General features: G+C 42.7%; 2 protein-coding genes and 1 pseudogene across 3 annotated transcripts; 1 reads left to right on the top strand and 2 right to left on the bottom strand.

The window, feature by feature from the left end:
- Positions 1 to 35,608: 35,608 nt before the first annotated feature.
- Positions 35,609 to 130,562, top strand: LOC310874333 (limbic system-associated membrane protein-like). Its single transcript, XM_083787102.1, has 8 exons — positions 35,609 to 36,033; positions 107,646 to 107,790; positions 108,424 to 108,511; positions 118,092 to 118,217; positions 120,806 to 120,937; positions 122,301 to 122,421; positions 125,760 to 125,908; positions 129,369 to 130,562. The coding sequence occupies exons 1-8, from the start codon at positions 35,876 to 35,878 to the stop codon at positions 129,464 to 129,466; spliced, it is 1,017 nt and encodes a 338-aa protein (XP_083643228.1). The 5' UTR covers positions 35,609 to 35,875; the 3' UTR covers positions 129,467 to 130,562.
- On the bottom strand, positions 63,569 to 66,835 carry LOC310874054 (annotated as a pseudogene). Its single transcript has 4 exons — positions 66,767 to 66,835; positions 66,160 to 66,212; positions 64,811 to 65,244; positions 63,569 to 63,688 (listed from the first exon to the last, which is right to left on the bottom strand). The product of its transcript is annotated as an uncharacterized misc_RNA (transcript).
- Positions 69,692 to 88,072, bottom strand: LOC310875019 (myosin heavy chain, fast skeletal muscle-like). The gene is made up of 42 exons (XM_083788035.1): positions 88,046 to 88,072; positions 87,081 to 87,117; positions 86,737 to 86,955; positions 86,499 to 86,642; positions 86,096 to 86,252; positions 85,982 to 86,009; positions 85,771 to 85,882; positions 85,559 to 85,651; positions 85,407 to 85,470; positions 85,164 to 85,262; positions 84,971 to 85,074; positions 83,895 to 84,033; positions 83,675 to 83,793; positions 82,624 to 82,773; positions 82,333 to 82,503; positions 81,990 to 82,177; positions 81,792 to 81,907; positions 80,954 to 81,021; positions 80,563 to 80,650; positions 79,606 to 79,723; positions 79,396 to 79,519; positions 79,151 to 79,287; positions 78,472 to 78,727; positions 77,946 to 78,188; positions 77,547 to 77,723; positions 77,217 to 77,362; positions 77,020 to 77,110; positions 76,544 to 76,933; positions 75,702 to 75,828; positions 75,454 to 75,572; positions 75,165 to 75,361; positions 74,791 to 74,974; positions 74,464 to 74,629; positions 73,715 to 73,839; positions 73,156 to 73,464; positions 72,854 to 73,057; positions 72,642 to 72,767; positions 71,664 to 71,834; positions 71,434 to 71,538; positions 70,967 to 71,062; positions 69,904 to 70,032; positions 69,692 to 69,807 (listed from the first exon to the last, which is right to left on the bottom strand). The coding sequence occupies exons 3-42, from the start codon at positions 86,941 to 86,943 to the stop codon at positions 69,790 to 69,792; spliced, it is 5,805 nt and encodes a 1,934-aa protein (XP_083644161.1). The 5' UTR covers positions 86,944 to 86,955; positions 87,081 to 87,117; positions 88,046 to 88,072; the 3' UTR covers positions 69,692 to 69,789.
- Positions 130,563 to 134,411: the final 3,849 nt, after the last annotated feature.

Raw genomic sequence — 134,411 nt, 5'->3', positions numbered from 1 at the left:
TACCCATGTCCATGTTGTGTAAAATGACCTCGTGCACCTGAGACATTTCTGATACTGACAAAGGTCCGCCTTTCAGCTCTACTGATTGGTGGACTGTTTCCTACCTTTTAAGTGGATGGCACATGTGCCAGTCATTTTGCGTGACGTTCACGTCATGATCATGGACAGAAACATTTTGTAGCCTATTAAATTTACATGTAGCCCAAAACATTACAAAAGCTATGCATATACTTTATTGGCAGACATATAGGCTGTTATGAATTAGGCCTATGTTACAATTGTTTTGCGATGTCCATTAGTCATTACTTATGCATGCACAGACAGGCAGGCAGGCAGGCAGGCAGGCAGGCAGGCAGGCAGGCAGGATGCAGGATACACAATCAATTGGGATAAAAGTGAATTTGTACCCATTTGAGCCAGACATTTTTGCAATCTCTTCCATTCAAATTAGGTACTACACTCACTCAGAAGTTATTACCTTTATCAATGATTGGTCACATCAATGCCATAAAGATTTTCTCACTGCCAAGATTTTTATACCTGTTCCAAAATCTCCCAGTTTGTTTGCCTTTGTCTTTGTCTTTTTTTTTTTATTTAAACAATTGGATTGGATTGTTACTTCATTTATATGGCCGGATAAAACGCCTTACAGAAAGATGTGAGCGAAATTGGCCTCCCAATATTTAAACATTATACTATTTGGCGGAAATGCAAGGGGCCAGGGGCCACTAATTGGCAGTGGGGCTTTCCTGGTGATGACTGGTCATCTGACGCCCCCCTCTGGTTAAAGATTGAATCAATATTAGAAACCTGCAGACAGCAGACTCAGAGCACAGCTAGCCTTCACGTAAACAAACGGTATATTTTTTTCTTAGGACAGATGACAGGTGAAAGCATGGCAACAAGGGTAATAATAATCAAAAAAGTAAACCAAAGAACAAGATTTCTGTGCAGAATTTCCTCTTTTGTCAACAAGTGCTCTCAGGACTCTAGGAGCCCTAATTCAGCTCTCATGACTATTATGAGTTTTTATTACATTGAAATTATTACATTAATGACTTATGTCTTATGAGTTATGAGTTGACAGGCTTATTTTTTATTTTTTTATTTCGCATTCTGCTAGGACTGAGGTACCCCATTGAAGAATGCCCTTCCTCCATTCGTTTTACGAACAGTTGTGTAGTGTATACACGTGTGAGCTGCTAATTAATTATTTGAGTTCAGCTGGTTTAAGTTCATGAATGAGACTCGTTGCAGAAACATGTTACTGGACTTGTACACGTGACGCAGTTGCTCTCATTTAATTAAGTAACTTAATTCAATGAGTGTAATGATGAGCTGCTTTAGGTTTAAACATAAATCAAATAGCAGTAGGCTATGTTGTTGGGTGTAGCAGTGTGATCAAACCAATAGGTGTCACTAATGAACAGGTTGTGAGTTTGGTCTCAGCGTCCATGCAGCCAGTGCCAGTGTAAAGGTTTCATTCTGTGGTTGAGAATCATTTCCAGACCACAGAGACCAGTGCATTATTTCCTCCCTGCTGCATGTTTTTGACACATCATCTTTGGTTTGTTAAATGCAGACAGACAGACAGACAGACAGACAGACAGACAGACAGACAGACAGACAGACGCTACAGTGAGGAAGTGTGGCTTTAAAGTCGCAGATTCTTTGGACATCATTCAGGATGGTTGACGTCTGGATTCACACGCTTTGGATTCCTGTGTTCACTTTCCTCTTTGGATTTCAAGGCAAGAGAGCGGTTAATTATTTTTCAGTGTGTGTGTGTGTGTGTGTGTGAGAGTGTGAGTGTGTGTGTGTGTGTGCGCGCGCGGGGGGGTGGGGGGGTCGAGGTGCATGTTTATTTATAATAACCTACACGTGTGTTAACTTCTGACTGACTTGAAACATGAAGGTAATGTGACGCTATATAGTACCGTCTACATTACACACACACACACACACACACACACACACACACACACACACACACACACACACACACACACACACACACACACACACACACACACACACACACACACACACACACACACGCAGAGGGAATGTTCCATGTTCCTATATTGTTCAATTGTACCCATTATAAATTTATAATTTTGCTGTGTGTGTGTGTGTGTGTGTGTGTGTGTGTGTGTGTGTGTGTGTGACTGTGTGTCACAATAAGTCACAATATGAAATGCTCAACCATATTGTAAATTCTTTACACTGAAACACTGAAAGTTTTATTATAGTAGTATTCTGAATTATCTGTATTTTACAAAAAATATGTATGAAGGGGGGGGGGGGGGGGGGGATACCACAAAGCAATTACACTCGTAATTAGGGATAGGGAATGTTAAATCAATTCGCTGGTAGGATACTTAATGGGATAGAATGCTGTATGTTGTGTGTCTTAAGTACCAGGTCTTATTCCCTATAGTAAACTAAAGACCTGGAGGCGTGATCAATGCCATTTGGCTATTCTGAGTGGCCAAAGAGCATTGATCACGCCTCCAGGTCTTTAGTTTACTCAAGTTAGGGAATAAGACCTGGTACTTAAGACACGCAAAATACAGCCCATATAGTCTGTAAGTGGGAGGTTGGCACAGACAAATAGAGTCTGTAAGTGGGAGGTGGGCATAGTCTGTAAGTGGGAGGTGGGCATAGTCTGTAAGTGGGAGGTGGGCACAGACACATAGTCTGTAAGTGGGAGGTGGGCACATAGACTACAACAAATAGAGTCTGTGGGTGGGAGGTGGGCACAGACAAATATTGTCAGTGAAAGCATGGCAACAAAGGTGATCTAAAAAGTAAATCAAAGAACAAGATTCCTGGGCAGAATTTCCTCTTTTGTCAACGAAAGTCCTCTTGCGGGAGCTCTAATTCAGCAGTCCTCCACTGACTATGCTGCCACCTCTTGGTTCTCCAGCACCACAATGTCACTTGGCTAATAAGCTTCCGACTTCCCAAAACAAACTAATTCGACTACTTCTCAGCCTGGGGTCCATGACCCACCTCTTTCCAACCCATTTATCTAGTCTAAACTGGCTCCGGGTAGAAGACGGAGTTAAGCAATTGAAAATGGGACTAACATTCAAAATTGTAAATGCAGCCTTGCCCTCAGTACCTGCATACCTGACTAACTACCTAAAAAATAGTGAATAACATCCACAGCCACTATACTAGTGGGAGCGTGAATTTAATGACATTAACAACTTAATAAATCCATCAATCATATGATTTTTCCAGTATAGCCTGTTTGAGCCTTTTTTAAATTGCAATACGTATACTTTGCTTAATCCTAAACCTTTTTTGTATGTTGCCAGGAAGCAATTTGTCTAGCTTTATATTATTTGTGCAGTTTTAAAATCCACTAAATTATTTATTGAGGGGCGCTTATCCACAGCTTTGTGTTTGTACCACGGAATGTGATGATTTGATTGGCTGATGTATGATGATAAGAGCACCTCCCACTTAACACAAGTGTGATTTTTGTGTGGATGTAGAGGGGCTAGGCTAGCACCTCTACATCCAGCTTTTGGTTACCCTCCACAAACTTCATCTTAAACAAACATTAAATTCCCATTGACAATGAATGGAGAATTTTACGTCATAGTGTCTGAGCAATTAGATATAGTCATTATAGTGTCTATTTTACATCATGATGATGTATGACGATAAGAGCGGCACTCACTTCACAAGGGTGTGTTTTCTTTTTTAAGTGAGTTCAAAAATGGTGTATTCGTGTGATGATGATGATGATGATGATGATTCAAGTTTCTTTATTAGGAAAAAGACCCCTTGAGGTGATCATGAATCCATGATATACAACATTATTGACTATTCTTATTGCTTTTTTCTGTATTATGCTTATGGCTGAAGGTTTATTCTGTAGGTGTTATGCCACACCTCCACACAATAGGTAAGATATGGTGTTATAAGAGTGCAATCTGCAGTCTGAAGTTGGCACATACACAAAGAGAGTCTGTCAGTGGGAGGTGGGCACAGATACTAGACAATTTAGGCATTTAGCAGACACTCCTTCATCCAGAGCGACTTACAGTAAGAAAGAATAAAATATGGTAATACATCAGATACATAAATATAATCATCAAGAATCTTACGTAAGCTAGGAACCAGTGGAATATCTATATCATTTAATTATGTGTCTACACTATAGAGTGCTAGGTCTACAAAATATGCTATCTAAATTACATAAGTTGAGCCTTTGCATACGCCAGGTCATCGAGGCTCTGGCAAGTGCTGCGGAAAGTGCTACGGGGCACGGGCTAAGATGGAGTCTAAAGAGGTGGGTTTTCAGACTATGGCGGAAGATTAATTTGGGAGTGAGCCTGCAGTTCTGATTGCAATGGGAAGTGCATTCCATGTATAGTTTTGGAGCCAGAAGGGAGACGTGTTTGGGACTTGTGGAGCGTTGTCCCGGCATTTTTAATGAATGTACTTCCAGCTTCCCTGCGTTGGCTGATCTGAGCTCGCGGGAGGGTTTGTAGGGTCTGATCACTCAGACTTGCAAGGTATGCGTGTGCCATACGGCTTTGGTTGCTTTGAAGGCCAGCATCAGAGTTTTGTACTCGGTGGCCAATGGGAGCTGAGCACAGACAAATAGACTATTAAGACAAGTCCCCAATGTTTTTTGAGCAGCAGTGCTACACATGATCATGGCAGAAAGGCACGGGCAGCTCAAAAATGTGGACGGTTCACAGCCCCCTAATAAAGAAAGAGAGAGAGAAAGGTGGTAGACATATAGAACTGTGTATCTGCCTGCTTTGTAGAGGATATACAAATGTTAACACATGCTCATAATAAACAGGATACACAGCAGAATGCAAGACATTATGGTGCAAAGGGCATGCTAAATGACCAGAGAGTGCAATGCTAGAGAGTCTGTTTCTTACAGTTGAGCAGTTTTATAGCTCTAGATGTAAATTACCTTGTTTTCTCTGTTGGATACATAATGTGTTTCTCCTCACAAGGGCTGTGATGCTGTGCTCTTGACTTAAGAGTCAGGTCATTTTGAACTGTGTGTGTGTGTGTGTGTGTGTGTGTGTGTGTGTGTGTGTGTGTGTGTGTGTGTGCACGCCCTTAAAGCCCTTTGTACCATGTATATTCTCAGCACAGAGGAAAGCGAGTGAGAGCTTCTGTGTCCTCGGGGTGAATGAACACACTTCCTTCTTCAGCAGCAGTGATGTGTACTCATAGTGTACACTCTTTGTTCGCACTTCTCTATTGCTGACATACTAACATTCTTAGATGAACAGGATCAAACACTTACATACTGTAGCAAAGGGTAAAACTACTGATCTCTCAGCTTAGATCCTCGAAGCATACCCGCTAAAAGGATGTTATGAAGTCAAGTCAGTTTCATTTCTATAGCGCCAAATGTTTTCTACATGAGACGGTTTGTTCTGATTGATGCCATTTCAGAGCAGACAAATAAATATGCAATACTTTTCAAAATGATTCACCTGCCACTGAGATGGCAATAATTGGGTTGACTGATAGGTGAGCTATTATTAAATGAGGGAAATAAATGCAATCTTGACGTTTAATGACAGTTTCTAATGATGTATTTATTTGAAAAGTTTGGGTTTTGATTGAATATGATGCATTGAGTGACATGTAGATGAGGTGACATGGCCGCTGTAATAATGAACCAACTGTAGGTTTATTAACCACCGCTGGTGGAGGCTGGCTGTCATTGGTCACAACAAAAAGAACAGTCCTCCAGATCCTCCAGGTCTTAATATTGTCAGACTGAAACTTTGTTACAAACAGATGTTGGTTCATTTATCAGTTAAAAGTGATTTCAGGCTGATGAAATTGTTATATTCTAATATTTGAAAGACGGCTCATAATAATTATTTTTTATCAAGTTTGTATGCATATCAAGATGTGAGAAATATTTGAATATTACCTGTCATCCTTTGTATTATGTGAATATTAAGGAATGAGCTGAATGCTGGCTAAATTTCAGCTTGGGAACGTTTGTTTGTCATGTATGCTCAGGTTGGTTCTGAAAGAAGGCTTGAAGACGTGAGAATACTGAGAAAAGAAAAGGGAATAATGAATAGAGAGTAATATTTAAAAAAGATGACATCTGATCTGTTTACTGTCCTTGGAGAAACACTATTCAGTGAGCTAAATAAAAATAAAATAAACCTCTGCATACAGCAGCATCCCAAATAAAATAATAAGTCAGGGAACTGCTTTTCCATTTGCTCACATATTAATGAAAAGCCTTCACTGAGGTAGCCTGGTTAATAAACCAGACCGAATCAGCCGTTGGCAAAAATAAATTGCCTGCCGGCGGATTTCGGTCTGGAGAGGCTCAATTGTATGCCCATTTCCTACACCAGAGAATGTGGAACGTTAATTATCAATTGAGTGTGCAAAACCATACCTATTAGATTGTTATCACCATGAAACTTAGCAAAGTTGAGTACTTACACGAACACAATGATTTATTGTATTACAAATTTTACATTTTTAAATATGCAAATGAGTCATTATGTTGTAGGAAAATATGTAAAATAATCGAAAATATTAAAAAGCTACTACTGTGGAAGGGTTATCATGTATTAATTTACTTGTATTGATCCTATAAACAATTTAATATAGGTCTAGTTTTTCCCACCAATTTGGAGCTCTGGCTCATGGACTAAGAACCAAAAAGAACTGAACCGGTTCCCACTGGGAACCAACCGGTGGAAAGGGGGTCACAGTGAATGGATCAAGGTTCCTTAGCAAATGCATTTAATCAAGGCAAGGTTTATGTGTAAGTTTATTATGTGTATAGCACATTTAACAACAAATGGGTTCAACTTCAGTGCTTTACATCAAACATTAAGCAAGGGAAACACTTTAAAAAGGGACATCTGAATTAAGAAAGAAATAATGAAAAATAAGTTAAACGTAAACGCCTATCTCCTAAATAGAATCAGTACATTTCACATCTTTCTTTTTGAGGGGCGCTAGCCCCGACTATACAGCTTTTGTCCCCACACGTCTCAATATTTGCCATTGACAATGAAAGGAGAAATTAGGTCAAATGTCTGCCAAATATGACGTAAATCTTGTCCCCACACGTCTCAATATTTGCCATTGACAATGAAAGGAGAAATTAGGTCAAATGTCTGCCAAATATGACGTAAATCTTGTCCGCACACGTCTCAATATTTGCCATTGACACTGAAAGGAGAAATTAGGTCAAATGTCCGCCAAATATGACGAAAATCTTGTCCCCGCACGTCTCATATTTGCCATTGACAATGAAAGGAGAAATGAGGTCAAATGTCTGCCAAATATGACGCAAATCTTGTCCCCGCACGACTCATACAGTATTTGCCATTGACAATGAAAGGAGAAATTAGGTCAAATGTCTGCCAAAAATGGCGTAAATTTAACCAACCAATCACATAAATTAAGTTGTTCATGAGATGATGTATGATGATGTATAATAAGAGCGCCCCTCACAGCACACGGGTGTGATTTTTTTTAAGGGGCGCTAGCCCCTTCTATAAACAGCTTATGTCCCCACACGTCTCAAGATTTGCTATCGACAATGAAAGGTCAAATGTCCGCTAAATCTTGTCCCCGCCCGTCTCAAAATTTGCCATTGACAATGAACGGAGAAATGACGTCAGAATTCTGCTAAATATGACGTAAATTAAACATTAAACCCTATTTACATTGAACGGAATATTTACGTCATATGTAAATGAGCATATCAGCCAAACAATCACAGGCAACAGGCATTCTGATTGGCCAGTATGAGATGATGCATGATGATGTATGATGATAAGAGATGATATTTCTGCTTAACATGATGTAAAACATTAAACAAAACGCCATTGACATTGAAGGGAAAACTTACGTCATATGTAAACGAGCAAATCGGCTAACCAATCGCATGTTGGTGGGAGCGCTTGTTGGCCAATAAGGGACCACGTTATGTACCTTTTATGTAGCAATGTCAAATGTCCGCTAACCTAAATTGATGTACGATGACAAGAGTGCCCCTCATTTCACACGGGTGTGATTTTTTTTTGTGCCACTGTGTGTGGCATGAAAGGCAGTGTGCTGCAAAGACTTCAGTTTGTTCATCTGCAGAACAGAAAGCCAAGACATGTCTCCATTTACCATTGGAGAGTCACCCACCGGTAAATCACTGCTGCTGGGAAGCATCCATTGTCTTATGTGTAGCGTTTCCCCTTTGTCTGATTCAATTACCTTACTGACTTTAGCAATTTACTGCTACTGTGAACCGTTCACTGCTTTTATTCCAGAGAGGAGAGAACAGGGAAGAGAAGGGAGAGAACACAGATGGGTAGATAGGAGGAATCTCAGTCAGTCAGTCAGTCAGTCAGTCAGTCAGTCAGTATATTGTTATATTGTGGTGAATTGAATTGTAGTTTACTTGCTGTGCAGGGATGTGGGGAAGAATAAATAGGCTATCAATATATTTATTCGACAGATACAAATATATATATATTATATATACCGGTAATGGTAAATGGTGCATTTATAGCGCCTTTATCCAAGGCGCTTTACATAGATTGTGCATTACATTCACCCATTCTCACACACCGATGGCAGAGGAAACGATGCAAGGCACCAAACCTGGAAATTGGGAGCAATTAAGGGTTCAGGGTCTTGCTCAAGGACACTTCCACTCTAACTCTGGGGGAGCCCGATTTATAATTAAATCAAGTGAAAAAAAATACAGATCTACACGTCCCATTGTGAAATTATGAGCTTGTAGCTCAGCTATTCTCACTATAGGACATAGAGGTATACTGCATATTATTTGAATGCATTTTATATAGTATTTTAATGCATCTGTGTTTTTATGTAATGTTTTATTGTTGTAACTGACTGCCGGTGTGCCAAAGACAAATGTCCATTTCATGTAAATTTAATGGACGATAAAGTTTCCTTTATCTTTATGGCTAAAGTGTGATGGTTGATGGTTGTTTCTCTTTTCTCTCCCTGGACCTTCATCCACCCACCTTCTCTGTTCCATGCTGGATCTTCATCTCTGCTTCTTCTAATGCAGGTAAAACACTGTTAACCGTCACTGTATTATGTGTGTGTTTTACTCTGTGAGCTGAGGTGTGTGTTTACCGTATGCGTCTGGGTGAGGTGAGGTGCGGTTAATGAGTTCATTACAGAGTTTTAATTAAAGTCATACTTCACACATTCACGTGTGAACAAGCCTGACTTTGTATAATTACTGAAATTGACATTAATTGGTGTCTATTGAGCTGTTGCTCTGGCCATTTAATGTCATGATTCAGAACTGAACTTAAAGTTAACCTCCAGGGAGAGATAATATCATAGTTTATTACAAGCTCACAATGTGTTATGTCACATTGGCTATTTTAACCGTATGTCCGTCTATTTTCACTGAATGTGTGCCTTATTATAATTATGACATTCCCAGAGCAGGGACTCTAGGGTGCATGTGGTGAGATTGACAAAGCCTTTCTCCACTCTAGGCTTTAGTCCAGTCAGTTCATTGATTGGGTGAACCTCTTCTACACACAGCCCACCATCTTGTTCTTTCCTATGCTGTACATTAATTAATCTGCCTTTGAACTGAGAAGAGGAAATCCCCCCCCAGGGGGCCTCCTCCCTCCTCCTCCTCCTCCTCCCACTCTTTTTCCAAAGGAGATAAATGGAGAGTGTCAACTGACTAAACTGTGGGTATAAAAGTACAATTTTGCTAATTTGCTGGACAAATAAGAAATCAGAGCTTCTCTCACTTCTCTCTCCCGTAGTGCGGAAATTCACTCTATTTATAATCTTTGGCCAAGAGCAGCCTTTATGGCGGAAACAGGAGGCCTACCTGGTTGATCCTGCCAGTAGCATATGCTTGTCTCAAAGATTAAGCAAGCCATGCATGTCAAAGTACAAACGGCTTGTACAGTGAAACTGCAACAGAGGATGCATTATGGAACCTTCAATTTGTTTTTTCCTCGTCCTACAGCAACACTAAAGTCAAAATTATAGTGTAGGGAACTGCAAAAACTACAGAGCTTATTCCTTGTGAAAGTGTTGCCCTTGAGAATACGGGTATTCCGCGGCACCAGCTTTTGTTTATACCGAGCTAATGTGCTTGGCGCAGTCGATAAAACTAGGAATTTCCCCCAAAAAAACATTTGTTTCAACTGAATGTTTAGCCCTATTTCTGAATGAAACATCACGTGTGACCATATAGTTTTAATATATCTACAGAGGGGATGAGGAGGGCCCGCCCCCCCCCCCCGCTATTCACTTCAATGGAAGTTGCTCAGTGGCGTTTTGAAGGACCCGAAGACTGACAAAGGCCAAATTCCAATACCCAAAATCTCGACCACTTGCTCACTAACACTTGGTCAGTGGTCACTCCAGCATGGCGGTGTTACAGTGAAATTGGTGACCTGCTGAAATATGTGACAATTGTGTAGACATCACATAATGTCTGAATGTAAATCATTTGGCTAAAGTCTTCCGGGTATTACCCCTCGAGCATTGATTGGTGGACTCATAATATGAGTGAGGGGTACTATCATATTATGATAGTACCCCTCATGCTGTTCTTATGAACATGAACAACGCTATTCATGAATTTAACCTGGGCCCGCTCGCAGTTCCAGTTTTGACCGCTACTGTCGCTGGCTTCAACGTCGCCCAGCTGTTCTGGGGGCTTGCCTTGCGCGTGACGCATGTGTAGGCACAATAATTGATTTAGCAATTTTGATTTATTTATAAGCCAACATGATACACGCTCTTTTTTTGCACCTTTGACATTATCCATCTACTGTACTGTTATAAATTGGTGTAAATTGCGTTGGCATTCTATCCCAGCTGCCCTGCTTTACGTTTCATTCAGCTTGTATGACACACGCGCACACGCACACGCACATGCACATGCACATGCACATGCAGACACTGACAGTATGTAAGCAATCATTCACACAGGCAGATGTCCTTTAATGCATACAAATTTATCTTATCCTCCTATCTTATCCACGCCTATCTATTAATGCTTCGACTGCAGGCTCAGCTCGAAGAATTGATTGTCAAGTCAACAATCTAGGTATGAAAGAAGTGCATGTGCACAAATGCACTAGTATACATATACAGTATATGGACTCAGTGAATGAATGGCTGAAGGTGAACTTGCTCTCTCTGTTTAATCATCAATCCAAGGGTAATGTTTTTGAACACAGCTTGTCACGCACGCACGCACGCACACACACACTATGAGCCCTTCATTGCTATCAGTGGAGTTAAGTGTTTCTCATTTATCAGTCCTGCTGATCACAGCAGAATCACAGGCCGGGGCCTCAGATAGATGACATGTCATTATTTAATGAATGGAGAGCAGGAAGGATATCAGAGCTTAATTGGAACAACACACATGTTATTTCTCTTTCATCCATCAGCACAGACCTTAACGTGAACCCATTGCAAAACACTGCGTATGCAAACATGCACACAGAGATGCTCGCTCACACACCCACACACGCACGCACACACAGACGCGCGCACACACACACACGCACGCACGCACGGCGCACGCATGTTTGTGCACCCACAACACACAGAAACATACAGCGCGCGCACACACACGCTTTTGCGCGCACACACACACACACAGAGAGAACATGAGAGAGAGAGCGAGTGCATTTTCCGGCATCAGTGTCAGCCGCGGTGCCAGCGTCACCGCCAAGGTGCCAACTGCTGATAACAGCCGTGGCAGTGTTTCTGCATTAGTCCGGCACCCTACTAAACCCTAACCCTACCAAACCCTAACCTGACCCTACCAAACCCTAACCTAACCCTACCAAACCCTAACCTAACCCTCACAGGGAAGCCACGGATGAGCTTTAACCCGCAGCGCGCTTAACACTCAGCTCCACGCATGCATGTGGGACAACAACATACTCTACACGTTATGCTCTAGGCAGAGCGCCTGGCCAACGTTGAAGCCGCTGAGACGTAGTGGTCAAAGCAGGCGGGCCCGTGCATTTAGCATGAGTAAAGCAGAGACAGGCGTTTTGAAGCACCTGGAAGACTGCCGGAACTTAAGTACCATTATAACTCAATGGCTCGACCGAGCGGCAGAGCATCCCAGACCTCAAATTTGAGATCCGGGTTGACGCACGTTACGCACATGCAGACGTCACTGAACGGGCCACATTGACGGGCTATTGCTCCCGGTCCGCTCTATATTCTTTATGCCTGAACCTCATAGAGTAGAACAACACTGCCGCATAGTGACACAAATGTTTCACTGCACACAAAGAATACACCTATTATGACTATCAAACTCTGAACCAACATCCACCCTTCCTCTCATTAAATGGGCTACTCCTGAGCTGGAAGTGTTTATTTTGCAATGTGCAGTTTTTCATAGTCATCATATTTATTATTTCTGTATTTGAACACTAAGTAGAAAGCAACATTTTGGTCAAATTCCTTGTATTACACCAATACAAAGGCATCATTTCAGAAATAATAACAACAAAAAATAATAAACTAGAGGGTGGCAAAAAGGTGAACAATTTATGCCCACTTTTAAAGCGCAAATCTACAAGCTGTTGATGATTGAATGGTTGCAGACAGGAAACATTATCTGCAAAAGTCATTGGAGAAAATATGCATTCAATAACGGAATTTGAGGTCAAATGTGACTAAATTGGTTAACATTTCAAAGGAATTCCCTGTGTAAACAAGGCTGTAAATCACATTCGACGCAGTTTTCTTGCTCATGTCATGCAGTTACTGCAATACCAATAAACACAACATAAACCTGTACAGCACAGCAATCATTCATTCAACAATGAGACATTCATGTCTCATGGAGCTTGTTGTCCTTGTATTTGTTTTTGTCTTGTTAAGGCCACAAGAAAAGCAAAGACCTGTTTAATAATTGGAACTGGTTTAAAATGGTGTCCCCAGGGGAATGCAAATTGTTTGAAGGTTGTGTGAAAAACAAAAAATAATGACACCCACTGCTGTGCGACCTTATTGTGGAGCTCATTAAAAAAAGTTATCACTAAAGATCTCTCTAGAGGAGACATTTCAAAGCCAAAGGCTGAAAAACATTAGAATTTCTAATTCTCTCACACAGCACATTTGCGAAACATGGGAGATATTTAGACATCATGGCTTTTTCAGTTATTTCTTGAAAAGAGCTTTCTGCTTGGTCGTCATGACCGTCAACTTGGGCACAAACAAGAGACTAAATTCATTGGACCGCTGCAATTTGTAACTGGCCCCCGTAAAATCTGAATCCCCCACCTGCCCCCTTTCCACCTTACTGTATATGTTTCTTTTCCCTTGTTACCTCCTTACATGATTTCCTGTTTTTTTTATAAAGTGTATACTTGTATGTCTTTAATGTTCTGATTAATTGAAAATGGTGGACCCTGTTGTAAACAAGTGTAATGCTTTATCAGTGTGTCGTCCACAGTATTGAGTTGTGCGTCTATGTATTGAGGTGTGTGTGTGTGTGTGTGTGTGTGTGTGTGTGTGTGTGTGTGTGTGTGTGTGTGTGTGTGTGTGTGTGTGTGTGTGTGTGTGTGTGTGTGTGTGTGTGTGTGTGTGTGTGTGTGTGTGTGTGTGTGTGTGTGTGTGTGTGTGTGTGCAATTGTGCATGTGAGAGAGAGCACCAAGTGAAAGTAATCAATCATTACCCATATGACAATGTGAGTAATGTATTCTCTGCTCAGTGCTCATCTCTGTGGCCTAGCTCTCTCCCCATTCAAGGACCACTTCACCTCTTTTCAACCTATCTTCATATAATAGGTCCTCACTAATAGTCATGATAAAATGGCGCAATTTGTTATACTCTGTCTGTGTCTCATATAGGAGGGCTGTGGGAAATTCAGATACCGTCTTCCAGTGACATCATCGATGGGGAATACAAGCTAATAGAAACTGCAGGCTTTCTAGTCCTGAAAAGTTGCAATGCGAAAATGGAAGCCATCGTTCTCACGATAATGTAAAAATATTTGTTGTTTAAAAAATAATCTGCCTAATGATGATGTCACTGGAAGACTGTTTCTAAACTGCCCACAGCCCTCCTATGAGACACAGAATCAAAATCTGAATCAAAATCGTGCCATTTTATCATGATTATAATTTATTAGTGAGGAGCTATTATATGAAGATAGGTTGAAAAGTGGTGAAGTGGTCCTTTAAGTACAATATTATTTTGTCTTTGAAATGCAGTGGAGTGAAAGTCAAGTAGTATTATCATACTGAAGCAAAAGCACAGCAAAATCTACATACAGTATGTACAAGTACCCAACTAAATGTACTTTGTTACTGTCCACCACATATTGGATGGTGTGAGACAGTCAGGCAGCGCTGTGTGAACAGTGTGATGAAGTATAGATACTAAGCAGCCCAGACCCAAATCCACAGTCAGTGTGGTAATAGTGACTCTGTCACTATCTCATTATTATACACTTCACATCAGCAGAACTCTGCGTTCAAGGACTCTTCTAACTGTGAATGTTTCTCTGCTGTTCTGCTGACCTCTATTGGCCTATTTGTGTTTTCTTCCCCCCTTGATGCTGCAGTTTGTAATGTGATCAGTCACTCACGCTGAGTGACTCATTTACTGTATAGTCATAGCCTCTGGCCGTGGCCCCCTACTGTGAAATGGATAAAATAAAAATAAACTGTGTTCCTCAAATGGGGCACATTTAGCCCTAGGGGTAAGGAGGGGTGCTACAGTATAGCCAGACGTTTGGATATCTCTGTCTGTCTACTTCTACCAATCGAGTCTTTTTGGCTTCATTTGTACACTCTCACCCTCAACACTGAGGATTTAAAGTGTAGATTGGGGGGTCCCAATCTGATACATATTCAAAATAAGAATATGTATCAGATTGGGGTATGTGCCATTGGAATTAAATAGCCTGAGAATCATTTGTAGAAAGTGCAAGACAGCAGCTAACCAGCAGGTGTCGCTATTACACTGGACAACAGCAGGCTTTATGCACAGTGCAGCAGCACCAAGCCTGCTGTTCAGCTTAGAGGACAACCAGCTGATCACATTGAGATATTCAGAACAAAAACAACCATTTTTGTCTCCACCAGGCCGAAGGCATGTGGGGAGAGTATGTTTTGCACTCCGTCCGTCCGCGTGTCCGTCCGTGTGTTTTGTCTCCACCAGGCCGAAGGCATGTGGGGAGAGTATGTTTTGCACTCCGTCCGTCCGCGTGTCCGTCCGTGTGTCCGTGTGTCCGTGAACAGCTAATCTCGGCCACCGTTAACCCGGTCGATGCCATATTTTGCACACACACTCCCTGGATGCCAACCATGAACCTCTGCCCCAAACTTTCCAGAACGGCCTGTTATAGCGCCACCAGGAGGCCGCTTTGTGCAAAACTAGTTTTTGCACAGTACACCTACAGATTTTGTCCAAACATCACGCAAATTGGTACACAGTCTCTCTAGAGCCATTCAACGAAACGGGTCTTTCAGATTTATCAGACTCCATCCTGATTGGTTAAGATTGGCTTCCAAAGTTCACAGGAGTGCTCAGTTTCAAACAAAATGCTGCAAATCATGAACACATCGCGTGATTTCCGTGAAATTGTGCACCCACATTCCCACTAGGCCGAGGACGAAATGCCACATGAACAATTTCAACTCAGCCTCAAGGTGGCGCTATAACTGGCCGAAAAGTGTTTTTACCTCTAACTGCACGGATCTGTGGATAACCTGGTGGAGACCTGTGCCCGGAAGGGCACTTTTTCTAGTTTCTCCTCTTTCTGTCTTATTCTCTGTCATCGTTATATTATTACATTATTCTGTACAATGTACACACTTTGTACTATTATAATTTACAGCCTATGATGAGACTTAACTACATGAACCGCAAGAGGCCATACATGATACAGCATAAACAAGTTAAGGTGGAAGTGGAATAATTGGAAGGAACAGACAAACAAAGAAGCAAGACAAAATTGTAACTGGAATAATCTACAATTAAAGCTTTGTGGCGTTCTATCTTTGATAAAAGTGATATCCTGCAGTGAAAACAAATTTTATTTATTTAGGAGCTGAAGAGACAGAGTCATCTAAAAGACCACCCCTGCATCCCGGGACTCATTACATTGAAAACCTATTTACATCACAGACCATACAATATAGAGCTTTAACTAAATAATATTAAATTAACAGGATTCTACAGAGTGGGCACTGGGAAAGAGTTTCTTCTCCTAACTTTACGCTATATAATGCATCGTTTTCTCAACCCTACACATTTTATCTGAAACACACCCACACGCGTGGAATACAAATCTGCATTTTTATTCCGTATTTGAGTGGCACACTAAGCCATAAGCTGTGTGCAGCTCAATGTGGCCAAACAGTGTTTGATGAATGCTGATAATACTGTATGACTGAAACAGAGCACATATTTATTGCCTCCAGGTTTGCACTGTGCACAGGAGCTTACATCAGCTGTTTCTGAGGAAGTAGAAAAGTGTAAGGTGTTTAAAAGAAATTGCAGTTACTGTACTTATGCAGTCGCTGTCCCTGGGAAAGACAGACAGAGGGAAAGACAGAGTTTTTCAACTCAGTACACCAGACCAGCGTGTGTAGGCCTATATGCACGTGTGCGCACACACATGCATGCACACTTGCAAGATACAGAATAATTAACAAGTTAGGTGGAAGTGGAGAAAAAATTGGAACTGAAATGAACTGAAAAAAATTAAGCTTTGTGGGTTCTCTCTTGGATAAAAGATTGGATAAAAGTGATATTCCGACCTGAAAACATGTTTTTTTTTTTTTTTTTTACTTCCGGGTGATTCAAGCGCCACTGAGCTACTTCCATTGAATTGAATAGCTGGGGTGGGGCTGTCCGCTCTCTAGTTTATATATCCAGTAACTCTATGCGATGAAGGCAGCGAGCAATCAGTTATTTTTGCAACGTTGATGTACGACCATAGAAACAAACATATGCATACGCAATTACGCACGGTCGCACGCGCACACGCACGCGTGCCATTTCCAGCTCCCAGCCTTCTGGCCTCGCAGAACTTATGGATCTCTCTGTTTTTAATAACGGAAAACACCCTGCCTATGAGCGCCTATCAAAATCACCTTTTAGGTGAACATGTTTCCACCTAAAAGGAAATATTTACACCTAAAAGGTAAAATTTTGATAATCTAAAATGGTAGCATAAAACCGCCTTAACATTGTGGCTTTTTGGAGAAAATATGAAAACTTAAAAAATATATTTTCAGGTCACTTTGTTTTGGCAGTAGAACAAAGACTGTTCTGAATCAGTAGAACCGCTAGAGGCCATTTGAAGAGAACAGAAAGTATTGAAGAAACTGTCCCACTTCTTTGGCTCACAGTAGAGAGACACTTTAGTGGTTATTCATAGACTAAAGAGAAACTAAGAAAATCTTTAGGCATATCATTATTCAACTGTCATCTGATAAATTCCTCTTGCGTATGTACAATTTGGAAAAAAATGATTGTCTTAACCTTACGTCAATGCACAACGACCTTTAATATATCCGCCGTCAACAAATGACCGCAGAGTATGGATTTATGAAATATTGTTCGATAACGACGTTACAAAGTGTTCAATTCAGCCCAGGGGGGCAGTCAGACAGATATTTTGTGAAGCCACTGAGGAAATCGGGATTTCCTGAAAGTTCATATAATGGCCTGTTGTGGCGCTGTCATTGGGCCCAAAAAAACCCATAGCCCCATAGAAGTCCATGTATTTGGGCCCAACTTCACCTAGACTGTATTACCTTAATAAACATGGTCATGGATACTTTCTGCTTCCAGTCACTAGTTTAAAGTCTCATTTCTAATGTCATAATATTCTTTTTGGAAAATTATGGTCCCATTTATTAAAATAATTACCATAAAGTTGCGCATGTTCTGAGGGGCGTGGCTACCGTTACAGTCTATGATCGGGATTCCCCACCCACTCGAGTCAAAATAAAAACCAACTAAGAAGAAGGGGGGAAGTCCCGCCTCGTTGTCTGGGCCAGCCAATGGGCCAGCTGGGCCCAAACGGATCTAGAAAGATGGCGATTTACAATTCAAGGACTGACGGGCTTCATTTTACGTTCATGTTAGACCCGGGGAACGCTTTGTCCATATTTTTTACAGTCTATGATTCAGCCTAATTCACCTCTCACCATCTGTATGCTCTTCTTGTCAACAGAGAAGTCGTGATTGGGGGGGGGGGGCGGTTTGACTCTGTCTAGCTAGGATGAAGAAACAAACCCTATACTCGGGGTGAAAGCCAAAGCCTCGTCCCAAACCGTTCCATGCCAAGGACCCTGAAATAGTCACAGCCTGTGGCTGCAGCCTCCCAGTTGCAAAATGTAAAACTAGTGAAAATAGCTCATTTCGAAAAACCACTGACTTACACCACTCGGTACCGCAAGACTTTGTATAGAATCTGACATTCAGAACGTTGCAACATTTCATGCTATGATATCTTGAGACAGAGGGAACCACTGGGAAAACTGACTTTAGAGATCATTTATCTGCACTCTATTCTCTCTATGGAGCTCTTCTTAGTTCATTCAGCCGTTATTAATGAAGGCATAATCATGTTAGTGTCGCTTGAATGCATTTGATTGGGTGATCCGTTATTAAGTGCCTGCATTAAGTGCTCAGCGTTTTCGTCAGATTGTTTGCATATTGTTTGCATATTGTTTGCATATTGTTTGCATATTATTGTTGTGACAGTTGATTAACATATTTGACATTATGTCAGATGTTTTGGAGATAAAGCCAGAGAGGCCAGACTGAGATGGTTTGGACATGTACAGAGGAGGGATAGTGAGTATTTCGGTGGATGGAGGATGGAGGATGTTGAGGAAGGCCAAAGAGAAGATTTATAGATGTAGTGAAAGAGGACATGAACTTCGTTTGTGTGGGAGAAGAGGAGGTAGAGGACAGGGTGAGGCAGAGGCAGATGATTCGCTGTGGCGACGCCTGAAAGGAAAATAAGTTGCTTTTTAATTAAATAAAGGCTATTCCTCTTTTTACTCATGAGTGCCTCGATAATTTGCTGTCGTTTCTATTTGCATATATTATTGAATCATTTCAACAAAAATAAAAGAGATGCTTCTTCATTATCTTTGCCAACCAGGTTGGACGGGTTAAATCTGTTTAACTGTTTGTCTCTAAATAACAGACAGGGTTATTAAGTCTCACCTTCCCCTGGAATTTCCTTTTCTCTCCCACTCATCTCCTTAAGCTGTAAACAGACACATGTGTTTGTGGTTGCAGGAGGCTGGCCTGTGGGCAGAAAGTATAGGAGGTGTCAGCTTGTCTTTGAAAGCAGTATAGGTAACAGTATATTGACACAGCAATTTGTTTGCGGTGAGATGTGCTGTTGAAACATTAATTGAATGCTGTCCAAATTACATAGCTGAATAATTGAATAATGAAGTGGAATGTCAATGCAGGTATTGACTCAGCACAGCAAACATCGAGCACCACGATAGTTCAGGCAGTCACGACAGTCAGGCGTTTCCCACACTCAGCCATACTCAATTAGCCTCCCTCTGATTCTATAACAAGCCAACACAAACTCCTTCAATCCTAATGGTTCATTCTAAAGCTGCCTTTTTTTTAAGCAGAGGTGGTGTTCACACTTCATACTACAGTAGCCTGGGCACCATTTCATTTCGGTATATGATCCGGGCGGGAGCGAATGATATACGTCATGTTGTAGTATTGTTTTGTAGTCGACAGGCAGGAACAACAAACCCGAACTTCCTTTTCCCTGAAACCGATTTTTCTCAATAAAAAGCTGCTATGCAGGCTACGAGAGCTTTTATTGTTATTCTTCTGGTTTGAGGGAAAAGGAAGTTCGTGTTTGTAACGATATCATCCGCTCCCGAGCGGATCATATACCGAAATGAAACAGATACCAGGCTTTCCTCCGAGGTGGTGGAAAGCCTGGTGGGCGAGGTTAATACTACAGTAGTACATGCTCAGCAGTTCACCTCCTCTACCAGCTTGTCAGTGATCAAACTCCCTCACCCTCCCCAGCCTCCTCTCCTCTCCACTCATCACAATTCATACATGAACTACATATCGGTGTATCTTAATTTTCCCTTGATGGGTTCCATGTTATGTCCATGTAATAATGACAACTCTGTCCATAGGCTCTGCTTCATGGGGTAGTCATGTGAGCATTTTGTGGTATATGACGGAACAGATATCAACCTCTGTTCTGTTTCCTGCTCTGAAAGGAGAGAGAGTGAGAGAGAGAGAGAGAGAGAGAGAGAGAATGGGATTGGATTGACCCCAATGACCTGCTGTGTGACTGAAAACACAGTTCTTTGTCAATCTGTGTCCTGTAATTCAGAGCTCTTCCACACATAGACTGGGAGGGTGAACCATAGCCTTTCTGTTCTGACATGCCACGTTCCCTCCCCTTTATTGATGTTTTCTTATTGACAAACATGCATACTGCATACAGTGCATAGTGTATATTAGTTGTATACAGTAGGCCTACATGACCTGTACATATCATGATCTGTACATATCTGTCAAAAGGATGCATGATTTCCATAATGGTCCTTAAAGTGTAAATGTGTGTAAAATGAGTGGCCAATTCCAAATGGACCCATTGGTTACATTTGATTAATAACAATGAATAACCACCGCCAGTCACATCATTTTAAATAAACATAAGTGTGATTTTACAGTTCCACATAAAGCACCTCTATGTGGAGAGGATGAATCTATGCCTGTGTGGGAATGGATTTTCTCAACCGCAGGCCATCCTACATGGGGATCATTTAAATGATGAATGTCTGCCCGGCACTGCAGGGTAACTGATGTGCATCCTTGGTCTCTTACCTCGCCATTCCTCCTCCGTAATGTTCCACCTATAGGATCGTTCATTACTTGTACAGAGACCTGGCTTGTCTGTGGTCCTGCTCTACTTCTAACCCATTCTGACCTGAGATCAGATTCATACGAGGTTTCCGCCGGGGACACACTGGTCTGATGAACCCATTCTGACCTGAGATCAGATTCTAAAAATGTCAGTCGTTCTTCGATTTAAAAAAAAAATAGCAGACCTACAAGCTCGTATCGCGCCACTCGGTGGCGCGATATGAGCTTGTAGATCTGCTATTTTTCAATAGCTAAAGCATAACATGATGCTAACACCAAAATGGGTGCCCGGTCAGAATGGGCTAAAGGGGTAATCCGGCTATCTGATTAGCTAATATTTTGATGATGTTACCACCTTGTGCTGCTCAGTCACCACCACCACCACCACACACCCCTCCACATTCTGCTGGAGAAAGTGTATAGCGGTGGTGCAGGTCTCCTGTCGGTCAGTGGGATGTCATTTATCAGTGGTCCTCTGCTCATGACCGATGCTTTTCCATTAGTAATGGAGAGAGGCAGCTACGGGACAAATTTAAATCTCCAGTGCTGGCTTGCATGGCCTACTGCCACCTGAATACATCCACACATTATCTCTGGAGCACTCTGCCCAGTCAGTCTCTCCCCAGGTCCTCTCCTCCGTATCTGTGTCATTATCCAACCCATCCTTTTTCATCCGTCCCCCTCCATTAGATGCACCCATCACCCCAATCTCGCCATCATCACTGTTTGCAACATCCCGCCTTCCCTTCTCCACAGCGGACTCCAGGGTCTATCTTGATGTCCTTCCACCCATTTCTCTCTCCCAGCACACATTTCTATCCAGTGGTGTTATTTCAGCAAAAGCTAAGGTATGGCAAGTTCACAACACGCACAATGTGCACGTAACATTGGTTATATTTCCCAGTAACATCTTGCTCCATATCACATAATTATGAGAGAACATCCAATTGTTCTATTTACAGAAAAATATATGAATCTATATTTCTAGTATACAAACACCCCCGTGGACTGTATCTTTAAGACCACGGGCAATGCTCAATGATGCAGGTGCGTCCCCGTGCGAGGTTATAACCCCCCTGGGTCATTAGCTCTCCACCCATTTTCCTTTTCTTCTTACAGAACCAAGCTGTGTTATCACTGAAGGTATAAAGAAAACTCGTCTAAATACCTTCACAAGGACAAGTGGCATACACTTGGACCGAGAGGTGACTTGTATTCTGCTCAATAGGTGAATTCTAACCACAGTTAAAACAACGCAAAGTGAGTGAGTTGTGTCACTACTAGTGAAAAACGTACAAAGTGCCAAACCGATAGTTGTCCCGATAACATTCGGAACAACGAAGGCCTGGCAAAGGACATATATTAACCTGGACATATAGCACTAGCCCAGGCTGCTGAGGCACAACGCATAAATGATGAAGCCAAACGCCTCACCAAGACATCACTCGACAAGACGACACTATATCCACACTGGCTGGATATACACCCCATGACGGGGGTGATTCGTTCCACCCTCTTGGATCGCCCCGGCGATGGGGTAAAGCCCCGTAAACCTCTTCCATGGGGGCATGGCAGAATTGATCTCTTCGGGCGAGCAGAGAAGGCGCAACATTGAGGCACTGCGCCAACACCAGGAGCCAATACCTCCACCTCCACCTCTCCAGAACGTGGCTCGTCCGGCCCCGGGGGGCCCACACCGATCCAACTGGAAGCCCCGCGGGGGGCGAGGGAGCGGACTGGCACAGAACAAGTTCCAGCCGAACGCACCAGGCTTAGCCAAAGCCAAGGAGGACACCCGCGAGTCTCCACATCACCCCCCCAAGAAGGGAGGCCCCAAGGGACACGGTCGCGGGCGTGGTAAATAGCATGAGGGCTCCTGCTATGGGTTCGGCCGCGGTACCTCCTTTTTTGGGCCTATTGTCCTCCATTTTGTGCGGTATATGCGACTTGTTTTTGTGCATATTTTCATAAATTCATTTTCATTTCAAATTAATTTCCTCCTGGAGCCAATGTATGGCAGCTGTCATAGCCTCATTGACACCACTGTTTCTATCCCTCCTAGCACCACTGCAGTCTCCCTCCTAGCAACCATTTCCCCCGCCTAGCTATTTTATATCCAACCAGGTTGTGTGTAACTAGTGGACTCATTGGTCCCCATATCTCCTCATATGCAGGTAATTATTGAACGAAACGGAGTCAATGGCGACGCTGGGGCAAATTAACGCCACATCACATCACTCTCTCTCTCCATCTCCTCGCATGTGCCCGATCGCCCCTGTGTCTTTTGTTGCTATTGAAAGACTGATATTTCTCATTTCAATTCATCTGCCGGTGGGCTGTAGTCAAGGGCAATACAGAGCTGTCACTTCTGATCAACATGATAAAGATGGTTGAGGGCAGTGGTGGAAAAAGTACTGAAATGCTTTACTTAAGTAAAAGTATCGATACTGCAATGTAGACATAAAATAAAAGTCTGGAATTTAAAATGTACCCTACCTGAGTAAAAGTACAAAGGTATTGGTATAAAAATGTACTTAAAGTACAAGTATGCATTATGTAGAATGTCCCATTTCAAATGTATGCAAATCTTTTGAAAATAGCCGAAATGTATATAGAACTGAAGTTGTTATTGTATGTTTTGTAATAATAATCCAAATCTACAAAGTTACTAGTAGTAACTAGTAACTAAAGTTTTCAAATAATTGTAGTGGAGTAAAAGCACAACATTTGCCTCTGAGATGTAGTGGTAGAGTAGAAGTAAAAGTACTGGAAATTGAAAATACTCAAGTGAAGTACAAATACCTCAAAATTGTACTTTTTACCACCACCGCTTGAGGGACAGGGACAGGTCGTGCAGCGCGCTTCTCCTTCATATCGCACTTTATGGTTATATTACCCTCTATTCATTTTTCTTTGGGCCCATATATTTCAGATAGCGAGTGAGATTTCACAGAGGGACCTTGAGCAAACAGAGAAAATACACTGTTCTGTTCTGAACTAGCTAGGCGAGCGTATGATAAGTGAAAAGTGATTTGACCCTATATGCTGTGGGATGCAACGCAGAACCGTTTTGACGCGTCTGTTTTTAAAGGATGAGTAATAGTATCCAGTATCCACCCACTGCATTATTTACTGACTGTGGTATGTTCTTCCCACACAAAAAAAACATTTGCATGCATTAAACTGCGCACCAACTGGTACTGTAGTGGAAGAGATAAATGGTAAATGGTGCATTTATATAGCGCATTTATCCAAGGCGCTTTACAGGGATCGTGCATTATACGTTCACCCATTCTCACACACATTCACACACCGATGGCGAAGGAAACCATGCAAGGCACCAATCTGCACGTCGGGAGCAATTAGGCGTTCAGAGTCTTGCTCAAGGACACTTCCACACTAGCTCTGGGGGAGCCCGGGTTCGAACTGGGAACCTTGCGGTTCCCACCCGGTCACTCTACCCGGTCACTCTACCCCTGAACCACTGCCACCCCAATAAATAAATGTGTTTTCTCAGACTTGGAAAGAATGGGTTGCTGGCAGTACAGCAGCCCTGGTTTCTCAAACCTTTTCAGCTGGAGACCCAACCGATAAATTATAGTAAACTTTGGAATGCAGGACTTTTACTTCTAACAGAGTATTTCTCTATTGTAATATTGCTACTTTTACTTAAGTAGAAAACGTGAGTACTTCTTTCACCACTCCCTCATTTAAAGATCCATTCATTCTAATTTATACTTCAAGAACGCATTGGAAACCCATTCTGGGCGGGAACCCCTTTTGGTGTTTTACCCCCTCAGGCCGGGAACCCATATTTGGGTTATGTACAGTATGTACAGTATTAAAAAAATACAAAAAATTGATGCTGCTATATAAATATTTGAAGTTTTTCAGAAAACTTAGGTCAGGCTTTAGAAGGCGTTTTTAAAATCGGCCTTAGGCCTAAATGGGTTAAATTAATGGAAACCTTTAAACATTTCAAATTTTCTCAGGGCTGTTTTATGTGTAATAGAGACGAATGGTTTATAGGTTTAAAACTATCCATTTTATATTCTTCTTCTGACATACTGTATATAGGCTATGATTATTCACTCATAATGTATAACTCATAATTCTACACTGCATACAGAAGAAGATTTCTCATATCTTTCTTCTCAGGAAGAGAGAAGCTTCTTGGGCTGAAAAATCTGAGAGTTGCTGCTTTCCAACACAGTGACTCTGATTTTTCTACAGTCCGTACCTTGACAGACAGACATGTTGTGGAGGCCATTTGCATGTAATTTCCACAGCGTCACACACTAGATGCCCTTTTTTACAATATATGAGGACTTCCAGCTTGTTGTGAATGATTAAACGCTATTTCATCACATTTTCTCTAAGCTAATTATCCTAATTATCCTCTCGCCGCACATGGAAATACACCAGCTCCCTGCATTAACCTGTGCAACATACTGGAACTTAGAAGCTCCACTCAGGTCCTGTCTTTGCCTTCAAAGTCACTGGCTTTCTGGCCTCTGTGAGCGTGCATTTGTTTTGTAGCCAGCAACTGTAATTGAATGCAATACTTTACTGTGAAATGTGGTGGGTTGCTTGTTAGTACAATAAATAATGCCTAACCCAGTGAAAGCCTTAATTTAACTCTGACTCTGGATCCGCAATCGTTTAAATCTATTCAACACGTCTCTGGTGTGAACAAGACAAAAGAGCATAAAGCACATCTTTGAAAAGAACATTTACATCACCATTTTTACTACTGGAATCTTTGGCAGAAGGAATCTTATTTGCCATTGAAGCTTGTTAACTTTGTTGACCGTATGTTCAGTGAAAGCACATGTACGCACCCACCATTTAAACTCACACTCACACACTGTAGCCTCTGCTCCTCTCTCTGTAGGTAGATTGACCTACATCAATAGGCACACACACACACACACACACACACACACACACACACACACACACACACACACACACACACACACACACACACACACACCTTATCTTGATCTATGTAAGAAGTAAGAACATGGCCTAAATGGCAGATCAGTCAAAATGTGTACTCTGGTCTAATTAGTGAATCTATAACGGACTCTCTCTCTCTCTCTCTCTCCCCCTCCCCTAATGGAGTGGGTGGGTATTAAGCATGTTAGAGTCCTGATAGCAGAGCGGGCCTCTCAGCTCTCCATGGCATCAAGTTAAGCTGAGTGGAGAAATAAGATGTAACCAGCTGCATGCACTGCAATCTGTCTGCCTTTCAGCCTGTCCTGTCCATCACTGACTGACAGCGTTTGGAAAAAGTGATTTTTGAGGGTAGAGCATTTTTGGCCTGTTGGTGAACCCATCACACAACCCACATTCCCACAACATTAACACAGTTAATCTGTTCACTTCTTTGAGTGGAATTCTCTCCCCCCCTTTGATGTTAATATCCAGTCAGAAGTGGCAGGTATATTCTAAAACAATATAATTATATTCTTAGATGAACTGCCATGTAGAAGAGACGTGGGAAGGGAGGATACATTTTTTTTTAAGGTGAATTCTGCACTCCATGTCATCAGTTTAGTTGACTCAAAGCGAGGGAAGCTTTTAGTCTGTTGATGGGGACGGTGTAGAGACTGTGCAAAGTGCATTTTGCACATCCTGCAGTCCTTTACAACCCTGAACCATGTGCTTCTGAGCTTATGTCCTTTCCTTTACATCACTGTGTTTCTAAGCTACATATCCTCTGCTTTAATTCACTGTGTGGACTTTCTCTCCCGCAAGCATCAAGGATAACATTCCTTTCATTCTCCTCACCTCTCCTCTCTCTTTTTCTCTCCTATTCTGTTTTCTTATTTACCATCCTTATTTTTCCATCCACTTCCCAGCACCGCCTTGCCGTCTCTGTCATGTGTTGCAGCGCGCACACACACACACACACACACACACACACGCACGCACGCACGCACGCACGCACGCACGCACGCACGCACGCACGCAAGCACACACAGTGTGTGTGTTGAAATACAGAGTATTTGGATGGGTCAAACGAGGCCAGATGATGAATGATAGCTAGTAGCTACAGCAGCAGTCTGTGCACTGTGCAATGCCCAGGCAGTGCACCAGAGATGCTGAATTGTGGCCAAACGGACAAGCAGGTGATAATTTCATCATCATTGCTGACAGAATGATTATGCTACTGTGCTAGTGTAATTCAAGCAGGTCACACAGAGGTAGTGAAAGTTATACTTTTACTGGAAGAGGAAGATGTCAATGATCAGAAACCTTGTAAGATGCCAAGAGGGCCATCATGCAGAAATAGAAGATCTATACAGAAGCCTACAACGTGTCGCAATGCAACACGTTGTGTTGTGTGTCTATAGATCTGCTTTCCAACGAAATGTCCTTGGTGTATTGTCAAACTTTTGGCACTGAGAATACTTTTTTTTTTTTTTTTTTTTGCATAGTGCTGAGTTACAGTGTGATGTAACGTTTTGTCAGAGCAGCAGACCTTGTCGCATAATATCTTATGCAGCAATTAAATCCACTTTATAACCAAATTAATACAACTTTGTAACTGCAGGCTAAGTCACCCAAACTGCAAACTTCATGCAGCACGTGCATTGTATCTGCAATACAGCTTTTTATAAAAGTTTAGTTATAAAATGCAATTAAATTGCATTCATTATATTGATCATAAGTAATAGGAATAATCTTGTTCACATAATGGTGCATTCAGCAGGGGTTGACACACTAAGGTCTCAGAGGCACTTGACCATCGGGCAAGTACAGCTCATGTTCTACTTGCCCACTTGCCAGAAAAGTAAATTGTCCATTAAAAAGTAAATTTTGAATTACTGTTCAATTTAACAATTTATTTATCACTTTCGGGGCTGTGTGATAATGATAATGACAAATACATATGAATAGCCTATTACTAAGGGTTCACACTTGGTATTTTATATGCGTCCACTCTCCAACTACAAACTCCACCTTCCCAAATCTTTTATTTACTTGCCAGGGGCAGGTGGGCAACCCTTAATGTCAACCCCAGGTTTGTCCACATTGCATACAGTACATTCACACATTCATGGTTCATACACCAATGGCAGAGGAAACCATGCAAGGCATCAACCTGCTCGGTTGGCTAAGCTCGGCCTGACTAATTGGCATAAATCTTGGGCCCCGCTCGGCCCGAAAACGATGGGTCGGGTCGGGTTTGGGCATAAAAGTAGCTTCCCCGACGTTCGGCAACGCTCGCTTCCGCTGTGGTCCATCAATGAAATGTTTCTCTGCCGTCCACTTCCACTATAAGCGCGATCTTTGACTGTGTTTTTCTCTGCATTGAGGCTCAAATTGAGGTTATTGAACAGAACTTTGATGTTAGGCTCTACCTCGTGGTTACACATTTTGAACTTACTTTGGTTCTGTAAGATATATTTTGGACGGACACCAGTATTTCTACATTGTGGTAATGCTACTTTCAGTCAACATCCTAATTGGCGGAAGGAGAAGGAATCAATTACTTTGCACAATTACTTAGCAATCTTTGTGACAGCTGCTGAAACAACCTATAAAAAACTAACACTGGAGCACAATGGTGTGTCTTTGTGCGTGCGCGTGTGAGTGCGTGTGTCTGTGCGACGTGTGCGTGCATATAATGTCTTGCAGTGTCTTTTTGCACCCAGGTCTAGTCTAGATATGAAAGCCAGGGTGCATTATGCATGATTTAGCATAAAGACTCTCTGTCTGTCGCAGGTCTCATTGAAAATTAACTATAGGCAGAGACAGGCTGTCTGTCTGACTGTCTGTCTCTGCCTATAGTTAATTTTCAATGAGACCTGCATTTTTGTTCTGTACTCGCAGAGAAGTCGAGGTAGCCTGGTTAATAAACCAGACCGAAACAGCCGTTGGCAAAAATAAATTGCCTGCCGGCGGATTACGGTCTGGAGAGGCTCAATTGTACGCCCATTTCCTACACCAGAGAAATGGGGCGGCCAATCGGGACACGGTATGCAATATGGGCGGGCTTTGGTACAGTGACTTTCAATGCTTGAGACCTTTGACTGACAGTAGCTCTGACCAATTGCGTCAAAGAGAAAATGTTTCAACCCGCTCCCCTGGAAATGAAATCCAAGCTGAGCCTCCCCAGACTAATATCCCGCGGTCCGTGCGATATTAGTCTGGTTTATTAACCAGGCTAAAGTCGAGGGGCAACAACGCAAGCGTATTTACGTGGGCGCGGTCCCGTGAAATGGTTGCGCGTGCCATGCTCGTTTCGTGCACACGCCCACGACTCACCAGACCTGGATTCTGTTTATCTTTTGTTTTTACGCTTGCGTTGTCGCGCCCCTCTTCAGCAGACCTGTCATTGATCCAGGCGACAACGGCTGCGTTAATCGCTGCCCGTTTGAAAGGCCCTTGAGAGTGTGTGGCCATCCATCCTCCTATCGTTATTTGACATGTTATTTGTGCATATTGGGACTAGAATAAAAGCTTGAGGGTCTGGCTCATTGATATTCTATGGTTCAATGTTTAGAGGCTGCCCTTTGTTTTCATACAACAGTGGGAGATACTGCATAATGGATAGAATACATTCAACGTGTGTGTGTGTGTGTGTGTGTGTGTGTGTGTGTGTGTGTGTGTGTGTGTTTGTGTGTGTGCGTGTGAGTGCGTGCGTGCGCGTGTAAACGTATGCTGGTATCACTGTCATAAGTCAGTGCTCTGGCCTGGCAGTGATGTAAAGATAATCTTCCCTGAAATATAATTCACTATTTCCTACACAATGGGGACGGGGAAGAAAGGGAAACACTTTCTGAAAGTCTTTGCAAATGTCTGAAAAACATTGAACAATTTGACTAATGTCATGCCCAAAATAGGGACAGGCCAGGTTGAAAGAATGTATTCTATTCATCCAGCTTCTTCCAGTGCCAGTTTGCCTGTGTGCGATGTGACATTGTGGGCTTTACAGGGAAATTAGACTAAAATGTAAGGCTGGAAAAGAGGTGCGGAACAGAACGGAACAGAACATTTTATCAGCGAAGATAAGAAGCCTTCAAAACGTCCAGCATTAACATAAAACCTGTTTAAAAACTGTGACTGTTGAATGAACAAGATCAAGGAAGATATACTGGCTGAAGAGGCTGTATAGCAGCAAATAGAACTCTGATTAATTATGGTAAAACAGAGACATTTTAATCAATCCAGTCCTGAACAAGTACTGCCTGTCTGAATAATGACACACTACACTACTGAATATCAGAAATTATAGAGGAGATTATAATACATTGCAATACAAAATAAAAAATAGTTGTAAAACAATGTCGGACTCAATGAAAATATAATTTGATCATCATTATCAACTTCATTATCAGTTTATCAAAATGAGTGGTTTGACATTTAATAGGGGATTGGTCCATACAGTATAGTATAAGCAGTGTAGGTAGTGGTGATTCCAGCTGTATCCATCATGTCCTCACAACTGTAGATTATTATTCAGACCAGTGTGTGTCCAGTGGAAACATCGTATGAATCTGATCTCAGGTCAGAATGGGTTATGCAGATTGATCGACCAGGTGCAGATGTTTCCTGTGGAGACGTGAATGTAGACGTTCTCCAGAGCAAATGAGTACATGTCAAAGTGTTTCATCAGCCTGGTAGTGAGACCTCGTCGTCTCTTCCATTTTGAATTGAATGGCCATTGCCAGAACATGAAGCTCCTCCTGCTGGCCAAAGCGGCCGTATATCCCGCCAGCCAACTCCCAGGCCCCTTTTCCACCGGTTGGGAACCGCTTCAGTTCAGAACCAGTTTTTAGTAGGGATGCACCGATCCGATACTCGTATCGGAGATCGGCGCCGATCAAGGCTAAAATTCTGTATCGGATCGGTGGCCGATCCATTATCTGATCCGATAATTATGTGTAATTACAGTATGAAAACAACTCTACCTCCTCTGTGACACAGCAGTGTAGTATTGACAGTATAACATGTGGAATGCAGCCAGGCTAGCCTGCGCACACATTAACCTGGTCTAATTGTTGCACAGTTATTTAATAAATAATTCAGTGCATTTATATCTGTGTTTGTTACATTTTGTTTTACAAAGTTGGGAAAGTAATGTTTAAGTCAAGCCTTGATGTTGCCTTACACAAAATAATGATTCCAGACTCCACACAGTGAGGCATACAGCTTAATAGGTTATTACATTTCTTTGTGGGGGGTATCGGATCGGTACTCTGTATCGGCAGATACTGGACCCCCATGTATCGAAATCGGTATCGAATGCCAAAAAGCCGGATCGGTGCATCCCTAGTTTTTAGTCCATGAGCCAGACCTCCAAATTGGGAACGTTAATATGAATTGAGTGGGCAAAACCATACCTATATTAAATTGTTTATATATAGGATCAATAAAAGTAAATTAATATATGATAACCCTTCCACAGTAGTAGCCTTTTCTTTTTTTCTTTTGCATATTTTCCTATATAATGCCTAATTTGCCTATTTTAATTTTTGTAATACAATACATCATTGTCTTTGTGTAAGTAATCAACTGGGCAAGTTTCATGGTGATAATTTAATATAGGTATGGTTTTGCACATTCAATTCATAATTAACGTTCCAATTTTGGAGGTCTGGCTCATGGACTAAGAACCAAAAAGAACTGAACCGGTTCCCAGCCGGTGGAAAAGGGGCTACAGTGTTTGTTCCATTTAGTATGTTGTCCCGATAGTCTCTTTCTAGTACCTTGACGTGCACCGTCGTGCAGAGGTCAATAATCCCATTTGCCAACGCCAAGCTTCAATTGGTTGAAGATTGACATGAAGCTTGACAGACACGTCAAGAGCTGTCTCCCACCACCCCTGAAAAGATACTGTACAATGTAAGAAGAAGGCCTGCTACTTTTGAAAAAATATGGGGCAGGTTCTTTGAGGTTCTACCTTCAATATCTCCTCTGGGTTGATTTCGTTTGAGTTTTTATTTATATTGTTATTTTCATGTATTTATCCGAGTTGTTGCGTACAATACAGAGTAATGAGAGCTGTGTAGTTTTCCTTTCTGGGGTTGGGGTGGCGGGTGGGTGGGGGGGGTTTGTTTTTACAGTTTTTTTGTCTTTTCTTTTTTGAGTTTGTCTTGTCTTGTTTAAAAAAAAAAAGAAGAAATCATGATTCTGTAACTCATTGTGGTAAATATCTGCATTATCAATAAATAAATCTTAAAAAAAAGAAAAAGAGCCGTCTCCCACTCCTTGAAAATGGATTGCAGCCTTTGACAACATTCTTAAGCTTGGGCTGGCGTGAGCTGCTGCTTGGGCTTCCAGCGTCCCTGTTGGTTTTTGCTCATCCGTATGTTCGTACCCGTGGTTTAAAACTTCTTTGCCAGTTATATGTGATGCGTCACATAGTGTGTGTGTGTGTGTGTGTGTGTGTGTACACCTTAGAACTCTTTATTGGCATACAAACTATCACAACTGGCCAATAAAAAGAAGGTTCTGTTCAGAATTAATTGTCTCCCATCAAGTTTCGACAAAATGATAGCAAATGCTCGATAGTGGGCTCGATAAGGACCTGGCTCGATAAGCCTTAACAAGCTCCATCCCTAGTCACATTATCTTACAATAAATGCACCACATCTCTGTACGTGTGTACATACGTGTATACATGTCATGTAGTGTACGCCTGTAATCCATGCAACTCGAGAATTCACATTCGACACACGTTTCACACCACCACAGGGAGTGCAGTGCCCAGCCTTGAGTCGGTCGTATACACGGTTATCCAGAATCGCCAGGAAAGGGCTCTGGTCAGGCTCTGCCAGTGGACCTAATGAGCCTAAGTCCCCACACCTGTCCAATTTCCAGGCTCTGCCTGAGCCAACTGATTGCCATGGCATTCACTAAAGCATTCACTAAAACTCCACACATCCCAGACTCTTCTCCCTTCTGGCTCCAAAACTATGGAATGAACTTCCAATTGCAATCAGAACTGCAGGCTCACTCCAAATCTTCCGCCATAGTCTCTGAAAACCCATCTCTTCAGAGTCCATCTTAGCCCGTAGCACTTGCACTAGCCTCATCGACCTTATAGGCGTCTCCCTAGGGAGGTCCACGCTGCACGTCCCACAGGGAGGAGATCCTGTGGCAGAACAAGGACTAGGTGGGGGGGATTACATCTCCACACTGGCGTGGGAACACCTCGGGATCCCCCAGGAGGAAGTTGTTAATGCTGCACTGGAGAGGGAAGTCTGGAGCTCTCTGCTGGAACCGTTGCCCCTGTGACCCGACTCCGGCTAAGCGGTTAAAGATGGATGGATCGATGGTAGTATTCTGCTTTACCTTGAGCTTACCTGAGGTGGCCACTTGCTTGCAGTTGCAGTTGATTACAACAAAACAAAATACGTTTGCAAAACGTAACGTTGGCATCTGTTGTGAGCTGTGACATTAGGTGTTGATTGAAGGGCAGTGAGTGCAGCTTTCATGAATAGTGGATGGGAGCTGTCCTGGCTTCCTCCTTATATCATTAGTCACAATAACACAGAGTGACTCTGAGCCGACACAGTCACAGCAGAATAAACTCTGAGTAACAGCGGAGGAGCAGTACTGTCTCTTTCTTTATTCCCAGAGCCATAGATCAAAGTAGTTAGGTTGCAACACTTTTTGAATGAAAACCAATTCCCTTAAATGAATGTGCATTTACGGTATAAAATTCTTGCCTAGCTAGGAATTTGGTTCATTGAATTCAATATACTGTAGACATGCACACAGAGATTAAGTGCATTTATAGTCAGGGGTGCACATTATTATTTTGTGCTAGTCCTCAAAGGAGCACCTGGAGATGTAGCTTGGTGCGCACAGGGGGGGGGGGTCTCTGAATAGCGCTCTGAACGGAATCAAAACAGACGAAACAGACGTCCTCTATCTGACTTTTACAAAATAAGAGCCACTTTTAATGATAATGTCAACTCTAGTATACTTACAGGACGTTAGGCACGTTGGGTGCCTGGCTCAGCTGGCTGTGTGCAGGCTGCAGTGGAATGTTTTGTCAGGAGGAGGAATCTCTAAATTCCTGTCTCAGCTGTTGGTACTGTATGCAAATGCACTTGGCATGTCATTGATCTGTCGCGCACAAAACTTTTTGACGACGCATGCTCTGCCAAGCACTCACCTCTTCAGACTCCACCTCACCCCCTAGCACTCACCTCTTCAGACTCCACCTCACCCCCTAGCACTCACCTCTTCAGACTCCACCTCACCCCCTAGCACACACCTCTTCAGACTCCACCTCACCCCCTAGCACTCACCTCTTCAGACTCCACCTCACCCCCTAGCACTCACCTCTTCAGACTCCACCTCACCCCCTAGCACTCACCTCTTCAGACTCCACCTCACCCCCTAGCACTCACCTCTTCAGACTCCACCTCACCCCCTAGCACTCACCTCTTCAAACTCCACCTCACCCCCTAGCACTCACCTCTTCAGACTCCACCTCACCCCCCTAGCACTCACCTCTTCAGACTCCACCTCACCCCCTAGCACTCACCTCTTCAGACTCCACCTCACCCCCTAGCACTCACCTCTTCAGACTCCACCTCACCCCCTAGCACTCACCTCTTCAGACTCCACCTCACCCCCTAGCACTCACCTCTTCAGACTCCACCTCACCCCCTAGCACTCACCTCTTCAGACTCCACCTCACCCCCTAGCACTCACCTCTTCAGACTCCACCTCACCCCCTAGCACTCACCTCTTCAGACTCCACCTCACCCCCTAGCACTCACCTCTTCAGACTCCACCTCACCCCCTAGCACTCACCTCTTCAGACTCCACCTCAACCCCCTAGCACATCACTCTCCCTGTAGGCTGCCCTTTCTTGCCAGCTTTTTCTTTCCATTGATGCTAGTGATTGACCAAGACATCGCTACTGATTTCTTACTGTGTTGTCTATTGACTAGAGTTCATGTTTACTCCAATTATTCCAATTCCAAATTCCAAGATACTGTATTGTCCTGACTCCTTGCAGCTGTCTGTCTCTCCTCGTGTCTGTCTCTCCTCCACAGAATGTCTGTCTGTCTGTCAGACAGACAGACATTCGCCACGAAGCGACACATTATGAACTTGTAGATCTGCTGTTTTCACCAGATTGGCTATTTTCACTACTTCTTAAACATGCGTTTCCTAATTTATGAAGTTTCTTATATATTTTTTTGATTTCTTCATGAAATTACAGTACTTGGAGAATAAATCACAGAATGTAGTAATTCATGAAAATGTTTTTGGAAAATGTTTTTGGAAATGATAATTAAAAACTAAAATGTAGAAACAATAATAAACAATACAAATTCTGATTTCTCCGTGACCCACTGTTTTGGGGGAAACGGTGCTATATGGACTGTCTCTCCTGGTGTGTCTCTTACAAAAAGAAGGTGCCCCAAGAAGGAGGTGGTGCTGTTGTCCTGACAACCATGAGGAGAGTCACAGTCTCGTGAAGGGAGGCAGCAGAGATAATGTGCATGAGGAGAGAGAGAGAGAGAGAGAGAGAGAGAGAGAGAGAGAGAGAGAGAGTAGACTGTGGTGTGGAGTGGAGTGCCGTAAAGAGGGACTAGCTGATCATAATTGTTCTGCCTCTCCTCTCTCTCCCTCTCTCTCTCTCTCTCTCTCTCTCTCTCTCTCTCTCGTTGTAGGTTTGCATCGCTGCTCTGCCCAGAATGCAGTGAGCAGTGTAGTCTAAGCATCAGTGGAACCAGTCAGACCAAATACTTAACATGCATGTTCCATATAAAGTGTTCTTTTTTGTAGTCACTGAATAAAGAAGCTGTTATATGCTGCTGCTGCTGCATTGGATATATAGTTTACATCACCTATCGAAGAGTTTTAGGACATAACAACGTTTTGAGAAGTCTGGAGTGGACAACTATTTCATTTTATTTCCTCCCTCTTTGGATCTATCGAAGCGCACCTCGCTCCTGTGTCAAAATGCAGGTTGGACGGAGATCATCGTGTTGGAGACAACTGCAGGCTTCTTTTTTCCGACTCCTGTGTCTTATTCCCACAGGATTCCCCGTCCGGAGTGTGGACATGCAGCGAGCCACGGATAACATCACCATCCGACAGGGAGACACGGCCGTGATCAGGTAGGACTGCCTGTCTGGGAGCAACTTTACTCTGCTCTCCTCAGCACCCGTCCTCAATGCTCATTCACAGTTCACCCTTAACCCATTTTGACCTGAGATAAGATTCTAAAAAATGTCTTCTACACCCTGACAGTTTTCTGAAAAAGCTATGTTTCTATGTCAGTGGTTCTTTGATTTTTCAAAAATAGCAGACCTACAAGCTCCCATTTTGGTTCCCACCCAAAATGGGATAAACATTACATGCTTCCACGATGAATACTATAGAAAACACTGAAAACAGACCAAACACATTTTGCTTGTGTTCATGAGGACGGGAGGTACTGTAGCTGTAAAAAACAAAGAAAGTGATGAATGAATGTCGATGTGTGAATGATAGGATGGCCGGGTTGCTGAATGAATTGAATACTTCCAAGTTTATCTCGCCAAACTAAACACATTGCACAGTGTATGCTCGAGGAGGACAGTTCAATTAGATGCTATCACTGTGCTTGTACAACATAAGAGGAGTATATAATAAAACGTGTCACACAGTGTGTCCACAGAGGCAATCTGAATGGATTCATGAATGAATAAGTATTGATCAGTGCAGAGACATGAGCCTGGAACATAGGAGCTGGAATGTAGCGGATATAGAATAATAATCCATTTAGAAAACCATTTCTTTCACCTCCGTCACTTATAGTTGTCTCCCACCAGGCCTGCAGGGGGAGAGTATGTTTTGCACTCCGTCCGTCTGTCCGTCCGTCCATGTGTGTGTCCGTGTGTCACGACTAGACATGCCATCAATGAGCCTGTTATAGCGCCACCATGAGGCAGATTCTCAACTATAACTGCACCAATCTGCGTGAAACATTGCATGCACACTCCCTAGAGGCCAAGGAAAAACCTTTGACCTGCATTTTTCACATCTGCCTTTTATAGCGCCACCAAGAGGCCGACTTTTGTAAAACACATTTATTGATATTACTCCTTCTGTCCAAAAATCCCGCAGATCGGTAGACAGTATCTCTATAGTCATGTGATCAAGACGGATCTGTCTGATATTTCATATTCCATCCTAATTGGCTAATATTGGCTTCCAAAGTTTGCAGGATTGGCCCATTTTGAACAAAGAAAAAGCGAAAAAGTGACTTTTCAAGCACTTTCCTCCCCTTTTATGTAAACCGTGTTATAGCGCCACCAACAGGTGGATTTTTGCAAACCAAAAATTTGGAACAAAATGCCTCAAATCATGAATTTGAACATCCATTTGCCATCAAAGGCGTAGAAATGGCACCCTTTTCAGAGGAGTACTTTTTCTAGTCATTCATGTAGCATTCATGTAGCTGTCTATTTTAGACTTTTATGTGTTGAGTCAGTTCTTTGTGTAAAAAAAGACTTAAGTCTATTTAATGTAATCGTATTGTGCAGACAATGCAAGCTGTCAACTGTTACAGCGATGCTGTTATAGGCAGATGTCAGGCTGTCAGCTGACACGTGACTCCAGGCGTGTGTTTGTGATGGTTAGAAAATGCAGATGATTTATGTGGATTTATAATTTCTGTGCTCTTTTGGCCCTATTCCCAGGATGGGAGTTTCTTTTTTACTCGGGCCGGGGATTGGGACGGGATAGGAATGATTTTATTATCATTTTGTTACTCAAGCCGGGGATTGGGGCGGTCTGGATTTTTTTTCCGTGGGAGTGGGATGGGACGGAAGTGAAAATCCAACCTTGTATCATCCTCTACTCCACACCCCATTGCTGAGCAAGGAAGTCTGGCCTGTAGTATTATAATTATCTCACACAAGCAGTTCACCACAATTAACTGTGGGTTCAGATAATCAATAAGGCAACGTTTTAGGATAGGAAATGAACACTGTGATGAGCTAGCCTCTAGCGCACTGAACATACGTCAGTCACTCTATTCAGTGATGGAAAGAGGGGCAGTGTGTGTGGTATAGGGAGGCTCACATGCAGATAGCATTTTAAAATAAATGCTAGACATTTCAAATAAAGAGGGGCAAAAGCAATTTGAGCCACTTAAATGTTATAATGTTTCACGTACTGTACATGTACACGTTGGAAATCAGTGTATGAACAGCTAAATCTGAACATTCAAAATGCACGTGTGTGTCATGTCAAGTGTGGAAGGTGTTTCACTGTGCGTGCTCGAGCGTGCATGCGTGCGCGTGTGTGCGTGGTCTGTTTCCAGCTATTGAGTCATCTTCTGTAAGTAACACCAGTACAATGCCATACTGACAGTGACTCTGACTACTGCATAGAGACTGTATTGCATTATCATCAATGTATTCCTCAGTAACACTACGGTGTGCTTATTGTACTGATGCAGATTAGTCTGCATAGTGCAGGATACTGTAATGACGCATATAGTATTTACTTTTTATACATGTATAGGTTTGTGGCAGGGGGCGTGATCTAGGCGCTGGCCGTTGGGTGGGGTGACAGACCTGCAGCACATTGTGTCAATGAAATGGTGCTGTGTTCTGTGCAATGAGAGGCAGACCTACTGTACTTTACCAAGCTGCCCGGTTTCGTGTCCTTCCTTTCCCCTTGGTGGTGACTATTGGTCACACTGTTTGTTCATTGCTGATGGAGTTTGTGTGATGTTGTTTCTTCTTTTTGTTTCATAACTATTGTGTTGCTGCTCTTAGCCAATATACAGAAGCACTCATTTTACTCTTTCTCTGTCATATTCCACCCGAATAGGCCTATCCTCCACTAATAATAGTCCACACTCATGATCAGTAAGTATATCATAACCATTTGTTTGTTTTAATTGACCTCAGAATTCACTACACCGCAACAACAATGTCACACTGAGCTTCGTCTTTTCCATGTTCAGAAATGTTTGGAAAAAGCGACTGCTACTGCCAAAACATTGGGGTTTGTATTGTGCCAGCCATTATGAAAGAGTTACAGTACATGTGAGGGCTTAATGAGCTCTCTATTAATGGCAATAGCATAATTATATTACATGAAAACATATCTGACCCAATTGTGTATAGTTTACCTTAGTCCTCATTAAAAGAAATGCGCAATTCTGGGAAATTGCCAGTGTGGTTGCACTGACGCGAGACACAAATTGAATTCTTCATGTATTCGTTCTTCTTCATGTGGGAAGCCGCATGTGCACACTTGTAATTCATGGGTTTATACTTGAAAGTTCTGTCCTTGATTAATTATTCTTGCCATTTAATTTATATTACATATTGTGATGTCACTCCTGAAAAAGGACAGGAAATGGACTTTTGGGGTTACAGAAAAGGTTACAAAAACGCCTGTTGAACTCAATGAACAAAACAATTTCACAAAAACGGGCATAAAAGTTGGGAACACATGGCCCTTTGGTTATGCAACATCTGTTGTACATGATCTCCCATTGTTAATTTACCTGCTGTACCTACTGTTAGAGTGCCATAGGCCCTGCACACTGTAAACATCGTTGCCGGTTGTTGTGTCTTTCAGGGAATAGACACACAACCTGCATTTTATTGATGGTTTTCTTTGGCTTGCTAGGCAAAACTACAAATTAATGGCATATGTCTCTTTTAATAAACTCTATGAATCATCTGGAGAGGCTCAGTAACTGTGCCGAGTGTCAGAAGGTTAATCTGGTTGTTTTGAAGCAATCATCCGTATCAGATGGCTTTAAATGAAGCGTTTCATGCCAATTATTCTACACAACCGTGAGCCAGTCAGATGCTATATTGCATTTATGTATCGTATCACTGTTGAGTGTTGCTATAATGGCGCTGTCAGGATCAATCACCAATAATTGTGATTAACAAATGAATTGATTATCTCAAACAATTGTGCTCTGGCGATTATGTAATAATTGTGATTTAACTTATGATTGACTTCATATTGGTTGTCTGTTGGTTTTACAACTTTACAATCCCTGTTGTGGAAAGACCTCCAGATAGAGACAGAATATGTAGTGGCGAATTTACCGGGTTGTTGGGTTATGTAAACCCATATGGGTTGTGCGTTATGTAAACCCATATGCAGGATTTCACTGCAAGGGAACTGACGAGGATTTTTATTTATTTGTTTGAGACAGGAGGTTATTCTTATTATAATCGCTGTTGGTTCCGAAGTGCTTTTTCACCCCTGGTGTTACATGAAAACCGGTGACCTATCAACGATGACTTGCAGTCTGGGATAGTTGCGTAATCATTCTACCGTATTCCTTGGGTTACCACTTTTGGTGCCACATGGGTGACGGACTGGTCTTGTTTAAATTAATTTGTTGCACGTGTGCGAGCGACATGGCAAAGATTGAAGACGGAGAGGTTACTTTGGCTTTTAGTAAGGCCGTGGAAATATTCACAGTCATACTGTTTTGGGATTTATTGGTGAAAGGAGGAGATCAAGGTCAATACAATTAGCCATGGTGAAGCCCAGCACAGCTCCACAACTCTCTGGAAAGTGCACACTCTTGATTTTATGTTTACTAAACTTCACTGCAGGACAAGTGCCAACACTATGTCATGTGTAACTAAAATCCCATTATAGACATTATTTAACCCGCCCCAACCTGATGCCAATATAGTGAAAATGTCTTGACTCTGCTTAGCTCTGGTCCATAGTCTCCTTAACGCTATTGTACTTTAAACTTCCTGCGCACGCACTCACATGACTATAGTAAGGCCAGGTACCACACAAGCTGTCTTGTCAAAAAGACATGTTTTCCAGCTATGTTATTGGCTGTTGGAGTATCCTTGAGCAATGCACTGAATGTCTTTGAAATCGTTGGAAAGACTAGGAAGGCACTACATGAATGCAGCCACCATTTTCCAGCAATATACGGTATACATCAATATGCTCACGTAGATGTGAGTGAATCAGTACAACCACATAACGGTTAAGTACGTCAACCCTAAAATATATAGTAAAACGACCTCAGAACCTTAGAGGTCTCTTCTCTGCATGTGTCTCCTCATAGTCTGCAGCCAAGGAGGAGGACCATTAGCAGTGCTGCAGTTGTGTCTCTACTTGGAGTGACATTTGCCCCAAGTAAGTCAGAAAGAACATAAATCATATTGTATTAAATCTTGGCCATGTTTCATATCCAAAAGATTTAGGTCAGTGACGAATGCCCCCCATTTCTGAGAGGCTCCGCAGAAATTTTGACTTTTCCCTTTTGACAGAAACAATAAAGAAGACATGGCAAAATATAATTAGCCTTGTTCCCACTGAGTCACGCCATATGAACCCATAAACGAAGGGAAAAGTTTCTTTGCTACAATAGTTTGCCACACTGGTTTACTTTTAATTGCTTTTTTCCTGTGTTCTGGTTGCAGGGTGGCCTTAAGCTGAAGTGTTGCCATGTGGGGATATAAGTGCTGGAAATTGACAATTACTAATTCAAGTATTAATGTCACAGTCGGTGTGATTGCTCTCCTCTGGGTCAATTATCTGAGCTTTGACAATATCCTCTGTCTGTCTCCTTATTTTCGTTGGAGATGATTTTTGTCGCCTTGTGATTTACGGTTTACCCTGCAGGGTCGATGTCACCACTAAACCCACAAATCTCTGCTTTTAATTTGAGTTTGAGAGAACAGTGTGTATGTGTGCACACCGCTAGAGGCTCAGACGTTACACAGGAGGTGTAATTAGACAAAGTGAAACTGCCTAAGGATCACCAATGCACTTATTTTAATTTGTCTTCATTATTAACCATTGAGCCCTGATGATTTTCTTTCAGAACGTGTAGGTCTACTGCAATAATATAGCAGTACTTCCACAGTGCACTCTAAATGTCTTCCCTGTAATCTCTTTACTTTAACTATTAAGACATGAGGCTGATTCTACAAATGTCCTTTTTTGTGCCAAGAACCCCCCAAAATGATATGTATTGGCTGCATACCCCCCCCCCCCCCCCATCTGAACATGTGTTGAACACCAGAAGAGAAGGTTTGTGAAAGCAAACGCTTTCAAGCTCGCAGCTGTGAGCTTGAATATTTGCTATTTTTGACTAAAAACTACTGTTCCTGAAGAGTTTTCTGAAAAACACACTGTGTTGTTTTATTAAGACAGTCAGTGTAGTGGTATTTGTTTGGTGTTAGTTTCCACTGCACAGATGTAGCTGCATTTTATGTGCTAGACTAGAGCGTCACATTTATCAGGACAGCTAAGAGGTGAAGAGACACCTCGTTCAAGAGACAGACCATCAGGGGACAAGAGGTGAAAAGACATGTTGGGTTCTTGTGGATAAGAGTGTGAGCACGGCTGTTGGATCTTGGTGAACAACTACTGTAGGCCTTTTTCTTTTTTTTATTATTATTGTTATTTTCAAAGCAGTATACTTCATGTCTGTGAGCCATCTGAATCTCATGCTTTCATGTGGGGTTTTGGTGGAATGTGAAAAATGAGGACTTTAGCAGCAGGTGGATAAAGTTGTAAGGCTCTCAGGTGCAGAGGGTGATCCAGGCTCACTGCTAAACATCACGTTATCTGAGTGGCTTTGAAGAGCCGGCGCGATGTGTCCAGGATGTAAACAGAGCTACATGTGGGAGGCAGAGGAATGTATCTCCTTTCATACGGAGAGAAAGAAAAGGTTAGGGGTCTGTGTCATGCAATTCTAAGTACGGTAAAGATGTGCTGGAGTGCTCGCTCCGAATTCCTAGCGCTGAGCATTGCGTTTCAGCGTCCATTGTTTTTTGGTGGGAGCTCTGACAATAGTTCAACCTTTGGAGAGGACCCCCCGGTGCTCATTAAGGCCACGTTTGATCCTTCTAGCTGTGTCTGACAACCTGGTCATTTACAACCTAAGTTTGAATTGTTCATTTGTTTTAGGTTTCTGAGCTTGCTTATAATTCTTGATGACTATTTCTATGTATTTGATGTATTATGTGTTGTCCTTGCTTACTGTAAATCGCTCTGGATTAAGAGCATCTTCTAAATTAGCCTACCTAAGTTGTAAATTGTTTGTTAATCGTTAATGATGCAGATGATTCAACGTTGATAGGTTTGAACGTTGTGGGAGTCGATAAACGTTTAGCCTCGGTACCCCGGCTTAATATGTTCTGTGCAAGCATGCTCTGGACGTGATATCCAAAACACTGATCCACTCAGCAAAATATTTTCTGAAGACACAGCTCAACAGAGCAGCTAACATTAAAAGGCCAGTCTTTTGAGTTCCACTTACTGTACATTGCAGATAAGATAACATACTTTTCTTATTCAAAGCAGACACTCACGGGGTGCCTATTACAGGTACTTGATGCATTGCTCAGCAACTTCTTATCTTCACTAGGTGTAATGGCAGCAGTGTCATAGGGGCAAATTACTTTTTATACTCTCAAACATCCACAATTTATAATATGTGCTGAGGTTTATTGTAGTGTAACAGGATTGTGTGTGTGTGTGTGTGTGTGTGTGTGTGTGTGTGTGTGTGTGTGTGCGCGTGTGTGTCAGCACAATGCGGTCCACCCATGCATTAACATTCTGGCCGTTTAAATCACATTGGCATTTTAATAGGATGTTTCCAACATTCTGGGCCAGAGGGGTTGACGTCTTCACTGCTTCCAAAACGCAACCTCTGCTGCCCTTTCATTAAGAACGTAGAATTGGTTTGGTAGTAATTGGATGCTTGTATGGGCAGCTGAGTACTTGCAATAAGGCAATATGACCAATATGGAGATATTGTCCATGCAATACAGGAGGATACCATCATTTTCCATTTTCATCATGCAAGAATTTGGAAATTACTTCATTTGCATTACAGAACACATTTTTAACATAATGCAATAAACTAAATCAAACAACTGTCCTTTCATGCAATAGCAGGACAATATCATGCAGTCACAAGGATGTGTGTTTTCAATGAGTCTAACATGGTTCCAATGGAGTTTGACGTTCAATGGGTTTCTATAGGAGGGGACGTGTCTGATCAAATTAATATCAAATATTGAATCAACTTGAAAATGTCTATGCATTGCATATCGTGAGCTTGTAGATCTGCTAATTTTGAAGTATACATTGGGGCTTGTATTACACGTTTACAATAACGTTCATGGTGTGTTTAAACGTCGCTCTCTATCTCACAGTATGTCTTCATTCAAGAGTGTGCTTTAGAGGGGGCACGGTGGCACAGTTGGTAGTGCTGTCGCCTCACAGCTAGAAGGTCCTGGGTTCGATCCCCGCTCGGGACGCTGTGGGTGCTGGCGGCGTGTTTCCTCCTCCGCGTCATCAGTGCTCATACCCGAAGGCGGGGTTGGCGAAAGGGCCTTTCTGTGTGGAGTTTGCATGTTCTCCCCGTGTCCCCTAGGGTAGGTACCCTCACAAAAAACATGCAGTAATCCTGGTCACTAAACTGCCTCCCCCTGGCCAGCCGGGGCGCCTGATGGAGGGGAAAGGAACTGGTTGGAATAACGTGTTCCTTCCACGCGCTATACGTCCAACCAGGGAAACTCCCCCCTGTCAGGTGTAAAGGAGCAACTTGGACACTCAGGCATGAAGGAAGCATGAGTTCAAGTCCGTTGCTCTCCCCTTGTCCCCCATATATGGGGACCAGGTTGGTGGAGGGTGTGTAGAGCCCAGGATCACATTAGATGTTTGACACAGGGGTGAAAAATGGGTTACAAAATCGTGGGATAAAAAATATTAAAAAAAGAAAGAAAAAAGAGTGTGCTTTAGATTGGGCCTTCCAGGCGAAAACCCAGCTAAAACCCACCGTAAACAGGCTTTCATATATAGCCTGGGTACTCAGTCTGGAAAGGGTCCTATCTCCAAGGTAGGCGGGACATGTAAACACTAAACAGGTGAAATCGACCCGTGTTTTCTGATTTGGTCTGCGGTCGTATCAATGCGCACTGCACAGCTACTGCTGTTGCCCTGCAACTTCTCCTTCACTGAACTCACCGCACACAGTCCGTTTGTTTTGTACTACTGAATCTGACAGTGGTCAGATGTAGAGTTGCTGGCCAATAGTGATGACATCAGGGATCTCCATATATGGGCTTATAACTGCGACAGCAGGTCGCATTTACTATATGACATCAGGGTCTGTCACTCTTGTGACACATGATGTCATGAGACCTGGGCACCAAATGGTGCCCGACACACTGATGGCGCCCGACACACTGATGGTGCCCGACACACTGACGGGAGATGCTCGATTCCACAGTCAACTTTCGCAAAATTAGTATTTACTTTTTACCGTAGGTTTTACTCTCAAGTCGAGTTGAGTCTCCAACTGGCGCTATTTTTTTCACAGTGAGAAAAGCATAGACAGAGTAGCTGCTGGTTGACGTGGGAAAACTACCCAATCTGGCCGGACACCAAATTAACGTAATCTCTCTCTGCCGTGCACTTTGTCTGGTGTGCGCAGCTCACAACTCAGTGATGTGTGCTCACTCGTGCTGATCCCAGCTCTATGGCTGATCCAGCGCAGACACAGAACATGACGTGACCCAAACACAAACTTGTTAAACATAACGTGCCTCGGCCAACAAAACACATATCCCGACTATCCAAGTCAAGCCCCGACTTATACTTTGCCGTGTTACATGCTGAAAATAGCTGTTCTGCAAGCTCACAAAGTGTTTATGCAGGATGTGAGACGTTCAGGAACTTTTGCCTTCATATAAAAGCATATCAGCTTTCACAAGTTGAAAAGAGCTATAGGGCTTCATATGATAATGAGTGGCGTGCTTCGCTAATCATTAGACTCCATTCCCCAACCTCCTGGGAATCACATCCGGACTTTACGCTATCGTATAAATCATGTTTTGGGGCGAGCGTTTCCTCCAACTGCCACTCAAAGTGACTACTGGCCAATCACAGTGCATCTTTTCCAAGACCAGTACACTCCCTCTCTTGTGCGCGTGCGTGCGTGCGTGTGAGTATTCTGAGGTATTTTCAAGAGACTGCTGGACTGTTCATTACCTAATGTCTGTGTACATTACAAGTATGGATTACACACATTATGTTTTATATGTTTGATGTTGCAGCCCACAGCTCACATTAATCTGAGCCGGTCGTTCCCGTGTGGACGCAGAGATCCACACGGCTCGATTCTTTATTTCCTTTTCAACTCAGATGTCCTCTCTGCGTGCAGACAGACCACGAGGTTATAGTCCCAAAGGGGATCAGCTATTATACCGTTCTTCCCTCTAATTGGCCAGCATGGTGCTCAATAATCCCAACAGATCATTATGAGCTCTGGGTTTTTTTTGGGGGGAGGGGATGATCAATCATTAACCGTCCTGTCTCATTCTCCATGGTCAGTGATTCCATCCATCCGGTCTGTCCGTGTCGCTTGGCTGCACTGACCAATTAGCCCTTCGACTAAGCTCAACCATTGAGATGCATGTTAAATTATGGGATTTCTCCATATAAATTTCGGTAGCAAGAGCTTCAAAATGTCTTCTAAATCTAGTCAACCAGCTGGCCTGCAGTATTGATTGATACATTTATTAGACAATACAATGAATCTAGGTAACAGTGATTTTCCTGTTTTCAGGGAAGGGGGCAGGGCATTCCACACACTAGACTTGTACGTGCCCGTCGGCCACGGCCTACTTGGGAACGATGCAACTTGGAAACCTAATAATACCCGTCAACTTGTCATACATAGCACCCGTTTTAACTATGTCTGTGTCCCTTTTGTGCCCATACTGTATATGGAGATATCTGTAGTATGCAATACCTGTTTTCACTGTCTGTCTGTGTCCCACATGGACCGACTGACTCAATACTGGGCACTGCACTCCCTGTGGGGGTGTGGAACGCGTGTGTCGAATTAGAAGTTGGTGGGGCAAACGGTTCTCGGGTTACGTGCATTACAACCGTGGCACGCACGCACACACACACACACACACACACACACGCGCACACACACACACACACACACACACACACACACACACACACACAGAGACGTGGCATATTTATAGTAGGACTAGACCTGTACGTGCCTGTCGCAGTCGGCCACCGGCCTGCTTGGGAACGATGCAACTTGGGAACCTAATGATATACGTTGTCATAGCACCCGTCAGCCGGTATCCCACATGGAGATGTGCCTGTGTGTGAAGAAGACTACAAACTGAAAAGTGTATTTGGCAAGAGGCAGAGGCTGGAAATTACACAGGTGAAAAGAGTTGGCCTCATTAGGCCCACTGGCAGAGCCTGGCCCAGGTGAAAGGAGTTGGCCTCATTCGGCCCACTGGCAGAGCCTGGACAGTGGTGGTTCTGGAGAAGCGTGGGTCCGACCGACTCGACACCTCACTCCCTGTGGGGGTGTGGAACCCGTGTGTCGAATGTGAAGTCGGTGGGTCAAACGGTTCTCGAGTTACGTGCATTACAACCGTACACACACGCACACACGTACTCACACAGAGACGTGGCGCATTTATAGTAGGATGAGTGGCAGTGCTGTGGAAGTTGGATTTACCCATATTTGTTCTAAACATGGGTGGCACCAGATCATTATTCACACTCCCTCTAGTGTTGGGAATTCTGTGGTGTGGCTCACCTTTTTGAGGTATAATCAGTCAAGTAAATGCATGGGCACTAAGGGCATGGATGGCAGAGCTGCATTTACAATCTTGAATGTCAGTCCCATTTTCAGTTGCTTGACTCTGTCGTCAATCAAATTGCATTGCATAAAGGTGGGTCATGGGCCCTAGACCTAGAAGGAGTCGTATAATCGTATTAGTTTGTTTTGGGTGGTCTGGAGCTTAGTGGTCTGGAGCTTAGTATGCCGCGAGCCGGTTTGGGCGGGCAGAACCCCCTGGGCTGGTCAGAAATGGACCCGCCCCAAGTCTATAGCCTTTGTCATCAACTCTGACCCTTAGAAGAAAAAGGTCCTTATTAAGGTGTGTCAGATAACTGGAAGTGGAGAAGTAGAGACAAAAGGGATCCCGCACACTGTCTTCACTTGCAGAATTTGATTTATTGAGCAACGTTTCGGTCATTCAGACCTTCATCAGGCATCAATTGTTGCTCATTTGTCAACTATTTTGTTCTCTTCCTTCGAGGTAGGATTCCATTCAGCGTACTGATGTACTATCAAATCCTATCACCTCCAGTTTGTCAAGTAGGATTGAGTGATTTACAGTACCAAATGCCTTTTGGAGGTCCAGCTTGACCATGCCACAGTACTTGCCCGAGTCTACCTCGCGCTTGATAGGCTATATAGGCTATGACTGGACTAATGTGCATGACATTATTTCAATAAACTAGAAATACGATGAAATGTTAGAGGGATAAACTCAATCAACTTCTGACCTTCCGACAGGAGTTTTCATTGTAATGCACGGTAACTATGGTGATTATTGCGAACGCAGTGAGCCACTTACTATGACAGCAAGGGCTGAATGTCTGTGTGTGTGTGTGTGTGTGTGTGTGTGTGTGTGTCACGCTGTTACACCACCCGCCCGCCACCAGAGGGCGCAGCTGTAGCACACACACACACACACACACACACACACACACACACACACACAGGGCGCAGCTGTAGCACACACACACACACACACACACACACACACACACACACACACACACACACACACACACACGAGCTGCGTTCGCTTCCCGCGTTTGCGCGTCTTACTTGTTAGTATTATTGCCATCACCTGAGTGGTTCAGTGTAACTTTCCTGATGTTAAGCTGTGTATGTGTTCAACAACACAGCCATGCATAACAATGACAGCTATGAGGTGATGAAAGCTTGCCATCCTTAGCAACGGTTGCTAAGCTATTTGGATTGGCATTGGACAATGGCTTTTGGGGTGGGGTTTACCGAAGGGCTAATTACACCCTAACCAATAATCTATGTCATTTTACAGTACAAGCGTCCTCTATATAGACTCTATCCCATCCAACCTCCGGGCTCCAATTAGTAACCACCAGTGGTGGAAAAGTGCGTGCGTGCGTGCGTGCGTGCGTGCGTGCGTGCGTGCGTGCGTGCGTGTGTGTGTGTGTGTGTGTGTGTGTGTGAAGAAAATAAATAGGTCTTAAGTGGTTATGTGACCCTGATAACACACTGACCATCATGGTCAAACACAAACCACCTCTTTATTTGTCAAGGAAGGTCAACACAACACAATTACTGTGCCTACTTTAATTTGTGTTTGGTCAAGAGACTGGATTTGAATCTTATAGGATTTATCTCCAAATCCTGTCTGCCTGCCGCAGGCTTCCTAATGAGTGGAACCGATGGATGATCTCTCCGCCATGCACACACAATCACAGGTTCATGGCACACTGCCAACCATAATCCTCTAATAATAACACACCTTATGCATTTATATAACAGATAAATAAGCAAATGAAGGCACGAGTGACAAAGTGCATCAGCATTTCACCAGCCAAACCATTCTCTCTCTCTCTCTCTCTCTCTCTCTCTCTCTCTCTCCCTCCCTGTGTCTCTCTACCTCATTACGGAACACCCCGGAGGCTATTATCTCCCATCCACTCATCACCCACAGGAGAACAAGGGAGGATGGGTGGATGGAAGCATTGTATACTGACAACCAAATGTATGTGCAAGGGATACAAGGGAGGAGTGAATGAGCCAACAAGGGAACACAGTGGGCTCTGATGCAGCAGACAGCTGTTTGCTGCCGAGTGCCTGCAATGCATAGATCGCACATGTGTACGTGTTTGAGATTCTCTGAAGGGAGAATTGTGTCATTCATACCCTGAACAATGCAGCACTGAGGGGTGTGCGTGCGTGCGTGCGTGCGTGCGTGCGTGCGTGCGTGCGTGCGTGCGTGCTATCATTCCATGGTGAATGAAAATGCTAAAATGAAGAAACAAAGACACGTCTGTCATCCCTGTTGGCTCGTGGAATAGACGGATACACCAGTCAATCAATACCATCAAATGCACATACTATAAAACACAATCGCAGACTGTCATCTAGCACCATCCTGGAGGGACACTGTCTGAGACTAATCAAACATATTGTTCCAAAGCACACAAAAACAGATTCAGCAGAAGAAGCAGATTCAAGTAGAATTCTTACACGCACATGCGCGGCAGTGTGTGGACAGTCAGGCCGGGGCGTTTTGTTCAATTCCATCACTCAGGCCAAAGTTAAAGCGATCACTGAAAGTATTCCATCAAAGTACTTCACAAAACTCCACTTGAATCAGAACTATTTTATAAAAAAGAAAATTGAGGGGTGGAGATTCTGGAGAACCACTGGGCCAGCCAGTGAAAAACTGGCTGACAGCTTAATAATAATGTGTCCTCAACAGCACAGACAACATAATCTTTCTAATGTGGACTACTAGAATTTCGCGGCCGCTCATCCCAGAGTTACTTTACACAACAGCTAGGAGGATGCAGCAGGCTGATGCCGTCATGTTTAACAGTATTTTGCGCAATTTATGTCCCCGAATTTATGGATATGGACTTATGGCTCCATCGCTGCCTCTTTCTTTAGTGGAAGTAGAAATTTAACGTGTTGCTAACTGTTAACCTCCCTCTCACATGCGCGCGCACACACACACACACACACACACACACAGCTGACGTCCTCCCACCGACGTCAGCTGTTCATTTATCTCCTTATTCATACACGCTTTGAGCTGAGAGAAGCTATAAAGCGCCTTTTAAATATGACAATGCTGTATATATATCAGCTGCACAGTTCAGGCAAGTGTCTGTGGCATATTTAACTGTAACAAAATAGGTTTGACAGCTTAAATCCGCGCGGCAGTGTTGTGTGTGTGTGGGACACGGGGTAGTGTTGTGTGTGTGTGTGTGTGTGTGTGTGTGTGCGTGCAATCAGAAGTACTGGCAGTAGCGAAATAACAAACGCGATCTGTCTAATCGTAGTAGTTGGGTACAAAGCAAGTAGTTTATAAGAACAATGTTAATGTAACTAAGACATTCGCTGAGCGAGCTATATTTTAAATTCAGAGATTTAGAAGGAATAAGCGAAATGGTGAGGCGACTATCCGTGAGGTAAGGTTTCTCTGCGGTTTCTCGCTTTGCGCACTCGCTTGCGCCACGTGACAACTTCTCACTTGTTAATATAGATAGCTGCTCCCCAGACATCCATTTACTCTGTGTCCAGGGGAGGGGGAGGGGGGAGGACCATGTATAGGGAAGATGTAGACATGCTTTCAATCTTGATCTACAAGCTCACAGTGTGAGCAATGTAGAAAAGCGCTATAAAAATGCAATCCATAAAGTTCATGGGAAATGCAGGAACAGACCGGACAGCAGCCTAATTTACTGTAATTGTAATTCATGACCAGATCACATTGAATTCTGAACATAACAGTTTAATTTGTCTGTGTGGACACTGGACAGTTGCCTTTAGGTTCAATAACTGAGACTGGTGGCCTGTTCTGACATCTGCATAGACTCCATATTTGGCTATGCCTTACAACAAACTCCATATATGAGCATAAAAGTTCCAAGTAGGCCAGTGCCCAACGGGCACCACTCTAGTATAAAAATAATCATACCCGTGTGAAGTAAGGGGCACTCTTTTCATCGTATACATTATCATAAATCATCTCAGTCCGGCCAATCAAAATTTGCTTGTTTACACTATGACGTAACATTTGACGTAATTTGACTATGACGTAAAATGTACACTATGACGTAAAATTGTCCATTCATTGTCAATGGGAATTTAATGTTTATGTAGGACAAAGTTTGTGGACACACTCCTAAAGCTGGACATAGGAGGGGCTAAAGCCCCTGGAAGTGCAGGCGGGCCCCTGCATTTAGCATGAGGAAACCCTGTGCAGCTGGGGGCAGCTGTGGTTTAACATTGAGTAAAAATGTGGAAGTATCCTTTATAACTATATTATGGTGTACTGTGTATGATAATGGCTCATGAGCGAGGTCACAGTTGTGATGCGCACAATGATGATGATGACGGATAATTTAGCGTCCATTAACCCTCTAAGACCCGTTTAATTTCTACTTGCAAAAAATAGATTTCAACCTTACTACTACTTTGTACTACTAGGACTAAATAATATGTTAAAAAAAATAAAAAAATAAAGTTGAAAAATGTATAATAATTATATAATAATTATATAATAATATAATAATTTAATAATTTACATTTGGGGGATATCTTTCACAATAATGAATAAAACATGTTCTAGACATTCTAATGATCACAAAAAAACATATATTACAATTATTGTACCTACTTTTATTAAGGTAAAGGTCAAAAATCTTAGGTTAAAAATGTTCAAAATCGCGTCGAGTCCAGACATTTTTAATTTGTGTGAATTTCAGCCTCTGTGGGGGTATTTATATGCAAATATCATGACCAATGGCATTGAAATGGCATTGCAATGAACATCACTGATGACGTTTAGGTGAAAAAAGAACAGAAAAAGATAATAATTTAGTAATTAATTAAAATAAAATTGTTGCTAAAAAGCAACGCTGGGTCTTAGAGGGTTAAGGTGTTCAACTGCATAATATTCATTGGGTGTTGTGAAAGTCTGTTTTTTTAAGTGCTTTTAACGTTGTGGAGTCCATAGTCTCTTATTAGTCTGTCTGATGAGTAGTAAAATGTGAACAGCCAATCTCACAGTGTTTTCTCTTTCCTTTTCTCCCCCTCGGTGTCCTGCATCATCCCCTGGTTTTACCTCCTCTGAACTGTTCTACTATAAAGGTAAGACAAAACTCTTCACTTTGCCTCACGTGTCTTCACTTTTACGATCCCTTTCCAGGTGAAAGAAAATACTTTCAGTTGAAGGTGTCCTGATCAATGTTTAACCAAGGTTAGGTTGTGATCAGTGGTGCTCATCACAGCATTGGTTCGCACTGTCGGTTATGGATTCTCTTCGCAGGTTAGTGGTGGTTATATTAGGACTCTATCTCACTATGTCAGGAGGAAGTTGTATATCTTGTATCTTGACGCTGTTTATTCCTGCTCACACACTCCCTGCTCGCGCCTGCTGGATCACGTTGCATATTTATGAGCTGTTGAAAACACATCTATCACAGGCTATTCACCTCCGAGTCCACATCCATGTCTCACTGTGGCGACTGAGAAGAGAGCAGGGTTGCAAAGTCTGCTTATTTCCCGTGACTTTGTCGCTTGTTGTTATTCCAGAATTGCAAGTTTTTTCCCTACGTCGCGGGTTGCGGTTTGGACTTGTTTTGAAAATCAACAACAACAACAAGCCAACATTTCTTTGATGTATATACTATAAATACCCATAGGTTTGGGGGAGTGTGAATCACATTGAGTGAGAGAATGAGTCTGGTTGGCTAAAAGTATGTGTGTAATAGTATAATAAATGTCCAAAATATTCATTATTATAGAAATTATACTTATTATCACTTATTATATAGTATTTATAATGATAAATACATCAAATATTTTTCTTAGGATTATATGGCCATATTATTGGGCTTGTTTTGGCTTGTTTTAGAGGGGAGATTTGGCTTATTTCTGTCGCAAGAGTTGGCTTCTTTTTGGTTTGTTTTTGGAGGTGGGTTGGCTCATTTCTCTCACGAAAGTTGGCAATACTGGATGAGAGGGCTTCACTTCCTGTGGTGTCCCCTACGTGCACATGCATCTACAGGTATGTGTGCTTACTGCATACACATACAGTACATGCACTCACTTGCGTGCGTGGCCGCACACGTGCAGGCGTGCGTGCACGTGCACACACAACAAATACAACACATGTTGTCCATACATGAGCAGAGGCGTATTCACAATTAGGCGAGGCCAGTCCGCCGCCTGGCCAAGTCTCGATCTCGCCTCTCCTTGAAAACAGACGGACAAGAAAAGAGAGACATTCAGGGACTTTGTCCATTCCGTGGCGCGACCCTCCCATAGACATGCAAATGTATACGCCTTTGTGTTCAATTCAAGGGGAGCCAGGGTCGGGGATATAGCCTACCTGTTCTACCTTGCTATCAAAGAACGCATTTGACACACTACTGAAGGTATTTGACGCGTGCTCAGCTGACGTTTTCACCACTGCAGGGCACTAGTAATTACAGTACACTGCCAATGACCACATGTACTGTTAAATGCCTGTTTACTAGTATACAAAGAGTAAAACGTGCACAGAGAAGTACAACGACAGCCTGGGCCGTGGCTTTGCGGTCCAGGCACCTTGGCTGGTAGCCCAAGCCTGGCAGTGTGCCGCGGGTTCGACTCCCGATCCCGACAGCATGTCACTCCCCCATCTCTCTCCCCCATTCCCTGTCAGCCTACTGTCTGTCTCTCTATAGAAGTACAATGACAACCTCTCGCCTAAATAGTCTGTGTCTCCTAGCGTTAAACCGCTCTCAAGGTTTAACTGAAGGTCTGAGAACTAGCCTCTCATGTTCCGAGCGTGAGCACTATTTGATTTGGCTGTTAATGCTGTCAATGATTCACTCATTTGTGCTGGCGTCATGTTCGCCTTATCCGTAATGCTGCATACTGTATACTGTCTGTGCAAAGACACGGTGTTTATTTGTTTATATTGTCCTTATTAACGTTTCAATGTGTTCTTGTTGCTTTCTGCCCAGCCAACTTGTAATTTCCTGCATTCGCTAATGTACATGGGCTGACAGTCTGCAGGGTTTAATCCTGCTACCTGTGGTGTCTCCATCTCCATACTAACAGTAACAGCACCCTGAAAGGAAATCTGGCAACCTGATCCCCCCCGCGCTCTGCTCATGATGTACACAGTACACCACTAAACCCCACAACTGCCAACCACGCACACAAAAATACACACATGCACGCACAAATAAGCCCATGTACAGTATTTGACCAAAAAGGAAGCTGAACTTTGTTTGTGGTGTGTATGCTATGAATTCAAACAGGGCATAGCATAACTCAAAGTACAAAAAGATGAAAGAAACAGACACAATTGGCTGTGAACTGGCCTGGGGACAGCAGAATGAAGCGTCCATCACCCACACTGTAGCTGTGGCTTTGTGTCATCTGAGGACACGTTCTACTTCTAACAGACTGTTGCTGTGCCGTACACACCCCCTGCTTCGTTTGATGCACATTCTGTATGAATGAGAATGAGTCAGACATGATTTGTTTTCTCATCTGTTGTGTAACAAGACTTGAACAGGGACTTGATAGAGATTTGGGACTTGACTTTGACTGTGACTTGGAACAGGAGACTTGAGGCTTGACACAGAGTGAGTCCAACACTTCTCTGTGCACAGCAGTCACAGCAGTATTACTGCAGGAGTGTTGTATTAAAAGGATAGTTCCCCCAAAAAATTTCTCACCCCATCTGGAGACTTGAATTCATGGATATTTTGTGCGCACACAGACACGCACGCACACACGCGTGGTTGTGCCTCATTTAAGCTGCAGAGAACACATTGTGATAATCCTACATCTGATCCACTCAACTCCCGCTGTGCCTCAGTGTCTCTCCTCCTCACACATGATGTCAATTCCTCCTACATCCATTCTGAACACTTGGCATCACATTAGGGACTCTCTTCTCTGCAGCTCAGCCTCTCTCACCTATGAGCAGTGTCCTTGTATCACCCCCTCATTTTCACAAACAATACTTTGATTCATTTGGTTTCCAAGTACCACAAGGTCAAAGGAGCTATGTTCCTTCGTTTACACCTACAGAGTACAGTGCAGGCGGTCATAATATTTAGCCTTTAGTAAGCTTAGTCAATTAAGCCAAATTTGTTGTCATTTATTTTTACTCTATTTCAATCTTACTTCTTCTTCGACTCTCTCCACTGTCTCTCATCTCTCGCTGCCCTTCAATTCAAATGTATTCCACATAACACACACACTATCCTCACTTCTTAATAAAGGGTATTTTCTCTCTCTCTCTCTCTCTCTCTCTCTCTCTCTCTCTCTCTCTCTCTCTCTCTCTCTCTCTCTCTCTCTCTCCTACATGCATACTGTACATACTGTTCTTCTCCCTCCCTCTCAATGTCACAAATTCATATTATTCATTCGTCTCCTTTCGAAGAAAAGAGAAGAGAGGCAGAGACAGAGACAGAACTTTAGCATTCTATCTGTTTGTAACACTGAGCCCAGGGTGTAATATGCACAAACGCATGCATGCACGCAGGCATACACACACTCACTCAAGCACCTCTCCTAATTACAGTAAAAGCAGTCGTGTGAATCTGGGTCTTGTGGTGTCTGACAGATCTTCATATTCATGCAGCACCATTAACAGAACAGAGATGTTTGAGGAACAAAGGACTCCATTCAGCCGGACTCCAGATTTCGACATGTCAAAAGCACGTTGGTCATCTGTCAAGATTTTGGGGAACTTTTTGGGGGGGGGGGGGGAGAGGGGAGTTGCACCACTCAGTTCACACAGGTGTGATTATTTTTTTTGCAATGGGCTCTGCGTCCATTTAGTTAGCTTGTTGTTGTTTTTACCACCCTGCTATACAGCATACATACTCCTGGGTGTTTCCTTATTCTACACTACAGAGAGAGACGTGCACGCATAAAGAGGTACACTATTGCATTGCCCCTCACAGATTTTCAAATTAAGACGCTGTCGTCTGGACTTGTATGTCCAAAATATTCTTTCAGGAAATGGACAAAAAAATTGTTTTTCAATTAATGCTATTATTATTAGGTCAAAAAGCTCTTGTTATTACTTTTCATTGGTTCAATATTCATAAAAGCCACAGCCACACTTCCACTTTTCAAAAATCGTCAATCTACAAGCCCACAGCTGAGCTTGTAGACCAAAGGTGTTTTCATGGTGCTCTTGTCTGATGAAATTAGGGCATTCATTTATGAAAAAAAGAAAAGAAAAAACATGAAAACAAATTGCTGTGTAAATGGAGATACAAGGTTTATAGCCGGCAATTTCAAACACACACCCTCAACAGGTTTTAGACCCCAGAGGACAATATGTTTTTATTTTGTCTCTCAGGAGGGGTTCATGAGTAAAATAATCGTTAGGAACGCATCAATTCACCTCAGAAAGACTGGGAGCTTCGCCTCAGGAGAACAACCTGACCTTGGCAGAAGCTGCAGCTAATATGACGTTCCATAATTATGCGTGAGGTTGTAACTCTCCTGGAGTTTGCTTTTTTCTCTATCCGCCTTTAGCAGTTCAGTGAGGGGGGAGAGCAATGCCTCGCCTCAAATCAGAATGTATACTGTATTCCATGAATGTAGCTGTAACTACAACCTGTAGTAACCCATGTAACTGCAACCTGACGTGGACATTATTTCACAGCAGTGCATCAATAACTAAATAAATGCATGAATAATTCAACCACTGTTTTAAAGGCATTTTTTAATTAAGTAAAAGTAGCAATGCCACAGTATACAAAATATATATTTTTTACATTACATTTTTTACATTTCATGTCACATTGCGGCACGTTCTAAACTTAAAGATCTGCTATGTTTGAAAACATTTGAAAACTCTTAAAAAATGGCTACTTTATAGGCACAAAACATTTGATCACTGGGGTCTGCAGCCAAATACACTTTCTTGACATTAAATACCATAGCTGCAATACCAGCCTCTTGTTTCCTGTCACCAGTCCATAACTGAAATACTCCTTCTTGTCAGTGCTGGGGATCAAGTGACATTTTGGTTACTGGCCGGCCTCTTTACCCCTCTAGGCCATCTGATCCTGTCTATGAATCAAGTGCTCCTTGAGCGCTACAGACAGCACAGCTGTCAGAGTGTGGAGTGTGGAGAACATCGTACTTCACTCAGCGCCGGGCCACGCAACAGATCTGAAATGACAGCTGTGTATTTGTTTGTGTTCGTCAATGCATCTGACGAACCTGACGAACGGTGGTCCGACACAATTTTAAGGTCTGGTATCACGTGTCTGCGTGTGCATGTGCGTGTGTGTGTGTGTGTGTGTTTGCAAGTGCTCCCTTGTAGGCACAGTGCTTTATCGCCTCGATGCATTCACTACGCCATGTGTGAGAAAGTAATTTAGTTTCAAGCCAATAAATTCCCTCGCTCCATTCCTGTTACATTTGATGTGAAATTGTTTTTCTTTCAAGCTACCGTGTGTTTCCACGCTCCATTTTATTCCTTCTGTGACCATGGCTGTGCAGTGTTGCCACGTTCCTATATAACGGTGATGTACAGGTGTGTGTGTGTGTGTGTGGGGGGGGGGTCAACTTCATGGATGCCAGCAATCAGTGTTGGGAAAGTTCACTTTCTACATGAACTATTTCAGTTCACAGTTCACAATTTAAAAAATGAACTTGTTCAGTTCATAGTTTTTTAACTAAAGTTCATAGTACCAAAAAATAAAATAGTTTAGTTCTTTATAGTTATTTTTCTTCCCCCCCCCCCCCCCCCCCATATGTTGCTGCGAGCTATTGTCAAAATTATTGCCACAGCCTGACGTTACGTGATTGTCTACACGACTGTCACATATTTATTTCTGCAGGTCACCAATTTCACCATCACACCACCATGCTGGAGTGACCGAGGGCGAGCGAGTGGCCGAGATTTTGGGGTATTGGAATTTGGCTTTAGGTAATGAAGTCAACGATGTTGGCTGCCATGGGATCAGTGTCCAAAGTGGCCACTGATACGATACCAATGAGATTCTCTTTGCTGATATACCCCAAAGTGCATGGTGCTGCTTTAACCCATTCTGACCTGAGATCAGATTCATACGAGGTTTCCGCCGGACACACACTGGTCTGATGAACCCATTCTGACCTGAGATCAGATTCTAAAAATGTCAGTCGTTCTTCGATTTTTTTCAAAAATAGCAGACCTACAAGCTCGTATCGCGCCACTCGGTGGCGCGATATGAGCTTGTAGATCTGCTATTTTATATATAGCTAAAGCATAACATGATGCTGACACCAAAATGGGTGCCCATTCAGAATGGGTTAATGATGGCTATGAAGTGACAATATACTCTCAGAAGAGTTATCATATTCCACAAAATGCTAAACCAACATTTTGAAAACAGAAAATGTATAATTTATTTATGGGTCAATATGTGTAAATGCTGATCATTGAATCTGGATCTCATACAGTTTAATGTTTGTATACTATATATATTCAAATACGGGAGTATTTTGCGGGTAAAGATCTTATTCGACAGAGTGTACTAGTCTATAATATAATACTTGAATGTATTGTATTTGAATATGGATGTTTGTCTGTTAACGTGCATACTTTTCGTGTGTGTGTGTGTGTGTGTGTACTTGTCGTGTGTGTGCGTGTGCGTGTGCGTGTGCGCGTACTGAAAACACTGTAATAATTTAAAATTGATGATTTACAGGAAATAGTGTATTTTTCAGTTTTTTTATGTTCTTTGCTCCTGAAGTGAATACAAACTATTTCTGTGGAAAAGGTAGTGGTGGGATTGGATCTATGCTTCAGGTCAGTGGTTCCCCACAGGTTCCAGGGGGTCCCCAACACTACCGTATAGTTCATACAGAACTCCCCATGAGTCACCTCTTCAGACTCCACCGTAGCCCTTTAGCACTTAGCCTTAGCCTCGACGACCTGGCAGACTTATGCAAAGAAAAGAAAAGTCATTTAAAATACCATGTCATGTATAGACAGATGCCAGGTTGTTATTGACTTGGCATCCTTTGGTGTTTATAGTTTAAATGTAGATCATTGATTTTCTTTGGATATTCTACTGATGATATAGGATCTTATAGTTTACTTGTGAGTCTAGATGACTATTTCTATGCATTTGACGCATTACATTGTGTCGACCGTCTGCTAAATGCCTAAATTGTAAATGTAGGCATTTACAGCGTAAATACAGCATCAAAATCATTTAACCACTTTATCCATTTGTATGTTGGATATTCAAAAAAAGCACAGGTATAGCCATGGTTCACATGACGCTCGTATTTCATGAGCGTCATGGCTTAACATCCGCCATTACGCAATCGCTACATTTACAGTGAAAACGTGTACATAAACATTCAGATTTAAAATATAAAGTACTCACCACGTGGGCCACAGGTGTTAGAAATGTGCTGGTAAGAGCAATTAGCACTGCTGCATTCACGTTGTTTTCCGAATGCAAGCCGTTTGAGAAAAATAGCCGGGGCGCTCGGATAAAAATGCCTTTTATTAAACAACGCGGAATGCAGCAATGCTAATCGCTGTACCAGCAAAATTCTAACACCCTGGCGACACATTGAGGTTAGACAACACACTCCATATTTGGGCATATAGCTGCATTGGGAACTCCTCAGAGGCCAGTCCAAAATAAATGACGCCCAATCCATATATTATTCAACTGATATGAAACATTGGAGTGAGAGAGAAAGAGGGAGGGGGATATCCTTGCCATTATTACCTTTTAGTTGTCTTCCCTTAAAAGTGCCTATTATTGTTACTTTTTGGTCTTCTTCCTTGTGCCTTACTGTCCCCTCAAACGACTATCTAATCATTTAACTATTTTGGCTATAGTTGGCTGTGATGCAATGTGATACAAAGACAGGCAGGGTTAATTGGCACCCTGCCTGTCAACCAAGTTGAACAGGCACCCCTAGCATACAATGATGAATAGAAGAGTAAACCATAGCCATGCAGTATACACTCCTCCATCAGCTCACCAAGAATTAAACTCTAAACTCTGAGAATGAACAGAAAAAAAACATCCTGAATCCGGTAAGCATTCTGCATTCTTCCAACATTACTGCTTTCTTCAGAATTTTTAAATGAGTTGAATATTATTATTATCAAGTTAACTAATGCCAATATAGCATAACCATCACGGTCCATCAGCTGTGCTACGATAATTGTATGTAATATTTTCATACTGTTTAATTGTTAGAGATAACAAATATGTCTAGGTCCGTCGCTATAACTAAAAGTCAAGACAATGTAATTGCTATAAATACACTTGGAGTGCTGTATTCAACCTCACAGCATGTTAAAGGACAACTCAATTCACTATTGTATTATTATTATTAAGTTATTAAAGGACTACTTCATCTTCATACTAGAAACAAAATTTCAAGACGTTTTACTGGGTGCCTAGCTGCAGCTCACCAAGTCTGTGCAGCATTTGAGCCACGGACCACCACCCGATTGAATACATTTACAGTAGTGCACATACTGTACGTTTTAAGTATATTTGGCTAGCTAAACTTTTGCTAATTCACATTTAGAAGAAAATATGAAAATATGCAATTTCCTCCACGGGCCTATAGAACTTCCCAATTCAGAAGTAATTTATCTGTGGAGAGGATGTGGTACACTTTGAAATGTAAAGCCTGCATGGCAACTGCAAGACAACAGCACCACACCTTAAATCTCTATACAGGTTGTTACATCATTGAATGTTACCAATATCTGAATAAAATGGTACTACGCAATAAGAATTCTGGGTTATTTCCATGGCACGTTTTATGAAGATATAATGAATATGATTAAATGTGCATCAGACAACCAACAAATGTATTACAAATGATTTATTATTTATAAACCAGCAGTACTAAATATACAGTTTAGGTCCTGGTAGGATAGAAAAAACAGCGGTATAAAAGGTCCTGGTAGGATAGGCACCCTCCCTGTAGATGTGCTTTTGAGCAAGGCACTGCACCTGCCATTGCTCATTTAGTTTCACGTCAACCCAAGACCCTCGGAGAGGAATGGGTCGGTTTCTCGCAGAATGAATATCAGTTTTCAACTTGCAGGGTTTCCTTTGCTGCTCACCGTGTCTATGACAAGACGTGCCTTTTCATGGATCACTTTCTTCGCACAGGCTTCATCATACTCTTCTTTGATTATCACCCCCTTCTCAAACAGTTTGTCCAGGATCTGGTTGAGAATGGGATGTGAAATGCTGTTGCTGAAGCTGCTGCGCACAGACAGCAGTTTGTCTGTCGCTGCATGGGTGCCGGTTTGCTCCTCCTCACGCTTGTCTTCGTGAACGGAGCTGCCCGTCCCACATCCAGAGCTTGAACCAGGTGTGGTTTCCAGCCATTCCCTAACCTTTACACAGGATTCCTGTTTCTCTTTAGCATCAGGCTCTGATTGAAAACCTATATGGTAAAAGACAAAAAGGTTCAGAAGATGAAAAAAAGGATCAGAAGATGAAAAAAATGAAGAAACCGTATAGGTTATTATTAATTAATTAATTACTAAAATGCTTTTGTGTAATCACCAATGTTTCCCCCAGGTTCAGTTCCATGCAGGTCTGTTCCACTCTCTCTCGAGCAGCGTCGAATACGCCGTCAGCTCAGTCCTTTGAACATCGTTCTTCTCCGAGGACTTGGCCTTCTTCTTGCACGGCTCCTCCACTGTACAGGAAATGCCAAAGACATAATGCTAAAAACTGTACTGTAGGAAAGTTACTTTCAAAGTGCAACACAATTGCCTGGGCCATGGCTCAGTGGTCCAGGCACCTTGGCTGGTAATCCAGTCTGGCAGTGTGCCGCGGGTTCCACTCCCGATCCCGACGGCCTTTACTGCATGTCTTCCCCCCCCCATCTCTCTCCCCATTTCCTGTCAGCCTACTGTCTGTCCCTCCATAAAACATATAAAATAAAGGCGAAAGCCACAAGAAAACATGAAAAAAGAAAAAGTGCAACACAATTAAAAGTATTACAGTAAGGTTACAATAGACCTGCTGTACATATCAATGCTGTCGGGAGGAAACTACCTACTGTAACTCCATTTTTGAGGTTTTAGATTTGTTTTTACATAAATCACTCAGTGCTATATTGAACATCCTTTACGTCTGTGTATTGATTAAAAAAATATTGAACCAATGAAAAGTAGTAAAAAGCACTACGGACAAAACCTCTTAACTCCATTGGACCCTCAAACTGTCTGCTAAAGCAGCTAACTCCACCACCTCTTATCATTATCATTGAAAGTAATATGTGCAAAATGTTTTACAGTGTGTATGAAAATATGTTTTATTATCTAGAATGGTACAGTAGCCTATTTTATCCACGGTTCCCAAACGGTACAAAAAATGGTTCGTAGAGGGCGTAGACTGGGTGCGCTGTGACTGGCCAGTCGCTGTGATTGACAGCCTACACCTAAACCTAACCCTAACCTTAACCTCAGTAAAACTATACCTAAACCTAACCCTAACCCTAACCTTAACCTCAGTAAAAATATACCTAAACCTAACCCTAACCCTAACCTTAACCTCAGTAAAAATATACCTAACCCTAACCCTAACCTTAACCTCAGTAAAACCATACCTAAACCTAACCTCAGTAAAACTATACCTAAACCTAACCTCAGTAAACTATACCTAAACACCTATAACCTCAGTAAAACTAAACGCAGTGGCTGCGGGGGCGTTTCCAAGAACCCGGAAGAACGACGGAATCCGCTGAAGATCCCCTCCTCGCTTCCCAAACGTTTCCATTCTCCCCATCGTGAAATGGCTTAATTTAATCGCAAAAAAAGGTGCAAAAATAGCCGTTTGAGTCGACCGCAGCAGGTCAAACCTGGACACTCACTTAAAGGTGGAAGTTCCAAGCTTCCATTCCCCTTGACGATGTGACGCATTTCCCAGTTTTGGCGATCCCATTCAATGTCGAGTTCGTGGTTGACCTCTTTGGCGGCCTCGTCGTCCCTGCCATCTCCGACACCTCTGCCCTCGGCTGTCTCACTCGGCGGTTCCTCGTCTCCCTCGGGTTCAGCGCAGCCTCCAATAGAAGAAGTTCCCGGCCACCATCTCCTCCATCTTCTCCAGCAGCTCTGTGACCTGAGTTCTGTCGTCCTTGTTCTTGCTTCTGAGGCAGCGATACCCGCATGGCTCGATTTGGGGAGAAATAAGGGGTGGAAAGAGGGGGTTTACATTAACCACTATTATAGAAGAATGGAAAAAAAACAAGAATGGCAAACTTTGCTTGATTTGCTGTAGGCCTACATGTATATGTGTCATGTGCAGACCAGAAGAAGTCAGAACGCTATCGCAAGATCTATCAATAGGATGTTTGAGCGATATTGGCAGCATGATTCAAAGATCCCTGTACAGGATTTTGTATGACAGCTAACAAAATGTGCTGCAACGCAATGTATTGTGACCTATACATTCACTATTTTCTAAACCCCAAAAAGTGAACAAAAAGTGAAAAAACTTTGTCATTTAAGTTAAACCTGGGACACCAGGTTTGAATAGGGAAACCATTTGCTTTTCTTTTGTGTGATATTATCAAAGATAAATATAAATAACAGACAGTCTACATTTCCAAAGAAGAAAATCTGATCAGAAGCTGTGTTGTCTACTTTATTTGTGATTTACTGCCACCTTTAGGCCTTGCATATGTACTGTAGGTGGTATTTACTTTAGCCAAATGGGTACTTTGTCTCACCAGGTCACCAGGTGAGCTAATTAGGAGATTTGTTTCAGCCAGTTGAGTTCAAACCAGCACACTGTTGCGTGAACCCTTTCTCTCAGGCCTTCATGGCCAGGATAAGTCTGTTTGTGTTTATTTGTTAAAGTTTATGTCTCTTAAAACAATATCTTGGCTCTTAAAGCAATATGTTTGTAAGTTTGTTTGATCTTTTCTATCGTGTTTTTGTAATTTGACGTGAATGTAACTAGTACAGCTACTACAACCTGCTCAAACTTGTGAAAGAATGTTTTTGGTTTATGACATATATGACACAAATGTTTGTTTTCATTTTTTTCCCTGTATTGCAGTTTTACAAAATGTAAGTGATTGACCACTATAAGAACCTAAACTAAGTCAGTCAGTGTCTTAAGGAGATTTGTTATAGCTGACTCTATACCTAACGTATTGTAAGGGCAGGACAGAAGCAGTGATGAAACATATCTGCACCGACTATAAAAATACAAAATATATATAAATACATTTATAAATACATTTATAAATACATTTATAAATAAAAAAATAAAAGCAGATGTGCATACCTGTTTCCACAAAGCTTGACGAGCGTGCAGAGAGGCTTCCCTTCGCTCGCGATGTGATGCTCGACGGCGTTGCCTCCGAGGCAATTCTCCGAACGTGAACGCCGCGATGACGTGTCTCCACACGCTCTCCCCCAGCAGCTCCTTCATGTTGTCCAGCGTGATCTCCAGCTGTTCCTCGGTGAACGACGTGCTCGGCGGAAACATCAGCAGGACGACGTTCGGCGACGGAGAGCACAGAGACACCGCCCTGGTGACCCTCCGCCTTCACGGCCGGAGAGGTGAACACGGCGGGGAAGAACTTCCACCACCCGGGAGTGTCCACGACGGTGACCCGTCTCCCACCGTCCACCTCGCCGCTCCGCGCGGTGGACTCGAGCGTTCTGCTGCCGGCCTGGAACTCCTCGGCGTTCAGGATGGTGTTGGCGGCCTTGCTCCTCCCCCGAAAACACCCAGCCGAGTATCAGGATTCTCAGCTCGGGTCGCCATCCTCCTGTGTGATTTTAAACGGTTTAACCAGTGTTGTTTTTGGCAGCAAATTTCTATTTTAGTTTTAGTCGTTGTCTCTTGAATAGTTTTCACTTAGTTTTAGCCACATTTTAGTCACCTGTAATGTTCTATTGTTTAGTCTAGTTTTAGTCAACTAAATGTCATACGGTTTTAGTCGACTAAATCTACAGTTGATTTAGTCGACTAAAATGTGATTTGACAGGCCTTGATGTCGTTCTAATGACATATTTTACACTTGGGTTGCATGCTGAAAATAGCAAATCTACAATCTCGCAACGTGTCGCAGCGCGCGACACGTTGCGAGATTGTAGATCTGCTATTTTCAGCATGCAACCCTGCATAAAACTGGATCTCTTGTCCACTAGTCCCTTCCTAACATTTTAGTCGTTGACGAAATTTTCAATATATTTAGTCTTAGTTTTAGTCACCATAGATTTGTTTTTATTTCGTTTTAGTCAGTGAAAAAAGGTAGTCGACGAACATTTTTCGTCTTAGTTTTAGTCGACGAAAACAACACTGACGGTAATGAATTGCATTTTTGTAGCACTTTTCCAAGTGCTCAAAGCGCTTTACAATGGTTCATTCATTCATACATTGGGAGGTGAAGCGGCGAACAGTCGACGCCAGCGTCCTCACTTCCCACATTCACACACCAATGGTGGCGAGCTCACACCGACCCACTCATTGGAGGCAATGTAGGCTTCAGTGTCTTGCCCAAGGACACTTCGACATGTGGACAGGAGGAGCCGGACAGGAGTAGCTAAGTATGAATTTCCCTGTTTTATTCTCTCCCAGGCCGAAGGCTGTGGAAGGAGATTATGTTTTCGTACCTCTGTCTCTACAGGGCTGGACTGGCCACAGGACGTACGGTGGGCCGCGACCGTACGGGGCCACTCTACGCAACATCATTAAACAGCACACCTATGTTAAGAGCATTCTACAGGCCACACTTTTGGGGGTTTTCTGTGGCGCTGGAGCCAGTCGACCTTCTACATTTTTCAAATTGGTCTCATTGGGGTCTGTAACCGTAGGGTGTGCAGTGGTCTGTAACCATAGGGTGTGCAATGAAATTTAGGCAGAGGACATTTTGGCTGCCATATTTTCAGGAAGTGATCTTTTTAGTTGATTGCATACCGAATTCTCTCCATGTGTATAGCACATTGCCCAAGTCTCTGCTAAGTCACTGCTGAAACAGAGGGCTAGATTCTGATTTCCATTGTTGCAAAATCAAACGTTTTGCCAGCAGTGTGCACAAAAAGATAGATCGACACCCTCGAATGAAGTAAGAGCACCCATTTCTAGTTGCACATGGATTCCACTCTTCCAAACCCCCCTCCCTCCAAAAAATTAGTTTTAGTTTTTGTGTTTGCGAGGTCAACTGCATGTCGGCAGCTTTCTGTGCCACCTCCCTTCTCTTGTCCTCGGCGCTCTGCATCAGCTGGCCGTCACTCTCATATAGCGGCCGTTGGCCGACACCATGGCGTCAAACAGCTCTTTGACCTTCACCACACTGTTCATGTCTTCATTGCAGAGGACGTGGTATACCTGTCGCACAGTGGTGGAATAGGTACACTCACACGTTACCCATTCAGGCCTGACGTCGATTTCTTTTTTTCTTCTAAATCATGACAACTTTCTGAAAGATTTGAGGCACATTTTAAAAATAGCAGACCTACAAGTTCATAGCGCGCCACTCGGTGGCACGCTAGGAGCTTGTAGATCTGCTATTTTTCAATAGCTAAAGTTTAACGTAACGCTTAAAACGCCAAAAGGGGTTCCCCGCCCAGAATGGGTTAAGTAAAAGTATCAATACTGCATTAAAGAAACACTCTGTTACAAGTAAAAGTCCGTAAGTACTTGAGTAAAAGCACCAAAGTATTGGCATCAAAAGTAAAAGTACTCGTTGTGCAGAATTTCAAGTTTTTAAATGTCTAAAAATCTTCTGAAAATATCTACAAGCTCATCGTGACACATGTGACTGTGAGCTTCTAGAATGGCTAGATTTTCAAATGCCCAAAATGTAAAAAAATAAAAATTGGGCTGAAGTGGTTACTCTGACTGTATGTTTTGTAATAATCAAAATCTACAAAGTAACTAAAGTAAAAAAAAGTGTTAATTAAAGTGTTCAAGTGAAAGTACGATAGCCTACTGTATTTGCCTCTGAGATGTAGTGGACTAGAAGTAAAAGTAATAATAATTTTACAGACAACATTTTAACTCAAATATTTAAATTCGGGGGGGGGGGTCTCTCAGCATAATAGGCCTACCTTAAGTCACCTGCTAAAAATGTCTGAACTGTACATTCCTACACATTGAGTAGGAATGTACAGTAGTACACGGTGTACCGACTGCACCTCATACTTGGAATAGCAGTGAAGTGTTTCTGATTCAGGCTCCGATTGTGTGACTATTTATTTGTACACGTGGTTCATTGACGCAACATGCTAACGTGGCGCCATTCAGCGCCACGTTAGCTGTATTTCTCAGAATAATCCCACATGACACCATTGAGGTGTGTGTGATATTGAGCCCATATAGAACCACTGACTTTATTCATATTGGGAATAAAGTCCAAACCATAAAAAAAAAATCTTTGGGATTAATAAAGTGACAACTTTTACAATATATCATTACCATTGTTCAAAATGTGAGCGTCGACCTCATAATCCACATATGGTAGACTGACATATAATCCTCAAATCGGTCTAAGAACGAGCAAAGGTCTTGGTCTAAAAAATAAGGCCTAGGGTATGGAGTTACTTTTGTGTCTTTTTTAAACCAAACAAAAGAAAAACATTTGAGAGAGAAAAAATCTAAACGGAACAAAAAACTATTTTTAATTCAAACAAATTAAAAACGCAATCATGGGCCGCTAGATAGATGTACTGTGAGATTAGATAGATGATTAGATAGATGATAGATGATAGATGATAGATGATGATGATAGATGATAGATTAGATAGATGTACGCAACTATGGGGCTAGATAGATGTACTGTGAGAATTCATAATGCATGCGTTATTATTATACAGTATATGATACAACTTTGTTTGTAACTTCTTTAGTGGAACCTTGGGACCGATATATATATATACATTTACATAAATTATTCAAGCAGATAGAAGCATGGTGATGTTTACTTATGTTTATTTCATATTTGAGGAATGCACAGGCTGTAATAGGCTACAGCTTGTTGCATTAATTTATTGACATGGTTCAATAGTTTTAATTGCTAGTTGGGCTCATCCCTCCCTGGCTCAATACAAGCAACCAAGACATCCGAAGGAAATAACACTTTGTGCCTGGATGAACTCTTCAACTCACACCACACATTCTCCCACTGGCTGAATCACACATTGTGGGTGATCAATCAGAGCCCACTATTCAAAAGTGAGACTTTTTTGCTGTGACGTTGGAATCTGTTTGTAAATGTCCCATACTGTTCCAGACTACTATCGCAGTGATACTAGTCTTAGTAAGAGAAATCTATGAAAATCTGGGAACTAAATCGTTACCAAGAAATTTCTTCACCAATGTGTTTCTAAATGTGTCTAATAACATGTACTAAAAGTTTGAAATTCAACTCCTGTGGGAAATTGAGTTATTAGCATAACCATACCCATAACATCCTATACAAGGCCAAAAAGTCAAAATGTCATCATTCTTTAAGTAGCATGTGACATATGAAACTAGGGGTTTTTCATGATTCTGAATCCATTCCAAGCATTAGTTTTGCACAAAAAACACTCCTTGGGCTAAATTAGGCCATATCCACTTCCTCCCAAAGAATGTTTTTTGTGCAAAACTAATGCTTGGAATGGATTCAGAATCATGAAAACCCCCTAGTTTCATATGTCACATGCTACTGAAAGAATGATGAAATTTTGACTTTTTTTTCTTTATATAGGATGTTATGGGTATGGTCACATATTATGCTAATAACTCAATTTCCCCCGGGAGTTGAATTTCTAACTTTTAGTACATGTTATTAGACACCTTTAGAAACACATTGGTGAAGAAATGTCTTGGTAACGATTTAGTTCCCAGATTGGTCAAATACCTGATAAAATGCCCTTACTATCTGGCCATGCCAGGCTAGTAATATGTACGTGAGCTTGTCACACCACAGAATAATGTGTTATTATAACCACCAAGCTAACTGTAATGGCAAATAAATCATGTGTCTCAACAGCACCATTTTGATGAGCATGCTGACGAGTCTTATTGGCACTTAAAAACCATCTGTGATTTGCATTGAAATCATCTAAGATGAATTGCTCATTTATTTATCTCTGCGATGGGTTTTCAAAATAGTATACAGTGGACACGTGAGTTGGGAACAGAAACCTCACAATACAAAGTGTTTGACGAGGCCATGAATACAAGAAACAACTCAATTATGTTGTTATCACCTTTATTGAATACAATGGGTCATATTTTATGACTTTGTACGGTGACTTGAATTGGAGAACTTATTCAGCATCTTTTCCCTGTAAAAAAAAAAAATAGGAACATATCTTGAGTTAAATCATAGTTAAAGATACCGGTAGTCAACATAATGAACCTTCATATTGAACATGTATTACCTTGGCGTCGCGACCTTTAGCTCTCATCTTGTTGACCTGGGATTCAGCGATGTCAGCACGCTCCTCTGCCTCCTCCAGCTCATGCTGAACCTTCCTGCACTTGGTCAGGTGAGTGTTGGCTGCTTCCTCCTGCAATATGATAGAGATGGTTAAACATTCTACACTTGGTGAGGTGAGTGCTGGCTGCTTCCTCCTGCAATATGATAGAGATGGTTAACCATTCTACACTTGGTCAGGTGAGTGTTGGCTGCTTCCTCCTGCAATATGATAGAGATGGTTAACCATTCTACACTTGGTGAGGTGAGTGCTGGCTGCTTCCTCCTGCAATATGATAGAGATGGTTAACCTTTCTATGATATCGTAACTGTATAGATATTAGGGCTGTCCCCGACTAAGGATTTGTATTGTCGACTATGATTGGCCAAATGTTGTCTAGTCGACTGGTAGTCGACCATTAGGCAAATAGTTTTTCTTTTCCCCCCCCCCCATGATTTTGACTGAGAGATTGGCAGTGGAATCATGAAAATTTTAAGCAATACAGAATCATTCCATTTTCATTCTGTAGTCTACTTTAGACATGTTTACCATTTTGCCTGAAACACACTGCCTGCGTCTGCACACAACAATGTGTGCATTGTTGTGGAACAGCTTGCCCTTCTTTTCAACACTGTCTTACAGTAACAGCTTCCCATATCGCATATACAGTAATTTGACTGGGTCTTGATTCGCTCTCGGACCAAGGGACTTGGGACGCTTCCCCCAACAAGTCCACTCGAGTCACTACAATCCAATTAAATAGACGTATTACACCCATATTATGAGGAGCCCACTCACATTAACATTATAATAGAGCTGTCTGGTGCTCATAGACAGCTAACGGAGTGTAGCGTCTGCCTGCTCTCGCAGTGCTTTCTGTCAAATAATCTCAATCTCGATCTCGACTCTGACTCGCCCCCAACCCTTGGACTTGGTCTTGACTTGGACTCGCTTTAGGTAGACTCGACTACAACACTATTCCTCACCATGTATTTACCGCTATATTGTATTATGTATTTAAGCTTACCGCTTCCTCTGCCTGTCTCTTGTATCCCTTCACCTTCAGCTGCAGCTTGTCTACCAGATCCTGAAGCCTGGCAACATTCTTCTTGTCCTCTTCAGTCTGAAGTCAGAGTGAATTCATAGCATTAGTTGTACAGTATGTTCGTGTTGACAATGCCACAAAGAAGACTTTTGGTCTTAGGGCTGACAGCTGCAAAGAAACTGCTGTTCCTAAGATGGAAACCTGCCCACAAACTTGAAGTCTCACAATGGATCCTCTCACTAATGGACATGATCTTTGGAACTCTCTATAGCTCGAACCAATGGGGTTATCCACAGCATTGGAGAAACGTCAATCATTTTATTTTATATTTTTAACAAAATATAAAATAAAATCTTGATCCCAAAAAAGCATTAGTTTTATGTTCATGCAATCTATTCATGTTGTCAGAGGCATGATGGTTATTTAAGTGAACATTGCATATAGTATACCTGGTATGTCAGCTCCTTCACTCTCCTCTCGTACTTGCGGACACCTTTAACAGCATCTGCACCGCCTTTCTGTACAGATTCAATCTCTCCCTCCAGCTCACGCACCTTCACAGTTGAATTATACATTATGAGGTTATTTCTTCTTATTTCATCGTCTAGGACTATAACCTGTACGTTTATTTCTTCTTATTTCATGACTGTAACCTGTGTTGCAGTAAACTACATCTTACCCTAGACTCCAGTTTCTGGAGCTGCTTCTTGCCTCCCTTCATGGCCAGGTTCTCAGCCTCATCTAGACGGTGCTGCAGGTCCTTCACTGTGACCTCCAGGTTCTTCTTCATCCTCTCCAGGTGCGAGCTGGTGTCCTGCTCCTTCTTCAGCTCCTCGGCCATCATAGCAGCCTTGAAAGTCATCGTTGCATTGTATTGATAATTATGTTAATATGAAGCATGACATGTGGATATCTAATAGATAAGTATGCTAATATGACGTATCATATGAGGATATCTAATACAGATGTTCCCAGACTTTTTACCCCATGACCCAAAATAGAAATAAGATGTTTGAAAGGAACTGGTCGGAATAACGTGTCCCTTCCACGCGCTACGTCCGGCCGGGGAAATTCCCCTCTGTCAGGTGAAAAGAAGCAGCTTGGACTCCTCATGCATAGGAGGAAGCATGAGGTCAGTCCGCTGCCCCCCCAGGTTGGCAGAGGAAGTGTAGCGCCCAGGATTACATTAGATAATTGGCACTGGGTGAAAAGAAAACTGGGTTACAAAATCGTGGGATAAAAATGTAAGAAAAAAAAAAAAAAGAAATAAGATGTTTGCCCGGGACCCAAACTAGTGAAAATAGCCCAACTACAAGCTCACAATGCGCCATTTTGTGATCTTGTAGATCGGCTATTTTAACTACTTCTTAAACATTAAATGTTTAATGTAATAAATTCCATGAATTAGAAAACAAATTTTGTTTTCTAATTCATGGAATTTATTGGATTTGTCTTTTATTTCTTCTTGAAATTACTGAACAAAAACCATTGAATTCATGAAATGTTTAGCTTTTTGGGGTAGGCCTATTTTTGCCCACAAATGGGTCCCACTCCCGACCCAGCGTTTGGGAACCAGTGATCTAATAGATAAGTATGTTAGTATGAAGCATGGCATGAGGATATCTAATACAGATAAGGGTAGGGCATCCTAACTCACATCAGTGATGGCCTTCTTGGCTTTCTCCTCAGCATTCCTTGCTTCTTGAACACTGTCGTCCACTTCACCTTGGACCTGGACCAGGTCAGCCTCAAGCTTCTTCTTGGTGTTCAAAAGGCTTGTGTTCTAAAATAAACATTCAGTTGAACAATGTAAGTAAGCATGATGTAAATTTTATTTTGAATGTATTTGTATTTATTGACTTAACATACCTGAGAGTGCAACAGTCCAGCCCGCTCACTGACGTCCACCAGTTCTTGCTCGGCCACTTTGCGGCCTCTCTCCGTCTGTTCCAGAGCCACTCTCAGCTCCTCGATCTCAGCGACCATGAGGCCGTTCCTACGCTCCACCATGGCAGCTTGTTCCTTCATCTCTTCTTGAGCTCTGACAGCATCATCAAGGTGCAGCTGGGAATCCTACAATTTTGAACATTTGAAGTGGTGAAGAGAAACATCAGAATGTGACTTTTTTCAGAGCAGCTCCACTGTTTGAATGTGTCTGACTAAATTTGCACCTTAAGCTGTCCCTGGACGTTCCTCAGCTGCTTCTGGGCCTCAGCAGCCTGGCGGTTGGCGTGGCTCAGCTGAACCTCCATCTCGTTCAGGTCTCCCTCCATCTTCTTCTTGACCCTCAGGGCATCGTTTCTGCTCCTGACCTCGGAGTCTAGAGTGCTCTGCATGGTCTCAATGACCCTTTGGCTGTTCCTCTTGAGCTGCTCCATCTCTTCGTCCTTCTCTGCCAGTTTCCTGTCCACCTCACCCTTGATCTGGTTGAGCTCCAGCTGCACACGAAGAATCTTGGACTCCTCGTGCTCCAGAGTACCCTGAAATAAATTGTGCATTGGTAAATCACAAATGGTGCGTTTATATAGTGCTTCATCCAAACTGAGGGTTTTATTTTTTTCAGTTTATTTCTTTCCTTCCTCTTGTTTTTGTCTTGGGTCTGAGAGGCAACATTTCATGAAATGGTGGTCTGTGGCTTAAATGGCGAATAAATAATGGATATTGATATGAAAAGGGTTGAAAACCACTGCTAGACAATTGCATTGTTCATCTAGAAGCTAAAAGCTTTACCTCTGCCTCCTCCAGGGCTGTCTGGATCTCTGACTTCTCTGTCTCCACCTGCTTCTTGGACTTCTCCAGCTCATGGATGTTCTTTCCAGTCTCACCGATCTGTTCAGTCAGGTCTGAGATCTCCTCTGCAGTTGGTTGAAAACAATCAGTGGTGGAAAGTACATGTATTAAGTACAATTGAGGTATTTGTACTTTACTTGAGTATTTCCAATTTCCAATACTTTTACTTCTACTCCGCTACATCTTGGATCGAAATATACACTACATGAATTCGAAAACCTTTCTTACTAGATTTGGTTTATTATTAAAAAACAAAAACAAAACAAAAATCTACATAAACCACTTCAGCCCTATATACAATTCGGCCGTTTGAAAATAGACGATCTACAAGCTCACGATGTGACGCATTGTGAGCTGGTAGATTTCAAAAGTTTTGTACGAAACTGAAACTTTGAAAACTTGACTTTTACTTGTAACAGAATGCAGTATTGACACTTTTACTTAAGTAAAACATGCGAGTACTTTTTCCACCACTGAAAATGCGTGTTTTGTATTTGCATTTGAATTAAGTTGGCGTAGCCTTATAATTCACATTTATTCTTGAACGTTCAAATAATTTTAAAAGCAAAATGATGACCTTTTGATCATTAATAACAACACCAGGTTTTGCCTCCGAAGAAATACGCAAAAGAACATTGAAGCAAAAATGAAGTTGTTAAAAGATTGATGTAGTTCATGGAAAGACTCACGTTGCAGGTTCTTGTTCTCACGCTTCATGGTCTCCAGTTGGTCCAAAGACTCCTCGAAGGAGTTCTTCATCTTAAACAACTCAGTGCTGAGAGAACGAGCCTCTTTCTGAGCTCCTTCCAGTTCTGCCTGTCCCTCTTCATACTTCTGCTTCCATTCTGCCAAGACCTGCACAGCAGCGATAATGAAATGTGTCATTTACCCCACCTTAAGGACCTGCACTGCAGCAGTAATGAAATGTGTCATTTACCCCACTTTAAAGACCTGCACAGCAGCAGTAATGAATTGTGTCAAGGAGGCGAGAATTAAACGAATGAATGTCAAAGCACCTTATCGAAGTTCCTCTGTTTCTTGTCAAGGTTGGCAGCCAAGCCATTGGCCCTCTCCACATCGACCATGAGGTCTTCTACTTCACCCTGGAGTCTCTGCTTGGTTTTCTCCAGAGAGGCAGCTTTGGAATTCACAGCCTCGATTTGCTCCTCAGCTTCCTGAAGACGTTGGGCGAGCTTCTTCCTGTTGATCAGTGTTGAATGGAATCAAATTATTGTGAGCAATATTTTGTGAGTGGTACCTGTCAGTGTGAAACATTGGTTCTCAAAGTGGGGTCCTCGGGGGAGATCCAGGGGGTCCCCAGGAGAAGTTGTTAATGTAGCATCAAAATCATTGGTTTAATTAGTGGTTTAAAACACTGATCATCACTTACTTAGCTTCCTCCAGTTCCTCAGTGCGTTGGACAGCATCCGTCTCATACTTGCTCCTCCACTGACACACCTCAGCGTTGGCCTTGGACATTCCACGCTGCAGCTCCGCCTTCGCCTCTTGCTCTTCTTCAAACTGTTCCCTCAGAAGGTCACAGTCATGGCGAGCTGACTGCACAGCGTGGGCTAGGGCGTTCTTTGCCTGTGAAAAGGAAAATACCAAAATAATGCTGGATACAAAAAATATTTAAAACATAGGCCTAACAAATGTGAGGGGGACGATCTATTCCTCACCTTAACCTCCTCTTCAACGACTCTCTTCAACTCCTCAATCTGCTGGGTGAAGGCCTGCTTGCCTCTGGTGAGTTGAGAGACGAGAGCTTCTTTCTCCTCAAGTTGACGACCAAACTCACCTAGTTTGAAACATTTAAAACAAATCATCAAAGTCTCAGGATAACCATTGAACAAGTGCTGTCTCTAATTATGGTCAAGTACCATCGACAAACCATGTGGACAAAGTAGACTTTAAGATGAACATTTACCATTCTCTGTCAACAGTCTTGCTCTCTGAGCTCCAACATCATTGATCTGGCGAATGTTCTCATCACTCTTGGCCTTGATTTCACCAAGTTGATCCTCAAGGGTGCGGCACATCTTCTCAAGATTTCCCTGTAAAGGAACATTGGACATAATTATTCAATCCTCATTTTGTTCTGATTGACTGCATTGCTTTGATGCAGTCTATCATTCAGCCCTCCTCTTTAGAATTGGAGATGGTTTCCTTACTGATCACTGGGTTGGGCATCATTAGCTATGAAGAGAGAACAGCACTGTTTTTATGTAGTCTTACTTAATAGCCAACCACTTAAACCTGGTTGAGCAGAGTCCCTCATGGCTCTGTAATGACTTTTCTGTTTTCTGTTAATGTGGGGACAGATTCATTGTCATCTTATTAACATTTAGAGTAACTTGCATTTTTCAGTTCGCAAGATTACTTGGTTTTAAACACTCCCATTGTTAAATATGAGCTGGGTAAGACCTTTCACTACTATGCCTTATGCCTCTAAAGTTCTAAACTGTCTACACTCCAGTTTAAAATCGGATAATTTCATTTCACTCGATTACTTAAACCGTTTTTGAGAAATACTCATACTTGTGAAATCTGTCTGCACTTGCATTCTTTGAAATGTGGAACCTGAATGTCTGTTATTTTGTAATTTATTTTGTTTAATGTTATGCTGTTTACTGTAATCAGGGCGTCATTGGAAAAGAGAGCTTGCCCTCAATTGACCTTTCTGAACATAATAAAGGCAAAATTAAATAATTTTTTTTAACTGTTTTCTCAAGATTAAGAATTATATTATACACAGGCATTCCATCATACCTTTGCCTTAGCAACAGCCTCCATGTTGCTGGACAGGTCATCAATCTCCATCTTGTATTCACTCTTCTCCTTCTCCAGTTTCTGCTTGACACGCTGGAGGTTGTCGATCTGCTCGCCCAGCTCTGCGACGCTGTCGGCCTGTTTCTTACGGAGAGCAGAAGCGGTGGCCTCGTGCTGCAGGGTGGACTCTTCAAGGTCACGGCGCAGCTTCTGGAACTCGGCCTCGCGCTTCTTGTTCATCTCGATCTGAGCGGCGGTGGCTCCTCCGGCCTCCTCCAGCCTCTCACTGATCTCCTCAAGTTCCCTGGAGAGATCAGCTCTCTGCTTCTCAACCTTAGCACGAGCAGCACGCTCTGCCTCGATCTCCTCCTCCAGTTCTTCAATACGAGCCTTTTTAAATTAGTGAACATGTTAAAATCCTAATTCACACTTGCGTATTATCAATAATTTTAAAGAAGATTAAACAAAATAAATACCTGGAGCTCCTTTATCTTCTTCTGCAGCTGGGTCCCCATAGATTGCTCATCCTCAATCTTACTCAGAAGCTGGCTTACTTCAAAGTCCTTCCTGTGGAATACAGTACATCATATTTTATCCATAGTTTTTCCTCCCTGGCATTTCATATCGTTATAATTATTGATATAGAATTATTCATATTGTTGGTCCACATTACTTCTTTATCTTCTCATCAGACTGTTGCTTGTCGTTCTCCAGATCCATGATGGCCTCCTGGGCCAGTTTCAGATCGCCCTCAAGCTTTCTCTTGGTTCTCTCCAGGTCCATGCGGAGCTTCTTCTCTTGCTCCAAAGAACCCTCCAGCTGCACAATGATAAATGATTAGTCGTTATGGTTTAGTTTTTCATTTAGTTTTCGTCTGTAAAAAAAAGGTAGTTGACGAACATTTTTTGTCATAGTTTTAATGTCAATGAAATCAACACTGCTGCACAATGATAGAACATTTGTACATCAGTGAAACATCTGATTCACTTATTGTAACACTCACATCATCAACTTGCTGCTCCAGCTTGGTCTTGGCCTTGGACAGAGTGTTGACTTTGTCTTCCTCTGCCTGCAGGTCGTCCAGGGTCTGCTGATGGGCCTCTTGGAGTGCCTTCTTCTCCTTGGTCAGCTTAGCAAGACCTTCATCTTGAGAGGCCATCTCCTCAGTCAGGTTCTTCACCTGATAGAAGGATAACATAATGTGTTGTCATGGTATAGACCATTTTTGCACTTGGTCTCTGTCGGGTGCGGAAACAGTTACTAGTAAACAGTTTTATGATCAAGTAGGGCGTTAATTTACGAAAAACACAAAAGGTTTACATGTACGGGGAGATAGGAGGTTTCTGCCCGACAGCAGTGACTACTAACTTGACAAAACCCCAGAGAGTGTATGATCATGAACCTTGTTTTCAGTGGCGTGTTTCTCCTTCTCCACTTTGGCCAAGGTGAGCTCCAGGTCGTCGATGTCCTTTTTGAGCTCAGAGCATTCGTCCTCCAGCTTCCTCTTCTTGGCAGTGAGCTCAGCATTCATCTCCTCCTCGTCCTCCAGTCTCTCAGTCGTCTCTTTGAGCTTTGCCTCCAACTGGATCTTACTTTTAATAAGACCCTCGCATCTCTCCTCTGCATCATTCAGTGCCTCGTCTCCCTGGTTTTCAATGAAAGAAATATAATAAATAATAATAACCACAAGGGAGGAAACCTTATTTTTTTCTGGTAGAGATAAACTTTAGCATTTGCCTGTTGTGGGGAATAGACTCTTAGGGAGCAAGTGTGAAAAATAACAGTGGAGGAGAGAACGCGGGTCCAGCGCCCAGCATCCCCGGTGTGAATCGAACACAGGACCTTAGCTGTGAGGAGACAGCGCTATAACTGTGCCACCATGCCCCCTAATTGTAAAATGGGAATTGTAAAATGTCTAGTGTACTTACAGATGATGCCATCTGCTGAAGGCTATTCTTTTCCTGCACCAGGGCCACAAACTTTTCCTCTAATTCCTTCTTCTTGGCAAGGGCAGTAGCCAGGTCAGTCGTCATCTTCTCGTAGTTCTCCTTCATCGCTGCCAGCTCCTTCTCAGTCTCAGCACTCTGCAGAAGAGGCTTGATCTTGTAGTAGACCTTCATCCATGGCCAGTGTTTCACAGAGACGAACGAGCGGAGGTTGAACTGGATGGTGAAAACGGCCTCTCTGTGGAGAAGTCATGATCGTGGACAGTGATGATATAGGCTACAATATAATATAATATAATAAAATATAATTAATTAATTAATTAATAAAAGGTATATAAAAAGTATACACTTTTATTATAGTGATTTGACACTAACAAAATTGTATTGAACAATATGTGTACTTACAAATGATACTAAATATAACTAGAAAATACTGTTCCTGAAGAAACAATGTGCATGGGCTCGAGAAGCTATACTCGATGATGATGCATTGGCCGACATGGCGTCGCAGTTCCCCCCCTCCTTCTGTCTTCCCATTGGTTGACCAACATGACTTCACAGCCCATGTGGACAAATGAAATGACCCCGGAATAATTACGATAGTTAGTTTTAGTTACAATAGTGGAACCAACCCACACTAAATGATATGCTTTCATAGTACCTTCTCTCCATCATCTTGACAAACTCCTTCCTCATAAGGTACCCTCGTGCGAGAGCCTGAGTCAGGCCGACCAGAGCAAACAGCTTTTCATCTCTCATCTCCTCCAGGACACCCAGCAGACCAGCTTTAAAGAACACCTGAACACAATGTTACGAACACTGTAATATAATTTAATAACTGTAAAATCTACTTTGGCCTCTGTCCATAGACCATACGTATGTTAAAACCAGATTAACAGTGTTTACCTTGGTGTGTCCAAACTTGTACTCTTCAACGGGAACGTCAATGGACCCAAGCAGCTTCTCTGAAGCTTTCTTGTTGTCCATGAATGCGCCTTCGGGACATGCGCTGGCGTTCAGTACTTTGTACCTGTTTTGCAGAAGTTCATGGTAATTTTGCGTGCCTCCCGTTAAATAGGTTTGGAATGGAAAGCTTCTGGGAAAAGGAATGAATACCTCTGTTTGAAGTCAGCGTATGGGATTCTGCTGGGGAAGCCCTTTCTACAAATCCTGATGCCCTCCAGCACACCGTTACACCTCAGCTGGTGAATTACCAGGAAGTTCTCCATCAGGCCTGTAAAGATATTATTATTATCATTATCATATCATTATCAGTAGGCTTTAAATTTTTACAGGGGCCAGTTCCAAATTGCAGCCACCTGTAAGTGCTCTTTCAGAGCGTTTTTGAAAGAGGGTATAGGGAGTCATACTTATTTGTGGCTTAGCAGGAGAACAAAATAATTTAAACCCTTGTTCGTGCCAAATCCGGGTTGAACGTGATTTGTGGAGCTTCCTCTGCATGGTGTTGTGATTGTAGACTTGATTGACGTTTTTGAAGCAGTTAGACCCGTACATGGGTGTCATTGAGGTGTATAGTGTATCTTGTAGACCAGGCCCATTGCAAGTTGCTATACTCTGTCCTCTACCCTGAGCCATCCCACCCTAGCAAAATGAGGAGGGGTTAAATGAGTTCTAGATAGAAGCCTTGTTTTCAAGCCTTTTGTGGTGCTATGGTACCATGAGGTGCAGGCGTAGTCTGGGCGTAGACATCCATTGGATGAGTGCCCCTAGTCCTCAATGCATTCTTAGACCAGTGTACCGCTTTCCCTTTCCAACCCATTAAAGATGGAGTGCCGTGATTTTTTCCAGTTTTTCATGTGTTTATGAGGTGGCAGTACTTCATTAGACCCCTTGGTGTGGCTGTTATGTGCAATGATTCCCTTTGTATTTATATTTATAGGGTTTCTAACCCTTCCTGGAGGCTGAAACCTTGACAGTCAAACGTGCCAATGAAAAACAGTGATATAGTGACATGACAATATCATCCCCTCCCCTAACCCCTCCCAAGGGTCTTCCTCTAGGAGAGTAGTATTTAGATTGAAAAGGCGTCAAATGTTTATCTTCTGTGTTTACCTGGGGTCTTCGACTCGTTGGGAATCAGGCAACGCACAAAGTGAGGATGAGTGCTCCTCAAGTTGGTCATCAGCACCCCCAAGTTTGCCTATTGAGACATGAAAGAGCCAATTGGTCTAATATTAAAAAGTGATACAATATTGTGCTTTTCCCTCCACTACAATTATTTGAACTCTTTAGATACAGTAGTTAAATTTCAGATTTATTGTTTTCTAAAACATACACTTACGATCCATTCAGCCAAACCTCAGCCATTCAAAGTAGCTGATCCTAACATGTGATACAGCAATTGTTTAATTCGAACATGAAAAGACGTGCCTAGTTCTTACATTGATAATAATGCTTTATTCGTACAGGAATAATGTTGATAATACTGAATAAATGTTCTTACCCTGAAAGCACTGGACACAGTCTGCATGGAACCACCCTTCTTCTTCTGTCCTCCCTTCTTTGTGTTATCTGTTTATATGTGTTAGAATCATGAAGAATTAGAATCATCATCCCGCACCCCCCCCCCCCCCCCCACCACCACCCTTTTACTGTGACTGTAGGTCACGAATTACTTTGAAAACCTGCAAAACTTCAGTCAGTCCGCCCGTCCCTCAGTCGATCCGTCACGCCTCCATATATGGTTGTCAGTCCATCGCGCCTCGTGAGCCGGCCAGCAACTCTACATCTGACCTCAAACCCTTTGATCTCCATATATGGAGCTGACCTGAGCTGACCTGTTCTGATACCTGTCCATTCAAACTCTAGACGGGCCCCGCCCCAAAGTTATTAGTGCAGCCGCGCCCGGAAGCCGGCGAAAACAGACACTGCCCCCACTGCCACCCTTAGATCTATAATGGAGCTGACCTGTTCTGACATTCCATATGTTAATGATATCATCAAACCCTGTACACTCAAGACACGCTCCATATATGGCCAGTGCATAATTCATTCCATATGTTGATCTGACCCCCTTGCCAAAGCGCCAGTGCTCGCCCAGCAGTCTGCCGTCACCCAGGTGGATGTGCACACTTCTCGCCCTCAGGGCGTCTTACTGGTAGTTATATAGAATGAAAATGCCTCCCCTTCTTGTCAGATTCTGAGTGTTCATAGTATTGATACAACTGTCAGGCTCAATTGGGAGATATCTATAACACATTATATTATATTAATAAACATGCAGGCTCAGGAGGACGATAGAACAAATTATTATATTATTATTCTCATATGAATAAACATACCTTCAGGCTCAGGAGGGGGATATAACACGGGCAGCTGTTTAACTGAAGACTTCTGGTACAGCTGCACCACAGAGTCGTTCAACGGATCTTTGTTTTTCTCTAGCCAACCTGTGATGCTGTAGTCCACAGAATGGGTTAGGGTTATACTACATTATACATAATATATTGTAATATATAATATATAGGGTTCCCGTTTACCTGTAGTCCACAGTTCCAGCGTAGTGGAGCAGGGAGAAGTGGGCCTCACCCTTGCCTTTGGCGGGCTTTGGCTTCTCATAGGCTTTACATTTTCCTAGATGCGTGCCATGCAACTTGTCAATGAACGTTTTGTCTGAAGCCTTTGGGAACATGCACTCCTCTTCAAGGATGGAGAAGATGCCCAAGGGCTTTGGAAAGAAGACAAAAGAGACAAACCAACAAAAACATTATTAACATCATGTCCAATTAAAGCACAACATTAGTGTATACCTTCTCAATAAGCTCAATGCAGACAGCCAGGTCCATGATAATAATATAATTGTATACAATAATAATTGTATACCTTCTCAATGAGCTCAATGCAGACAGCCAGGTCCATGCCGAAGTCAACGAGATCCCAGGGAATTCCTTCTTTCATGTACTCTTCTTGTTCCAGAACAAACATGGTGTGGTTGAAAAACTGTTGCAGTTTCTCATTGGTGAAGTTGATGCACAGCTGCTCCAGGGTGTTGAACTGTGAGTGGAAATATCATTAGCCTGCAGTCTTTAAAGTCTTTGTGACAAAAATAATATAGAGCATGGATGTCACTTAGAACAAGCCCAATGCCACTTTAAACAAGTCAAGTCAACTTACATCAAAGATTTCAAAACCAGCGATGTCCAGCACACCAATGTAGAAGTTTCTCTGCTGCTTGGTGGCCAGCATCTCGTTGATCCTGATGACCATCCACAAGAACAGCTTCTCATAGATGGACTTGGCCAAGGCACCGACTGAGTTCATTACCTGAGGAAATAGGAACAGGATTTAGTAGGGTTGTGAATTGCACAATTTACAATTTAATATGAATAATCAGACAGATCCATCTTGATCACATAACTATAGAGATAATATACAGATTTGCGTTGTGTTTGGACAAAATCTGTAGGAGTACAGATTTAGCAAACATCTGCCTCCTAGTGGTGCTATACTGTATAAGGTACAGTATGTGAAAGAAATGTCCTCTAGGGAGTGTGCATATACAGTAGGGCTCCATCTTGCGCCACCCTTATCCCTTATCCCTAAACGTATTTTAGGGATAGTTTAGGGATAAGGGTTAAGGGGTGGCGCAAGATATATCCCACAAAGTTTAACGCAGATTGGTGCAGTTATAGGTAAATATGTTAATCGGCCTGTTATAGCACCACCATGAGGCTGATTTGAACACTTTAAGTGGCATTTCTTCCTCTACTTAGTGCGCATGTGCGTGCAAAACTACATGGAAATCGCACGCTGTGTTAATTTCGCTGAAAACGGAGCACCCCTGCAAACTTTGGAAGCCAATCTTATATGAAAAATCTGAAATAACAATTTCGTTTAATGTCTATCGAGATACCATGTACCAATGTGTAGGAGTAATATCAATGGCGCTATAACAGGCCGAGGTTGGGGCAGAGGTTCTGCTCTGGCCTCCAGGGTGCGTGCAGTTTTGCGGACCAATGGTCCAGGAAATGATCTGCTGACAGACAACAGACTGCTGACAGGACGGACGGACAGGGTGCAAAACATAGTCTATGCCACACCTTCTGCCTGGCTGAGACATTAATGTTGGAGGATCTTTTTGGAGTTGTTTGAGTTCTTATGGTATGCTGTGTTGAGGATATATGGTGTGTGAAATCAGAACATGGAAATCATCTAACTTACTCACCTGTGGCACAGTTTGTCCCTTAGTGACAAACTCGTTTCCCACTTTCACTCTGGGGTAGCAATATGCTTTAAGCATATCCGCTGAGTTCAGACCCAACAGGTAGCAAATCTTGTCAGCCACTGAAATGTACATACAATTAGCAAGTTACAATTTAGGCATTTAGCATTTCCTACTACTACTACTACTACTACTACTACTAATATTAACAAGATCAGCTCACCCTCTGTGCCGTCAGGTTCCGCCTGTTCCTCTCTCTGCTTCTGTTTGAACGTCAGGACCCCATGATGCATCACTGCACCGGTGAACTTGTAGATGCATTGTTTCTCGTCATTGTTGAAGCCCAGGATGTCAATGGCTTCCTGGTGTCAATAAGCAGAGATGTGTTCAAAAGATGTGTTTAATAGATTAATAGATTAACAAACATCCTTCAGAAGTGTGTACAACTCAACAGTAAAGTATAAGTGTATATGCATGCGGTATCTGCACATTTTGTAGTAACAATTTAAGGACTTTTAAGACGTTTTAATACAGAATTAATTAATTAATTAATCCATTAATTCATTCGGTCAGTCAGTCAGTCAGTCATTGAAACAGATAAGAGCATGACTGTATCAAAAGTAATCAACAACCTAGACTATGAAATTTGTCAATATATCAAATATTACCCAAGAAAGAGGAAACACATTTCAAAACATGTAGATCAGCTATGTTCACAACATTGTCATGTTATTCCCCATTTCAAATAGGATTATTTTGGGGGGGGTCATGGCCTGAAAACTTTGAGAAGCACTGCTTTAGAAAATACGTTTTGCAGAGAAACTGACTGCAGTGCAGTATACTATGACTAATGACTAATGATGACTAAAACGAAGACAATTTCATCGAGAAATAAAAAGTAGACTAAAATGTTAGGGAGGGACGAGTGGAGAAGAGATCCAGTAGAACTAAAAGACAAATGATTTTATGTTTGGTTGCGATCGGGTGTTGTGCTCTGAAAATTGTAGATCTACAAGCTCACAACACATTGCACTGCGACACGTTGTAAATTGGCTATTTTCAGCATTCATCCAAGTGTAAAATCAGCCAATGACCCACCCCATCAAGGCCTGCCAAAATACACTTTAGTCGACAAAATGTCAACTGTAGATTTAGTCGACTATCGTATGATATTTGGACGACTAAAACTAGACTACCGGTAACACTAAAACATTTCAGATGACTAAAATGTGTCAATTTAGTCAAAAGACTATAACTAAAGCTAAAATGTGCTGTAAAAACACTCTAATGTCCACTGACGTCAGTTGCGTCCAGCTCCGCCTTGTCGTCAATGCTGGCCACAGCGATCACACCCATGCTGATCAGTGGGAAGTCGTAGGGGTTGGAGGTGATCAGGCACATTTCTGAAAAGCGATTAAAACAAAGGTGACCATGTGTTTTTAATCATTCATGTATTTTTTGTTCTCACTGAATCATCGGTAATTCCACTTACCAATAATCTCAGGTTTGTGGTTGGTCATCATCTGGAAAAAGATGTGGTAACCTCTCTCTGCACAAAGCTGGTAGGTCACTCTGGACTTCTCCAGCAGATCTATATGGGGTGTACATATAATGATAATACTATACTACTACTAATAATAATAATCTATGTGTTGTAGGCTGCAGTACATAACTGAAAATGTAATGCTCAAATTAACGCATCATTATTTGATTTATCAACTGTGAATATACTTACATGTCTCAATATCAGCACTGGCCAGTTTACCCGTTGTGCCAAAATGGATTCTGATGAATTTACCCTGTTTGATATAGCACAATTTGTTACATCATCTCTACACCGTGGAATTATTGCAGGTTTTCTCATAAAATGTCATTATTTACACTTACAAAGCGAGAGGAGTTGTCATTCCTCACAGTCTTGGCATTACCATAGGCCTCCAGCAAGGGATTGGCTGCAATAATCTGATCCTCCAGTGACCCCTAGAATGTTTTAGATGTCACACAATAAAAAGAATCGTCAGAATTATTTTCAATTGATATTGCGTATCGATGCTTTATGTTCAAAAACATGTATTTGTTTAAAGTTAAAAACATTATACCTTGATTTTACCGCTATCCGCCAGAGATTTTTCTCCACTAGAACTTGCTGCTGTTGCAAAGTACTGGATGACACGCTTGGTGTTCACAGTCTTCCCTGCACCGGATTCTCCACTGGTTATAAATGCAGACATTCAGAGAAATGCACTTAGTGAATTTAGTGAATTTGTGTAAAAAAAAAATATATATATTGAATGCCTAGTAGTGCCTTACGTGATCAGGACAGACTGGTTCTCTTTATCTGTAAAATGTAAAGCAAACGTTTAGTCATGGATACAGCACAATATTTTTTATATTTTTGACATTGTCCTGTCTAGTAGTACGTACCCATTAGCATGAACTGATAGGCGTTGTCAGAGACAGAGAAGATGTGGGGTGGAGCCTCAATACGCTTCTTGCCTCTGTAGGCATTTACAACCTCCTGGTCGTACACTGGGAGCCACTTGTAGGGGTTCACAGTGGCACAAAACAAGCCAGAGTAGGTCTGATGGGGAGAAGAGAGAACATTAACATCATACAACAACATACTGTAGCACTGAGCGACGCGTGCCACGGGACAAAGGGTCACTACGAGCTGGGATTACAGTCACGAGTTGCAAGTGGCATCAACTAATGATCAAGTTAACTTCAGAACCACATGTTTGTTTGCATTCGTTTTTCAATGGTATTCACTTGATGCCAGAACTTGTACTGCAATACTGTACTGTTCTCAGCATGTAGAAAACCTTACATAGATCATCCACGCTGCATAACGCTCTTTGAGGTTATACAGGACAGTGGCTTCTGTGAGGTGGGTCATCATGGCCATGTCCTCGATCTTGTCATACTTGGGAGGGTTCATAGGGGTGACATCCTCCTCCTTTACAGTTCTGTCCTAAAAAATAAATCACAACTTTAGTAGAATGTCTTGCAATTGCAGTTGTACTGTGTCACCCATTTATTTTTTACATCCACCTCTGCCCACGTACCTCCTTTGTGTCGAGAACCTTCACGGTCACCTTGTTACCGTCCTTTTTTAGGATTGTACACTTGAGATACAGCTCCTTAGCATCAGCCACATATGCTGCAGATTTGGCATCAAAGGGCGCACTTTGAGCCTCCATCCGCTCCCTCTCTGGCTTACGGAGGTAAATGGCGGCTTTGCCGTACTGCTCCATCTCTGCGTCCGTACTCATGGCGGCGGCTTTCTGTAGACGGACAAATAGGTGGTGTTGATGTCTTTGCTGACTAGATATCCGAGCGGATAATTGTGGAGATATTCTTATGTTTATAGCTTTGTGTAGGTTAAATAGAAATTATTATGAACACTCACTTTTCTCTATCGGTAGCAGTGGAATTTGTGTGGAACCCTGAAGCATGAGAAAAACACATCATTTTGAGGATATTGACATGAGTGGAATGATTTAATACAATTTATAATTGTGTATTAAATTACACGTGAATCCTAATTAATTATTTTTTTCAATATGTTCCACCACTGGGACTTTTTGTTGCAATTTGTTTGAGGTTGACCCCCTTTTTCCATAGATTACCTGTACTAAATGTTCATTCTTGCTACAAACCACTTCATAAGAGAGACATTTCTAAATGTTCCATTAGTTTCACATCTGATAAGAGTGATCCATTCCAATATTATTACATGCAATAGTTTCACATCTGATAAGAGTGATCCATTCCAATATTATTACATGCAATAGTTTCACATCTGATAAGAGTGATCCATTCCAATATTATTACATGCAATACAATTAAACTAAGCGTTCATTTATTTTCATTATTTTGTTTGTTTATTTGCTTATTACTAATTTCCTAATAAGTTATTGTTTGTCATTACAGCCATGTTTTACAGCCAACTCTAATAAGAGTACATGCAATGCAAATCATATTTAAATAATCATAACATAATTGAAATGTCTAAATACAAATGAAGCTAATTCCAATCAGGGCCCAACCCATATCATTAAATAATACACAATCAATCATTTCAATCTGTGTAACGATATAACATCAATTATGCTGCCTGTCCACTCATTGTTCTGTGTTTGGTGTGCAACCGTGGCTCATGTCCATAGCTATGTGGCACTTCACAGAGTCGTGTTAACAATGCATAGCTAACGTTGTCTAATAGATTTATTTATACGACTATGAATGGCTAACATCTCTAAACATTTACATGACTAATGAACAATCTCTGAAACATTTATATGACTATAAATAGCTATCTCTAAAACATTGATATGACTGTGAAGGACAGATGAAGTCTGAAGTCTCACTCACCACCAAATGGAACTCTGAACACCTCTGCAGTGGGTTCTGAGTCAACTGTCTCATCATGCTTATATGTGTTGTTTATGGCATGTGATGCATGATGTTAAAGTGGGAATGGCCTTTAAAGGTCCTATCCTTGACATTGCAATAGCATTCTTATAGCCCAATAAGTTCCTTGAAACTTGAGCAGTGCTTCTTCGATATGTGGTTTATGTCGAAGAAGCGCTATCAAGTATCATGTCCATACCATTGTGTCCAACTGTCCGCACACCGTGCCCAGTGGCTATATGGTATAAAAATAGCATAAATGGAAGGGTGCTGGGGTAGAGTCATCATGCCATGTCTTGCCAGATAAATTATTAAAAAATTCAGTGAGGAATTAAATGACTCAAATATTGCACTTTATGTCATTTTGAGTCACTTATGTCATTTTATAAAAAGAAAAACAAAGTATTCACATATTTTACTTAAGTAAAAGTATAAAGTATTTGAATGTTATGCTATCTACAGTATGCTGCTGCATTGTCTGTAAGGAAGCCAAAACAAACATTAGTTTTAATCTTATGTACCTGTACACAAGTCGTAACATTAAAGTACAACCTTGAACCTGGAGGAACAATACTGTGTATATATAGAAATATACTGTCTACGGTCTGGAATTCAAAATGTCCTTGACCTTGGCCTGGGCCATGGTTCAGCAGTCCAGACTGGCAGTGTGTTTGACTCTTGTGGAATATGGGAACCAATAAACGGCCTTTACTGCATGTCAGCCCCCCATCTCTCTCCCCATTTCCTGTCAGCCTACTGTCTACGGTCTATCCCTAAATATAAAATAAAGGCGAAAGCCACAAAAAAAACATTAAAAAAAAAATCGGCATTGTCAAACCATCCCTAAACCCAGGTACGGTATATGTAATATATTTCATACAAATATTTCTCATCAAAATACAGTACAGCAACTAATATATGACTTTTCACAAAAAACAAAACAAAAATAATCTGTGAAAAATGTGTGTATTATTTAAAAACAATATTCCTAAAAACAATATTGGAGCTGGGAACTCTCAATGTGAGACCCTGTCCCACATTGTGACTGGCAGGCGTCAGTGTTCAAATGCCATACTAGTTAGTCCCCTAATAGTTGACCTTAGTTGACCTTATGTTGTAAAGCAGTCTCGTTGATGTGTTTGTATGCCTGTTAAAATAACACAAGGAATATCCCCTAGGCTACAGCAACAAGTCAGCCATACAAGACCGACGTTTTGTATTTTAAAATGAAATGTGAGATGCTAGAGGGGCTTAATAACAAAATGATATGCAATTATTAGGTGTGGTTGAATATGACATCAAGGCATTTTATAGCAATTTAGGTAATACATTGCTAATCCCATCCCGTCGTCCCCCGTCCCACTTGTCCCACACAAGCAATACTTCTGTCCCCTCAAATGAACAGTTTGGATCTGGTCAAACTAATTGTGGGTGTATGGGATACTATCACTAACACAGATGAAATACACCCAAACACACACCAAAAAACAGGGATATGGGTAGGGAAACAAACCTACCTTCTATGACGTCACTGAGCATCATGAAGGTACTGAAAGACCCGCCCACCTCAGACATCAGCAACATTATGAAAATAAAAAATATATAATTGTCCGGGTTTAGTGTATGAAAAGTACCTCCCCCCCCCCCCCCCCACACCCCTCATGACTTGACATTGCAAAGTATACATTTATGGGACGCCCTTAAGCGCAGAGACTCGGTTTGATGGGCGCTGATGGGACGCTTGTTTTACAGCACCGGCTACTACCGAACGACAACCTACCTCAAACCCTAACCTAACCATAACCATTTTAACTGACCCCTCACCAACCTTAATCCGGTCGCCTATAAAACAAGCGCCCATCGACTCCCAGGCTCTGCGTAAAAGGTCATCCCATCCATTTATAGCGATAAAACGATTTAAATCTATTTATAAGCCACTTCACCCCAGCCCATACTTGGTGAATGAGATGAGGGAATGAGATGAACTTGCTCTGTGGTATCTGTTGGCCCGTATGAAATTGAATCTGCTGACTGCAGACAAAATAATCTGTATAACTGGGAGGGTGCTGGGATGCTGGGTGTCTTAACTTGGTGTCTGTCTTATCAAATACATTATCTGGAATAGGTCTGGAATAGTCAGTGGTGGAAAGTACATTAAGTACATGTAAACTTACATGTTGCTGGCTGCTAATAGCCTATACTTATCGTATACAGTACATTTGTATACATAGGCATGTCTGACATACCTGTCTGGGTTTATGGTTTGGCCAAGACGTTTCTCACGTAATGTTAGTTTCATCCCTTGTACTCACATCACATCTCAGCATTACATTTGAACATCAAATGCTCCATTAGGGGTTAGGGTGCTCACACAGCTGATATACAGTCAAATAGTATTGTTTCAGTGTGCCTATCAAATGAAGCATAAGGGAAACTTTGACAGGAAAAGACTCGCTCACCGTATAGAAAAATAAGTAGAACTCCTTAGACTGAGACAATATATTTTATCATGCTCTGTGCTCATGGTGCTCTGTGCTCATGGTGAAATTAAAAAGCAAACGTTTCGGTCCTCAGACCTTCGTCAGTTCTATAGTTTTCCCTTATGTTTTTGAGACCACCGCTACCGTAGTCAAGTTTGAAGAAAAAAAGGACGAAGAAAGGCGCAACAGTTTTGTCAGTGCTATCAAATGAAGCAGACACTGAAATCCAAAATTATTACACCAGCCCTTCATGGTGTCAAGGATTTCTGAGAAGTATATTTAATATGAACTATACAGTGATATGCTGCACTGTAGATAGTCCTCTCTCATCCAACTGCTGACTCCTGCAACAGCTGCAATGGCTTTGTGTGACTTCACTTTGATCTGTGAGAATGTGTTGTGGTGTACCATGTGTTAGATAGTACAGAAGGGTGATAATGCACACGCGCACAAACATGCATGCATCCGCACGCACGCACGCACGCACTCACACAAGCACACAACCCTGGGTTATTTGCGGTGTGTGTGTGTGTGTGTGTGTGTGTGTGTGTGTGTGTGTGTGTGTGTGTGTGTCATCTAGGCTCGGAAGTCATTAATCACAGTGACAGGGCTCTGCTTTGCGCGTCAACTGGTGTGAAAACAGTGTCAGAAAGGACAAGGACTTCACACACACACACCAAGAAAGAAAATAACTATTTTTAACAGGAACATTTCAACTGAGCAAACACCAAAACTCAACACACTTTTCAAGGTCTATGGCCAGCACGGCCGTTTATTGTTACAGACTCGGTTTTTAAACGGCTGGTTAATGAGTGCTTAAACTTAAAGGCATGAAATACTAACTGAAATCTTTCTTTCCCTTTCAGGTTTAATGTCTTTTCTTTCCCTTTATAGGTTTGTTGTCTGCTTTGTCTTCCCAGAGGAGGAGCAGCAGGTAGGTTTGACGAGGTAGGTAGGTCTCTCTCCCTGAGTGGCTTTCTGAATATCACACTCTTTTTGTCCCCAGCTGCGGACAGGTACTTTGTTCCCCGTCTATACACAGGCTGGGGTAGTGGAACTTTGTCACAAGATTCGACCGGGTTGGCGGGTTACCTAACACGCGTATTAGTATGTTTTACCTATTATTATTTACATTTGGTAGAGAATGAGTGAGATGTCGCTTACCGCCGAGCATGCCCGATCTGTCGCTCTCGAGAGTCAGTGAGGAATGAGATTATTAGTATTATTAGTATTATTATTAGCCTATTCATACTAGTCTGGATTTTCAGTGGTGAGGTGAACACTGAAATAACGTTGAGCGGTGGTGAGTAAAAACAGAGAGAAGGGCTGGAGCGGTGGCGGTGGTTTGCTCTTCACCGCGGCTCAGTGACGTCATGTTGTAGTTCGGTGGTCACCTAACCACCGAAAATACCAGACTATGTATGAGCCTTTACTTTCCTCAAGCGACACAGGTGAGTAGCATTGAACTTGATCGAGGACGTCTCACCCTGTCCTCTGCCTCCTCTTCTCTCACACTAACTAACTTCATGTCCTCTTTAACTACACCCATACATCTTTGGTCTTGGATCCTGCCTGGTAGTTCCAACCTCAACAATAACATCCTTCTACCGATATACTCACTATACCTCCTCTGTACATGTCCAAACCGCCTCAGTCTGGCCTCTGGATTTATCTCCAAAACATCTGAGAAGCGCTTGTCCCTCTGATGTACTCGTTCTTGATCCTGACCCATCCTTGTTACTCCCAGAGAGAACCTCACACATAGCCGGTCTCACCACCGTCTTGTACACCTTCCCTTTCATTCTCGCTGATACTTTCCTATCACACATCACACCTGGCACTTTTCTCAACCCATTCAGTTTTTTATTTAGATTTTTAAGATTTTTCAAATCATTTGTTACATTTCTACTATTAACATTCATTGTGTTACGGGTCATACAGTACCAGGCGAGTAAGGGTCCTATATATATGAATGGTTTCAGTCCTTCTTGGTCCGTTCACTCCCAGTGACAGAGTTCATGATTGTTGTATACATCAGTATTCCATTTGTTTCGTACAAGATAATGAAAAACAATGAAAGGAGGTGAAAAAGAAAAAAAACTAAGAATAAGCTAAACATTTATCCACCCATTCTAACCCGCTTGCACTCGTTTCATCACCTATTTTCTCCCCAGCGTGTTTTGCGAGAGCACAGTTTCAGGGCCAAACTGTCACTATAGGGTGCTGGGTAATGGAGAGGAATGTGATTAGAAGAAACGTGTGGAGCAGGAGATGTAAGGTGGAGAGAGATATGGGGTGGAGATTGTGCTTGTGCGTGCGTGCGTGCGCGCGCGCGTGTGTGTGTGTGTCTGTCCGTATGTCTGTGTGCGATCTTGTTCTTCTTTCCCTGTGAGGATCAGTTAATTCTCAAACCTTTGAATTTGAAGGATCCATACAATTACAAAGGATTGCGTATACACTGTCAGAGTTACAGACTCTGTAAGGGTCCATTTAGCCCATTCTGACCTGACATCAGATTCATACCGAGTTTTCCACTGGACACACACTGGTCTGATGAACCCATTCTGACCTGAGATCAGATTCTAAAAAATGTCAGTCGTTCTTCGATTCTTCCAAAAATAGCAGACCTACAAGCTCGTATCGCGCCACTCGGTGGCGCGATACGAGCTTGTAGATCTGCTATTTTTCAATAGCTAAAGCATAACATGATGCCGACACCAAAATGGGTGCCCGGTCAGAATGGGTTAGAACCCCCTCAGGGAACTCTGAGCATCCCTGGACCCTCCGTTGAGAAACACTGCTGTGCAGTATGATTGGCAGGTGTCGTGCCAAATAATGAGAAGGTCAGTTTGGCCTTTTGGGGATTTTTTTTTTTTTTTTTTTGCACAGCAGGGAATAATTAATTCACACCGATGTACTGGAACCTGACAGCTACTTGTCATTATGTGTCTGAAATGTGTGACACCCAGCGGTATAGAACATGAGCTTCCCTCCTGTGTCACGTGAATGCATTTATCCAGTGGTGGATGGGTAAAGTTATGAGATATGAGGTTCACTCTTGAGTATGTCAATGTTTCGATACTTAAACTTCTTACTCCACTGCATCTCAAATATTCTACTTTTTACTCCACTATAATTGTTTGAAAACTTTAGTTATACCTTACTGTGTGTATATATTTGGATTATTGGATTGGATTTTCGAAAGATTTTGAGAAATCTTTAGAAAATAAATGGTGAAATACATAATAAGTTAATGTATAAAGGGATACTAGGACAAAAAGATCATACTATGGCCTCCATAAATGTATCCTAAATCACAACATTCGATTCATTGGAACACATTTCCATCCGTTTTGTAAATTCGTTTCCACTCGACAATGACAAAATAAGCTGATTTCTGCAGCTCTAACCTTCAATTATAAGAACCTACAATGATTCTTACACTGAGAATAAATGTTTGGCGGAGATGACAGAAAAAGGAGCAATCGTTTGATTCTGATTTAAACTGGTTTCTGGTTAAAATGGTGTAGCCATGGCAACAGAGGAGAGTAATACATATCAGAAGGCATTGTGTGTAACCATGCATGGTTACCTTTCAAGTTTCAATGGGATAAACTACTATGGTTAATGCAGCCACCACCTGCCATCGTATAATGAACATTACTGAGACCCTATTATATGAAGATACTGTAGGTGAAGTGGTCCTTTAACCCATTCTGACCTGAGATCAGATTCATACGAGGTTTCCGCCGGACAAACACTGGGTCTGATGAACCCATTCTGACCTGAGATCAGATTCTAAAAATGTCAGTCGCTCTTCGATTTTTCAAAAATAGCAGACATACAAGCTCGTATCGCGCCACTCGGTGGCGCGATATGAGCTTGTAGATCTGCTATTTTTAAATAGCTAAAGCATAACATGATGCCGACACCAAAATGGGTGCCCGTTCAGAATGGGTTAAATACAGCCATTCTACAGTAAGCCATCTCATTAATCTTGCATTCTGGTCATAATCTTGTATTCAAAGCCTTAGAGCCTATAGCAGGAGGTTAACTAAATTGACATCCAGATGGGTGAAGACTGAAGCATGACAGCACATTCCATCAAAAATGATCTTTGCGGTACAGGCTTTAGCTCCGACATACTATCAGTTCGGCTGTCATTAGACCGAAAACCTACCCCTAACCCTAACCGCAAGCACTGCATGTCAGACCAACACATTGTCGGACCTTTGTTGTTTCGGATTTTGATTGATTGATTGAAGTATTTATTAACAGTTTGCAGAATCGCTACATTCCACATGAAAGCAAACTCAATACAAAGAATGTCACTGTGGACGACACACTGATAAAGCATTGCACTTGTGATCCAGCCTCATGATCTAAATCCCACTTGTAGATACTCCCAGCATAGAGAGTGAGCTCTCTCTCTCACTCACATCAAGTGGAAAACCCATCTTGCTGCTTTCGCTGCATTCTGGGCCAATTTCTATCTGTCACAGGTAGCAGGGAATTGACCGTGAGACATGTAGCATATCACTTTAAAGTTTAAACTGACTGAAAACAGGACATCACTTTGTATTGCAGGCCACATGCTCTTGTCGGCTTCCATGACAATTTTGCTCACTCAAATGACAAAAAAGCCCTGAAGAGCTAAACGATCCGTGACGGTGAAAAGATAGTGAATTGGTGCCAAGTTTTGTTTCTACAGCCCTGCTTAGGACAGATGGTTTAAGAACCCCACTGTGTGTTGGTATATTGTAGCTAGGGATGCACCGAAAGGGAAATTCTTGTCCGAAACCGAATACCGACTATAGGAAACAGTCGGCCGAAAACTGAATACCGAATATCCAAATATGATTAATATTATCTTTTTTCCTATCATTGCTGTCATGGTCGTACCTTAAAGCTACCTGATTTATGGCAAAATAAATGGTTATGGCAAAACCTAACTTAAATAATAATCACTATTATGGGTCCATAAAACATGTATTCAGCTCTTTTGAATGCATACACTATTCGGTGATATATTTTCTGCCTATTCGGGCCGAAACCGAATAGGCCGAAAATGCATTTTTAGCCATTTTCTGCCGAATATTTTCTGCAGCCGAATATTTGTTGCATCACTTTTAGATCTGCTAACGCACAGGTTCCATGTTGCATTATACTGTACTGCATGTCCATGTATTCATATGTATGAGAGCCAGTGTTGGTCAATATTACTTAGGAGAGTAATATATGTTTACTTTACTTATTACCCCTTAGAATTTCACATTTCACCCGGGCCCCTTCCACCCGCAAAAGAACACAATCTGTTTAGCCAGCTCCTTTTACAACTGAATCCAATTCATTGGAATAAGAAGTCTCCAATCAGCCAAACTGAATAACTGCAGGATATAAAACAAAAATTGTCAACAGTCTCTCATCAGTCTTTTTCTGCTGCATATTCCACATTTGGAATTCAACATCAACAATCTGAACTGCACACACATGGCTGCAGCTGCAGCATCTCAAAACGGACAGTATACAGTATATATTGTATACATAAATAACAAACAATACAATAAAGCAACAGTCTCTGACCTTCATGAGGCAGCCTAGTCTCTCAAAACAGACTGTTGATATTATATAATATTACATATTACACCCCCCCCCCCACCCACCCACCCGCAAAAAAAGGAATGTACAACAACACAATATGTTAAGTCAGCTTCTTTTTTAACTGAATCCAATTGTTTTGAATAAAGAATTAAGAAGCCAAAAAGGCTATAAAATAATAAAGCAGCAATCTCTCTACCTTTTTAAATGAAATGCAGCCAACAAAAACAAAAAAGCAATGTGTAATAATGATGTGCTATTTTTTACAAAGTAAATAATATTACTGTTTTTGGCAGAGTAATAACTTACTTTACTCGTTACTGGGAAAAGTAATAATATTACAGTAATACGTAACTAGTAACTCGTTACTGCCCAACATTGATGAGAGCATGTTGGCCAGCATATGATGATGACACAGATCCACAGACCACACAATGCCAAATATAGTATTTATTTTGTGAGATTTCATTGAAGTTTTCCATTGAATCCCTAACAACTACCCAGAGCAAGGCTCATCCCTCACCACTATATACTTGTCTTAACGTGGGAGGATTACACGTCAGTGAGGTACGCGTCTGTAGGACTTAATTATATGTTTTCACGTCAAAGTCTTTCGAATATTTTCTTCTCTAAAGCGTTTAGTCTTTTGTTTCTGCGTGCTTTCCTGAGCTTTTGTAGCCCACAGCGCGTGACGTCAATGGAACCTCGGTGCATTCTGGGATGTTGCGCTGTTTCCAAACGCAGAGCATTTGCATACTTATACAATAGCCATAATTTATCCTGTGTACCGTACATTTGCATATTATACAGTAGCCATACTGAAAATCACAAATAAGTATCCTTGGCAAGATGAGATCCGTCGCTAGATGATGGGATTGTAGCATAATCACCTGCCTCTTCACATGGTTTATCATGGAGGAAACTGTGTTCTCTCTGCAATATGATCTCATGGTTTATGTATCCATGGTTTATGTATGAAGTGCTTCATCAAGACCCATTATAATGATTCAATGTTTGGAACTATACATTAGTGTAGGAAGCACTGGCCAAATGCAGTACATTTTCTTGTACAGTAGCCATACTTTTTTAACTATGATGATGACATCATATTTGAATTTAATACGATGAATTGAATTTATGATGATGAATGAATTGAATGATTTCCACTGGACCCCTTTAGAAAGTCCATTGCCTGGAATCAGAAGAGGTTTGTTGCCTTGCAACAATGGAGGCATAGAAAATAAGTACCATTTGTAGCAGTCAGAGAGTCTGTAATACAGCCATACTGTGTATCCGCACGCACGCACTCGCGCACGTGCGCACACACACATCACATCACATGGATGCGCAAAGATGAAATGATGAATTGATGGGCAGGAAAGACAGAAAAGCAGAGATGAGGCGGCTTGGTAGGAAAGTAGAAAAGTCAATATATATAGAGAGAGAGGCTTTCAGAGCGAGTGGGACGAGCAAACAGACATTCTCTCTGAAGGTTTAATGGAGGCACTCTGTTCAGAGAGCTGCTATCTGTCACCAGCTCGTTGTGTCCGCAAGCACCTTTGCTGGAGAGCAAAACATGATCCATGTTTGGAAGAGAGACCCAACATTGCTGGCACAAATCCTGCACCTCTGAATTGTTAAATTTTTTGTTGTGTTGTTTTGTTTTTGTCATTACTTTCCCCCTGCTGTTTTTGTCCTGCCCTGATTAAAAGACTTGCTGCTCCAGGCACTGATGTGTTCCGAGGCCAGAGACGTCACAACTGCTCTGTTTAACGAACAGAGACGTTTTAACTTAATCTCCGCCATAATTTCTCTCTTCACTGGTGTCACGAACTGTGTACTTTTATTGTGGTGTAGTTAGTGTGTGTCCTGTCTGCTCTAATGTTTACTACCTGCCATGTCTAACCTTGTGATTAGTCTTTGTATTTGACCTGTGTCCTGTTTAGTGTCAGCCTATCGTGTGTTGATTGTAGTTATGTTGCACCTGTGTCTTGTCTATTTAAACCTCCCTGTGTACAATGTTAACTTGCCAGTTTATAGTTTGTCACAGTGTCCTGTCCAGTTGTGAATAAATCACCCTTCAACTTTATCTGCCTGCCTGCTTTTGGTTCTGCATTTGGTCCATCACTTGTCTCACGGTGACAGTATAAACTGGCCAAATATGGACCCAGCAGAACTCCAGGAAATCGACGACGACCTCCTATAGCAATCAACAGCTATGTGAGTGCTATTAAGAACACCACCTGTGTGTTAGGCAGCAGGAAATGGCTCTCAGGTTGGCATTGATGTTTGATGAAGAAGAGACCAGTACTAGCACGACTGGTGGATGGAACAGCCAGGCAATTATCGTCTATGTTGGCATCCTTGATTTCCAACCACCACCACCCGCCGGAATCGGTATACCTCCAGTTTGTCCTGCTACCCAGCCTGTGTACTGGTCAGCCCCAGCCCCAGCCCGACTAGCCTTCATTTGGTTAGCGACCAGCCTGCTCCATCAGTTCGGCTAGGGTTCATGAGCCTTGGAACCCACCTGTTCAGATCCTGTTCTCCCTCAACCTGTCCGGCGTAAGGCCACCAGGAGGAGGCGTGGGTGCTCCCACCGGCACCAGTGCGTCCAGGAGCCCTCGCTGCCTCTCAGTGCACCAGAGCCCACGCTTCAGCCCAGCGCCAGAGAGGCTTCTCCGCCACTGGCTAGCAGCGCCAGAGAGGCTCAGCTGCTGCACAGTGACGCAGAGATGCTGCAGCCGACGCTCATTCACTGCCGCCGCTCAGCACCACAAAGCCTCCGCCGCTGCAGCTCACCTCTGAGGCCCCGCCGCTGCAGCTCACCTCTGAGGCCCCGCCGCTGCAGCTCACCTCTGAGGCCCCGCCGCTGCAGCTCACCTCTGAGGCCCCGCCGCTGCAGCTCACCTCCACTGAGGCCCCGCCGCTGCAGCTCACCTCCACTGAGGCCCCGCCGCTGCAGCTCACCTCTGAGGCCCCGTCGCTGCAGCTCACCTCTGAGGCCCCGTCGCTGCAGTTCACCTCTGAGGCCCCGTCGCTGCAGTTCACCTCTGAGCTCACCACAGTGATGCGGTAAGGAACGAGACGAAGTCGAGTTCCGCAAGCAATAATCACGTTAAACCACACCCTTCGAGTGTAATATTGCAATTATAAAACAGTTAAAACTAAGAAAATCGCTGAAAAAATATAATTTTTTTAATGACAGATGTAGTCACTACGACCACAAATGTCCCAAGAAACTAGCTAGCCTAGCCACCGAGTTTGCTAGTGCTCGGGGAAAACAGAGCAGCTGAATTCTTTGTTTTGATTAGGTGGTGAATGGTGCTGGTTTGATCCACGGCTAGAAGCCGTTTCAACCAATCAGATTGCTTCCTTAATATGGCCTGTTATAGTTATGTCGCACCTGTGTCTTGTCTATTTAAACCTCCCTGTGTTCAGTGTTCACTTGCCAGTTTATAGTGTGTTGTCAGTGTCCTGCCCTTGTATGTCCTGTCCAGTTCTGAATTAATCACCCTTCAACTTTATCTGCCTGCCTGCTTTTGGTTCTGCATTTGGTCCATCACTTGTCTCACCGTGACAACTGGTGCTGTCACCACTGCTTTATGCACGCATGCACGCGCGCACACACACACACACACACACACACACAGAGAGAGAGACTGGTAATCATGCATGTATGCAGGCACACATTCACCTTGTCACAAAGACTTTAGTTTGAGAAAATAAAAGCGGCATTACCAATGCACATCTGTTACAGGCTGGTGTGCATTAAGGATAATGACTCATTAACTCATCATTAACAATGTGCATCTGTTACAGGCTGGTGTGTGTTATAGGATCTAATGACTCAGATGGTCAAATTAAATCAGTTTGCTTGTTAAAGGTTTTCTGAAATTAAAAATATGCTTTTTACACTTTTAGAGCATATCCGTGGTCATCATAAGCATTTTTAACACATTGTCTGCTATTGACGAATGTTTTAATAGTCATCTGTTGTCTGCGATTGACGCGTGTGTATGTGTATGTGTGTATATATACAGGGCTGCACACAACTGTTTTGGTCTAGTACTCAGAGGAGCACCTGGAGGAGTTACTTGGTGCTCCTAAAATGCGGCGACCCATCTCGCCGGATGGATAAAAGAGGGATGCATGAATAACTTATAGCAAAACGATATTTATTGGATAAGTGGGGACTGGGGAGTCAATGGGTATTGCAACTCTAGATTCATCCCATTATTTAAAAAAATCCAGAGTTGCAAATTGCAGCTATAGGTCCATGTGTATTCCAGCCCTATATGTATATTCTAATACAAACTTCTTAATACTTCCTTTGATTGATTGAAATATTTATTAACAGTTTGCAGAATTACAGTACATTTCAAGCACAAACTCATATTATCCTAAGGATAATATGAGCATCAAAGCAATATTTAGATACTTATTATTCTTTTTTATTTAAAGCTGCGACACGTTGTGAGCTTGCTGTTCAACTATTTGTTTAACATACGACACGTCGTACGGCGAAGCATAAGTCAGGCTTCCCTTTTAGCCGAGGCGATGTACACAGTCAACACAGTCAGACAGTCAGACACGCATGGCTCCTCGGTGCAAAATAAATAATGTACAATACCCGACTTTACGATAAAAGCTGGGTGTCCCTGTATAAAAGGTGCAGTTTCTATCGGCCAGATTGGGATGCTCACGACATATTTTGCACCACATCTCGCTGCGCTCGGCATTAGTTTGGAGCCAGCCGACATCCATCTGTGCGGTTCAGGTGGTGGTTCCGTTTGGCGTCTCTTTGGAGGTGGTGGTGCTGGAACACCAAAATAGTTACTTAATGGCGCTTGCTTCTTGGACATTTTGACGAGAGTTTGGCTGTAATACTGTACGAATAATGTGTCAGATAACCTTTTCTCCGAGTCCATATAGTAAACTCCTGTCCTCCTCCCAGTAGCAAGCAGGAAGCAGCACGCATGGATTTGGAATCCTCCCTCGTTTGAGTAAGGACGCGCTGTGATTGGCCACAATGGCCAGTGCACTCTCGCAAGACGTGCTGTGATTGGCCAGTAGCCACTTTGAGTGGCAGTCGGTGGGAAATGCTCTCGCCACAGAATTTAGTGGGTATTCTGGACATAATAATCATTCTGGGCGGCCCCAGCTGTTGGTACGCAGAAGCGCTTCCCGGCGCTTGATTGACAGCGCATTTTTTATTTTGACGACGCATGCGCACTGGCGCACCAACTTATGTGCAGCCTTGTATATATATATATATATATATATATATATATATATATATATATATATATATATATATATTTAATCGCTCATTTCAACCCGTGACTTAGATTTTCTTGTCTGTTCCTAAATTCGAATTAGTTTAGCCCATTGCGGACCTTCGCTTTTTGGATACGATGTGCAGAAAAGGGTAAGCAGCAGCGTTCCTTTTGGAAAGCATGCGCCGTTTCTGAACCGCAGTGGGATGGGGTTTGGACGTGACCTACAGAATGGAGGGATGAGCATATAGGGACTGAGGGAACCTATCGGCGCTAACGTAGGACCTGCTATCTGGGCCAACACAGGAATGACCTGACACACACACACACACACACACACACACACACACACACAGGATATAAAAATGAAAAGCACCCTGGGGCGAAAGGCACAAATATTTACGTTACTCCTGTCGAGAGAGAGCGAGAGAGAGAGAGAGAGGGGAGAGAGAACAGAGGGAGAGGAGGAGAACGGATAAAGGAGTGCAGTGCATGACATCTGGTAGACTGCATGGCTGTGCATGGCCTCTCATTACAGTAAGTCTGCTCTGTTCTGTGGTCCTATATACCCCCCCACAGCTTGCCCTGAAGCACACATCTATCCACTCGGCTCTAAAGCCAACCCAGCACAGCAGCTATGTCCAGGCATCTGTCCGCCCACACAGACCTCTGTCAGCTACAATTTACAATTTACAATTTAGGCATTTAGCAGACGCTCTTAATCCAGAGCGACTTACATTTAGGCAAGAACAAAAGCATGGGAATACATCACATAAAAGCATTTATCATGAAACATGCGTAAGCTAAGAAGGTAACAGTGGAATATCTATATGATGAAACTATACATACACTATACATAATAAACTATACATATTCACTACTATGCTATACATATGTACTATGGCGTGCTATGACTATATACAATACAATTATAGTGCTGTCTACATAACATGCTATAAGTCTAAGTCAAATGCTATCTAAGCCAACAGAAATTCTATCTAAGGGGTTAGGGTAAGTGCTATGGGCCATGATGGAGTCTGAAAAGGTGGGTTTTCAGGCTACGGCGGAAGATTGGGAGTGATGCTGCAGTTCTGACTGCAATGGGAAGTGCATTCCACAGTTTTGGAGCCAGAAGGGAGAAGAGTTTGGGACGTGTGGAGCGTTGTCCCGGCGTTTTTAGTGAGGGTACTTCCAGTTTCCCTGCGTTGGCTGATCTGAGTGCGCGGGAGGGTTTGTAGGGTTCAATCATACTTGTAAGATATGGGGGAGCCATACCTTTGGTTGCTTTGAATGCCAGCATCAGAGTTTTGTATTCTGTGCGGGCAGCGACCGGGAGCCAGTGGAGGGAGCGGAGCAGGGGGGAGACATGTGAGAATTTTGGCTGGTTGAAGACCAAGCGAGCTGCTGCATTTTGGATCAGCTGGAGAGGCTTAAGTGCACATGCTGGTAGGCCAGTAAGGAGGGAGTTACAATAGTCGAGTTTTGACAAGACTGTTGTCTGGATTAGGAGCTGGGCTGATTCCTGGGTGAGGAACGGTCTAATTCGTCGTATGTTATAGAGTGTGAACCTACATGATCGAGTGACAGCTGTGATGTGAGCTTTGAACGAGAGCTGACTGTCCAGGACAACACCAAGATTCCTGGCTGTTGGGACAGACGTTACCAGGGCGTTGTCTACGGAAATAGTTAGCTCCTGCATAGGGCAGGACTTAGCTGGGAAGAAGAGAAGCTCAGTCTTGTCTGGGTTCAGCTTGAGGTGGTTGGAGGACATCCACTGTGATATGTCAGCCAGGCATGCAGTGATGCGCTCTTCCACCTGAGTGGCAGAGGGGGGGAAGGATAGGAACAGTTGTGTGTCATCGGCGTAGCAGTGATAGGATATATTGTGAGCAGAGATGATAGTGCCAAGGGATTTAGTGTACAGTGAGAAAAGGAGGGGACCAAGTACAGATCCCTGTGGGACCCCAGTTTGGAGGGTTCGGGGGGATGATAGCAGACCTTTCCAGGAAACCTGGTAGGTCCGATCGGTGAGGTAGGAGGAGAACCACTTTAGTGCCGTTCCACCGATGCCTAGCTCCGCTAGGGTTTCTAGGAGCAGCTGGTGGTTCACTGTGTCAAATGCTGCTGATAGGTCTAGGAGAATCAGTCCTGCAGAGTGGGAAGCAGCTTGGGCAGCATGTAGTGCTTCTGTGACTGCCAGCAGGGCAGTTTCTGTGGAGTGGGCCTTCTTGAATCCGGACTGGTTGGGATCCAGCAGGTTGTTCTGTGAGAGATGGAGAGAGAGCTGCAGCCTATTGACCGGTCCACACTGGCACTGCACAGAAAGGCGGGACAGGGTATATTTAACCCATTCTGGGTGGGAACCCCTTTTGGTGTTGGCATTATGTTATGCCTTAGCTATTGAAAAATAGCAGATCTACAAGCTCATAGCGCGCCACCGAGTGGCGCGCTATGAGCTTGTAGGTCTGCTATTTTTGAAAAATCGTGAAAATGTGCCTCAAATTTGGAATATATTTGAACGTTTTTAACTCAATTCTTTGCTTCTTGGAGGGTCCCTGGAACAACATATTTTCAGATGGGGGTCGGTGGCCAATTACAGATCATTTTCGGGGTCCTTGACATGAAATATTGAGTGATATATAGGCCTAGAAACATTTCAGAAAACTGTCAGGATTTAGAAGACATTTTTTTCAGGACTAAATGGGTTAACACCGCTGACTGAGGATCAATGTCTGGGAAGAATAGTGCTGGACAGCAACCCTTGGCAATTTGGCATCCATCACCTCTAGTGTCTGGGCTCTCACAACAACACAGCATGCAGGTTTCTGTGTCCCTTCATTCATTATAGTGACTCACCTAACTTTGTGTAACTATAGAGAAAAAAGACCACTTCGGTCGCTTGGCCTCTTTCTACGTGAAAGGCCACTGTACCCCCAGACAGATATAGCTCCAGTGGGCAGCTATAAATATAGCTCAATGTGAAAGGGGATTTTTCTTTCCTGAAATGTAAAAAGTATATTAAAATAAATAATTAGGCCATGTTGTGACTGTGAAGGGATTACTGTGGGCAACACATATACAGTATACTGGACTCCTGAATAGGTGAAGTGAATTGTCTCTCCTCAAATCCTCTAATAGCATGTGGCCTACCAAAACAAACAGTTCAGGTCAGATCAGACACACCTGCACTCATTGCCATACATTGCTGCACACACACACACACACACACACACACACACACACACACACACACACACACACACACACACACACACACACACCTTGACAGCTCCTTCTGCAGCAGACACACGCTGCTCTGACAGCTGATAGGAGGGCAGCTCGTTAGCCATGACAGGACGTCGTAACTAACTACCCAGCATGCTCAGCGGCACCCTGCAGCGAGTGCAGTGGGAGAGTGTGTCACACCTCCGGGGACGTGAACGGCTTTAGGAAATAAAGGGGTGTGTGTGTGTGTGTGTGTGTGTGTGTGTGTGTGTGTGTGTGAGAGAGATGGGGGGGGGGGGGGGGGGGCAGAGCATGGGGACGCCTGGTAGCTAAAAACCATCAGTCCTCTCTATTCCTCTCCTCTGCCACGAAGTCACAAACAAGTCTACGACACTTACCTTGAGTGGCGTGGCGTGGTGGTGCCGTAATGTTATCCAAAGAAAGAGCTACTATATACTTCACTGACAGTGAATGTTGAACTGATTGTCTGGGGCAGTCATGACATCGCCAGGGTGATTTTTGTGCTGGTTTCGGCGTATGGTCGATTTAAACATATCTGGATGTAAAAGCTCTAAAGACGTTCCCAAAGTCACTGTAGAAAGTGTTGCCGTTGTCGGTTTTTGTAGATCAGCTATTTTCATTATTGTTTTTTTTGAGTGGTGCAACCACTCCTACAACCAGCAATGTCCGTGTACACCTATGTATGTATCAGTGGTCATGAGCACGAGTATGTCACTTAATACCAGAAAAAGAAAAAAAAAAAACAGAGAGAGGGGTAGTGCTGTGCCTTCTGCCTGCTAATGAGAGAGAGAGAGAGAGAAAGAGGGGGGAGTTGCACCACTCAGTTCACACAGGTGTGATTTTTTTACTACATTTAATTTTGACAGGAAAGTGAAAGTGCATGGTTCAGTCTGTCTGTGGGCTTCATAAACTAGACCGGTGATGGACACTGAGCACTGCACTCCCTGTGGTGGTGTGGAACTCGTGTCCAATTTGAAGTCGGTGGGGCGAACGGTTCTCCAGATATGTGGATTACAGACGTATACGTACAGACTTTTTTTTTAATATATATATATATATAATTTTATCCCACGATTTTTCAACCCATTTTTTCACCCAGTGTCAATTATCTAATCCTGTGCACTACACTTCCTCTGTCAACCTGGGGGGGGCAGCGGACTGACCTCATGCCTCCTTCTATTCATGAGGAGTCCAAGCTGCTTCTTTTCACGTGACAGGGGGGAGTTTCCCCGGCCGGACGTAGCACGTGGAAGGAACACGTTATTCCGACCCGTTCCTTTCCCCTCCATCTGGCACCCCGGCTGGCCATGGAGGTAGTTTAGAGACCTGGATTACTGCATGTTTTTTGTGAGGGTACCTACCCTAGGGGGCACGGGGAGAACATGCAAACTCCACACAGAAGAGGCACTGAAGACGTGGAGGAGAGAGGCCGGTTAAGACTGAGGTTACGGTTAGCAACCTACGTGGTCGGTTAAGACTGAGGCGTGGCTGGTTAAGACTGAGGTTGGGGTTGGCAACCTACGTGGCCGGTTAATACTGAGGTTAGCGTTAGGGATAGTATTACTGTTAGTTTGGAATTATGAGAGGGCGGAATAATGGCATCCATTGACATTGATTCCCACGTCTTCTTGCATTTATATTTGTTCATTAAGCAGGCACCTTCTGCATCTCTTTGATGAATACAGTGTCTTCTGTAAGAGTGAGTATGTCCTGATGGATAAAGACAGCTAGCGGTGTCTCTTGTTTACTCCTGCTTGCTGTGCGCTATCGGAAAGCCTAAACGTATAAGCCCACACGCCACACTTCGCCTGGTGCTGGCAACGCCACTGCTTAATGAATAAATCTAAAAGCGAGAAGACGTGGGAATCGGTGTGAATGGACATCGGGCGGAATGAAAGACGACGGCGGATGTGCCTCACATGTAAATTCCCTCCTCAGGCCTTGGATGTGTTCCAGTGTGTCGGTATGTGTTTAGAGAGAATAGATTAGCCAGGGAGGCAAGGTTGTTTTCTTTTTTTGTTGTTCTGTGGATGATCTTAGATTAGTAGTCACTCTGACTCAAGTATACAATTTGGCAATGCGGTGTCTGTTGTCTCTCTCCTCTATGTTCTCAGTTTGAGTGGAATTCACTCAAACTAAGAACCGAAAGGCTCTGAGCTCAGGTTATAGGAGGGAAGCTGGAGCTCAGCTGGTCACACAGGACGGGATGTGGCTGAGGGGAGATGGGATAACACTGCACACATCTGCTCCCCTCTCCCCCCCCATGGGGAGTGTCTGCCAACGCTTGTTAATACACCTGCTGCCCAGCAGAGCCAGTCTGTTTGTCACAGCGAGAACAGAGATGCTTCTAATCAGAAATGGAACAATCGTGTCAGATGAGCTGGGGGTGGCATCAAGGAACTGTGGGTTTCTGACCATTCTGTCTGTATGTAACCACTTTCACTTTACTTTCAAATGTTTTCAAAGCTAATGAAAATAGCAAAAGAAGCTCAAACTTTGATCGACTATTTCCTAAATGTTTGCGCATCTTGTGCGACAAAGTGGGGCATTCATTTATGTAAAAACACAGAGTTGAAATATAAAGATACAAGGTTTCTGCCCGACAGTAATGATCAGTGATGTATTCAGACACATTGACTGTAGATAGGAAGAGCATTGGCTATAGTGTATGGGTTGCAGGTCAAGTGCTTCCATTATGTAACAATGTGCAATTTGCCTTGACTGTTGAATCAATATATCTCTGCCGGTTTCAGATTTATTTATTTTATTCACGCTGTCCTCCTACTCTTTGTAATGGCTATAATTCCTCTCCCATTTGACATTTCACTCCTAATGAGATTATAAAAGTGGTTTAGCCTTTTATTCGCGCCTTTCTCTTTGTCCCGTGATGATGAGAGTCAAAGTGTTCCTCATTCTCATTAGTATTCCTCGCCTCTCTGTTCTCTCTGTTCCACGCAGGTGTTATGTGGATGACAAAGTGTCCAAGGTGGCCTGGCTCAATCGATCCAACATCATCTTCACTGGTCAGGACAAGTGGTCCCTGGACCCCCGAGTAGACCTTGTGACTAAAGGACAGCTGGAGTACAGTCTACGCATACAGAAGGTACAGTGTGGCCTCATAGAGAACCGTGCACATACATAAAGTACAGTGCTGTAGTATAACGTTTTAGATAACAATGTATACAGAAGGTTACAGTAGCTATACAGTGTGTTCTGTTAGAGAACAATGCACAGTTGGCGTTTCATAATGATGTTTGTGTCTTCTACACTTCGTCATACGTGTCATACACTGTTGTCGGGCACCTATAGAAATTTCTAAAGTAGAGTAGCCCTAAATGAGCATTAGTGATGGCAAATTACTATAAGATAAAGATGAAAATGATGAACGTGCTCCTTTACGCATTTACTGCCAGATTTATTTCCCCTGTTCTTCCCTTGCCATTTCTTCCAAATGTGATAATTATATGGTAATTAACCACCATAGTCTGGGCTAAAAAGCCCAAGGCCTGTTTTTCATGCAAAACAAAATGCTTACAATGGATTCAGAATCATGAAAACCCCCTGGAAAGTCACATGCTACCTAAAGCAAAATGACAATTTTCATTGTTAATGGTGCCCCAGCGTTCAGCATCTGTCACAACGTTTCCCAAGGGAGCTGGCTTGGAACAAATTTTCTTCTCACTGTGACGTTGTCTGGAAATGTGTCTCTATTCCTCTCCTCTCTGTATTTCTACAGGTGAATGTATATGATGAAGGCTCCTACACATGTACCATACAGACTAAACAGAAACCTAAGACCTCGCAGGTCTTCCTCGTTGTACAAGGTAATGTCTACCTCACTGATTCTCAACCTTTTTTCTCTTTAAGAACCTCCAGTTTGATCCCATTTGCTACCATTTTCTCTTCTCTTTGCGACCCCAAACTACATCAGTGTTTAAATGGAACCAAATGGGCTATATATGAACTCCATAACAAGTTATCCCATTCTGAACGGGAACCCATTTTGGTGTCAGCATCATGTTATGCTTTAGCTATTGAAAAATAGCAGATCTACAAGCTCATAGCCACCGAGTGGCGCGATACAAGCTTGTAGGTCTGCTATTTTTGAAAAAAATCGAAGAACGACTGACATTTTTAGAATCTGATCTCAGGTCAGAATGGGTTAATCAGACCAGTGTGTGTCCAGCGGAAACCTCGTGTGAATCTGATCTCAGGTCAGAATGGGTTAACTGCCACCGTGTGTCCATAGAGGGTAGTTAGCTGCGCCAGCTGGAATTGGTTGTTTTCTCGGGTTGCAGACATCCATTGTAAGAAACGGCTCAATATCGCCAGAAACGTTAATATTTCAATCGCGATGCGATGAAAAATCACAAATCAGAACCGAACCTTGGATGTGTGGACTCTATGGGATGCGCACACACGTTTCCTGATGCTGGGGGTATGCAAGGTGTTGCCTAGCAACCGGGCCAGTGTTAAAAGTTGATTTTCGATAAAATACATTAATTGACATGGTCTGGATTTTAATTGACAGAATACAATTTACAATTTAGGCATTTAGCAGTAAACAAGAACAACAACATGTATACGTCAAATACATGAAAATAGTCATCATGTATCATACAGTATGTAAGCTAAGAACAGTGGAATGCATATCTATCATCATCATCACCTTTATTTATACTCTGAACAATCGAGGGCAAGCCCTCATCTTCAATGTATACATTATAAATCAGGGTAAATTACAAAGGAACTTTATGCAGAGCAACCAGTCAAACAAACAAACAAACCAAAATAACTCAGTTGAAACAGGAACAATCACGGTTAAAACTGTTTTTGACGCATTCCTTTGAACTGACCGAATAATGGTAGGGAGCTCAGCTGAAAAGAAACAAAAGTTCAATTAAAAAACAAAAGCAAGAAATATAGGCAGTACAATAGAGTCCTCACACAAACACATTGTCGTAAAAAGCCACACTATAGAAGTGAGCCTTTAGGAGAGTTTTAAAAAGTGCCCAGTGACTTAACCTGTCTAACTTCCAGAGGAAATTGATTTCAAAACTGCAAATGCTCTATATCCCCTTGTGTTACAACTTACTGTACAAGCCTTGCCATGGTGGTGACCTTGAGTAGCAGCTGGTCTGGGGGGAGAGAGAGAGAGAGAGAGAGAGAGAGAGAGAGAGAGAATGGGATTTTTATTTGAGTCGTGACCCATACAAATTTGTCCGTGACCCACAACTGTGTCCTGACCCAATATTTTGAAACCAGTGGCATCTAGACTATTCAGTCGTGTTAAATGTGTTTAGGTCTTATCACTCACCACCTGCTATAACAGAAGCTATTGTGTTGTAGACAGACTGTAGAACTATTTTTGGTCTTTAAAGCTCTATTCCCTTCAGATTTGTTCTGGCACTGCGTCTGGGAAAGGCTGGGAAAGGCTTACAGAGTCTGTTTGTTTGTAATGCAGACACTCAAGTAAAACCAAGATTGAAATACCGGTATAAACCTAACAAATAAATAATATGAGGAACATTGTATAATGCCTTAACATGAATGGCCGTTTACCCTTTTATGGGAGCTTACATTAAATATAATGGCAAGCGTATACTGTCAGAGAGTACTGACATTAAAGGGATTGTGACATAAAAAAAAAGGTTTTGGAATAGTTCTTGTTTTTTTTAGGTTTTCTAATCTCAATTGCACCCAAAAAACATGAACTTTTAACATTCAGTAGATTTTCTGTGATCTGGGGTTTTCTGGCTCAAACAGGTGCTCTGATTTGCCGGCAGTAAGTGACATCACTTACTGCAAATCCCATATATGTCAATGGGATTTGCCAGCAGATGTCACTGTTTCACTGTGTTGCCTGTTTTCATTGTAGCTCAAAAGGCCCAAAAAACCCCAAAGAAAACTTCAGACCACAGAAAATCCACTGAATGTTCAAAGTTCAGGTTTTTTGGGTGTAATTGAGGTCATAAGACCTAAAAGGAAAAAGAAAAAGAAATTAAAATGAATGTCATAAAACCTTTAATTCAAAGCCTGTGGCAATAGATCAATACTGATTTGAATCAGCCATGGCCCATGGCTGCAATCAGCATGGTGAAGGAAAGAAAGTTAGTATTTAAGAAATAAAAACGGGATACAGAAAGCAGGCTGGTTTAATTGGAAACCAAGGTGGTCGTGGAATATACACATTGACATAATACATTATCCACTGTGGGGTCGATGGTGTTTAATTGGCACATTTTACAATGCTCTCCACATCTGGCACACAGCCAAACACAAATTCATCATTGGGGAACATTGCAATGCATGTGGATTGATGAAGAAAATCCATTATAAGGTGACACATAACATAACCCCTGTTTTACACCAACTCCACTGGCTCCCCATCAAATACCGTATCGACTTCAAAATCCTTCTCCACACATTCAAGGCCATCCATAACCTCGCCCCCCCCCCCCCCCCCCCCATACCTGTCTGACCTTGTCCACGTCAACATCCCCATCCGGTCTCTCAGGTCTGCCTCCTCCCTCACCCTGAAAGTCCTCCCAGCCCGTCTCTCCACCATGGGCTCAAGAGCCTTCAGCCGCTCTGCCCCTCACCTCTGGAACTCCCTCCCCCCTGACATCAGAAACATGGACTCTATCACCATATTTCAAACTCACCTCAAAACCCACCTGTTAAGGCAGGCCTATGACTCTGTGTGACCTCTGTGTCTTCTGCTGCAAGCTGTGCCCTAGTTTTATTTTTTCCTGCTTTTTGTGTTCTTGTACTGCTTTTAATCTGTACGGCGACCTTGAGTGCCCTGAAAGGCGCCTTATAAATAAAATGTATTATTATTATTACTAGCCCTTACCCGTTGTGAGATATTTGCCCCGTGGGGGGTACTGCGCCCGGTGCGTTTTTAATTCACTAATAAGTTCATTATTAATAATGAATGTGTCAAATTGAAAAAAGGGCTTCGTTAAGACCTCCATATTCATATGGTCAATGCCTGTGTGAAAAGTGGGAGTGATTGGTGCAGGCGGTGAGGAGATATGGCGGTGTTTCTGACAGACAGACAGACAGACAGACAGACAGACAGACAGACATTGTTAGAATTATAGTATGATTATTATTATAAAGTGGAAAACTTGATCCATTGATTCTTGACGGGCGCCAAGGGCTAGCCCCTCCAATGCATGGCTTTCGGAAATTACATCATGCGGCAACCAAGTCTATGGACTTTTAATGTTTGTTTGGAGCCTTATTAACACAAATGTTTGCCGGTGAAGACTATGGACTTTAATGTTTGTTTAGGGCAGTCATGGTGTAATTCCTTTACCCTCTTTAGTGCTGTAAATGACAACGTAACATCTGCGGCTGATATAAATACAGTGTGGGTGCACCTCACTTCACACAAGTGTGATTCTTTATTTTCTTTCCGAGGGGCAGTGTAAGATACACACACACACACACACACACACACACACACACACACACACACACACACACACACACACACACACGCACACACACACACACACACACACACACACACACACACACACACACACCCCTTTCTTTCCTAAAGCCGTTCACGTCCCCGGAGGTGTGACACACTCTCCTACTGCACTGCAATTTCCAATACTTTTTACTGCTACTCCACTACATCTCGGATCCAATTACTTTTACTCCACTACATTTATTTGAAAACTTTAATTACTAGTTACTTTGTAGATTGCAATTCTTATTACAAAACATACATTAACCACTTCTTCAGCCCTATATGTACATTTCGGCCATTTGAAAATAGCCGTTCTACAAACTCGTAGATCTGCTGTTTTCAAAAGATTCTTGTACATTTGAAACGGGACGTTCCGCGTAATGAGTAGCCTACTACCCATTCTGACCTGAGATCAGATTCATACGAGGTTTCCGCCGGACACACACTGGTCTGATGAACCCATTCTGACCTGAGATCAGATTCTAAAAATGTCAGTCGCTCTTCGATAAAAAAAAAATAGCAGACCTACAAGCTCGTATCGCGCCACTCGGTGGCGCGATATGAGCTTGTAGATCTGCTATTTTTCAATAGATAAAGCATAACATGATGCTAACACCAAAATGGGTGCCCGGTCAGAATGGGTTAAGTGCATTTTGATGTCAATACTTTTGTACTTTTACTCAAGTACATTTTGAATTCCGGACTTTTACTTGTAACAGAGTACTTAATTTTGCAGTATATTTATATATTGTACTTTGTTCCACCACTGGTGTTATGCTACAATGATAACAGCAGAGAGTGGGACTTGTGTGGATGCAGCATGGCAGTGCAACATGGCAGGAAGGAAGCAACAGGATCAATGTTTGGCTCTAACTGTCACATTATCTGTGACAAATGAGAGCGCCGACACAAACTCGGGGAGTTAAGTAGGACATTCCGATGTTCAAGCGACACGTAACCGGACACAATGGATTGTGGAAGAGGCAATCTGCTGCCATGGAACTCACAGCGGCAACATCAATTCACATTAAGACCTTTTGAATGGTTATTAATGGCTCATATCTTTAGTCCATAACCAGATATAAAGACAGGGTTTGCCTGCATACACTGCTGTGTGGATGAAATGATACCGGGGCATACTGTACAAGAGCTAGACCGTCCGATGGTCCATTGTTTAACTTTTGTGACGACATCGGTATCGGCAATTATGCAGTTCAGTTGTCAGATGTCCTGATTTCTTTTTACCACTCTCAATCTAGCGTCCCTATCAATCTTGGGCATGCCATTAGGCTATTGTAGATCGGCACATTATCGAACATAATTGAATAGGGCTAAGTGGTTAAATTAAACATATATCCTAGTTAAAGTTATACCATATAATCTATAGCCTAATCAAATGATTATTTAATTTTTTAGATTGGTTAAAAAACAATTGCCTTTTTTGACCAGAATTTGTGGGGTAAGTTTATTTTTTACACGTTTTATTTACACAGTAAAACAAAGGGTCTTTTAATCTTCTTCGTGTGCGGTGGAGGAGGTGCCCTCATGCATTTAAACGGGGACATTCCACATGCATGTGAATGCTCGAGGTAGGCGAGATAGCAAGTGAAATATGTGTCTGGTCGATTTTCATTTTTCATCTGGCTAAATGCTCCACAGCCATCCATCCTTGGTGGACAAATGGCCTCTGCATGTGTCCTCGCTGTGCCCCTCAACGCCCCTTAGCTCTGATATAGGAGGGACTTCTATATAGCTTCTCCCTCCCTTCAACCCCCTACTCTATCTGTCACTAACAGCCCCCCACACTCCCACAGCCACGGTCCGAGTCCACGATCCAGAACCTGTCAAAGCAGACGGACAGCCTGGTTCCTTGGCTGTCGTTTGTGAGGTGAAATTGAGGAGCGGGGTTAAAAACCTGCACGGAGATGATGTGAAGGACAATGTATAGGCTACAGGGTGGAGTTATAGGAGACATCAGTCACATTAGTGCCCTAACCCATTCTGACCTGAGATCAGATTCTAAAAATGTCTATTACATCCTGACAGTTTCATTATTAACCCATTCTGACCTGAGATCAGATTCTAAAAGTGTCTTCGATTTTTCAAAAATAGCAGACCTACAAGCTCGTATCGCGCCACTCGGTGGCGCGATATGAGCTTGTAGATCTGCTATTTTTCAATAGCTAAAGCACAACATGATGCTGACACCAAAATGGGTGCCCGGTCAGAATGGGCTAAACTTGATTGATTGATTGAATATACACATACAATTTTCAATTCGCTTTGGCATGGCATGGGGGGGACGACGACGACGACGACGAATGCATCCGGTCTAAAGCCAGCCTACTCAAACTATAGGCTATCCGATAATTTTGACACACACGCACACGCACGTGCGCACGCATGTGTGAGCGTGCTATTTCCAAACGGCACTTCTGCTGTTTTTCTATCAAAACGGGCTGTGGCGTGTTCCCTCCTCCGTATCATCAGTGCCCATACCCGAGGCGGGGTTGGCGAAAGGGCCTTTCTGTGTGGATTTTGCATGTCCTCCCCGTGTCCCCCTAGGGTAGGTACCCTCACAAAAAACATGCAGTAATCCTGGTCTCTAAACTGCCTCCCCCCTGGCCAGCTGGGGCGCCTGATGGAGGGGAAAGGAACTGGTTGGAATAACGTGTTCCCTCCACACGCTATACGTCCAGTCGTCCAACCAGGGAAACTCCCCCCTGTCAGGTGAAAAGGAGCAACTTGGACATTCAGGCATGAAGGAAGCATGAGTTCAAGTCCGTTGCTCTCCCCTTGTCCCCCATATATGGGGACTAGGTTGGCGGAGGGTGTGTAGGATCACAAAATCACGGGTTAAAAAAATATTAGAAAAAAAAGGGAGGTTACGCACATACCATCTCGACGAGCATAGCTTGCATAATAAATAGAAATATGATAAGAGTGCAGCGGAGGATAGGAGAAAAGAGGGCCAGGGCAACGGTGGTGTGGTGGTGTTGGCGCTGGCACATGTGTTAACCAACAGGAGAGGTATCGATACATCAATACTATGGAAAAGTTATATGGGACCGTTTTTATTTTCCAAAAAACCATTGGCCCAGGCGGTGGCGTATAACCGTCTGGGCACCCGACTGGGTAATCCAGTCGCAGTGTGCCGCGGGTTCGACTCCCTAGCCCCGACACGGTCTTTACTTGCATGTCTCCCCCCATCTCTCTCCCGTTTCCTGTCAGCCTACCTGTCCCTTCAAAAAAAACAATAAAAGGCGTATGCCGCAAAAAAATATCTAAAAAAAACAAAAACAAAAAAAAACAGGACCATAGACTTGGCTGCCAGATATGACATGATTTCAAAAGCATGTCATGCATTGGAGGCCCTCAAAAAGACTAGGCCTATACTTCTGCCATCACTGTCCATCATGTAAACTCATTTCCCACTTGTCTTTCAACTGTACATGTTGTGCAAGTTGTGCACATCAGGATGTATTTCAAACACCGCAAACATCCTCACAGCGTCTGCAATACGCTTTAAACGTTTTTTTGGGCAGGCGGTGTGTTCGCTCTCTGACGGTCGCTCTAGTGTGCGTGTGTGTGTGTGTGTGTGTGTGTGTGTGTGTGCTTGTGTTTGTGTGTGTACCAGATGTCTGGCATGGTATTTAGAGAGACCATATGGTCGCCACTCGCTGACACAGTGCTTTACATTGGCAACACCACTCTGCAGCCTGTAATGCAACATATGTCCACTTATTTTACTTTATTTCCCATGGGACCTTGGGGAGCAAGTTGGTGATGCAACCTTTAGTTTGCTCAGCTCAGGAATACATATTTCTACTGAGGAGAAATATTCAAGGGGCCTTGGTGACTCTCTGCTTATCCTTCTATAAATTCACTTCACTTCACATTTTTGTTCACTATTAGACACATCGTCTGTGTTTTTCCACGTCGCAGATTGAAATTGCCAAATGGCTCAGATGTACCACTAACACTGGATATAGTGAAAAGGTGATATCGACGGAATGCACCGTAACGAGTTGGCAATTTAAATGTGTGTGTGTGTGTGTGTGTGTGTGTGTGTGTGTGTGTGTGTGTGTGTGTGTGTGTGTGTGTGTGTATGCGCGTGTGCGTGTGCGTGCGTGTGCGTGTGTGTGTGTGCGTGCGTGTGTGTGCGTGTGGTGCGGGCATGTCCAAAAAGTATGTTTATCCCTCTTCAAAACGTTTGTACTGAAATTCCTACATTACATAATAAGCAGCAAGTATATCCTCTCCTCCCATTTTCTACTCTCCCCTCTTCTCTTCCCCATGTCATAGGGATCAGACATATCAATACGGCAGCATTTGTTTAATTCCAATTAAGTAATGTATTTATTTTAAACCTGAGCTCCTTTGTATCAATTTCCAGTCAGACGGTAACCTGACTCCGTCAGATTGCGACAGTATTGAGTTCACAATTTCCCTCCTCCTGCCTGACTCTCTCTCAAGCAGAAACGATAAACCGGAAGCAGCGGGGACAGAAATGGTGATATCTCCATAATAATTTCGAGTTGTAGTCCTGTTGGGTTGTGTTTACATGTGCGCTGTGGCCTCTAGCGGCCACATACGGCCGTGTCTGTCGAAACAAAAACCTCCCCCGTTGTAGGAATTTAATTGCGTTTGGGGTTGGGCTGTTTGCTCGTTGTTTGTGAGAGGGGCAGAGAGGGGGGAAAAAGCCAATTGGATTCTCTGTCACCTCAATCTAGTTTCCTGCGGCCTCTAGTATCGCTCCTGTCATTGCCCCCCTGCCCCACCCCACCCCATCTGTCATATCTGGAAGCGCATCTTCATTTTGGCTCCGGTCGTTTGGCTCCAGCTATAACGCTGTAGCTTCATTTACAGTTAATGCAGTTTGACAAGATTGTGCCGCTGGTGTCTCTTGGTATTAGAGGATTGGCTTATATGTGTGTGTGTGTGTGTGTGTGTGTGTGTGTGTGTGTGTGTGTGTGTGTGTGTGTGTGTGTGTGTGTGTGTGTGTGTGTGTCTGTGTGTGTGTGTGAGGGTGTGTGTGTGTGTGTGTGTGTGTGTGTGTGTGTGTGTGTGTGTGTGTGTGTGTGTGTGTGTGTGTGTGTGTGTGTGTGTGTGAGAGTCATAGTTACTAAAAGCATTTAGATTTTATCCTTTTTATAGTGAGGAGACCTTTGTCGGAGAGTTCAATGAGAAGCACGTTAAGATCAATTCTTTGTTTCACTGGGAGCCATTGAAGAGACGATGAAACAGAATAATTATGTTCACATTTCTCGGTTCTATAAGCAGCATTCTGAACAAACCAGGTTTATGGAGCACCTGCTTTGTCAATCCAGCAAAGAGTGCATGAACCATTTTTCCAGCCTCTGATTGAGACAGGATCAAGTATCTAACTTTAGAGATGTTCCTTAAATGATAAAAGCCAGCCTTGGAGATGTAAGTGATGTGCTTCTGGAAGTTAAGCTCTTCATCTAAAATCACACGTTTTTACCCCTAATTGCTGGTTGGAGCCACCGTCTGCCGTTACCGTCGCCAGTACTGGCGTGCCGTCCTGTTCCGTTTAACGTCCTGCTCCCGTCCAATGACATGCCGTCTGCTGTCTACCATGTGAATGCAGCATAAGAAGGAAGCTCACATGAGTAAAATTCTGTAGAGCTACTATACTCAAACTCAGAACAACAAATTCATGAAGCTCTCCATTCTTCGTGAATTCACAACAAGAGGTTGTACTTGTGGGTCATTGGAAAATGACTACAGCAACCCCAGCTGACAAACAGACCATAATAACACCAGAAAGTCCACAAAATGTATTACAAAATTACACATTACCCAGGTTTGTCCTGTTGTCGTGGATATGATGTAAAATGGTGACATTCTCCAAGCAGAATGCTCCTAAATTATATATTCTTTCCTCGTCCGTCCAGTCCCAGCCAATATCTACGAAGTGTCAGAAGACATCAATGTGAACGAGGGCAGTAACGTGACACTCAGCTGTCTGGCCAGTGGCAGACCAGATCCTGCTATCACCTGGAGACTCCTCAACCCCTCAGGTAAAGGGAAAAGGTATACTTTCTGTTTCAGCTTCATCTACAGTATGCAGCGGGTGGCTGCACAGATGGTTCCTGAATCATCATTCATGGCCACCTGAGGATCAGCCAATCTGGAGCTGAGATTCATGTCCTCAGCCACAGCCAAGATTTTCGGGGTTTATGATCCGTTTGTCTTATTCAAGTCAATCAAGAGTACAAAAAAAATCACACCTGTGTGAAGTGAGGGGCGCTAATATATATAAAAAAATCCCTTCATTGTCAATGCGTTTACAAAACAAACTAAAGACAAACATTAAACCTGTGTATAGGAGGGGCTAGCGCCCCTAAAAAAATTTAAAAAATAGACATCACTGGGCGGCCCTCACTTCACACGACATCGAGTATGATTTTTGAGGGTCAGTAGCCCCTCCTACACACAGGTTTAATGTTTGTGTTTAGTTCAATGTTTGTTTTAAAAACGCCATTGACAATGAGGGAACATTTACGTCATCTTGTCCCTAACACAAACATTAAAGGACCTATAACATAAAATCCAACTTTTTCAATTTCTTTTGTGTTTTTGGGGATCCCATATGTGTTTTATATCCCCACAAATAACCAATTTTGAACAATCAGGCTTTCATAACATATAGGTGCTTTTTATATTTCCAACTTCTTCAGTATTCAGTTTCAAATTTGCATTTCCACTTTGTTTACAATGTCCACCATTGTTGATTTTCCAAGCTGGCATGGAATGGAAACAAGCCTGGTTTTATCTAGCATCAGTATTATAATGACTCAAATATTCAATAATCTGCATATCAGCACCCCCACCACCTCAGGACATCGAGGTACTGCAGCTAAAACTGCTTTTAAAGTCCAGAAAGAAATGACTAGGCCTGGTTATATCAGAGTGGTGATTGAGGCTCAAACCATTAGAAATAACTTTGAGGGACATAGACAATATGATATTAAATATTAAAAGCAGTTTCAAAATGCATGTTATTTGCGCTTTAAACATGCATAGTTGATTGATGCACTTGGCTCATTTTATGGACATGCTTGACATTCTCTCCATAGCAAAGATCAATATTCACCTTGTTAAGGAGATGAGAGAGGTGCTGTGCGCATAGATAATTAACCTGTCAGCTTGTTAAACCATTAACTAGCTGCATATCTCAGTGTTTAGCCCCATGTGGTGTTCTTCTGCTCTAATGAAACGGATTCCTTGACATTTGTACAGATCAAGTTTGATGCTAATTGGCATCACATGCAAAGTATTGTTTTTCTGATGGGTTTCTGTTTCTTTTTCTCTCCTTTTTTTTAAACAACAAAGGTGCCTTAATTGTGGGGTTTTGTACAAGTGGAGGATTTGTAACTGCATTGAGTGTCTGGGAACAGGTCGGCGGGAAACAGCGCGAGTAATGCTCATCCCACTGTCGACAGAATGAGCTTTTCAAAGCCTTCACGCCCAAACAACATAGGTCAATAGATATATGTCTTTATATATGTTTCTCTGTTAAAGCACTTTGTGACTGGTTCTTAAAAGCTTCATTAGTATTATTATATTCAGAACTGTGATAGAAACCCACAGAATGGGCTTTTCACAGCCTTCACACCCAAGACTAACCTGACGCTGCCAGATGGGGGCGGTATTGGGTAACCATGTTCCCCAACACAGCACTCATCTGGGATCTCTCAGGGAGTTGAGCTGACACAAATCCGTTCCGTACCGAACCAATCAGCGTGAGCTAAGGGATATGTGCGAAACCGGATGTGAAGCTATATAGACACGTCAATATGATTGGTTGTGTTTGCACGCCCACACGGTGATAGACAGACGGTCCCATCCAATCATCTACCAAGTATCTTGAAAAAAAGGAACAGCCCCGTCATCGAATTTGCTTCCGCGATCCCAGATTCCAATAAGCTGTGAAACAAATTTGTGTAGAAAGCTTCTTGGATCTGGCAGCGTCAGGTTAACCCAAGACAACATGGAGAATAGATATTCAGGACTGTGATATAAGCTCACGGAATGGGAAGTTGCTCCCCAGGACAATTCAATTTAAGGGAGGGGGATGAACAGACCGTGTTCGCTGTGGTATCTTTCATGATGCTGGTAGCCTTATTCCTGCACCTGTGACCATGCTGATCAGGAAGGCTGCATCCGATTTTTGGGGCAGACTTCATCACCCGCTGCAGAGCCTTAATTGTCAGTTTCCATGCAGCCACACGGTGAAGCAGGATGTGAGGAATGCTCTCCAGTGCATAGCAGGAGGTAAGGACTGGGGTACCCAGCCCCGCCCACCCAGCTTCGGTCTCCTCAGGAAGTGCACATGCCGGTGCGCCTTCTTTATTACGAAGGCCGAGAGTTATTGGACAAAGCAAGAGGACAGAGAAGAACGGGGCATATTTTTTACACCAGGTTGTAACTCAAAAAACCTAATCTGTCCCATAATCTGTCCCATATCCCTTCATCTGTCTTCTCTTCCCACCTTTCCTTTCTATCCTTCCACACTCTCTCTCTCTCTGTTCTCACCTCTTCTCCCCCCCCTCCCCCCCTCCCCGCCCCCCTTTCTCTCTGGTTGCATGTCTCCCTCCTTGTGCAGCGGAGCCGTTGGATGGAGAGGAGTACCTGGACATCACGGGTATCATGAGGAACCAGGCGGGACGCTACGAATGCAAGGCCAGCAACGGCGTGGCCGTGCCCGACGTCAAATATGTCAACGTGGTCGTTAACTGTAAGACATATGACACAATCGTGTGTGTGTGTGTGTGTGTGTGTGTGTGTGCGCGTGCGTGCGTGTGCGTGCGTGCGTGCATGGATGGTTGGATAGATTGCAGAAAACCCATTTCATCTTTTGGTTCTTCCTAAATTGAAATCTTTTGAAAACAATTTGGGCATTTCATTATAGGAAATGTCTGTCTGTGGGTTTTATATAAATAAGTAAATATAAAAAAAAAAAAAAATTAAGAACAAGAAGAATGTGTGACTAAATGATAACTAGGCCTACGTATGATCCATTGGAACATTTTAAACATTCACGATAAATGGTTGACGATACGATACATGGACGATATTGGTTCATTATGGCGATCCGATCCGATTCAATGATTTGAAATCGATACAGTAACTATTTAAAATACATTGACATTATTTTAAACTAAGTTATTAAACCCCTCCTTTTTTTCAAAAAATTGCTAAATACCATACCACGCACAAAAATAGTAGTATTAATACAAATGATTATCTGCTTAGCAAAGCGATTTGATACCGATTATTTGCATTGCAAAACGATACAATACGATACATAGTCAATGTTGCAGTTTTCATTTCGATATACTTTTTCGATGCAGTTACTATTCTCGTTACACCCCTAACTTATTTACTTTACACCACTGCCCGGCAGTGATACGATACGGCATGTTTCTAGATGCACGTTTAGCCAGGAATTATGTCAGCTTAAAATAGCAAAACCGTATCTGGGATATAAGTGCATTGTGTGTGAACTGTATCCAGTGAATACATGTCATAAGGAGTGTCACATCTCCACTAGACAGGAGTCCATTGGGACGTCTCTCCTCTCAGTAGCTCCTGCTCGGTCTCCGTGTTAAATCAATCTGCTGTCACATCCTTTTACATTTGATGACTTCCCCAGCATAGTAGGATCATGTTTAATCACTCCCTAGTACGCTATAAGTCTCACATAACCTGCATGACCTCTCATATGAATAGTATCGGTATAGATTGTCATCTATACTGTATAATATATAGATTATCATCATCGTTGCCTGAGCTAATCCGACTGAGGAGAGGCTTAGCCGATAATAAGATTTATATAATTATGTTCATCATGTTAATTATTAATTTGATCGACAAATTGGTAGCTTTCAGCTCAAATAATTGATCCACATGATCTGTTTTAGTTATTTCCGCATGCCATGTCGTACATCAAAGTATTAAACGGATTAAGTTAAGTGATTAAATGTATGCATGATTAAATTAATCAGACCAGTGTGTGTCCAGTGGAAACCTCGTTATGAATCTGATCTCAGGTCAGAATGGGTTAAGTCTTCTTGAACTTCCCTGTGATGTGTGTTTAGATCCTCCCGCCATACAGAGAGCTCAGAGCACAGAGAGCCAGGTGGGTCGCAATGGCATTCTGCAGTGTGACGCCACCGCCGTGCCCACGCCAGAGTTTGAATGGTACAGAGACGACTTGAGGTACAACCACGCACACACGCACGCACACACACGCATGCACGCACACACGCACACACACAGTAATTAAAAAGTTGAAAATATATACATTACAAGGTTTCTGCAACTTGTCATCTAGTGAGCATGGGAAGTGAATGTACTTTTAATACAGAATGTCTCCACTGGCATGCTGGAGGGAATGGAAGCAGTTTAAGCGTGGCGAGACAGGAAGGAAACCGTGATGACATTCACCGTTTCAATAGGTGTCAATGTAATAACCCTGCAGATTGCTGCAGGGTTAATAACAAATCTATACTATATATATATGATTTGTTATTCCATTTGGATCCAGTGTAGCCGCAGTAAAAAGTTCTGTGACAGGAAGAGAGCAGTAACTGTGCAGAAGGAGAACTGGTGTTATCATGGATATCATCCATAAAATAATTGGCCTATCAGCACACCAGCGCTCCAAGATTGATAGTGTTTGGGATCATTTTGCATTCTCCAGGGTTTCTAACCTCACCCCAATACCTCCAGTCTATGGTGTAGTGGTCTGGGTGTTTTGATCTGAGAACCTCCTCCCCCTTCTGCATCAGAGCAAACCGTCATTGCTCTTTCTCCTTGAGTTATGATAACGGTAATGCACCATGGTGATGCCACATAACCCAGCATACAACATACTGTATCTTTCTCATTTTAGATTTGAACTACTTTAACCATTATGTTATACTCGGAATTGGGCTATATCTTGCGCCTTAACCCTTATCCCTGAACTAATTTGCCACTTTTCACAATGTCAATGTCACAATGTCTCGATGTAGATCGGCTAGTTGAACTATTTTAAAATGTTTTTCAAAATAGTAAAAAAATGGCAAATACGTTTAGGGATAAGGGTTTAGGGATAAGGGATAAGGGTGGCGCCATGATGGCGCCCTATACAGTGCAAGCTCGTTGTAGATCTGCTATTTGTGAAAAGTCACGACAATTTATGAAGATCTTTGAATATATATTTTAAAGCGAAAATGCTTTACTCAGACCTTTGCTTCTCGGGATCGCTGGGTCAGCGGCCAAATAGGCCCTATACCTACAGTATCATTTTGGGGGTCCTTGACAAGACAACGCTTTTTGCACCACTGATATGCAGATGTGACTTATATGCCTTGGAATGCGTTCTGAGGGCAGCATTCAATTAGCATAGCAGCATACCTTTTTTCAGGATTTAGAAGACATTTGTAGAATCAACCTCAAGTCCTAATGGGTTAATTCATTGTACAACACAATAACCACAGATAACCACTGAAGCGCCCAACATAAGTCATCGACACTTTATCATGTTCGACTTCACCACATAACTGTGATTGACAAGAAACCTCTACACTCTTTATCCACAGTGCTTATAAGACCCAATTAGTATCAGTGGAGTGTGAGTGTCCACCCAAATATAACTTTTTGAGTGGTGCAACCACCCCTACAACCAGCAATGGGGTTGTAGGGGTGGCCAGAAACAGAGAGAGAGATAGTGATGTGCCTGCTGCCTGCTAATGAGAGAGAGAAAGAGAGAGAGAGAGAGAGAGAGAGAGAGAGAGAGAGAGAGAGAGAGAGAGAGAGATTAGCTACAAACTCACCCCATGGAGATGTGAATTCATGGGTATTATTTAGTTGTCGCATTCCTAAGGGGTGAACCATCCCTCAAAGCAGCCAGTCTCAGAGGGTCAACTGATCTTAGATCTGAGGTAGTCCATCTGCCTCGCCCCCTCCTGTCACACTTCTTAAGGCAGCCCATGCATGCGCAAGGAAATGCTTGTGTTTTTTATTTTTTTCCTTTTTCAATTGTCCCTCATAGCCGGTTCGGCGATCGATAGCGTTTCACTTTGCTTGATTGAAAATCACAGCCTGTAGAAATATCGACAGAGCCTTTATTCAAATGAGTGCATTTGTTATCATTTATTATTAGGGAAGAAAAGACGACCCAAAGTGAGATGTCAGCTATAACATGACAGACAGGCATGATGGTCAGGCGTGCGTGCGTGCGTTTGATCACTGTCATGTTGACACAGCTGCCGAGCACTTTCAATCAATCTGCCACGTCTGGAGACTGTCTACGTCAGTGATTTTCAACCAGTGGTCCTTGAGAGGGATCCAGGTGGAATTGATGGGAGAGTTTGTAACCAAAGGACCCTTATAGATCTTTAACTCTTTAGAACGTGAAATGAAACCAAATGGACTGTAACTTACAGGTCCATTTGGTTCACCAATCTGTCTGATGCTCTTGATCCCCCACTCGCTGCCCTGCCAATCGCTGTGCTGACCCTGCGTGCAACACGTAATTTGGCCTAGAGGGATCAAATCATTTCAACCCGTTAAAGTGCCGCTCTATGAGCTTGTAGATCTGCTATTTTTGGGAAAACGTGTGCAAATCTTTGAATAATGAATATATATTATTTCACAGCAAACAATTTTAACTCAAATCCCTGGAATAACATATTTTCAGATGTTTGGGGTCGTTGACATGAAATAGTTTGAGAACCACTGATGTAGAAACATTCAGGTTTTTCAGAAAACTGTCCTGATTTAGAAGATATTTGTAGAATCTGGTCTCAGGTCTCACTGGGTTAAATTATTTCAAACCAGGGCTGAAGGTTAAGTAATGTCTCTCAATAGAGGCTGACCATGAAAATCATTCAGTAGGTAAACGCTGCCCCCTGGTGGTCAGCTTTGATGAAGACGGGTGAAATAATAGGCTACTTCCTAAATGCAGTTCCCACAGTGGGAACATTAATTATATTATATATGAGATATAATGTTGTGATCTCATATTGTCCTCATGAATGTTGGTAGCTGCTGTTGGTAGTACAGCACACAATGATGTGTGAGGGAAGAACTGTTTGTTATCATAAAGCAGCATGACATACATTTCTGCCTAACAAAGGATTCAATCAATAAATCAATGTACGTATAGGGTGATGAGGGTCCCATTGGTATCTGGGCCTGTCAGCCGGCTCTATGGGCCTTGTTTAATAATACACTCCCTTACCATGAAGAGACACAGGAGAATATACCTGCACCTGGCCTTATCATCCAGGGGGGTGCATATCTTTTGTCCGACGTACTAACAGTCCGACACGCAATAGTCCGACACCCTACCCCAACCGTGTCTTAACGGGCGACACATGTCGGCCCCACGGGTGAGTCTTAACCGGCCACGTATGTCGGACTATTGGTATGTCGGACTAACGTATGTCCCTTAATGTAATGTAATGTAAAGTCTCAGGCTAGTTTATGTCAGAATAATGTGTGTCAGTATAAACTCTGGCTGCCATTCATCACGTCATATCACATCCATCTATCTCTCTCCTGTTCAGAATATCCAACGGTCAGGGCATCAACATCCAGACCCTCGGTACCTCCTCCGTCATGACTATCGCCAATGTCACCCAGGAGGATTATGGGAATTATACCTGCGTGGCCACTAACAGACTGGGCATACAGAGTGGCAGTCTCTTCCTCTATAGTAAGTTACTCTACTAACAGACTGGGCATACAGAGTGGCAGTCTCTTCCTCTATAGTAAGTTACTCTACTAACAGACTGGGCATACAGAGTGGCAGTCTCTTCCTCTATAGTAAGTTACTCTACTAACAGACTGGGCATACAGAGTGGCAGTCTCTTCCTCTATAGTAAGTTACTCTACTAACAGACTGGGCATACAGAGTGGCAGTCTCTTCCTCTATAGTAAGTTACTCTACTAACAGACTGGGCATACAGAGTGGCAGTCTCTTCCTCTATAGTAAGTTACTCTACTAACAGACTGGGCATACAGAGTGGCAGTCTCTTCCTCTATAGTAAGTTACTCTACTAACAGACTGGGCATACAGAGTGGCAGTCTCTTCCTCTATAGTAAGTTCCTCTACTAACAGACTGGGCATACAGAGTGGCAGTCTCTTCCTCTATAGTAAGTTACTCTACTAACAGACTTGGCATACAGAGTGGCAGTCTCTTCCTCTAAGGTAAGTTACTCTACTAACAGACTGGGCATACAGAGTGGCAGTTTCTTCCTCTATAGTAAGTTCCTCTACTAACAGACTGGGCATACAGAGTGGCAGTCTCTTCCTCTATAGTAAGTTCCTCTACTAACAGACTGGGCATACAGAGTGGCAGTTTCTTCCTCTAAGGTAAGTTACTCTACTAACAGACTGGGCATACAGAGTGGCAGTCTCTTCCTCTAAGGTAAGTTACTCTACTAACAGACTGGGCATACAGAGTGGCAGTTTCTTCCTCTAAGGTAAGTTACTCTACTAACAGACTGGGCATACAGAGTGGCAGTTTCTTCCTCTAAGGTAAGTTACTCTACTAACAGACTGGGCATACAGAGTGCCAGTTTCTTCCTCTATAGTAAGTTACTCTACTAACAGACTGGGCATACAGAGTGGCAGTCTCTTCCTCTATAGAGCGCCAGGCCCTGGAAATAATTCCTAATGCATTTGTTCCCATAGACATTTAAAAAAATATATATATTTAAAGACCTTTTAAGCGTCGTACAAAGCCAACTCGAGTTGTGACAAATCATGACAACAAACACCATTTTTTTGGCCGAACAAATAATTAGAAAGAAGAAAAAAAACGGCAGGTTAAAACACTTTTTTTTGTTGCTTTTCTTTTGTTTGGTCCAAAATATTGTGTTTGTTGTCATGATTTGTCACAACTCGAGTTGGCTTTGTAAAGGGTCTTTAAATAAATACTTTTTGAAATGGGAATTATTTCCTGGGCCTGGTGTCGTCATGAAAAGGGGCGGGACTGTGACGCTCTATAGTAAGTTACTCTACTAACAGGGGGAAATGTACTATGCACTTTCCGCTAGCTAGTTTGATAATTAACTAACTGAATTTACCATCTATACAGACTTCAGCTGAATGGTTTTAGTTGACCACTTGATTTAAAATATTCTGAGGAAAATACAAATCATTAAGAATAATGGCTAGTGAGTTTACACTACAGACACATGGAATGCTAAAATAAATGCACAATTAATAATCCCACTCCACCCAAATGTTTGTGGTTGTCCAATTGTATACAGCCATGTTACATATGTGCATTATTCTTTAACTGTTCATCATAAATTGAAGAAAATATGAGCGAGCATTTTCAGAAATGTTAATGATTTACAGTAATGTTCATAACTGTAATTCAATCACTGATTCATTTTCTTACCCTTCCCCCGCCTTCTCTCTCTCACTCTGTCACAGTTTGCTCCTCTGCCCCGTTTTTGTCATGCCTTGGACATGTATATCTTCAGCCTTGGACATTTATTTGTCTATGTCCTATTCTTGCTTCCTGTTTGGTTTAGGTGTTTAGCCATGTCTCCGTAGCTCCGTACGTTACTATTGTCTTGCAATTCTGGTAGTTTGATGATTCCCCAGGTGTTTCTTGTGCCTCTTTTTTGTACTATTGCTCTGGTGCCTTGTAGTCTGGCCTTGTAGCTGTAATAATGGATGCTAGCGCACAGTCTGCATGCCAGCCCATTAGGAATGGGTTTGTGAACTTCTAGCCTGCCAGTTCTGCGCCCACTAACCCGCAGTACCTAGTACCTATACCCATTCTGTTCCTATATTTCCTGAATCCGTCTGTCCCGTCTGTCCTGACTCTGAACCTGCATATCCTGAACCGCCTCCAGCCATTCGATAGGGTCTTGTTTGGCCCTTTATGTGGGGAACCGGAGGCCTGCCAGGAGAAGGCGTGATTGCCGCTACAGGCTCCACCAAGAGCCCTCATTGCCCAGGGTCAGTCTCCGCTGGCTTCTCCTGCCAAATGTGACGTTAGCTGGCCCTGCCTTGGGGCGCTCTGGTCATCTATCCCCTCCGATGACCTGTCTGCGCCCTCTGTGCCCTCGTCAGCTGTATCTGTCCATGACCCGCCAGAGAACCCCTGCTGACACCCCGTTTAACTTTCTGAACTGCCACTGGTCGTCACTGCTGAACCCCACCCCCAGCAAGCAGGTATTGGACCCTGGGCCCATAGCCAAGTCATCAGGCCTTGGGTCTGCAGCCTTGGGTCCCCAGGCTTGCACTCCAGTGCAATGGGCTCTATGCACACAGAATAAGGCTTCCTTCTTCCGGGCCTCTTCCCTACTTCATTCACAGGTGTTACAGATGATACTAAGGCACTGTTCCATTTAGTGTACAGTATTTCTCAAACTTTCTTTAATTTCAAGGAACCCCATATCTCTGAGAGTGTACAAATGGAACCAAATGGATCCGGCCAAAAGATCGGATTGGAGAAAAGAATCAGATTTGGCTGGATTTCACTGCAGTGTAAACGGTGCTTTTGAATAGAGGGTATGCGCGTGACATCATCATCAAACCCGGAAGTTATGCAGGAACGCCTACTGAGTGGCAAAAAACTACTTTCTGGCCTTGACAGTCCATGCATTCAAACAGACAAGTCCTATCCAATTGCATTAAACAACATGCATTTGCCACTCGATTTTGCCATTCACTTTATGCATGCGCATACCCTCTATTGGTGTTTTCCTGTCTGCCCTTGTAGCTGTTACCTGTCTTGTCTCATCAGATTATTGTAACATTAAATTAATCTGTGTCTATCAGTTATTTGTCAGTTCACCATTCAGCTTCGGTTGGGGGGAGGGGGGGGGGGGGGCACTTGTTTGTCCGACATCCTCTTAGTCCGACTACCGGCTAAGACTCAGCCCGTGGCTTCCGCCTGCGGCATAGGGTTAGTGTTTGGAGACAAGGTTAGTGTCGGATTTATGGGTGTCGGATTATCGGGACGTCGGACTAACGCTATGCATGCCTTCGGTTGTTTTGCTGAGCTTTTCCTCAGAATACTGTACTTTTGCTGTTTGGCTATAGACTTTTGTTGGTTATTATTACACACTTTGAGTTCCACTGTTCTTCTGTGTTCTCTCTCTCTCTCTCTCTCTCTCTCTCTCTCTCTCTCTCTCTCACACACACACAGGACCAGGAACAGGTCGAGACATCAGCGGCTCTGCTTGTGTAATTCACTCCCTGTGGCTTCTGTTCAGCTGCATTGTCTACCTTTTCTACAAGTGTTAATACCATCCTACGACTCCAAAGGTTCCTGAAAGAACAATTTTTATTTGAATGGTTCCATAAACCACCTAAACCCTATAGGGTTATATTTGTTGGGGGAGGATGAGGGGGAAATCCCTGCCTCCCCCCCCCCCCCCCCCCCCCCCCCTTCTGGTCAGTATTTTCTTCATTGCCAGGGGGAGATATGTTTTATCCCTGCTTCTGGTCAGACAGAATTAAACTAAGACGATTCACAGAGCCTCCTGAGTTTTATGAATCAGGAACAGTCAGGAAGGAAGCCCTCCCGGCAGTGGCTCCCAGGGCAAAATGTACAAAAATAAATGCCCCCAAAAAACATGTCAGAAACAGGAGTTGAGATGTCAGCTCAGCCACATGTTCAACAGTCCAGACCAATATGAATGGCTAGCTAGTCGATGAGGAGGCGTTAGTGAAGTGTTCCATTCATTTATTATTAACAGTTATAAAGACAATTTCAGCAAATGCTTCATGGCCAGTTAATTGTTTGATTAATGACATTTGGGAAATGTAAACTGATATGTGTGATATTTATGTTAATGTATGCCTATGTTACATTAGTTTCACAATTTTCAAATTGTATTGAAAATTAACATCCATGACGCAAAGCAGAGACACTCTCAACACCTGGGGAGACGGGTGTAGAATGGCTATTTTCACTACTTTTGAAACCTTTTAAAAGTAAAAGCTGAACATTACGTGTGTTTGTGTGTTTTATAAATATTGAACCAATCAAAAGTATTAACAACGGCCGGCTTGCGACTATATAACTACATTCAATCCAAAAAAGGTTATTTGCTTCAATTTCCTGAAAGGGAATATTTTGATTAATTAAACTGTTCATTTAACGCATTTAGCATTAGGCGTGTGTGTGTGTGTGTGTGTGTGTGTGTGTGTGTGTGTGTGTGTGTGTGTGTGTGTGTGTGTGTGTGTGTGTGTGTGTGTGTGTGTGTGTGTGTGTGTGTGTGTGTGTGTGTGTGTGTGTGTGTGTGTGTGTGTGTGTGTGCGCGTGCGTGCGTGTGTGTGTTGTTAAAAAATCAGTAGTGTATATATTTGTTTTCTTTTATACTGGACATGGACTTATTGGGGTTGCAAACTGTCATTAAAGGCTTTTTTTGCACATTATGTTTGTATGAATATGTAAAATTATGAGTTAACTGACTACATTTTGCAGCACTGTGTGTGTGTGTGTGTGTGAGTGTGTGTTAACACAAATTAAGATTTGAGTTTGAGTTGTCATGAAAGACGACCACACACACACACACACACACACACACACACACACACACACACACACGTGAGAACTTAACACGCCGGTAATTGGACCGCCAGTATGCCAGTGGAAGATCTGCTGAGAAAGAAACCACCACTACCACAGGGGGACAGATGACAACACAACCACAACATATCATCAGTCTTTTCCTGTAGTTCAGAAGCAGCACAGAGGCAAGTAAACACATACAGTAGCCTACGTAGTAGTGCAATACATCATTGTGTTGTTGGGTAACACTTCCTATATGAAGCCCATGTCTGTAAAGCATAAGCATTATATAAAAATATGCTTAGAATCCTTATTACACTGTTTAAGTATAGAAACTCATACTCGTATAAGGCAAAGAACAGTATAAATGACTTCAAGTAGGCCTATTCTCCTTGTTGTACACTCGGATATTTGTTTTGCCAGAGTCATAGTATTATAATTCTCAATACATTATAATTAAATAAATCTATAAATAAATGTATTTTTTTGCATTAGGTGAAGTCATGACACTCCTGAAGGTGCAGACAGAAACCCTTTGTGCTGTTCTGCAAACACTGCTATTAGATTTGGTCCACTTAAAGCACTCACCACTTGACAATTGACATCGAATTGATAGACACTCCCACCCTGTCCCTAACCCTGACAGCAGGCTTCAAGCGCACTCTTTAAAATCGGTAGCCACGCGCTACTTACTGTACGCCCCAAACAAACACATATAGACACATGAAAAAGTTGAACAAAAATATATATACACCTTCCACGCGCTACGTCCAACCAGGGAAACTCCCCCCTGTCAGGTGTAAAGGAGCAACTTGGACACTCAGGCATGAAGGAAGCATGAGTTCAAGTCCGTTGCTCTCCCCTTGTCCCCCATATATGGGGACTAGGTTGGTGGAGGGTGTGTAGAGCCCAGGATCACATTAGATGATTGACACTGGGGTGAAAAATGGGTTACAAAATCGTGGGATAAAAAAAAAATATATAAAAAAATATATATATATATACAACGCTAAAAAAGTTGATCAAAAATACAACGTGAGAATGCCAAGAAATTAAAGTTGTATCATTTGAGTACTTTAGAATGTACACACTCAGCCACCTTATTTACTCTGTGTTGGTGCAGTCCAGGATCACTTTTGGGTGGATCGGTAACGTAAAGGCAAGAAATATAGGGTTACATGAGTTACAGTACAGTCCCACAGTGAAACTCCCTCCCATTCCCCCCTGGTTATTCCCATGGCCATGTGTGGACCTTGGGATACAGAAGAAGCTAAAAAACAAGCCAAAGTCAACCCCAGTGTAGCCTCGATACCCAGGCTTTCATTTCGTCTGCGCGAAAGATGAAAGCCTGGAAAAAGCCGTGGGCTGAACCAGTCTAAAAGTGGGAGTCAACCCTTCCGGGTGGGCGTCGCTCTAAATGATGTGACGTAGCGCTGCACTAGGGGGGAGAGGAGGGGCCGGGGGTGACGGACAGATCGATGAGATCCAATCAGGGTGCGCGCATTTCTGAGGCGCGACCCGCCCCTCTAGACCAGAAATGTCTCTGCTTAGGTCAGGCTAACCCCAGTGTGGTACACAGTCCAGAGGTACTGTGAGCAGAAGTACTCAGACTCCGTGTTTTTATACACAGATGGCTCTAAGGATCCTGAATCAGGACGTACAGGAGCAGCTGTGTTTATACCGACAAGAGAGATACATATAAAGAAAAGACTAACTGACCATTTATCAGTGTACACTACAGAGCTTGTGGCAATAATCCTGGCCTTGCAGTGGGTAGAGGAGAAAGGGATCAACAACACTGTTATTGCGTCTGATAGCTTCTCTGCACTGGAAAGCATCAAGTCAGGCAGATCTGCATGCAGAATGGACCTCCTTAGTGAGGCACATATGAGCTTATATAGAATAGGAAACAGAGGAATAGTAACTCAGTTCTTGTGGGTTCCAGCTCATTCCGGAGTGGAAGGGAATGAGCGAGTAGACATTTTGGCCAAGCAATCATTAAGAGTGGAGCAGGTAGACATGCGCGTGACTATAAGTATAGAGTGAAGTCAAACCAATGATCAGGAAATATTCACAGGCAGTGTGGCAGGAGTATTGGGATGAAGGGGAGGTTGGAAGACACCTCTATAACATTCAGAGGCAGGTTGGTACTGAGAGGGTGGTAGGCTGGAGCAGGAGGGAGGAGAGTATTATTACTCGCATGAGAATCGGACACTCAGGTCTTAACAGCACGCTACATTTAATAGGGAAGCACCCGACAGGAAGGTGTACAGAGTGCGGAAGAGAGGAACAGGAAACAGTAGAGCATGTACTTCTACACTGTAGGAAGTACAGTAGTGAGAGAAACCAGTTGCATAGCCGGTTGAAAAAGGTTAAACATCAGAATTTTACAGTAACAGGTCTCCTAGGAAAAGAAGCAGGCAGAATCTACCACTACATTATTAAGTACATAAGAAATACCCACCTGGTGAATAGGATATAGGAGTTTTGATTTATTTTATTGGTTTGCTGCATAATCCCTAGAACTACACAGTCCAGCTGGTGGCGGTAATGCACCTTGAAAGGTTTGCCAACCGCCATAAAACCTAAAAGAAGAAGAAGAAGAAGAAGAAGTCCAGGATCACTGGAACTATCTCTATCCATGGGTTTGACAGTTAGACCATCACTTACACTACTGATGAAAACAAGTAGAAGACGCAGCTCAAGGTAGGAAGTAGGAACTTATTTTGTTTGCTTCTTTGTTGCTGTTGCTGCTTGTGCTGTATGCTGTTTGCTGTGTGTATACTAGTGTTATTCAAGCTGGTGTACTATTGCTTTCATTTTGGGACCCAATTGACTGGGTGGCAATGAAATATATGTTCTGTGACTCTGGAATTGGCTCTGGAATTGAATGCTGATATGTTGTATCAGCCGTGAATGTGTGAGCTACTGTAGGCCTCACACTTGTGTCCTGTGCATGTCTTCTGTGTGTTATGGCCACCGGCCTCACTCACACCTTACAGGGAACAGTATACATGTACTGTATGTGGCTCTTGATCACTCAATAAGCCTATGACTGAATTTCCTTTTGGTTTGAGCAGAGGATTTGGGCTTTAAACAGCCATCGATACCAAATGTTAAATGTACACTTATTGAAGACTGGTAAACAACACAGTGTTGTGTTGTGGTTGCAGAGGTTTGTTGTGGTTCATGCTGTGACTGTATTGGTTCATGACTGATTGATTTTTTTGCTGTTTGGCTATAGACTTTTGTTTTTGACTTTTGGCTATTATTACACTCTTTGAGTTCCACTGTTCTTCTGTTCTCTCTCTCTTTCTTTCTCTCTCTCTCTCTCTCTCTCTCTCTCTCTCTCTCTCTCGACAGTGAAAATCAAATGCTTTGCATTTGATTGGCCTTGTTTCTGTTGTCCCCCTGATTGATTTGCAACCGTTGGCCTGCTATTTATTTAATGTGTTATGTATGGAGTCCCTTAGTATGGAGGAGACCCCATCACTGCAACATCAACAACTTGACATTCCAACTGAACCAGTAAGGCCTGATGGAAATGCACAGGGGCGCTGGAAGGTATTTATACAAGGGGGAGCTGAAGGGTGGGAGGGAAATCGCGGCCGAGCGCAGGGTCTTATTCGGGTATAATTGGCCTAATAATGACTTATTTAGGACCTAGTTAAC

Source organism: Protomyctophum parallelum, assembly GCF_964188405.1.
Source record: "Protomyctophum parallelum genome assembly, chromosome: 17".
NCBI lineage: Eukaryota > Metazoa > Chordata > Actinopteri > Myctophiformes > Myctophidae > Protomyctophum > Protomyctophum parallelum.
Note: the sequence above shows the minus strand (reverse complement) of the source record. Positions and strands in the feature narration are given on the sequence as shown.

Excerpts from the sequence above, each read along its gene's own strand:
- LOC310874333 (XM_083787102.1), top strand. The coding sequence starts at position 35,876 with ATGCAGGTTGGACGGAGATCATCGTGTTGGAGACAACTGCAGGCTTCT. Across the intron at positions 36,034-107,645 it reads GGAGACACGGCCGTGATCAG|GTGTTATGTGGATGACAAAG; the intron begins GTAGGACTGCCT and ends TGTTCCACGCAG. Across the intron at positions 122,422-125,759 it reads TGGTACAGAGACGACTTGAG|AATATCCAACGGTCAGGGCA; the intron begins GTACAACCACGC and ends TCTCCTGTTCAG.
- LOC310875019 (XM_083788035.1), bottom strand. The coding sequence starts at position 86,943 with ATGAGTACGGACGCAGAGATGGAGCAGTACGGCAAAGCCGCCATTTAC. Across the intron at positions 81,908-81,989 it reads GCTGGAACTGTGGACTACAG|CATCACAGGTTGGCTAGAGA; the intron begins GTAAACGGGAAC and ends TGTGGACTACAG. Across the intron at positions 77,363-77,546 it reads TGGAGCAGCAAGTTGATGAT|CTGGAGGGTTCTTTGGAGCA; the intron begins GTGAGTGTTACA and ends ATCATTGTGCAG.